A 144179-nucleotide genomic window follows, 5' to 3' on the forward strand; every position below is an offset into this window, starting at 1 on the left:
AAAGTGTGTTGTTTTTGTACCTTCAATAGTATGTTTAACTCCGCGTAATATAAATATATTGAACTTGCGAGGAAACCAAGAAAGAAGAAAAGATGCATACTTCTACGGAATTGCAGTGTTCGTACATGTAATTTAGATTAACATGATCCTACACACGAATTAAAGATTGTTTTTAATCATCGTTTGAATTAATTTTCTCTTTGATGTCAGCCATTTAGGTCTCTTAAATCTTCGTAATTGAAGACTGTCTTCCTTTGGTAATGTCATGTAATGGTTGTTATTCGGAAAGAATTCAATGAGTTTATCATACAACTAATTATATAAAAAATGCACGCTACCAATTCAAATAAAACTCATGACTTGTATAATTAAACGGTCTCAGTATGAACGATATGAGTACATCACTGAACAATTTATAATTGCTAATTACCATCAAACAACTGAGGAATTAAATATCATTTAGTAATCTCTTCGGGTTACATCACGACTCGTTTACAACCGGTTCTCCGTTCATTTGCTTTGGTAACTTATGACAGACATAAAACCATCTAATTCATATTGATGTTGTAATTATTTAAAATATTCTCACAATTATTAAACATCGAACTTTCTGTTTTGATATATATGATATGATTCGCCAAAGAAATTAATAACAACGATATTAGAAAAACGCCATACACAGATATGATACAATACGAATCGGGTTGAATCAGAGGTGGGGGTATTTACAGCGAACAGAAGGTGATGATGTTGCTGTGACTGATTACAGAGTTTCATTAACACTGTTCTGGAGGAAATATATTGCAATTTTGAAATTAGGTAACGTTTCTTTCTTCTATACACAGTTTAAAGTTTTTAAATGTAATTACTTTACAATGTACTTTGCTTGCATTTTATCTAAAAGAGACAGCGATGAATTATATTGTTAAAGAATATCGCGTTAGCTGTGATTCCAATTCATAATCAGATATTTTCTTGTACAGATTGCCTTGGCAACAAGAACGTATACTGCCATAAATCAGCTCTGAGTGTTAGCAATTTTCTTGAGTTTGCAGTGTTGCAAAATGAGGTCGTTAACTTTAGATGGTGATAAGTGTTTAAAGTTGGCAACTGGTTCTTTAATCGGGGTCAGAATAATGTAATCCGTCCCTTATAATTCGGAAAAATCATGTATACATTTACTATATAACTATATGGATTGCAAATAAAATTGGTGCATGGACAATTGTCATCTTCTGTTAAAAACGCAAAGCTACCTGATTCTTCAATGAATTCATCACAGTAAAGTATCCGAGAACTACGGTATTTTCAAGAAACCCTTTTCATGTTGAAATGCAACCTTTTCGTTCGTTTTATTTCCTACCAACTCTGCATTAATTCATTAATGTTCAAACACGAATTTCTCCATTAGAGAAGGACTAGTGGTGTGTTTATGCATGCATGATATTGTTACGAATTTGAGGATTAAAGTTTCAGATGGTAAATTAATGGTATGCTTTGTTGGGGATGAAAGTACGCGTGTTAGAGCCCAAAGACGGGTACAACGCTAACCTATGAAAATATTATAACACTATTACTGGGAAAATGTTTCATGAATAGTTCTGACCGAGAAGCACAATGCTTAATGACTCGGTTGTCATGTTTGGAGCTGGCAACAAGGTTTTGTAGTTTTTAACGGCTCTTTTTAGCTGATGATGTACTGTACATTACGGCCAGTGTATCTGATGGAGGAAGAACCTGTGTAGACATCGCAAAGATCCTCCGACGTTAGGAATGATACTGACAGTCTTTCTCACATACCCATATTGTTTGAGCTAAAACTCGAACTCACGCTGATAGAGGTGAGACGTGCGAGTTATCTGTAAAGGCGAGCTCCTTAGACCACTCGGACACCCTACAATGGAGGATCAAATTAACCAGCTATTTAAAGGATACGTCCATGGTTAGTGAGTCTTGGACTTTAAGATGTCTACTATTAAATTTTAGGCATTTGGACTTAACATACAATGTTTGCTGTTTAGTTTTATAAAGCTTATTGCAATGTTTATTCAGTAACGGTCCATTTAGCGAATGACAGTAGGGGTTTTAGCAACGGCTATTAATTAGGATTCAGTATATAAAAAAACACCCGTCTTAATTTACTCCATATCAGCCTTCCACATTTTTCTGAAAGACACTTCTGGAAATAAGGTTAAATATGAAACTTAATTAATTTGATCGATTATTGTAAAATTATCCCTAATATTTGACTGTGCCAGAAGCAAAGCATCTAGTGTAGTTTTGATACCAATATAGTTCTTGTATTTTGTTCTTTGAACAGCGGTTATCGCAAGAGAATAATTAGGATTTTACCTCGAGGTCTAATACATTACTATGCACTTAACTACAGAAAAAGTATTAGTACACTTTATAATAGTTTTGATCAATAAAGCTACTTTCACCTGAAATCGTTAATTAGAAAACGTGTACTGTCAAAGAAACCTGCGATGAAACAAAAGATCAGCTTTGTCTTATGACTATTCGTTACCGAGGCTTAGTTCTATGATACGTTGCCAAGATAAAGGTCTTCAAATGATGTCGAACCAGAATGGCTGATTATTTATATTCGGCTTTAGGATACGTAGTTAAGATAAAGGTTTATGAATGCGTAATTAGATTATATATTCAGAGTCCAATTGGAAGTGTTTAAAATTGTCTTCATAAACAAAAGAAGTATCAATTTGTTAGGCTAGTACAGACAAAAGATCAATTAAATGAACTGACATATGTAATTTCTTTTCCCAATTACGTGATTAGTTTTAATTGATACATAGACCAATGACATCAATTTAGTCACTGCATGATATACTTTACATTCGATATTTCAAACCAGCTACATATTCATCTGGAAATCTGATGCAACATTTCATATTTATTTCGGTTTTTTCTTCATTTTTTGCTTTGTACTAGTTTTATTTTATTACATCTTAGTTTACTACATTTTTTAAGGTCTAGATGATAAACAATATGCTGCTCTCATAAAAGTGGAATTTAGTAAAATTCCGTTCGGTATGAAAAGATGTTGCACTTGTACGGAAGCCCATTAGTGCCAAATGATGTCTGTAAAAAATGTATTGCGTTTATTCGCAAAACGTATTGCGAATATTTACAATAGATTGCGAAAAAACGCAATATTATTGCGAATAAACTCAATACTTATTGCGAATAAACTCAATAATTTGCGAATAAACGCAATACTTATTGCGAATATTCGCAATACTTATTGCGAATGTTGGCAATACTATACAGAAACAATCTGGCACTAATGGGCTTCCGTACACATGCACACGTGGTTTAAAGCATTTCTTCACTTTTTATGGTAAATCCGCCAAATAAGACAAGTAATCGTTCCGTTTGCCAGGTTATCTTTCAGCAGTTTGAAGTATGGCAAATAGACATTGATTGACCTGATTCATTTACAAAGTTTTAGAAAACCACAAAGCTAGTTCGAAATGTTGAATAAGTATTTATTCTATTTTTTCTGTCTTTGGTCTCTATAACGGAATAATTTCTCAGGTAATATTGTAACTGTAGGAAGTGCAGATGCATTGATCTGCATGATTGGCCTACTTAATTATCAGAGTGAAATATGATTGATCTAATTGATTACTTGGCTGAAACGTGATTGACCTACTTAAATACTGAGAATGTCAGAACTGAATGGCATTTCGTAATAAACACAAAATATAATTCCACTGCATTTACTAGTTTTATGAAGGTAAATTGAAATAGAAAAGGTCTTTATCCAGTTTTCACCACTCTTTTATTGATGTTTGCTGAATGGTGCATTATCAGTTTCATGCAAGGCTTGTCAAGTTTTCAAGTTTTAACGAATCAAAGATGTAAGGTCTCTTGCAATAGGTATTGTCGTTAATCTGTTCTTTATGATGGCCGATAGCGGCCGCCAGAATACAACATCAAAGTAACTTGAATTTGTACATGTACACATTTTATACGTGACCATCTACATATTAAAGTAAGAGAGATTTGTACATGTACACATTTTGCTCAAAAGTGTACGTGACGAATCAACATATTAATAGAGATTTGTACATGTACACATTTTGCTCAAATGTGTACATGTACAACTCTTTATTCCTTCACAAGTAAAACCAGTCAACATTCCTTGCACAGTAATAAATTAGCAAAAAACAAACAATTCACCTTTCTGATAACCTCTCGGCTTATTTATTTGTTCGTCTGAACCCAATTACACTGGTCTCTATGTTAGCAAGAAAGCGGGAGAAAGCCTACATCACAGTTACAACAAAGTTGTTCTCAGTTACAAGTTATCATGTGAGTACACCTCTCTCTCTCTGACTGTACATCCATCTATCCATCCATCATGTGTATGATTTCATTTTATTTTACTGTATTTATTACCATAATTGGCCTTGATGATGGGAAATAGTTTATCTTTTATTCTGTGAAATGAATACGAGTTTGTGATTTTTGAAAGTGTGAAAGCGTTAGCACTGTTCTACCAATGAATAAAATTAACGTCTTATTTACGTCATCGGAAAGGTAAAATAATTTCTACACAAATTAAAAAATTGCTGAAATTCTTTACTCTCAACAGAACAATACTCTCCGATGAATACTAACAGCTTTCTGCAGCTTGTATTCATATGCAGTATGCTTCTTTATTTGTTAGGTCAGAAAGTTAGAAGGCTTTCAAGGAAATGAATAAAACGTACGTAATTGGAATTTTTAACTTCATACTTCCCTGAAGGATATCGGGAAAAAGATCCGTCTTCCTATCAGTCCAGCAAAAACTAGTCGCCATTTTTGTTCTCCAGTTTTGCAGACAGAATACTTATGGAGTAGCATTAAGTTTTTAATAAATAGAATTTTATGTATAAAGCAGTAAAAGAGTGCTCGCTCTGTTCATAATACTTTTTGGGTTTTGCTCACGACATATAGCCATTTTAATTATTGTTATAATGCTTATTTCTGAAGTTTCTGGATTTGCTTGAACATTGCCACACCGATAAATTTAATAATAGTTTCATTCGATGGATTATTTATAATACAAAAAACTATATAAATTTCTCATGGAATATATTCTTATTTTGATTTCAGTGAATTTTGTCTTGCACTACGCTGAGAAAAACTTCACGTACAAGGAAATATCGGATTTATTAGAAAAACTACATGGCTTAAATCTGAGGAAAAATGCACAATACATTTTGTAATGTAGTTATTTCTGACTAAATACAATCTGATATGTGTGTAATGCTTGTCGCATTTCAATCATAAATACAGGTTAGGTTTTTGTATTTCATGAATATTTCAATTACTATCACACTGCAATTACTGCACCAAGAAATAACAAAAGAAAACCAACAAGGAAAACTCAAATCCTCAAGCTAAGTACCTGGAATGTCGAGACCATGCTGACTGGGTTTTCAGATGATCTCCAGACAATCAGTGATGTTCGAAAGACTTCAGTCAACAACGACGAGCTTGCAAGGTTCCATGTCGACATCGCCTCGCTACAGGAGACACGACTACCAGATTCCGGGTCCCTCAGAAAAAAAGAACTACACGTTCTTCTGGCAAGGAAAGAGCGCCGACAAAGCCAGAGAGTTTGGTGTTGGATTTGCTGTCAGGAACACTCTGCTGGGGATAATAGAACCCTGCCAACAAGGAAATGGAAGACTGCTGTCCCTCCGTCTCCACACCACAACCGGGCATGTTAACCTGATCAGCGTTCACGTTCCCATACTAAGCGCCACCACAGATACCAAGGATGAGTTCTACGATGAGTTAAACTCGCTCATCGACAAAATTCCCAAGGAAGAGAACTTGATTTTGCTGGGCGACTTCAACGCTAGGGTGGGTGCTGACCATGACTCTTGGCCTTCCTGTCTTGGCAAGATTGGCGTTGGGAAGATGAATAAGAACGGGCAGCGCCTTCTAGAGATGTGCTCATACCACGACCTCAGCATCACCAATTCATTCTTTCAGACAAAGCCACAGCATAAAGTATCAAAAGGCATCCACGGTCTAAACACTGGCACCAGCTGAACTTGATCATTACAAGACGGTCTGCCATGAAGGGTGTGCTTCTTACCCGTACCTTCCACAGCGCTGACTGCGACAGCGACCACTCGCTGATGTGATGCAAAATGAAGCTTCAGCCGAAGAAGATCCACAGCTCTAGGCAAGAGGGTAAATCGCGCTGAGGAATTCACCTATGCTCTTTCTAAGACGTTTGATTCAGAACCTCCCAACGGCAGTGCCAAAGAAAGATGGGATCACATCAGACAGACTGTGTACAGCACAGCCACACGGATCTTTGGTAAGAAGCAATCAAAGAACAACGACTAGTTTGAGGCTAACTCCGCCACACTCATGCCAGCCATAGAAGAACGTCGTAGTGCTCACCTGCAATACAAGCGATCCCCCTGCCAGAAGACACTACAGGCATACAGGTCCACTAGAAGCAAAGTGTTGAGATTAGCACGGCAGTGTGCCAATGAATACTGGCGTCAGCTCTGTCAGAGCATCCAGTCATCAGCATATATCTCATACATCAGAGGCATGTACGATGGCATAAAGAAAGCAGTGGGTCCCACGAAGAAAGTGACAGCACCACTGAAGTCTGCCGCAGGTGATACCATCTACAACAAGGGCAAGCAGATGGAGCGTTGGGTGGAATACTACTCTAAACTGTACTCCAGAGAGAACCACGTGACCAACGATGCCATCAACGCCATTGAAAACCTCCCTGTCATGGCCGAACTGGACGAGAAACCTACTGTAGCTGAACTAAAGAACGCCTTAGAGAAACGGTCCGTAGGAAAAAAAAACCAGGGAAGGATGGCATCTCAGCAGAAGTCATCAAGTGTGGCTGTAGCGTGCTCCTCACACACCTGCACGACCTCCTCTGCCAGTGCTGGGATGAGGGTGCAGTGCCTCAGGACATGAGAGACACCAACATCGTATCCCTGTACAAGAAAAAGGGCGACAGAAGCGACTGCAACAACTACAGGGAAATATCCCTTCTCAGCATCGTGGGTAAAGTTTTTGCACGCGTCAACCTGAACAGACTGAAGACGCTTTCTGACAGAGTGTATCCAGAGTCGCAGTGCGGGTTCTGCGCAAAGAGTTCCAGAATCGACATGATCTTCCATGTCAGGCAACTGCAGGAGTAATGCAGAGAACAAGACAGACCCCTCTTCCTGGCCTTTATAGACCTCACCAAGGCGTTCGATCTGGTTAGCAGAGGCGGACTCTTCACAATAGGATGCACTCCAAAGCTCCTAAGCATGATCCAGTCCTTAACGATGACATGAAAGGCCCAGTGCAGTGCGATGGCTCAACATCCGACCCTTTTGACATCCGCAGTGGAATGAAACAGGTCTGCGTCCTTGCCCCCACGCTCTTCGGCATCTTGTTCGCAGTCCTGCTCAAGCACACCCTTGGGACTTCCACAGAAGGAATCTACCTGTACACGCGATCAGACGGTAGACTGTTCAACCTGGCACGACTGAAAGCAAAGAGCAAAGTGCTTGAAGCAACCATCAGGGACATGCTCTTCGCAGACGATGCTGCTCTAGCCACTCACACAGTAGTTGAGCTACAGCGCCTGATGGACCGCTTTGCTAAAGCATGCGATGAGTTTGGTTTGGCCATCAGCCTAAAGAAAACAAACGTGATGGTTCAGGACGCGGAACCCCCAAGCATCATCATCAACAACTAGCTTGAGGTGGTCAGTCAGTTCAAGTACGTCGGCTCTACCATCACCAACAACCTCTCGCTTGATACTGAGCTCAACAAGCGGATCGGAAAGGCATCAACAACTCTAACCAGGTTGTCGCAGAGAGTGTGGAACAGCATGCTGACCCTGAACACTAAGATCTCTGTGTACCGTGCCTGCGTGCTAAGCACTCTCCTGTACGCCAATGAAACCTGGACTCTGTACGCCTCACAAGAGAAACAATTGAGTGCCTTTCACATGCGATGCCTCCGACGCATACTCGGGATCACCTGGAGCGATTAAGTAACAAACAACGAGATGTTTGAATGTGCCAAGATTCCCAGCATGGTCACACTCCTCCGTCAATGTCGCATTTGATGGCTTGGCCATGTACGTCGGATGGATGACGGACGGATCCCCAAAGACATTCTTTATTCGAAACTTGCCTCTGGCAAAAGCTAGATCGGACGGCCACATCTCTGCTTAAAGGATGTCTGCAAGCGCGACACGAATGCCCTTGACATCGATGTGAACACCTGGGAAGAGCTCGCTCTAGACAGGTCCAGCTGGCGACATGCTCTGATCACTGGTCTGAAAACCGGCGAGGACAAGCTACGCTTGCTAGCTGATGAAAAGCGTTCGCAGAGGAAGAAGAAGCAGCTCCAACCCACACCAGATGCAACCTTCAAGTTCAGCAAGTGCAGCAAGGACTGCCACTTCCGTGTTCGGCTACATAGCCACAAGTACCAACTGGGACATCTCTCATGGGCGCATTTCCATCGTTTCTCGAGACTAACGGATACTAACACAGACACGAGATGTGCATGTATTTATATGAGTGGGCATATTACACACCCTACATTAAGATTTCTAAAAAGGAATACCATTCATGAACATTTAAATTGACAGTAAAAACAATGGCTGGTCGAGGTTGTAAGACAACTACTAGACATTTTGTTTTTTGTTTTTAAAATTAAGATTCTTTATCAAATTATTCCTTTGGTCGTTATATTTAGATATGTGTTATATACTATTTACTTCAGTCATCATCAGTACAAATTGCCCATTTTCTTAGTAACTTCATTCATAGCATAATATAATATTTAACTGTAGCTTATTGTAAAGAGTCATCATTGGAAAACCACGAAAACGATTACGGTTAACATTCCATTTTTCTGCCCAGATCTTGAATTGCAAGTAGTGTGTGTGTGTGTGTGTGTGTGTGTGTGTGTGTGTGTGTGTTTGTGTGTGTGAGAGAGAGAGATTTGGATTTTAGCGTAGCTTTAAAAAGATTTCAGTCATATAGCTTAACAAATGTTCAGTCACATCGCTACGATGTCTGCATTGAGGCAGTTTATGGTCATATATCGCAGACATGTGGCATGATGTCCCACCCAGTCACATTATTCTGACACCAAGCAGACTAGTCCTAAAACTAACCTCTTAATGCTAGTATAATTTTTTTAAGTCTTTGGTATGACTCGGCCGGGGTTCGAACCCGCGACCTCCCGCATCCAAGGCGGACAAGCCCTATCCACTAGGCCATCGGAACGTTCTTGCAATAAAGTGAACAAAATTTTCGCACCTACTTGATTGTACCGATGACTGTGTCACGTTTGCTCAGCCCCAGTTAGTAAGTCGTGTATAAACGAAGGTATTATTACAAGCCATGGCTTGATGTCTGAACATTGCCCCAGGCTAGAGTTAATCGCCTATGCAAGGTTACCGTGACCAGAGAGAAGACCCGGAATATTGAATCGGCACAGGTGTTAGATCGCGTAACTTCTCACCTATGTGTTACAGCTTAGTCCTAAGAACAGAGGAAACCCGTTCCCACGTGGACAGACAGCGAGAGGGACATTGTCCGCTAAGTTCGATTTGATCGGTTCACAGCGACATCCAGTTGGAATTGAGGTATTGGGTGTGATTACAACGTAGATCCGAATTATAACTTCTAACTAGCAAGCGAAAATTTAGTTTCGCCTTGGAAGATTGCTGAGCAATATAGGGTTAATCCTATGAAGCCACTCGCAATTTGGCGTTAAAACATAGAACAGATTATAAGGGGAAAAAAGCTTTGAAAAGGAAGCTTTATGACGGACAGAATTTCCAGTTAAGTTGAGTCCCGAGTCTCTAAGGGGGGAGGGTGGAAGTGAGACTTGCAAACGAAGGTGGAAAGAAGGCGGATGGAGGCGGAGGAGGAGGAAAAGTAGTCTGAAAGAGAAAGTGGAGAGGGAGAAAAAAGAGTATAAAAAAGTATAGGAGGAGGAGAAGGAATTTTGAGAAAGTCGGGAGGAAGAGGAGAAGAAATTGGGAGGAATAGTAGAGAAGAATACACAGATGAATAGAATACAAGAAAATGTGGAAATAAATCTCAAACTACTGATTGAGTGATGCAATATGCTATTACACGGTCGAGCGGAAGGAGAATATTTGGGAAATTTGAATCATTTGACTATTGAATTATTATTAAATTGTTTTTGTTGACTTTCATTTTTTGTATATTCAATAATTTAACTGTCGGCATTGCTGACTGAGGGGCTCGGAGCTGTACACCAATCTTTCACTAATTTAACTTCCTACCAAAATCGAGCATGGGTGGGACTTCTATAATAATTTAAATAAAATATTGGGAGCACCCAACCCCAATCATAACAACTCTCACAGTCTGCATGAATAGTAAATACAAGGAGAGAGAGAGAGAGAGTTAGATTCGGAGTGGGCAAAGAATCAACATCTATATTTATAGCGAAACAAGGTCCACCTCAGGGGACGCAGTATGTAACATTTTGTGAATTTAATATGGCAAGCCATATTTCATATTTTATTTTTTTGTACGTTAGTATGATATCATATTTGCTACTTTGAAAGAGGTACTTTGTAAGTGTGGAGAAGAATCAGTTATATCTCAGTGCCTACTGATGATATGTTCTGTGCTTATGACATTGACACTGAGTGTAGTTACGAAGGGGATGCGCTTGTTGGCAGATTGTTTTGCATCTGATGAGTGTGGTTCTGTCAGTGGCTTTATTCTAGTTTTCTTGGTACCTTTCTCCGTAGCTTTGTGCTTGTTATCTTCTTCTCTTTAGTTGCTCTTTGAGTTCCATCAATCTTTTTCGTGGGCATTCCTCACCTGCTCACTCATAGTACCATATATGTCTTTTGTTTTGTTTGTGTGTTTGCTATGTATGTACACATCCACTTACAAGCCTCTTCATCTGAACGACCATTTTCTGATCTTTAAGCTAAATACTAACGTACTACTTTCAGTACCAACGCCATACGAAAGAGACTTAAACGTGCTGAAATGCCATCAAAGAGAGGACCCACCATTTACAAGTGAAATTGATTGTTCAGGTAGACTTTCATGAATGAATATGATAATAAATACAGATTTCTGAACTTTACATTTGCTTCCATGATATGTCATTTACCTCCGTTTACAGTCGTTACATTTTTGCATGTTCCGAAACAACAGATATAATTTAATCGTAACTACCACCACGAACGTACCTTAGATTCGTTACGTCATTTATATTTTTCAAAGAGCCATATGATAAAGATCTCAATGTTATATAAAGGATTCTTCGGATAAATTCAAAATGGCCGCCATCGCTTAACAGGCTTGTTATATGTAATTATTGACAGTGTTCGTCTATTGGTGGTTTCGTCATGCGTTGGTTGTTCTGGTGACGTGTGTTTCTTCATTTGCTATGCTTCTTTGTGGTGGGTGTGGAAGAACTGTTAGACTTTGTCGATTTCAACCATTCGTACTACAACCGTCGTTTGCTTCACACATAACGTCATCACGTTATAATTGCCAGTCGACCCATTTATGCTTCGATGGACCCTGAATAATTGCACTAAATTGCAAGTACTTGGCGCTCGATACTACATTGTGCACTAGACTTATCAACCTGGGACTGTATTCAGCTTTACTTAAAATGTAAACAGCAATGAAAACAAGAAACGTTGTCAGGCGATGAGCCAAAGTGTGAGGATCTAACACCCTCCGGTTACTCCATGAAGCCATTTCCACGCCAATCCTTAGGAGATGGAATTGCTGTCATCACAAAGAACTCCATAATTCACCGTCTTCAAGAAACTACAACTATCAATTTCAAACACACATAGTTTAAACTGGTTCAAACCTCACTCACAATGCAACAAAGGTCACTCCATGTTTCTGCCTCGACCGCCCTCCTCCTAGTAGAAACAAAAACCGTGAATGAATATCTGTTTTTTAGCAGTTTCATAACCTCCTGTAGTATGGAAATTCGATAGTGGAAACCTGATTATTCATGGACATTTCAATGTTCACTTTCACTGTCCTTGAAATCCATACATATCAAAATTCCTAGATTGTATTCACATTTTCAACCTCAAACAGTCAGTTAGCCAGCCCACCCATCTTCATGGTCACATTTTAGATTGGACTCGTTGGCCTGATGATAATGTTCTAATGTCTTCATTGAACGAACTTGCATCTCATCACCTGTGCGTCATATACCATCTCACCGTACCTGTCCCTAACCCTCCATCTCTGCCACTACGAGAAAACCGCCATATGATAAATAGAACCAAACTAATGCATGGCATCGAAGCAAACCTGGCATCTTCACTTTGTTTTGTAATGCCATGGTATCTGTTTTTGTAATTTTGTCTTTGTATATGTTTCTTTGTGTTATATAATACTGTAAAGCGCTTAGAGCTTCTAAAGATTATGCGTTGTCAAAAGTCCATATTATTATTATTATTATTATTATTATCATGTGATAATCGTCGTGTCTACGTGAATAATATATAGAGAGAATTTCTATGTTAAATCTGCCCCTTAAGGGTCCGATCATATTTATCATTTGAATTATTGTGCATGTTATTTCTGTCCAGCAAATAGTTTCTTTTTCATTCCAGTCGTAATTACCTGATTTGCTACACACCGTTATCTACAGACAAATAACAGACACTCTTCGACAAATGAAAATACACGTTTGTAGGTATGTAGAGGTTGTTAAACCAGAAAGAATGTCTCTGAGCTAGTGATTAAATATTTTAAAATTTATCCTGTTTTGAAAGTACACTCTATGCACAGTTCGTAAATATAATAGACAAAGCATAAATATTGTTTTTGGAATAATACAGAAATAGTCTGTTGACAACATTCTGCAAAGGATAATTGACAAGCTTTAAGGTCTGAAGTAACCCTCCTCAATTAGAGATTTAAGTAACATCACCTGTTGTAGTTTTAGTTTTTGTGTCTTTTTGCTCTCTCTCTCTCTCTCTCTCTCTCTCTCTCTCTCTCTCTCTCTTACACACACACACACACACACACACACACACACACACATCATCATCATCATCATAACGAGAGGTGAAAAGAGCGCAATGTCCACGATTGATGTGCATCACTTTCTTTCCCTTTGACCGTATCAGTGTCTCCTAGATTGTCCTTCCTAAGCTCTATGATTTGCCCCTTCATGGACTTCCTGGTCCTTTTATTCTGACCTCGTCCTTCTTTCCCCGGATTTCTATCTTCAGACTGTCCCGACTTTCTCTCAGAAAGCTGTTCCTTAAAGGATAAAATTACCCCATAACTATGTATACCCCACTCTCTAGAAGTACATACAATTCACTTACGTTATTCAGAGCAAGTTAGCTATCCACACACTGCGTAAATTCTGATTTAGTACGGTAGGACATTAACCTCGCTTCCAGCAGCAGGTTTTAAATTACCACGTGAGCGTCTATCGAATACTAACGTATTCTTTTAAATGCTACTACATGTTCGATTACTATTGCATGAAATTCACAAATTGTAACTCACATCAATCCCTAACCTACAAGATTATTCAAATATTACAAAATCAGATATAATTAGGTAAGTATCGTTAACTCACGATAATCTGTATCGTCCTAACAAACAAAGGAAGTTATTTCGTATAACCCAATGAAATCCTACACATATGAACATTTGGATCGCATGCAATCAATTCTACCAATGAACTAATACCTGTAAAATTAAAAGGTAAATTGCATAACAATTCTAGCATCAACACTTTCCATGAAATTGACTAAAATAAATTGCATAACAACTCTAGCATCAACACATTGCCATGAAATCGAATAAAATAAATTGCATAAAAACTCTAGCATCAAAACATTGCCATGAAATCGAATAAAATAAATTGCATAACAACTCTAGCATTAACACATTTCCGTGAATTGAATAAACGATACATAATATGGAAACCTAGTCATAGCAAACACATTTGCATAAAACAGTCACATAATAGAATATTACGTGAAACTAAAAGTGCGTACCTTATTGCTGTTCTCTTTCAGAACTTGTGCGTCCTAGCACTAAAACGTATCTTTGTTTTTACAAGATGGCCACCTGGTCCCTTTCTTGTTTAACGTGGAAAGCACTAATCTCTTTATGCTTTCCACGGAGTCGAGACTCTTTCCTCTTCCAGGAGATGTTCAGACTAAAGAATTTCGACTGAAGTCGTCATTTAAAGTCGGATTGCTCTAAAGTGTACGCCCTAATTTATTCTGCCCAATCGTAGGCAGCGATCCCTAGAAATAATTCCTTTCATCAGGTTTAGACAGCTCAGAATCTGTGAACAACATTGCGTGACAATTTCCCTTAGAAAAAAATGATAAGTGTACATAGACTCCTACCAAGCGGTTAGGGAAGGTAGCTCAAATGTTTGCTTTCTAAGGACCGTGTTAAGATGCCCCGGTCAATTTCGCTAAGTTGGAATGCTGCCCCTTTGAAGTTTACACTGACATTGGGGGAGATGAACGAAGAAAGGTCGAAGTGACTCTTCACAAAGACTTTTCTGGCTTAAATGCGATAACATTTTAATGCTCAATGCCTTCAACTCTAACGATCCCTGCAATTCAAACTTCGACACTACACACACACACACACACACACACACACACACACACACACACACACACATATATATATATATATATATATATATATATATATATATATATATATATATATATATATATATATATATATATATATATATATTTTCAAGAACAGAGATAAAAGCGCCAGTGTAAGCATCTCCATTTTCTAACCTTAATTTTATTGCATCAAAAAGACACTGAAGAGGTAGTCATGGTAATGTCACGTATAGGACGTTCGTAACAATTCTGATCAAACATGTATTTCTTGGAACAAAACATACCAAGAGTATCTGATCAGGATAGAGATCCGTGCTGATAATGGTCTTATACGTTCTCATGCTTCCATCCTTCAGAAAGATGTCAGCACAATCTATAATCTTTCATTGTAATGTCGCAAGTTATAGAACTAAAGGCAAAGATACAGCGCGAGACTGGCCTGAGGTCGTTGCTTACCAAAGACCCCAAGACGGTAAATAATGCCGCTAAATGGTTCATAAACACAATAATAACATAAATGCGTTTCCTGTTGTCAAACTAAGACAACAATTCCACGAAACTTTAATTTAACCCTTTAATGTTCTTGCTTTCTTTAAGTTGGTTTAATCAATAATAAGCTGTGCATGGTTATTTCATACCATGAAGCATGTCGCAAAAAACTATTACACCTATGTATTCCTATTGCCTATCCCTGCAAACGTATACGGTGATAATATCAAAATATACCCTTATAATAATGACGTTGGAAGTCAGTTTAAGAAACTAGCCAGGCTACCATTAGGTCCTTTGAATGTGATAAAGTATGACCATTGTAGCTAGTAACTGGTTAATTACTCAGTTCAGAAATGTATTGCCAACGCTAATTCCCCATAATCGAACAAGTATTCACTAAAGCATATCGAATGTATCAACATAATAATGCAATAACTGGTTATTCTTGTTTGTCTATTCTAGAATGTAGTAAGAAAAAATAATCGATAGCGTTATGCATAGAATAATGCCAAGATGGTTAAACCCTTCCAATACTTTTACACGTATGTAACACTGTAAATGTGGAATAATATTTCAGTGGTAGAACAAATCATCAAATATAGAAACATAACAAACTGAGTGATTTTTGTCATGAGACCATGAAGAGAATCGAACTTCCAGACACACGTTCAGTGATTATCGACTTCAAAAGCTAGATATTCGCACTGAAGTCTGCATAGACACATACTATTAATGCTCTCCAAAAGCCCGACTGAGATACGTGAAAGGAGAAGTGAAGAGTTGACAAACAATAATTCCAGTCTGCATAACCGACTATGTAAGTTTGAATCAAATCTATGGCTTTCCGCCGAGACATTGCAATGAGAGAAGTCTCTACTTAGACTGAAAACGCTCTTGCATCCAACAAAGACATGGGCGTCCGCATTTGCCTGAATCCCCTTTATCTCTAAACATGTTTTGGTCTACATCCGTAATGCTTAATGGTTGCCCCCCCCCCCCGGGAAAAATTTCTGCAGGCCCCATTGAACATGGACGCCATAAACAAGAAACGTGATTAATTTGCAAAGGTGTAAAAACTATGCCTAGGGTGGAGAGGTCATTGTTTTCTTCTGAGCCGGGATATCCTTCCTCTTTTACCGAGAGAAAAATTTGTTTTTGAACTAATGTAACAGATATACTAATTCCATTTTCGTATAAATGAGAGAAAATATTTTTTCACGCTATTTGAGGGCCGGAAACTTAAATGGTCGATCCCTAATTAGTGCCAAAATTTAACCCGTAATATTACTACTGAAGTCCTATGCAAGTATAATATCCTCTGATGCAAGCCCTATAGTGACGTCTGGAACACAGTAACAGCCTAAATCAGAGACTCTGGACTAAATATAAAGACCATAACCAAGTACCTTTATACAGACAAGAAGCTCATTAGTGCGAGTCCACGAAAGGACAAGAATAACTACACATTGCACAACAACCCTAAACGAGACAGATTAGCCATTGTTACATAGTCACTTTTCAACTTTTAAATAAATTAATATTGATCATATGATTTCATGGAATTGATTTTATGTCTTCTTTCTCTATGTCTGAAAATATTAAAATCTTTTTAATCACGGTTAATTATTAATCTGCTGTATAAACTGATATTTCTTTAGTAATATTCAAAATAAACTTATACAATTCAAATACCGCACCCTTCCATCATGCTTTTCAATCATCTACCTCTTGAGACACAGAAATTAATTTGTCATGAGAGTAAGAAAGAAAGATGAACAGATAATTTTCTACAGCAGTGCTTCGTCCTTTAAAAACAGTCAACAGGTAATTGCTTTGTAAGAAATGTAAATACAACGTGGCAGAAAGTTCATATCAGTGTAAATTCCGATCAAGTATTGTTTCTGGTAACTACGGCTCTCTCGCGAGAAAATAATCAAGAATAAAATTAATCATGGTAGGGTCTTGCGAAATACCTGACTTTTAGATCAACATACATGTCAAGATATGGCATAGTTGTTTTTCAGCAACAAGGATTTCCTTAAATTGCCTGTCAAGATAACGGTTACAGTACATTTCATGGTTGTGGTAAAATCATTTTGGTATCGATCGTGACTTCACCAATGTAATAGTGTCATTTGATCAGGAATCATATCTATTTTATTCAACAAATGACACATTTAGTTTCGCGGCTAATGCATGGCACGAAGAGTAATTCAAGAAACAACAACTTTAGAAAGCCCGTGCCGATGATTTGTCATAATTGTGTGACTGAACGTATTTTTACCGTTGCAATTACATTCTTGCAAAGTCGATTTCTTATCGCATTGAAAAGGTTCAGTTACTTACACTAGAACATGACTCATACACGGAAAGATGTAAAAACATAACCATGGCAAAAACAGAATAAGCAGCGCATATGGACCTAACGTAATATGTACCTATTTATAATTAGTATACGCAAATAACAAGTGGGGGGTTCTAAACATTATTCCGCTGTCATCAGTAGCTCTAACGGAACTTGCCCGCGAAAAGTCGCGTATGTGAGATGGCTGGGAGGCTCCAGGTATATCGGCTGAACCTTCGTTTTGCCATACATGTATTTCTTTGATAGAAAACTGGTATTCAGTTTATTTTAGCTGATGCCTTGTTCTGCTGGATTTAAAAGTTAATTTTGAAAGAAAAGCGTTAACGATATCTGCTGATTTTATAAACACTACGAGTGGATGAGCGCATTCATCTGTGGAAAACTTCACATTCAGCTAATGTTTCCGATATACTTTTTCCATCTTCAAAATACTCCATGGTTGCAAGAGCATGTATTAGATGTCCTGCTTTTGCTTGTTTATTAGATGTTTGATGGAGCTAATTTATGACAGAATAACCACATCTATGATATGTATATATGGTTTTGTAGCAGTATCTTACTTTTCTCTGTTTGAATTTTGGTGCTGAATTCTGATATGCCAATTTTCTTTTAGCATTCATCAGTTATCTTGCTTTGTATTATCTGTGATTTTATAAATGTACACCTTTGTTAAAGTTCGGTAATGAGAACGTTATAGTTAGCTTAACTCGGGATGGTTTCCAAATATAAGCATACATACCAGAGGAAACACAAAGTATATGTAACCGTTAGAAGCAGGTGTCTGCTTAATGAGCACGTACATTGTAAGCAGAATGACTTCCTATATATTCTTGAAGTGGAATGATGAAAATGATTAATCTGTAACCACTTTTTGTTTACGCATTAAGTGACCATGCATTAATTTTTTTATGACACCAGCAACAAACGTACTATACTTAGTGATCAATGCACCTAACTTTGTATGCCCAAACATTTAGATCCTACGTCAAAGAACGCTTTGTTGACATTATAAATTCATTAGACATTAGTTCCAAACCATTTGATTCTATAAATCAGTATTTCCCAATGTGTGGTACTCGTCCCACCGGTGGAACGCAAAAGGTTTTAGATGGTTCGTGTCAGAAAATAAATCAATAAAATTCGCGCTAAAAAAAAAACAAAAAAAAAACTTCGGCACTGGGAGAAGGGGTACGCTGATTTGAGAAACACTGGTATCAATGAATGCCTCTGAAATTGCCATGCTAATTGCTACTCGCCCACATACTCACATGTAGATCGCAACAAGAGTAATGTCGCCTACATACGAACATGAAGATCACAACACGACTAAAGTCACCAAAATACACACATGTACATTGCGACAAGAATACAGTCGCCCAAATGCACATTTAGCTCACGGATGATGATATTAAGATCTTTTCAATGTCAGAATGTATATGTCAATATTCATTTGTTTCTTATTTCTATATGGAACTGTAACATCGCCTTCTTATTCAGAGGGGTGGTTAATTGGATTTGGCTGGTGTTATATAGATGATGACCTCCCTCGTTATTACAGCCCGTTGGGAGTGGAAGGATAGAATTTCAACAGAGAACTGAGCAATAATATTGGGAAGAAATAATGCAATACGTGCCCCCTTAGACAAGAAAATAACAAATTTAATCCAAACAAATTAATAACAGCAATTCCAATTCAATCTAAATTATGTCAACAGAATGTAATAGCAGGTCTAATTAGAAATTTATTTCATCATAATAACGAGTGGTGAAAAGACCGCAATGTCCACGACTGATTACATCACCTTCCTTCCTTGGCCGTGTATCAACGTCTTCCTATTCCCTCGAGCATTCCTATTCTCTACGCGTCACCCCTTCCTGGACTTCCTAGTCCTTTATTCTGAACTCGTCACCTCTTTTTTCGGACTTCCGTCTTCGTTTTGTCCTGTCTCTCCCCAGAAATCTGTTCCTTAATGTTGTTCTCTTTCAGAAATTGTGCGTCCTAGCACGAAAACCTGTCTTCTCTTACAAGACAGCCACCTGGTCCCCTTTTCTTGTTTAACGAGGAAAGCACTATTCTTTCTATGCTTCCCCAGAGTCAGACTTCTTTCTCAGGATGTTTAAGACTAAAGAATTTCGACTAAGGTCGTCACTTTAAATTCACATTACTTTTAAAGTGTATGCCTTAATTTACTCTGCCAAATTCTAAGCAGCGGTTCCTAAATTATCTCATTTCGTTCGTCAGATTTCAGACAGCATAGAATCTATGAAGCACGGGGCATATCACTTTCATTTTGAAAATGATAATTTGACATGGGTTCCTATCAGGCGGTTATGGTTGGTAGCTCAAATGTTTACTTTCTCAGGACAGTGTTGCAATGCCTTGGTCAGATCTCACTCAGTCATAAATTCTAGCCTTTCAAGTTTTAACACTGACATGGCGGGAGAAAAGAAGAAAGGTCGAAGTGACTCTTCATAAAGACATTTTTGGCTTAAATGTGAAAAAAATTTAATGCTCAATGCATTCAGCTTTAAGGTTCAATGCAATTCAAAATTCGACACTTTACAGGAACCTTATAAGTAAAAAGAAAGAATCACCTTGCTGAAACTGAGCATTTGTGTTTTAAATCTTATAATATAATTTTCAATTTGAAAAATAAAAGACATAAAGGAAGCAACACAGACAAAATCGAAACATTTTAATAATAATTGTCAAGTATAAAGCAAAAAATCATCAGTTTCCAGATTTTATAAATTTTATTGTTTATTTCATCACTCACTAAACTTCAGCACATTAGACTGCCATGCTACCAGTAGCTATTCATTTTCTGTCAGTAAGGAAAACAACAGATTCATTTATTTTCTTGTTTTGGTGGCGTTCATTTTCGTTGATATTTAAATTCATGGATTGAGGAAAGTGTCCTATTGTTTCAACAGAGGGTTAATAGTTCAATTGGTCTCTATAATCATGGTCAATCACGAAATCCACGAAATTGATACTCTGTGAAAAATAATGCATTTAGATCAGTTCTTTAATACCACACAGCTGATGTAATTTGTCCGACACATTAATTCACTAATAAGTCAAATATGGCAGCAATAACATAAATGCACGGAAAACTGATGACCTCACAATCAGAAAAGAAGGCTTAAAGCCACTTAGTAGATGGTATTTTACGATAGGAGTGGTGGTGTCTTATCATAAGACAGCCAATCAAAAACTAGCATACACTGTCCACCAGCATAAAAGGAATGGTGAATGTTATACAAAACGAATGAAAAGGACGAGACAAATACTAAAACCAATATAATATTAAAAAAATTCGACCAATCGTCGAGGGAGTCTGGCAAGTTCTGCCAATTTGGATCTGATGAGAAGTTTATAGGTCTTAACTTTCATTAACTGCAGACCATCAAAGTCTCTTTAAACCTTTTCAATATGGACACCTTATCAATGTATCTTTAAGCCTTTCTAATATGGACACCTTGTCAATGTATCTTTGAGCCTTTTCAATATGGACACCTTATCAATGTAGTTTTAAGCCTTTCCAATATGGACACCTTATCAATGTATCTTTAAGCCTTTCTAATATGGACACCTTATCAATGTGTCTTTAAGCCTTTCTAATATGGACACCTTATCAATGTATTTTAAGTCTTTCCAAAATGGACACCTTATCAATGTATTTTTAAGCCTTTTCAATATGGACACATTATCAATGTATTTTAAGCCTTTTCAATATGGACAGCTTATCAATGTATTTTAAGCCTTTTCAATATGGACACTTTATCAATGTATTTTAAGCTTTTCCAATATGGACACCTTATCAATGTATCTTTGAGCCTTTCTATTATGGACACCTTATCAATGTATCTTTAAGCCTTTCTAATATGGACACCTTATCAATGTATTTTAAGCCTTTCCAATATGGACACCTTATCAATGTATTTTAAGCTTTTCCAATATGGACACCTTATCAATGTATTTTAAGCCTTTCCAATATGGACACATTATTACCTTATCAATGTATCCTTGAGCCTTTCCAATATGGATACATTATCAATGTATCTTTAAGCCTTTCCAATATGGACACCTTATCAATGTATCTTTAAGCCTTTTCAATATGGACACCTTATCAATGTATTTTAAGCCTTTCCAATATGGACACCTTATCAATTTATTTTAAGCTTTTCCAATATGGACACCTCATCAATGTATTTTAAGTATTTCCAGTATGGACACCTTATCAATGTATTTTAAGCCTTTCCAATATGGACACCTTATCAGATTATATTTCTCCACATTTAATCCTCCGAAAAGAACACATTATAGTTTAAATGACCAATCCTTCAAATAATGCGTAATGGCTTTAACAGCAGATGCCTATATTCGTTTTTTTATTTTTATTCCGGTCAAGCTTTATTTGCCTAAAAGAAAAGTGACCTTGGTAAATCAATCAGGATTAAGGCCTGTCCATGCGAGATTGTATAAATTGCCTAGGTTCCCAAAGTAAAACAGTTATTAACAAAAATATGGACTTCGTTAATCAATTAATGGATTATGTTTCCATAGCTCATTGTGCAGTCAAGGAAAACTAGTGATACAGAACTAAATGACATTTTATCGCATTGCGTTACCCGGACTTGATTCTGCGATACGCAGCTGAGATAAAAAGATTCAAGTGTGATGACATTATTGTTCATTAATTAGATTTGGTTATGATATACGCGCACGTAGCTAAGATAAAATACATGAAAGAACTTTACGATAGAAGTACGGCGCTTGTAACTTGATTTCAGTCGCGAGATATATTTAAAGTCAAACCGACCAGAGAGAGAGAGAGAGAGAGAGAGAGAGAGAGTTTATGGTATGTGGTACTGTTACTAAAGCAGAATAAAGATTTAGATCAGCTATAAATATAAAATTTCATTACCTCTTGTTGTGTTCGTCATTTTGATTGGTTTCTATTCCACATTAATATCTATGCGCCGGTACGTGAATGGCTAAGCGTACCTAACCAAGTGTTTGTAGTGCTCTACTTTTATCATTAAAACCATATTTCATGTTTAAATCATAAGCGTGTGTTAAATTGATTTAATCTATCTGAAGAAAAATAGAAACTGAGAAAAGAAAATGTTCAACTTATCAATATGCAAAGATGACTGTGAATAACCACAAAAGACATATAACAACATTTTGGAAGTACACATTCGGGGATGTGAGGAGTTCACTCAGTCAGTCAATACACAGCTGCCCACACTTGCTTATATAAAAAAAACAAAAACCTAAAAATCTTAAAGAGTTCCTAATTAATTCTAAACTAGGAAAAACATCATATAAAAAGGGATCATCAACTAAATGTAATAGACCTAGATGTTCACACAGTTCTTTTATTAATGAAAATACTTATTTCAATAGAAATAATACGAAAGAAACTTTAAATATGCGTTGTGATACTAATTATGCAACATCAAATGTTATTTATTTGATAACATGCAAAAAATGTGGCATCCAATATATTGAACTAACCAGTCAATAAATATCTAAACGTATGAACCAACAACGATCAGACATAAAAAATATATCGATCAATCATTTTCATCTCATGTTGCCGCACATTTTAACAAGAGTTCCCATTTTTTTTAAGATTTCTCCTTTCAACCTATTGTTGTAGCTAATTCTGAGATGGAACGTCTGCTAAAGGAAACCTATTGGATTCACCGTCTTAATACGGTATATCAAAAAGGTTTAAATTCCAAAATACTATACGATATTCATTAAAAGAAAATAATTTTTAAATCTGTCCTGTTTACAATTAGTTAATAATATTTTTATATCATTCTAATTTACAGAATAACTTAACTAGTGAAAGTATAAATTAATATAATTAAAATATGTTTACTAATTCTTTAAAAATGAAAGGGCATTTTAAATGTAATTCGTAATATATTATGATTAATTATTTATAAAATACTTGATTATAAGTAGTATGCACGCCATAATTTTGTATTATATAATTTGAGTTCTGATGAAATATTGAAATTCGTCAACAATGTATCAAAACATAATATACCACCATGTTGGACAATTTTGCGTGACGAGTAATTCTGCGCAACGATACGTCATTCTTGTAAATATTGGATACTATTTTGGTTAAAAAATCCATTTTGTATCAAGATCGTACTTTAATTAAGAAAAGTGATATTCATAGAGTGTACAAAAATATCCAAAATTTCACCTCAAAAGTCATATGAAAATGTGATTTCTAAATGAAATATTGTTTTATGAATAAAGTAGTGCACTACAACCACTGTTAACTTGTACACTGAACCTGAACTGTCAGGCATTCACGCACTGGCTTATGGAAACTAGCGTGGAATAGAAACCAAGCGAAATGACGAACCAAGAAGAGGTAATTAAAATATTTTAATATATTGACAGTTCATCTAAGTCATTATTCTGCTTTAATGAACAGTTCTAAAGTCTATATAATTCTCTCTCTCTCTCTCTCTCTCTCTCTCTCTCACCCCCATGGACCTCCTTCCTGCATAATGTTTTTTTTGCAGACTGTCGTTTTAGGTCCAGAGGCATCTCTGAGGCATCTCTGACACAAGCGAAAATCCCCAACGCTCGTATTTTCGTGAATTTTCGCCCGTACCTAGTTACTATAATCGATGGATCAATCGAATGGGGGGGGGGGACGGGGACGACCATTTGGACATTTTTATGTTTAATAATTAATAATCGAGTTTTAGAATATTATAATAGGTTTAAGAATCAACAACAACAAAGCATTAAATACGCTACAGTATGTGTTTAATAATTTTTTTTATGTATAAGCTCGTAACCGACAAATTTAACATATAGGTCTAGTGTCGACTGGCGAATATACAGCGAATGTTGTTATGTATATGTAATTTAATTATTTGTTTGTTAGTTTTAATTTTTCAAATATCTTTCTTAGACCAAGGATTATGAAGTTAAGTCAAGGCCTTACCTGGACGATGTTATAATTATCATGTTACAAACTTCCATTTCTGGAAGGTTGACCTCCATCCGGGCATCTGTTCTGCGTCTTAGTTAGACTTATTACTAATGTTTTGAGAAAGATTAGTCAGTCGTGCCTTAACACTTGAGACGTTAAGGCATTTTGTGATGTGTCCAGTTTGGGCTAATTATTTCATTTTCTTCAAATTATTTTGAATTCAAGTGATTCTTTTCAGTGGAAATACCAGTGCTCTAAATGAATTCTTGGACAAGGACATTAATCGAAATTTATACAGAATTCAAAAACTGGAATAGTATTTTCTGTGATTCAACAAGAGACTGTTAACACTGCATCGTCTTCCTTTTTGGATTTCATCGGGATTCGAACTCAGTTTCATTCAGAACATTTTATTACTAGAACTTCTACTTTAAAATTTTTGGATTAATTTTGGATTTGATTCGTAAAACCGTAAGTTCTTTTTTTTTCATTTTTACCTTGTTTTTCTAGGGAAAAAATTATTTTTTAAATTTTTACAAAGCTTGTTGTCTTCACTCTTTTCTGTTACGTTTTGTAAGAGCCTAAACACGTAGCAGTGTTAATATTTGCTTATTTTACTTGTTCCAAACATGTAATAAAGACACGAGGCGCTTTATATAATTTAGAAGTGCTCTAAAATTTAATTTCCCTATCAGGCTAATGACTTTTGCTTTGTTAAAGAAAGACGTGATGTTCTTCATTCTGAGCTATTTTCTTGTGTTATCAATCATATTGGTATATATACAATTTCTGCCACGATCGATAATTTATTCATCGCTCCACCCACCCACCCCATTCTTTGTTTCTCTGGATCATCTATGTTAACATATAATTGTTTTAATCCATATCGATTTAGTGTTGCAATCCATGTAAATATCTTCTCAATTGTATAGGTAGGTGCTGAATCTAAGTTTGAATAACCTCTAGCTCGATTCTATTTGTAAAAAAATTCGGCAATAAAATATGCTTCAAACTAAAGAACACTCGGTCTATTTATAGTAAACAAAGCCTGATTGCGACCATCCGCTTTTTTCGCACAGCAACCTCTTTAGATTAAACGCATGTGTTAAACGAGGTATGTAAAAAGTATACCCAGAAGTTTGAAAAGAGTTGCATAGAAACTAATTATAGTCTCTGCCAATATCTTCCGGTACTTAGTGCATGCTCTTTAAGGACAAGCACGGGAAAATATGAACAAATGGTTGTAATGTATACATTAAGACTACTTTCTTACCAATGGGACTTCTTCACCACTTAAAATTTCTCCGATTTATACTCCTAGTATTCAAATAAAAAACAATATCAATAAAAAAAATCAACTTTAGATCATTACTTTCCAAAGGAAAAACGCGCGTGAGACACCATACGCCAAAGATGTCACGCGACGTAAGCTAAAACATAAGCTGATTTTTTGGCAAGCTTGGTTCGCTACTAAATATTGCCTTTATCATGCCAGAATTTATCCATCTTTTTTCCAACTACTGAACAGAAATGAGAGAAACATGATTCTTCGCATATAGTTGCATGATAGAGAGAAATTGCACAGGATCCAGGCAAAGGCTCGTTTCTCACTCGTGGGCTGACACTGGGTTGCACTTTTTCTATCGCACACCATTTAATAATGATGGATTCTATTATTCTAGCATATATTTATGAAATATTCTAAGCATAGTTAAGGTCAACAAATAAAATATTTCTCTTTGGGTTTTTTTTATTTTTTATTTTATACAAAAAAGTGATTTTCCATTTCCAAACAACTTACCGGTCACTCAGTATACATGTTCAAACAATTGTATCCTAGATGCAAATTTTCTAAGTCTGGAGTAAATAATAGATTTCTAGCAATCAGTATGAGTCATCAATCAGCTTTGGAAACTTGTATTTCATGATAAATAAAACACACGATATCCATAAACTCCGGCATTATGCATAATCGTTTGATACTTCTGAGAGAGAGAGAGAGAGAGAGAGAGAGACAGAGACAGACAGACAGACCGAGAGAAACAGAGAGAGAGAGAGAGAGAGAGAGAGAGGTTTATCATTGTTCTTGGTGTAGAGACGTTACATTTTTACGTTTGTAAAAATGTATTTTTATTGCACTGAACAGAGTTACCTGTGTCAGAAGGCAGAATTCAAAGTTTGCATGATTCGAATTAGGTATGTATTCTCAAAACAACAACGTCCATTAGCAGACGACAATAAAGATAAGGTCCTGTCTGCGTCTGTTCTTGTGAATTATTAGATTTTATGAATAAATTCATGCTGTACATTGCACAATTGTGAAATCAATTAACGCGTTCGACTGAATTGCTCATTAAAGGAACCGATACGATAAAACAAAATATGCGATGATCAAAAGAGCCTCTAACAGCTGTAACAGTTTTTGTTACATGGTTTTCTTTGGAAATCAATGGTGGAGATGTTGGCATTTGTGTTTGGCCTGAAAAATTTACAATATTATGAAGTCGATTGTTCAATAATCATGCCGACTCTTTGGCAAATGATTTATTTATGCGACTAATACATAGCATGAAGAATTAAAAAATATCTCTTTCCATGAATTTAACAACACATAACACCTTAGGCTGAAATATGTTTAATAAATGTTCACGTTTGAAAACGTTACTTGCACAAAGTTTTCGAGTTCTTTCATTCAAATGCAGTCATTTCCAGAAAATGTAACATAATATATGCTGGTGGTTGGATGTGTTGTGCAATATGTAATGATATCAGACACTATATTGATATTCTTTTTATACCTCACCAATGCCCTAGTCGTTGGAACGTCCGCCTCGGATGCCGGAGGTCGCGGGTTCGAACCCCGACCGAGTAACACCAAAGACTTATTAAAATGGTACTAACAGCTGCCTCGCTAGGCGCTCATCATTAAGAAGTTAGTGTTAGGACTGGTTGGCCTGGTGTGAGGATAATGTGACTGGGTGGGACATTGTACTACATGCTTGTGGCATGATGCACCAGTGCTAGACATCACTGTTAACTGTTACACTGTACACATCGTAGTGATGTGACCGAAAAAATTGTTAAAGCTACGTTAAAAATCCAGATAATACATCAGTTGTTCGTTTTCTTATATACCTCATACAAGTCTATTCCAGTTAGTAGATAATATAAGTAACATAGTCTTTGTGCAGCTGAACATATACACTAGTGATACATGCGCCATGGGGAAAACATTGCTTCCATAATACACATCAATATGTCTCATGATTCCATAATTCTAAATTTGACCATTCTCAACCGTCTAACTATTCCTCACATCACTTAGACCATCTTGGCGCATCTGAACTTATAACTCATGTACTGGATTTCATAATACATGAAAAGGTGGACCATTAATGGAAATATTTAATAAACTAAATTAGTGAAGTGATACTATCAGTCGATTAGTATTCCGGTGCCATTTAATGCCTCTATCCAGATTATTGTTCTCCATAGATTCTTGAAAATAATATATAGGAATTAAATTGCCACTGAAGATAGCATGACATGAACTACGCGAACTCAACCCCCAAGAAGCTGGACTACGCATGTATTGAATTACACTTGTTTAACCCCCAGGAAGCTGAGCACTAGAAAACCAATAATCCATAAGTAGACTTTATTTTTTTTTTCATCATCAGCTGTCAGCCATAACTGCCATGTCCTTGGCACTACAGGCGATGATCGTGTTAATCTGATTAACATTGAACTGCCATGCCCTTGTCACTTGGGCACCTGGGCTATGAGTTTGTTTAATCCTAATTATATTGAACTGCCATGTCTTTGGCACTCCAGGCTATCATTTTGTTTGATGCTAATTACATCGAACTGCCATGCACTTGTCACTTGGGCATTCCGGGCTATGAGTTAGTTTAATCCTATTTATAATGACCCACTACTGAATAGAGAAGACGACCAGGCCCAAGGTTATCGTACTACTGAATAGAGAAGACGACCAGGCCCAAGGGTATCGTAATACTTGTCAGTGAAGACGACCAGGAGCAAGGGTGTCGTACTACTGGATAAAGAAGAAGACCAGACCCAAGTATCGTATTACCGGATAGAGAACACGACCAGACCCAAGTATAGTATTATTAGGTGTGTGTGTGTGTGTGTGTGTGTGTGTGCGTGTGTTTAACGTAGCTTTAACACTTTTTCAGTCATATCGCGACGATGTCTGCAGTGTGGCAGTTTATAGTGATGTCTAGAACTGGATCATCATGCCGCATACATGTAGCAGTATGTCCCCCACCCAGTCACATTATCCTGACACCAGGCCGACCAGTCCTAACACTAACCTCTTAATGCTGAGCGCCAAGCGAGGAAGATGTTAGTATCATTTTTGTAAGTCTTTGGTATGACTCAGCCGGGGTTCAAACCCACGACCTTCCGCATCTGAGGCGGACGCTCTAACCACTAGGCCACCGGAGAAGTCATAGTAGTATTATTAGGTAAAGGATACAAGAATGCCAAAATATTCTCCAACCCTTTCAATCAGTGAACTCAAGCTTATTAGAATAAGGCAATAATCTTAAAACTTTTGGTTTGTCATAACTTTTATTCCACTACTTGCCAGCTAAATTCTAATAATGCGGATTACTCCAAGATAAAATCCGTCTGCATCAGGTCTAATTAAAAGATTTGTTCTAATGTTTTTGAATAAACGATGTGTTCCATTGACAAATTATTTAATAAAAATGGAGTTTTCGCTTATCTTGCTTATAAACCATATGTTCGCAAAACAAGACACAGGATGCAAAAATTAATATTATGACACTTTGCAACCCTGTCACCATTATGAGACAAGTGCTTGAGACAGAAATAATTACACGTGGATCTAAATGTTTCGAGTTGGATTGTCTTTGTTGCTAGGGAATCGTACAGCTTCATTAATATAGGATACCTCTGTTCTAGCATGTAATCAATAACATTCAATCTAATTCAAGTCAAAATACCCGACTTAACGGAGATCTTAGACACCCATTCAAAGTTATACTCTGCTGTGGACGTGAAAATCTGCATTCGTAACATATTGTTTCTCACGATAACTCTACGTAACACCAAAGAATTGCTTTATCATTCTTTAATGAAAACAAGTGGACCGGGAAATATGGGTTTGCAGAAAATGAAAATTAATTGATGTACGTAAGATCTACTTCTTATAAACATATCTTAATTTTAATCAGACTGCAATGGCATTATCAGTATAACTGTTTAATCAGCCTGCAATGTCATTAAAAGCGTATTTTAGTTTAATCAGACTGCAATGGCATTAAAACATATTTCAGTTTAATCAGACTGCAATGGCATTAAAAGCATATTTCAGTTTAATCAGACGGCAATGGCATTAAAGGCATATTTCAGTTTAATCAGACTGCAATGGCATTGAAAACATATTTCCGTTTAATCAGTCTGCAATGGAATTAAACGCGTATTTCAGTTTAATCAGACTACAATGGCATCGAAAGCATATTTCAGTTAATCACACTACAATGGCATTGAAAGCATATTTCAGATTAAACAGACGGCGGTGACATTAAAAGCGTATTTCAGTTTAATAAGACTGCAATGGCAATCAACCCTTATTTCAGTTTAATCAGACGGTAATGGCATTAAAGGAATATTTCAGTTTAATCAGACTGCAATATCATTTAAAGCGTATTTCAGAATAATCAGACGGCAATTGTATTAAAAGCATATTTCAGTTTAATCAGATTGCAATGGCATTAAAAGCGTATTTCAGTTTAATGAGACTGATTTCAGTTCAAACAGACGGCAATGAAATTAAAAGCACATTCAGTTTAATCAAATTGCAATGATATTGGAAGCACATTCCAGTTAAGTCAGCTTGCAATGGTATTAATAGCATACTTCAGTTTAATCAGACGGCAATGGCATTAAAAGCATATTTCAGTTTAATCAAACTGCAATGATATTAAAAGCATATTTCAATTTAATCAGAAGGCAATGCAATTAAAATCATATTTCAGTTTACTCAGACGGCAATGAAATTAAAAGCATATTTCAGTTTAATCGGACTGCAATGATATTGAACACATTTCAGTTTAATCGGACTGCAATGGCATTAAAAGCATATTTCAGTGTAATCAGGGCAATGGCATTGAAAGCATATTTTCATTTAACAAGACTGCACTGGCATTGAAAGCATATTTCAGTTTAATAGGCTGCACTGGCATTCAACCCATATTTCAGTTTAATCAGACGGAAATGGCATTAAAGGCATATTTCAGTTTAACAAGACTGCAATGGCATTAAACGTGTATTTCAGTTTATTGAGACTGTTATGGCATTGAAAGCATTTTTCAGTTTAATCAGACGGCAATGACATTAAAAGCATATTTCTGTTTAATCGGACTGCAATGGCATTTAACACAATTCAGTTTATTCGGAATGCAATGACATTAAAAGCATATTTCAGTTAAATCAGACTGCAATAGCATTGAAATAATATTTAAGTTTAATTAGACTGCAATGGCATTGAAAGCATATTTTAGTTTAAATAAACTGCAACGACATTAAAAGCGTATTTCAGCTTAATCAGACTGCAATTGCATTGAAAGCGTATTTCAGTTTAATATGGTCTGCAATGGCATTAAAAGCCTATTTCGGATTAATCAGACTGCAATGGCATTCGAAAGCGCATTTTAGTTTAATCAGACTGCAACGGCATTAAATGTGTATTTCAGTTTTATGAGACTGCAATGACATTAAAAGCATATTTCAGTTTAATCAGACTGCATTCCCATTGAAAGCGTATTTCAGAATAATTAGAAAGCAATGGCATTGAAAACGAATTTCAATTTAATCACACAGCAATGGCATTGAAAGTATATCTCAGTTTAATCAGACGGCAATGGCAAAAAGGCATAATTCAGTTTAATCAGACGGCAGTGGCATTAAACGCGTATTTCAGTTTAATCAGACATCAATGGAATTGAAACCATATTTCAGTTTAATCATATGGCAATGACATTAAAAGCATATTTCAGTTTAATCGGAATGCAGCGGCATTAAATGCGTATTTCAGTTCAACGAGACTGCAATGTCATTAAAAGCGTATTTCAGAATGAATAGACTGCAATGGCATTGAAAGCGTATTTCAGTTTAATCAGGCTGCAAAGGCATTAAAAGCATATTTCAGTTTAATCAGACGGCGATGGCATTAAAAGCATATTTCATTTTAATCGGACTGCAATGGCATTAAAAGGGTAATGCAATTTAATCAGACAATAGTGGCATTAAACGCGTATTTCAGTTTCATCAGACTGCAATGGAATTGAAAACATATTTCTGTTTATTCAGACGGCAATGGAATTAAAAGCATATTTCAGTTTAATTGGACTGTAATGACATTGAACACATTTCAGTTTAACCGGACTACAATGGCATCGAAAGCATATTTCAGTTTAATCATACTGCAATGGCATTGAAAGCATATTTTAGTTTAAGAATACAGCAATGGCATTGAATACATAATTCAATTGAATCAGCCTGCAATGCCATTAAAAGTGTATTTCAGTTTAATCAGACTGCTATATCATTGAAAGCGTATTTCAGTTTAATGAGACTGCATTGGCATTACACGTGTATTTCTTTTTAATGAGACTGCAATGACATTAAAAGCATATTTCAGTTTAATCAGACTGCAATGGCATTGGAAGTGTATTTTAGTTTAATCAGACTGCAACGGCATTAAATGCGTAATTCAGCTTAATGAGACTGCAATGACATTAAAAGTATATTTCAGTTTAATCAGACTGCAATGGCATTAAAAGCATATTTTGGTTTAATCAGACGGTAATAATTTTAAAAGCGTATTTCAGTTTAATCAGACGGCAATGACAATTAAAGCATATTTCAGTTAATCAGACAGCAATGGCATTAAAAGCGTAATTCAGTTTAATCAGCCTGCAATGGCATTAGACGCGTATTTCAATTTAATCAGGCTGCAATGGAATTGAAAGCATATTTCAATTTAATAAGACGGCAATGAAATTAAAAGCATATTTCAGTTTAATCGGACTGCAATGGCATTGAAAACATTTCTTTTTAACCGGACTGCAATGTCATTAAAAGTACATTTTAGTTTAATCAGACGGCAATGATATTAAAAGCGTATTTCATTTTAATGAGACTGCACTGGCATTAACAGCGTATTTCTGTTTAACGAGACTGTAATGGAATTAAAAGCATATTTTAGTTTAATCAGACTGCAATGGCGTTAAAAGCATATTTCTGTTAAATCAGAATGCAATGGTTTTCAAAACATTTCAGTTTAAACAGCTTGCAATATCATTAAAAGCGTATTTCAGTTTAATCAGATTGCAATGGCAGTAAAAGCGTATATCAGTTTAATCAGACTGCAATGGCATTAAAAACGAATTTCAGTTGAATCAGACTGCAATGGCATTAAAGCATATTTCAGATTAATCAGACGGCAATAGCATTAGAAGCATATTTCAGTGTAATCAGACTGCAATGATATTGAAAGCACATTTTAGTTTAATCAGACGGCAATGGCATTAAAAGCATATCTCAGTATGATCAGACTGTAGTGACATTGAAATCATGTCCCAGTTAAATCAGCCTGCAATGTTTTAAAAGCATATTTCAGTTTTATCAGACGGCAATTTCAATAAAAGCATAATTCAGTTTAATAAGACTGCAATGGCATTGAAAGCGTCTTTCAGTTTATTATGACTGCAATGGCATTGAAAGCATATTTCAGTTTATCATACAGCAATGACATTAAAAGCTTATTTCGGCTTAATCAGACTGAAATGGCACTGAAAGCGTTTTTCAGTTTAATCAGACTGCAATGGCATTAAAGACATGCTTCAGTTTGATCGGACTGCAGTGGCATTAAAAGCGTAATTGAGTTTAATCAGAAGACAATGACATTAAACGCGTATTTCAGTTTGATCAGACTGCAATGACATTAGAAGCATGTTTCAGTTTAATCGGACGGCAATGGCATTGAACACAATTCAGTTTATTGGGACTGCAATGGCATTAAAAGCATATTTCAGTGAAATCAGACTGCAATGGCATTGAAAGCATATTTTAGTTTAAATAGACTGCAACGGCATTGAAAGCATATTTCAGTTCAATCAACCTGCAATGGCATTAAGAGCGTATTTCAGCTTAATCAGATTGCAATGGCATTAAAAGCATATTTCAATTTAATCAGACTGCAATGGCATTGAAAGCGTATTTCATTTAATGAGACTGCATTGGCATAAACAGTGTATTTCAGTTTCATGAGACTAGAATGGCATTAAAAGCATACTTTAGTTTAATCAGACTGCAATGGCATTGAAAACATATTTCAGTTTAATCAGATTGTAATGGCATTAAAACCGTATTTCAGTTTAATCAGACTGCAATGGCATTGAATGTGTATTTCAGTTTAATCAGAATGCAACGATTATAAAGGTGTATTTCAGCTTAATGAGACTGCAATGGCATTAAAAGCATATTTCAGTTTAATCAGACGGCAATGGCATTTAAACAATGGCATTAAAGGCATATTTCAGTTTAATCAGACTGCAATGGCATTAAAAGCGTAAGTGAGTTTAATCAGAAGGCAATGGCATTAAAAGCTACTGCCAAATTTTCTCACACACCATATATGTATGTATGTATGTATGTATGTATGTATGTATGCATGCATGGTTGATATCAGCTTTGTCCTGCGATTTTTTTTTTGTATACGTACGAAACAAAACATTTAAGTCGGTAAAGGAAATAAACACAACATGTATTTGTTAATTTATTACTCTTAAATATGTTAATTTTTACATATTTTAGAAGCAAAAATGCAACTGTTTGAATGAAGTAAGGGAAAAAATTTGACATTTTTGTTTAACGTTTTGTTTACATGAATCTATACGTGCGTGTAAAATAATAAAGACAAATCTATTAATATCATATACTGATAGATACATAATAAAGACATTAATTACAAACACCATGGTTTTATCGCTTCGTTCAAAAATTTAGTGACTGGGTTCTTTGTTCCTTTATGGATTTTTTTAAGTATGTATGTGTCAGATAAAAACGGTCGTTCAGCCATTACATTAACAGCCTCCCATGTTCGGCAATCCTTGAAGACATGACGAAATTTGTTTACTTTATAGCCATTTGGTTCAGACGAACAGAAATCCTCATCTACATACATGCACGACATTTCGAATAACTCCTAGGTGACTATCGCAATTAATCACATCCACGGAATTTCATGCAGACCATTGTAAATGTAAAAACAAGGCAGTTTTACTATTACTAGAAAACAATTTAGAGTATATAAGAAAATGTTTGATTTGTTTAGCTTTGAAGATGTCCTCATCACAGCAACATATAATTCTATCGCAGAAAATATTACTTGAATTCCCATTCATGTATACTTTTCTAGAAGGATTAAAATAGAATAAACTGCTTTTGCGTGATTTTATTTGGCTCACGGGAAAAACAACATTATCCCCTCTCAAATGTGTCTTATCGAAGGCAACACTGTTAAATACGCAATCTCTCTCTCTCTCTCTCTCTCTCTCCATGGCTTCGTAAATATATTACCTTGTCTATATGCTGATCGATAATGCTGATAATATAACGTTGCAAATATAAATATAATGGTAAAAAGTCAAATATTTCAATGTGAATAATGTCATACATATGAACACATGCATGTAACAGTTTAAATATGAGACTTAAAAAAATTTGATTATTTAGCTTAAATTGTATTTCATACTTGAAATATCACTGACATCATTGTGGACATAAATATCAGACAAATATTGTAATCTAATGTTTTTAATTCTTTTATATTTACAATATATGTCTTGTCATTAAGTAGTGAATTATTGAACTTCGAAAATAATTGGACCTTCTTAAAATTCCCAATTTTATACACTAAAGTTAAAAGAGAATGGTCTGTTCTGTACCCTGGTACAATATCTGCTGCTTCAATCTATATAAGCAAGTTCGCAGAAACCAGGATAAAACCAAGCCTTGTTCTTTTGTTTCTACCCCTCCAAGTGTATTTTTTCTTTTCTCCATGAACTTCTTTCCATATTTCAATGAGTCCAATTCATTTGTGATCTCTTTCAGTTTCTCTCATGATCTCGGGATGTTCTACCTGACATAAATATGTGTATCATGTTGTTGATTCATAACTATATTTAAAAAAATTCCTACGATTTTTAAGTTATCATAATAATAATTTAAGTCAGTTTTTAATTTTTGATAACAATTAGGAGAGTCTTTATTTGGATCATATGTATTTAATAACATTATTTTCTTATTTTCTATTTGCATATCTGTAATAATCGTATTTCCCTCTATGTATTTTCGTAAATTGCTTTATTTTAAATTCAAGATTTTGTTGAAAAACTACTACTCCACTAGATTGAATTGAAACAGGATTCATATCCCCACTGACTTTATATAATAATTTTCTTTTTGTAGGAAATGTGTATCTTGTAAACAAACATTGAAAGCTGTTTTTGTTTTGAAAATGTAAGACATCTCCCCTCTTGGAGTTATTACCAAAATTTTGACAATTCATGGATGCAGTAGTAATTGTATCAGTCATCAGGTAACAAATTTACACCTATTTGGAAAAAATACTCTTGGCAGGGATGTCTGACAATTCAGTATCAAATATTAATATAATTGTACATAAAAACCTAAGATGCAAATACAATTTATTGGTACCTTTGCCTTTCACACGGACAATGACACCATTAGGGAGAGAGAGAGAAAAGAAGAGACATAAGAAAAAAGAACACAAATGCATAACATCTTATTACCTTTCTCTTGTTGTACGAAAGCCTATTGATACATTAGAAATTAGAAATATAAACATTTCTAATATATTTACATTTTCTACAAATAGTTCCACAATTGCATTAAATATTTTCATAACAATGAAAGCAAGCAGAAGATTATTCAAATCGCACAGCAAGAATATTTAAATACATTTGCAACAAAAGAGAAAAGCTGTCATAAACAACTTTGCAGCAAAGAAAGACAGCAAAAAACTTATAAAAAGCATGTGACATCATAACAATATACAGTACTAATTTAATAATAATATTAAAGGTAATATATGTAAAACGGTTGCAAGTAATGCAACAAAACAAAAAACATTCACCAACAAAAGAAAACGGGCAAATGTCTCACCAGTCACGTGACAAAATCATGGCAATACTAAGACATGGCAATACAACATAAAGATGACATAGGTTACGACAATAAGTCAAATACCAGAGACCCAATTTAATGTTGAATACATTTATAATTTTTCATAGCCAGTGCAGTTTTAAATTTCAGAAAAATGTCGTCATCTGTTGACGATCTTTTATATTTATTAGTTGTATTTATTAATCAACATTATGTTTCAACTAAAAATTATTTTGATAGGTTCCAAATTTGATTATTGTTGTTTCTTGGATGCGAGAAAAGTGAAAGATAAATAGTTTATTATAAATAAAAAATTCATTTTGAAAACAAATTTACGATAAATTGGGGCACCTGATGCAGAATGAAATAAAGTAAATTATGTTGTTGTTTTTTTTGTACCATGTATTGTGGAAGCATTAGGAATTTGTATCGAAAACATAGAGCGGTTTAGAATGCTTCATCACATTTCATTTTTGTAAATCACAGTCAAATTTTAATAGTCTGTATACGGTTAAAATTGACACTTCATAGTTCATATATTGTAATGTTAACAACTTCACAGTTCATATACTTGTATGTTAACCACTTCATGGTTTATACATGGTCGTACTGAACACTTCACAGTTCATACACGGCCGTATTGAATACTTGAAGTTTGCATATGGTTATATTCAATACTTCATAGTTTATAAAGGTCATATTGAACACCTTATAGTTTTACATGGTCATATTAAATGCTTCATGGTTTATAAATGGTTATGCTGAACACTCTTTATAAGTTAATATGGATCATGAATGAGAAAGGTTGATGATGTCATTAACTGGGCTAACTCTGTTCGTTCTGGTAGACAGGACGACGACGACGACGCTGACAAACATGACAATGACAGCAAGAATTGTCATCCCTATAAGACCTCCACAGGATACCTGCATCAGCCGAAACACCTAAAATAAATAAAGCAAATTTACTTAAAGTGTGAGTTCCTATTTTTCAGGATTACTAACCATGTACATGTCTGCTCCATAAAACACTTGATGCAGATAAGTTCTAAATATTCAGCTGCACTCTATCTTTCAGTGTGGCGTCAGGGGTTAGATATAAAGCAAAAAATATGATATAAACAGGGCACCAAAGATCCATGATGAACCCTGGTTGGCTTTTTTTTTTAACCTGCAGGGTGGTGTTTTGCTGGTACTTTGAATGAAAGGAAACACGTTTACTTTCTTCATTGTTTTATCATTTGGGCCACCATAGTTATAGTTTGGTGACATCATTTGTCCGGCCAACGTGCAATGGAGGTGTATATTCGATTACAGAGAAGCAAGGTAGCTGACACAGGGGTCGCCATATTTATTCAAAGCTTATATACTGCAAATAAGTAACAGGTAGGAAGCCGCCGTCTTTGTTCCAACATTCAAGTTTTTGCGTATGAACAAGACTATATTTATGTAAGATTAATCCCTGCTCAGAACAAATACCTTTGGTAAGACCGAAAAAACCACCCCGATTTCAACAGTCACAACTATTGTTTGTACCACATATGTACAAAGTAATTATCCGAAGGCTTTTTACGTAGGGATTTTAATTTAAGCAGCCGAGAAAGGTGCAAAGATTAAAAACCACAACTTTATTTTATACTTCAGAAAAGCATTTCTATGATAGCAAAGGAGCATTATTGCACTAATCTATTTCCTCCCGCCCCATCTCTCTTACAATTGGTACATTAAAGCCATACAAACCTTGGCATCAAAATAATTCATGGCATTTTGAGAAATTTCTTGTCTTTGTTCTCGCCAATAGATAGGAATTGGTTTATTTAGATACTGGATTGTTTCTCCGGGAGCTAGGTAATCAGCATTCAGCCCTCCATTCATCTGTAGACGTAATGCCAGTCTCCATATCTTGCCTGTCCAGGGCTCTACGTCTATCTGCGAGGGAAAATTTATTTTCATTCGAAATTCAATTACTTTTATCTCCTTGTTAGCTTCGCTTCAACAGCCTTTAGAGAGTAGACACAGATGACAAGGTCCTTTTATTTGCAAAAGAACAACAGAAAGCACAAAGAAATCCACATGCTTTTGATTGGGGAGTGGGGGTGGGCCAAAACACACGGAGGTACCAAAAACATGGCATTATACCGAGAATCACGGATATACAAAGCTCAGGTAAGTGTCAACTTATCCACCCGATCCCTAGACCTATATGGATTTTCGAGATAATGGATAGGTTATAGGTGAGAACAAGAAAACTTCTGGCCAAAAGAATACGAGAGTGTTTCTTTTCAGAAATTGTTAAGACACGTAGCGTAGCTATTAAAAGAAATGGACATTAAATTGTATCTCTCTTATGGTATAGGATCAAATCATCTTTTGTAAGATTGGATTTTTGTTGTGCGGCAAGCGATGAATATCATTTGGCGTTGGAGGTCATCCGATTTAACACAGACACTAAACCTTAATCCTTTATTTCTAGCATTATCCGGTATACATTGTGCACCTCTTCATAATGTTACCGTTTTCAGACTATAGTAAAATTATATCATATATTAAATCCTTACGATTAATATATCAGTCTATACAGCCAGAGCTACACATCTTGTTATTGTACTATGTGTGTGTGTGTGTGTGTGTGTAATTTGGATTTTTAACGTAGCTTTAACAATTTTTCAGTCATATCGCTACGATGTCTGCATTGTGACAGTTTATTGTGATGTCTAGCACTGGGGCATCACGCCGCAAACATGTAGCATGATGTCCCATCTAGTGACATTATCCTAACACCAGGCAGACCAGTCCTAACACTAACCTCGATGCTGAGCGCCAAGCGAGGCTGTTATTGTACTAGCTTTGCATATAAAATGTATTATTTTCATAACGATTCCTCCAAATAACAATAAGAACCGTTTCGGAAGTTGGGTCCAACGTAAGGCCTTTTCTCATTCTAATGAACAGACTGTATAGATCAATAGTAACAGTATTACAATCTCTTATGTATTGAAAGAAATATGTACAAAGATTCAAAATAGTATTATTACTATTATCTTTGTGAAGAGACGGGAGAGAATAGGCGAAAAATATACTGGTAGATTCAATTTTAATATCACTTACATTATTTTACTCATGAAAAAAAAAGATAAAATGGCAACTCACATTATAAACGGTTATTATAAATAACATAAACTGTAGAAATAGATATCAGATGGAACTGATCATTTATCAACCTTTAACTAAGTATTTACCCACAATCTTTCTTCATCGGCGTCTTATGCTCACAAGAAGAAAATACAGTAAATCTGTGAAAACGTCAGACATCGAGATTAGTTTTTGTAGACAAAGATATTTCGCTTTACCACGTGTTCAGATACAGACAGTGTAGATGTCAATGTTTTAAAAATCAATACCGTAATCGATAAAGAGCAATCTACTTACCTGAGAAAGATGGTTGCTTACTGAAGAGAAGATTCCTGAGACCCCGGATGTGAGATTACATATGCTGCCCTCGAAATATGGATTACTGACCCAGGACATAAATTGGAAAACTCCGGATGTATTCAAAAGGTTGCAGTTATCTCCGGAACTTAGCGAACCTTTGTTATGAAAAGAATGTGTCTGACTATAATTCTACTTTAATTGCTTGTGAGATCCGATAAAGTGAATTCTTATTAACAAAACAGAGCTGCAGAAATGCATTGATATAGTAACAAATGATGAGCGGATCAAAATATAAATTGTACACGTGTTCCCCCAAAAGTGTTTGTGCCTACTTAAAAATGCTTCCTTATCAATTAATTTTAATTAATGATGTTTTAGTTAAGATTATACATAATAAACTTTAAACTGAGTGAATGTAGGATAAAGTAAAACAATCGAAGATTTTTAGTCGATGAGCGAAACATATGGCGGCAATTAGTAAATATATGCACTACAATGTGATATCGTCTATATAGCAATGCAGTATGAATAGCACGTGCAAAATTAATGTTTAGTCTCAGTAAACAATATACACCTCACGTGACTTTCGTCCATATTCTTTGAATATTAACTGCAATCGATTTATAAGCCATTCTGAATCTAGCTATTTGTCAAAACTTGCGTACATTAATAATACAGTTTCAAACTGGTTTATATAACATTGTAATGCAAATAAACGCTGTATGTCAAAATCTGTCGTCACTCTGTGCAACATGAAGTACCTTCATCAGGAAAATATCTGTACAACGTTGTTCCTCTGGTCTGCATATTCTGTCGTTGTACAAAATGAAAAGATTTATACAACTCGGGAACGAATATTTCGTATTTTCTGCTACTTGGGCTGGGTTCCACGCATGCACAGAAATAATGAGAAGGCGGCAAGATGCTTGTGTAACCGCTGTAAGCAAGTATCTTCGTATTTGGGTATGCATCTTGGGGTGCAAATTGACTGCCTTTGTACTCTGAAAAAAAGACAAAGACAATTATTTGACCTCTGTTGTTGCTAATTATAGCTAGATACCAATTATTTATCCTTGATGAATGTGACCAGGGTACTGGTAGATTTTTCTTATTTGAAGTCTCTATGGCAATAGAAGTGTAATGCTTAGCAGATTTGCAGACGACTCCTTGATTTCAATACTTTCAATGCCATATGATAGAAACTTTCTCAATCATATAGAAAACAATGACATTAATTATAACCACGTTATCAATCACATATAAACCAGTGACAATATTCATAACCACGTTATCAATCACATATAAACCAGTGACAATATTCATAACCACGTTATCAATAATATAAAAATCAATGATATTAATTATAACCATTTTATCAATCATACAGAAACCAATATTATTGATTATAACCACGTTGTCAATCATATAGAAACCAGTGATTTTAATTATAACCACGTTATTAATCATATATAAACCAAATATATTAAGTATGTCCACGTTATAAATCGTATAGGAATCAATTATATTAATTATAATCACGTTATCAATCGTATAGAAACCAATTATATTATTTATAACCACGCTATCAATGGCATAGAAAGCAATATTGTTAATTATAACCACGCTATCAATCGTATAGAAACCAATTACATTAATTATAACCACGCTATCAATTATATAGAAATCAACGATCTGAATGAATAGTTATTCAAAATGGATCAAGTATATGTTGCAATCGAAATTTGATGCAGCCACATATGACGCGACTGAAACACAAGACTAAATCTGAAATACACCCGCAGTATTCCAATGAGGATAGTTAAAATTAAGCGCCATTAGTATCTAACGATCAAATTAAATTATAAGAGCTTCATAGGACCCAATTAATATGCAGATCCCAACAAAATGAATAGTAAATTTCAAATTTATGAACCAATAAATTAACCACATCCTTTCTAATAGGGCGTATAAAAGTGGAACTTTTGTACAAATTTTGCTTCAAACAAACAAAAATGGTAACAAAGATATATTGCTTGTATCATTTGAATTTAAAAGAGAAGTGTTAAACCTCTGAATTTCACATAATTATTCTGAGAACAAAAGACCAAAGTAGATAAAGTTAAATGCGAATTGTCAATGGCTTCTGGAAATAATGTTTTTCCTTTACAAAACAATAAAGTTGCCTCTTTGAGAGGCAAATACTAATATCACACAGGTTAGAGAATATTTTAATTCGTACTCTAGAACCCATGTCCGTGTGTAAAAGGCACCCATCGCCTTGCCTGCACACACCAGTCCATATTCCATTACGACTAAGCACACATCACCAAAAATGATGCAGCTGAGTCGGTGTTTAATGCACTCGTATGTGCCTGACACTCGCATGACGACCTAGTAATTAATCTATTTACAATCATTCCGGAGTCCTATGAAAGAAATCAAGCATTCTTCTATAGAATCCAGCGAAAGCACTTTCCGTTCTGTCTGATCTCTCTCTCTCTCTCTCTCTCTCTCTCTCTCTCTCTCTCTCTCTCTCTCTCTCTCTCTATATATATATATATATATATATATATATATATATATATATATATATATATATATATATATATATATATATATATATATATATATATATATTGTGTGCGTGTGTGTGTGTGTGTGTGTTTAACGTTTGCCCGTGGTTGTAGATTGAACTTTTCTTTAAGATTATTGTCATTTGTAAACATGATGCTTACATGACTAATTTATGTCCATGATTGTAAGTAGTAAATAAAATGTGACATAAGATATTAGGTCAGAACATTCTAGTAACAAACTTGTTTAAGTAGCATGAGTTCAAGTCAGTCTTTTTTACAGTTAGTCTAGGTTTTTTCTGTTGGAACTCTTTACACAATAGTATGTTATAAGTCAAGTGAAAGTGTGTATAAATATAGATCTGATAAACAAATAAGTCATTCTTGTTTTAAGATCAGTAGGTGGAATCCATTTATCAGATTTACAGTTGTGATCAGATAGTATTCGACAGGACTTATTTATTGAAATCATTCATTAGCATTTCTAAGTGCTCATTGACTTTGGGATAACACATTATATTGGAATTATTGTTAATTCATTCAAAGACATTCTAGATTGCATCATTGTGGTACATCAGGACATTCAAGACTACTTGAATTCATTCGGAACATTCCATACTTTTTGGACTTGTCATAGGACATTTATAATTATTTGGTATTTAATTCACAATGCTGAAAGTGTCTAATAATTACTTTGGATTGTACAGAAATAAATTGTGTATTGATTTTGCTAAACATCTTAGTTTAACTTCATTCTGCAAGAGAGATTAAGGCCTAGAGTCATAACAATCTGTTTTTCATTTATTAACATTATTCAGCTTTATATCCCCATATAGAAAAGAAAGAGAAAGAGAAATTATCAAAAATCTATGTACTATATGTATTAGTCCAGAGACTTGGCTTACATTCTTTATATAAGTGAACATGTACAAGTCAGGACTTCCTTACCGAAAGGTGATATCCTTTCTCTCTCTCTCTCTCTCTCTCTCTCTCTCTCTCTTACACATACACTTGAGAAAAAAATCCATCTATCTTGGGTAACGGAAATATAAGAACTATAGAATGACCTTCAATTACATAACATTAATCACACATTTATAGCAAACCAAACATGGGTATAAAATACATAAACATGGCTAGGCAATAGTTTGATATGCACCAATGTCTAAGGTTTCAACTTCCTCATTTCTATATTTCATCAGGTATTGCTCGATTTGAACTGCATATGTTTGAACGCAGTTTAAATAACCGTTTCCTTAAAACAGCTTTTGTAAGAGTGTGACAGATGGTAGTAATTAAATTACCGTCTCGATATTTGTCAAGCATATCTTTTCTTGGCAGTTGCTTCTGTCTCAAGGAAATGACGAGGACTAATACAATACTCGTAACTTAACTGTAGGCAAGTTATTGCTACTATGCAAATTGCTTAATCAGCAATGGGATTTAACTTCGAATGCTAAATACCAGAACTTTAAGATTACATTTAATGCCAAAATCAACATTCGCTTAACACTTCTTGTTCACCGGCTTAAACATTTCTAAAGTACGTGACCAAGATGACAAAGAATTTAACCAGTGTAGCTACTGTACAAGTTCATGGACCCGAGATAACATATTATAGTAAATACAGAATGTTCTTGAACGAGTGTAGAGACTTTTTCCGTTGTAAGGTCTCTAATAAACACAAGCTATCTGCTTTCCAGACTGCTAACAGCAGCAACTTATTTAGGAACCGAGCCAACACTTTTAGGGAAAGGGTGCCGTTGTGACTGTTCAAACAAAGTTAAATAGTATTTACTCTGCCTTTAAAAAAAAACAGGACAAGAAATGATGATTCAGTCACGATGAATAGACAGACTACTTTACATTACAAAAACAAAACAAAAATATTTATCTATATTTAAGCATAATATTTTGATTAATTGTTTTACATTGTTACTAGCAAATAACTGTCGTTAATTAGTATGTTTTCGAGATAGATCTTGAGCTATTATGTGAATGTATTCTTTTAACTCCTGGATGCACCTCGGAAAGAAAATACGCTATTGTTGGTATTAAACACCTAGATACAATCCTGAGAGAAATAAAAATACTTTTGATTGTATTGAACACCTGTATGCACCTATAAAATAAAATACAATATGGTTGGTATTAAACTCCTGGATGCACTTCTGAAAGAAAATACGCTGTCCGCAAAAAACGTTTTACATTTGGTATTTAAATTCGTGGTCTGTAGCAAGCATGAAGTCTTGAAAATAGGTACTCTAATAAATAAAAGTTAAACTACATTTTTCGCAGTAACTGATCTTTTTAATACTTGTCGTTACTGCAAATGTTACTTCAGCTATAAATCACGGTTTTAAAGAAAACAATCATACGTTTCTAGCTCTGGAAATTTATGTGTTCTTTGTATAGTTTATAATATAAAATCACTGAATCATTAGTTTATAGAAAAGAAATAATTTCGTATCTGATAACTTCGCCAGCATCCAAAACTGTCTTTATTAAAACTATGTCGCGATAACCAACACAAAATGGACTGGCTATTAGGGATCATAACACTTCTAAATAATAATGTGGAATACGGGAGATACAATTCGTTCATGGTCTCGTAAATATAAAGATTCATGCAAAATTTGACAGAAATACGCCATTCTTTGGTAAGGTAATGCTGACAAAATTAGCGTCCGAGGATGTGTAATCAGGGACATTAACTCTTTCAAGTCACAATATGGAACAATGGGAATGAAACTAGTTAACGATCTCGTGAGTATAAAGATACATGCAATATTTGGTTCACATTCAAAAAATGCCATGCTGCAAAAACCACTTTAGGAGGATGGGAAATCATGGGAAACAATTTTTTCTTACTAATGTTAAGACATTTTGTCATATTATTAATCGAAGGTCAAGCTGCATGCCAAATTTCGTTAAAATCCAACGATCATTGACAAAGAAATTGTGTAGAGAAAATAAGGTCAAGACAATCAAAAATCATGGCTTCTGTAAATCATCCTATGTGTTGCTGAAAATTAAACTCAGTCGAAAACAAACAAAATATAAAGACGCATGTCAAGCCTGACAATAAAATAATGCTGCTAAAACCAATGCAAGACGGACAAGTAATTGAAGGACATAACTCATGTAAGATGGCATTGTGGATCACTGGAAGTGAACTCCGATGTCTCATCGGTTTAGAGCTGCGTGCCTAATGTTACTGAAATCAAATAATTGTAGGTGAAGTCACGCTGCGGAAATGAAAGCTGAAAGGAAAGTTACTCAGGTGTCATCGCCCTTCAACGGCAGACAAGGAAATTTCGAAATCAGATTTATCCGAGGTCTCAACAATGTAAAGTTGTGTAGCACTGTAAATGTAACAAACACCTGTAAATGTAATAAACACCTATAAATGTAACAAACACCTATAAATGTAACAAACACCCGTACATGTCATAAGTGATATCGCATGCAAAGTTGCTCGTAAATTCACAGGTGACATTAAGTAAATGTCAAAAAAGCAAGTGAATATTATTTCTTACTCGTCCGTTTTTTTTTTTTTTTTTATAAAAATAGTTCATAGCCAGTATTTACATTTGTTATACTAAATTCGACGATTAGCATCTGGACTGTTATAACACTGAGCAAAATTTAATTGGTCTATAAGGTCCCGATTTATTATCTTATATAAATCTGGTTATCCAATAATCAAACTTATAATCGGCTAAAATTTCAAACTAACGGCACCGTTTCTCAGCAATAGTTCGTATTTTAATAATACATTTACCAATTTCTAAAACCAAAACAATTAATGTATATATGTAGTCTTAAATAAAAATTGTTGGGGCCATTACTATATGTCACTGTGGTTACTAACGTTCTGGATAAGTATGTTATTCATGAACATACCGATAGATAGATAGATAGATAGATAGATAGATAGATAGATAAATAGATAGATAGATAGGTATGGACTTGTGGATTGTTTAGGCAGGTAGATGGATAGAAAAAGAGATATAGCAATCATTCTTGTGAAATATCAAAAGAGAGAAAAAAGACGAACAGACGCACTGACTAATACATGGACACATAGACTATAAAAACAAAAAAAACAAACAGACGGACGAGGGACTCAGTTGTTTGTATTATCTTGGCAATGAACCGTTATGATAACAAATTCCCTACCAAACATATATTTATCCGGAACAATATAACATTTACTGTTATAGTCGATCAAGTAAAGGTACATGCAACAAAAGAATTTTAAGTTTGTAATGGAAGACAGTAACCGTTTCTCAGTGTCATTGTCGACCACTAACATATTCCTTGTGTTATATCTATAATAAACTATAACAAAATAATAAAGAGAACACAGTGTACATATATATGCAGTAACTTTACTTAAATCCTCCCTTTAACTGTCACAAAACAAGGTAAATAGGATAAAGATACACTCTCTGGTGTCTGAGATATGTATTTATTGGCCTTTATCTAGCTAGCAAATGTCAGAGCATAACATTTACAGTAGACCCTGAAAGCAGTCTGTTCGTCGGTCCGACCGCTTCACAATTATTAATTCTCTCTCTCTCTCTCTCTGTCTCTCTCTCTTTCGTTGCAGAGTTTGCTTCATCCTTTTTAACAACGTGGTCCAAACGTTTACTTATTTTGGTATATTTGTGGTAGATTAATTGCACTAAGAGTTCAAACTGCAGCCATGTATCTAAAGTTCTGCATACACTTTTAGAAAGGGGCAAATGCATTTTCAATTTTCTGCTTGTTATAAATGATCCCATTAGTCTTAAAATGTAAATTTGACAATATGATATAACCCTCGGTGGTAGATTAAGCACGTTAAGTAGTTACAACATCAAGAATGATTTACTGGTGCAACTCTGCTAAGTTTTCGAAATGAACGAATAAACAGATACAGAATAAAGGATCTTTTTTAAAGAGTTTGGTTTAAGGGTTGAAACTCACAATACGATGTTACATGGGCATTTATCGGTGTTGGTGATATTTACAGGGTCCTCATTTACAGGGTCCTCATCGTATATCCTTTAAGTTGATAACTCAGTTTTCCAAGTCAATGTCACAAATTGTAGGAATGACGGTTGCTGGTGTTATGACGATTACCAACGATTTGTCATCAATCCATGCAACGTTACCGTTAAAAGCCATTTAGTGGCGTTGTGACATACACATGCTGAACATAGAAGTTTGGTACAAGAAAATCCAAATAATGAAAAACTACCCTTTAAGGCAAGATAGTTCAGTAATTATCATTGAAAGACGGAAATGAGTGCTCCAATTAAAAGTGCATTACTTTCTACCTTTTTACCAAGTCTATTGAAACTGATCTAGTGGACTAAACTCGTGTATAATTACAGTTATTCGTTGTTTGACTTGATTCTGATCAAACATCTTTCGTTTCTAAAATAATTTTTTTTCCAAGAAGGAAACAATAACCTGGATTATGTATTTATCTTAATGAGGTCTGATACGTTTGCTCATTAAGAGACATTACAAGTCAGAAATGTTATGTGACGCAAAAACCAATAGGGCTTGGAATCTGTTTGACGAAACGGATTAAAACCTGAGTTAATAGTATTAAAAAATGGCATTCGAGAGTTAACTTCAAATTGTCTCACTCAAATAGTTTTAATCTTAGCGATTTCGGTAACTGATTTTCGAACACTTCAAATCTTTGCTTTCAGGGTCGATATATGGTGCAAACAATATTTCAAACAGACATATATTAGTAGGTGGGAGAAATAATGACGTACTTAGACGACAATGAATTTATTGTGCTTTCTTGTCGGTTCAACGAAGCAAAATGTACCGACATAAATAAAAGGTAGCAAATCAAGGTTTGAGAACGCTCACATGCAAAACAGCAGCAGAGAGGGCGAACAGACTCTAATTGACTTTCCCTCGAATTGCAAAAAAAAGCCTTCCTGAAAATCGCAAAACAAATCCAAAAAAAAAAAAGAGGGATCGCGGTGACTGGGTGCTAAGTAGGAGACTTCGCCCTCTCTGCTGCTATTAATTAAAAATTGTATCAAGACCGACTCGGTATCTCGACCTTGGGTTATGTATGCTTACTGTTATAAATCCATGTGGGGATAATTGAGCCTGACTAAATAAATTGTTAAACTTAATTATATCCTTATCACCGCTACACCAAGTCTGATGAATATTTCGCAGAGTATGTGTATCAACTCCGTTAAATACAGCTAAAATATTGCAGTTATCTCTGATTACTTTTGGTATTTGTGTTACATAAATTACATCTGTGTTTTTATGTCTACCGCGTGAAAATATTCTGGCAGGATTTGATTGCTTATCCAGCATTACATCGTCGTATACAACTAAATTATTAATAAATCCATCAATATCATCTACAGATAGTGCTTCATTAATATCAGTAATAAATTCAATAACATCATCACCGTTTTCATCCAACAACTTTGCGCGCTCATTAAAGTCGTATAACACTTCAGAGCATCGCTGATCATCTACAGACGAAGCTACTAAAAAAATACTTGTCCCATTTGAGCCATCTTATTATAAAATTAAGCAGCAGTTGCGTTCTACGAGACCCAGATGGACTTATTATGATCATACGGATATAATTTCGAAGCGCAGCATGATGCTTGACTGGTTCTCGCTTTTTTGTTGCCGAAAAATCAATTACATCCATGTTGTAGAAATATAATAAATAATATGGATTTATATTGTGTGAAATGCAGGGCGCGTACTCCCACAAGTGGACTAACAACTATTATAACAAAAAATAACAAATAACAAGTTACAGGTAAGTGTGAACAACGTGGTACAAAGAAATTTAAATTTATTTCTAATCCAAAGAGGAGGTGATATTGACGCTCAGTTAACAAAGTTGCCAGGAACACCATGGGCTAAGTACCCAGAAGAAAAACATCTTCCAGGATATAATTACTGTGGTTCTGGTACTCGACTTGATATCAGGCTTGATAACCCAGATCAACCAAAACCAGGTGAGTGTCCAGTAAATGCTTTTGATAAAGCGTGTCGCGTTCATGATGTAGCTTATAAAAGTAAAAACCTACATTATAGACATATTGCAGATGTGAAATTAATTCACGCGCTAAATTCCATTTAAAAAATCTTTCAAAGAATCATTAGCTACTTGGTTGGTGAGATCTGCGATGAAGGGTAAGCTTGTATTAGGAGCTGGTAATTAATCAACCGATTATTATCATAATGGAGTCGATTTATTATAGCCCAAGAGGATACTGGAGGGTCAGAGCAGCGATTAGTAAACTCGCCGAAGCAGCAGGTGACGAACGCGTTGCTGCTGAAAATGGTTAGCACGACAGGCAATATGGCAAATTTACCTACCACCACCTAAAGCAATAGAGTACGCACATTTGATATCATCGTTCCAAATGAAGTTCATCAGGCTGATATTTTAATTTTACCTCATGATGCTATCAAAATTGGTAGACGTCAATTAACGTACAAATACGCGTTAACTGTCGTTGATGTTGCAAGTAGATACAAGGAAGCAGAGCCGTTATCAACAAGACGGCGACTGAAGTAGCTTCTGCGTTTGAACGAATTTATCGACGTGGACCCTTGCAATGGCCACAGCTGCTACAAGTTGATCCTGGCAGAGAATTTCAGGGCGTAGTATCATCGCTGATGAAAAAACGTAATGTCAAAATCAGACGAGGACATACCGCAATTCATCGTGATGAGGAAATTGTTGAGCGATTTAATCGAACACTTGCTGAGCGGTTATTTGGATATCAATACGCGAAGGAAATAATTCAAGACAAAAGATTTCGCGAATGGGTTGCAAGATTACCAAGTGTGATAGATGCATTAAATAATGAAATTACTCGAACAACTGCCATGAAACCTATTAGCGCGATCACAAAAAAAAAAAAAAAAATACCGGTACAACGACGTGATTTTTCAAAACAACCAGTGCTGGGTAATGTGACTGTAAGATATTTATATGAACCTGGTGAACTTGAAGGTAAAAAAATGTGCGACTGATTCTGTCTGGAGTATTACGGTAAATACAATTTCCAACGTGGTAAGATCCGCGGGTAGACCTCCAATCCACAGACTAGATTCAACTGCTCCTCAACGTGGATTTACACGTGAACAGTTACAAGTAATTATTGCGGATACACAGTTACCACTGCGATCACTTAACTAGCACCCCTACGCCGATTACATTCAAGACAGGTCAGCATCACATTTTCACGCGTATGCCCAAAACTAATATCTTTTCTGCCCACGGTAAAATTGTCTCGGATCATTATTTGAATATCGCCACAGCAGTATACAATTACAACTTGCACAATGATTTTTTTGTTGTTGCTGTTTTAGCATTATGACAAATGCAACATCGAGATCACGAGTCGCGTTTGTTTGTTTTTTTTTTTTGTCACTTTGCTTATAACCAACTATTTTGTTTCTTACTATATCACTGTCATCGAGGACATCATTATTGGTTTCTGTAGCGTCTATGACAATTCTCCGCAGCTGAGGTATTCTTCTGACTCGAGACACTGCGAGATAAACTAAGTTTGACCATTCGACAAGATCGTCAACAATCCAAACTCGCGTATCAGAGATGGTTAACCCATGAGATGAGCGAATTGTCATTGCGTATTCTAACGTCCACGGGGATTTATCAGCGCGTAGCGTATCCTCAACAACACTAGCATCAACTACGACAACATCATGTAATACGAGATTCTGTTTCTCTGTCTGTCCTGGTATTTCAACGTCGATATTCTGTCGTCGTGTATCAACGGGTCTATAACACAAAGGTACACGTAGATCTGAAAACTTTTCTTTATGCAACTGAAATAACCGCTGTTGAAGTGTATCACGAACTATCTTTCTACTAGCCACTATCAAATCATTTGTTCTCTACACTTGCAGAAAGTCGTTCATAAAAGTTTCTGAAATTATTTTACGCATTATTTCACATTGAATTTTATTCGGTTATATCTGATTAATTCTTAAACTCCCTTTATTCTACATCAAGAGATCTGTAATCATCTGTTATCTCCTCGTAATAATCTACAAAATTCTTCAGCCACCAGTGTGGAGATGGCCCAACAAACGGTGGTGGTTGACCGTGATCGCCGCACATGACCACAGCTGTATTTTTCAATAACAACCAATCGAGAAACATTTTTAATGTATCTTTAGATACTGTGCATACTTCATCCCAAATAATAATTTTTGGAATATATTTCTCTCCCATTCGATCAGGAGTCCATGTGTCACCCTTGTATGGAAAAAAGCTATGATAAGTACATGATTGCACTTCTCGTTGTTTCATTTCTCTTGGAGTCTGTGTGTAGGTGTTAAAGCAACCATATCATCTGAATTCTGTTGAAATAATTCGATCGCCCGAGTCGTCTTACCAGAACCTCTCGGTCCGTTTAGATAGACCGTCTTGTGTCAGATACTGGATCATACACAGATGCCGCAGACGATTATTCTGATATCTGATCATTTTCGTAATAAATATCTTTGATTTCAACATCAGCGTACTCAGAATAAATATATAACATTTCTTGTTTTATTCTCCATTCGCACATGATGCATCTGTACTTGTAAATTGAGTCAGTAATTCTGAATATTTTTTGATATAAAATTAATCCGTAGCAGCTCTGATTGCAGTGGTAGGGAATCTGTTTATCATCGATAAAAACTTTAGAGAAACATAACCGAGCATTCAGGATCTTAAATGAGCAAACTGAGGTGACTCACCATCAATATAGCCACAATTGTACCTAGTCGTGTTCCGTTAGACAAGTTGGCGTTTTCTCGACTTACAAATATATCTGTCTTCGTTGCATCGGCGATTACAAAATCATATTCAACATAGTCTCTAATTAATCGTGCATAATGCCGTTTATGATCATATGCCCCACCTTGAGTAAATTTACCGATTATTCTTCTACCGAGACCGTTTGCGGTTTTATCATCATCAGGTGGTGGTAACCAAACTTCGGTCTGCCTCCGATATGATATAATTGCCTCACTTACAATCAACGATATTTATATTTTACAATCAAGCATATACCGTAATAAAACTATTGGTGCCCAAAGTTTTTCTGAAAAATGCCTATCAAACCAAACTTCACAGATCGGATGAAGACATATAGCAAACTCGAATGATACAATACGAGCGAATCCGGTCAGAGTTAAATCAGGTAGTGGTCCATTTATCGATACTTTGGTCATTTCGTTTATGGGGTGTCCAAATCTTTTAAAATAACCAGAACACTCTCGGTAACCAAGAAAACGTCCCGGATAACAAGCGACCATATCAACCGAGATAACGTCACTGTAATTATATTTAGTATTTCCCAATCCACCGTGTCCGTATTCACAGCAACTAAGCTGCACGTCTTCGAGAAATTCAAATCGTGTTGGCTTCCACGATTTTTTCTCTCTTGCAAAGTGAGCTGCAACAAATGGAACTGTAAAACAATTATTTAGTAATTGCTCAGTATTCTCTGTTGAATATTTCTGAGCGAGATTTTTAATTTCTTCGTGGAGAGATTCTTTACAATATTTTTCGCCGTTAGGTCGTACAAATTGATCATATTTTTTATCATCGGAACTCTTATTTAAGCCATATTGATACAGGATCGTTTTTGCTTTTTCGTGAATAAAATCAAACATGTCTTCGCGGTAAAATCTTACGATTCGATCTCGTGGAAATATTGTGACTGTGCTGGTCCAGGTGTGCGCATTATGATCAGTACTTTCAATTGGGGCTCCTCTCGATTTATTCTTTGATTCGTATAAAATCTCTTCGGTTATCGTTGCAACTTCTATTGGAAATTTTAATTTACTTCCTAACTCGGCAACATCATCTATTGTAGCTCCAGTATCCTTGACCGATTCGGTCCATTTGTTTATTTTTTCACGTCGCAGATCCGTTAACCCATTTCCACGCATCGCGTTTGAACAATGTTCGATTACTCGTTCGGCTCCACAGATCAACTTTGAAAATCTCATTGACGCAAGATCATTAATGTTAGGGTTATCATTCAGCTGATAAATTCCATAAATAACCGCGGTCAAAGGATACGCTGAAGTGTTATATGGTCTGTCAATTTCAGTCAGCATTCCTGGCTTGGAATTTTTACTTTGCACAGCGGTTTTTCCATTAGCAAGGACAAGGTCACGTTTGCCACGGATAATCCACTCAGCGGAATCTGTTTCTGCTAGCACAATAAATTTTATTCTGAAAAAATATTTCTGATCGTTGAGATAATTGATAATCGTTTTCGCTCGCTCATCGTTCATTGTAGCATCAATGACTTTGTCATCACGAAGTTCTTTTTTAGCATTCCGAATATTATTAATCAGATTATTCGTCGGATCAGCCAGAGTTCGCCTCTGCAAGTCAGGAGTTATTCTCTCAAGATCGAATCTGGATTCAGGAAACGAAGTTTTCCAAGGACTGATTGTAGATAATCTCCCAGACTCTTCCATATTATATTTAAAACAAGTATTTAAATTAAGATATTATATATACAATGACTCAAATAAGGAATCAGTACAAGTGGTTGATGGTAGGGTCTTCAAATCCTTGTAACAAATCCTGTGTAAATGAATTCTGCGGATAGCATTTGCAAAGCGTGCGTCGATTAAGTCTTGGTCCAAAGCCGTGTTTACGGTGTGCTGTTGGAGTTAGAGGAAAAACCCAGTTGTGTGTGCAATGTGGTGGTAAAAAATATAGAGAACTAAAGTGGTATTATGATTTAAAAAAATAACAACTATGACGTTGTCAAGGACTCTGCTCTTGGTAAGGTTATAAGAAACCCTGAAGATTATATAGCTAGCTTTGAAGACAAATTATAATTTAGAAAAATAATATTATATACAAATGGAGTAAAAAGAATTTGTCAGACATCCTATCATCAAAAATTATGAAGCATCTCGTGATGGTGTAATCAGTAACTGTCAGTGGAAAAAGCCGGTTGGTGTTAATAATGCCGGTTATCTTAGATTCTTAGCTGGGAAGAAAACTTATTTCTGTCGTAAATTTATATTCGAATGTTTCTTTGGGTGATCAAAGACGGTCTTGTGATCGATCATATTGACTCAGATCCAAAAAATAACTCTTTACACAACCTTCAAGCTATCACACAGATCGATAATTGCAAGTTCGGAAATATTGGTAAGTATCAAACAATTTTTAGGAAAAGAAACGTCAAATCAAAAAGTATTGAGACCGGCGAAGAAATAATATTTCAGTCAATGTACGTAGCTGCCAAGTATTTCGGTATCTTCCAGCCTTCAGTACAAAAAGTCGCGAATAAAATATACAAATCAGAGTTTTCTCAAAAGAATGAGCAATATATTTCATTTGAATACCTCCCGTTTGATATACAAGATGGCCGCTATCGCTTAACCGGTTTGATGCAGCTGTTCCGTTTGTTTTCTTTTTTTTTCTGCCGTTTTCGTGATTTTTGTGCTTGTTGCCTGTCTTCGTCTACGTTTTTGTGCACATTATGTATTGGCTGTTCAGTTTGTATGTGTTTCTTTATCTCCTTGTTTTGGAAACGAAAGCAATTAGAATTTTTCTCAGCTGTCTTGCTCCACTGCTACAACTTCCATTTGAACAAACCGCCATCACATGATACTCGCCAGTCAACCCGTTTATGCTATGATGGACCCTCATTAATTGCTTTAAATGACCACTCCTTGGTTCTCCAAACTACATTGTGCTCTAGACTAAACGAATTGGGACTACATTCATTATTACCTAAATGTAAACATAAGCGAAAAAGAAACCTTGTTTCAAAGCGGCCTTCGTAGAACAGGAAGAAGAAGAATTCCAGTTATCTCCCTTATGCTCTGTCGGGCTTGACAATTTAAACATTCGACCGTTAATTTAGATAACCTAATTCAAATCCCTATTAATTCGTCAACCTTCGTGTCAACTATCCAGGAGATACCTCTGCGTATTGCATTATTCAACGCCCAATCAATAGGACCACAGGAAAAGCGCACAGAAATAGTTAACTGTATCAACGACCAGCATATTGACGTCTTTTTCTGACAGAAACATGGCTAAAAACATCAGGCGATGAGCCCAAGTGTGCGGATCTAACATCCATTGGTTACTCCATCAAGTCGTTCCCCCGTAACTCTCGCGGAGGTGGAATTACTGTCATCACAAAGAACTCCATGATCAAACGTCTTAACCACACCACAACATTCAGTTTCGACCACACATGCTTTGAACTAGTCCAAACCACATTCAGACAGGAGCAAAGGTCAATCCAGTTTTTTTCTGCCTATACCGCCCTCCTCCTAGTAGAAAAAACAAGCTGACTGACTCTCTCTTTTTGCAGCAGTTTCCGAATCTCCTGGACTATGGAAATTCAATAGGTGGCAACCTGATCATTCTTGGAGAATTCAACTTTCACTTTGACTGTCCCGGAAACCCAAACACACAAAAACTCCTTGATTCCATTAATGTTTTCAACCTCAAACAGTCAGTTAACCAACCCACCCATAAACATGGTCACATTTTAGACTGGATTCTTCATAGACCTGATGATAGCATTCTACGGTCCTCACTGGTATCCCATGAACTTGCATCAGATCACCTCTGCATTATATGCCATCTTGACGTATCAGTCCCTAACCCTCCACCTTTATCTGCTACTAAGAGAAACCTCCATATGATAAATAGAACCAAACTAATGCATGACATCCAAGAAAACCTAACAACTTGCTTACCTCCTACAGCAGAACAACTCGATAACTGCCTGCGTTCATTGCTCGACAAACATGCCCCAGCTACCAAGTGCAGAGTATCAATTCAAAAGTGTTCTCCATGGTATAGCAGTGTTAGGGACCAGCTTCGCACTGCTAAAAGAGACCGACGTAAAGCTGAAATGCCTTGGCTTTCCACCAGACTCACTATTCATAAGCAAATCTATAAAGCCGCGAAGAAGAATGTCACAAATATAGACCATACAGCGAAATCAGCCCACTACACTACTAAGATCATGGAAAGTTCCATCTGCAAAGAGCTCTTCGACATTACTAACAAGCTAATGTCAAGGAACAAATGTACGCCACTTTCAACTACCTTCTCTCCAGTCGACCTTCCGGACATGTTTGCAAATTTCTTCCATAACAAAGTACAAACCATTAGAGGTAAGCAAGACACCACAATTTCAACTGACTCGTCGTCACCATACAGTTGGGATACAGAATTTGAGCGGCAACCATTAGCAGCATTTGAACCTGTCTCTATGGATTTCGTACGTACAATCGTGATGAAGAGTGCACCAAGGTCATGTGAACTTGATCCAATTCCAACATCTCTGCTGCTTGGGTGCTTAGATCCAGTATTGCCTTCACTAACTGATGCTATTACTACCTCTCTCTCATCGAGGGAAGTCCCATCATTTTTCAAAACTGCCATTGTAAAGCCTCACTTTTTAAGCTCCCATTCATATCAAAAATCTTAGAAAAGGTTGTTCTATCCTAGCTTGTATCTCACCTGAATTCAAACAGTCTTTTTAGCAATGTACAATCTGCATATCTCCCTTCCCACTGTACTGAAACTACTCTTCTAAAAGTAGTTAATGACATTCTCTCTGCTTTGGATAGCGGAATGATTACAGTCCTCGCCCTCCTTGATTTGTCTGCAGCATTTGAAACAATAGACCATGACATATTACTTCACCGTCTCCAGCATGTATTTGGCATTCAAGATACAGCCTTACTGTGATTCAAGTCCTACTTGGTCAACAGGACACAAATTGCGTCTGCAAATGGAATACACTCCAGCCCAGTTCATCTATGTTGTGGTGTTCCACAAGGGTGTGTTGTTGTCCCTGTTCTCTTCATTATATACACTCAGTCGCTCTCAAGTGTCATAGATCATCATCCAGTATCTCACCAATTAAACGCTGATTACATCCAAATATGCAAATCTAGCCACCCAACTGAAGTTGATGCTACCATCCAAGGTGTAGAGAGGTACATTTCTGATGTGACATCATGGATGATATGTAACAAGCTGCAGATGAATATTGATAAAACTGAGGCCATTCTGATTACAACACAAAGACTTTCTCATTCACATCCTTTAGATCAAATATCAGCAACACCAACATTAAATTCACATAATCAGTACGAAACCAGGGTGTTACTCTGAACAGTACTCTCACATTGCACCAACATGTCATGAACATATGCAAGGCTGCATATCTTGAGCTGAGACGCATCAGCTCCATTCGCAAATATCTTTCAGTTGATGCCACTAAAACGCTTGTGTGTTCATTAGTACTTTCAAGACTGGACTATTTTAACTCAGTTATGTCTGGTTCATCTCAATATCTACTCCAGAAACTTCAAAAAGTTCAAAACACAGCTGCTGGGATCATACTTAGAGTACGACAATCAGAGCACACCTCCCCGTCGCTCTGTACCCTACACTGGCTATCCATTCGATTAAGAATTAAACACAAAATTTGTTCTCTGTGCTTCATTTCACTGACGGACTCTTGTCCAAAGTTACCTATCCGACCTCACCCATGTGTACACACCAGCAAGATACTTACGTTCCTCTTCTGACAATCGTATACTCATTATTCCCACTATGAAAACAAAGTCATATGGACATCGTTCTTTTGCATACCAGGGCCCAGCAACGTGGAATGAATTGCCCACTGAACTTAGACACAAAGACACAGTGATCACATTCAAGAGTGCTCTCAAAACTCACTTATTTCGACTGCAAGAACAAACCTAAATACCTAATGATGTTTCCTACCTTAAATATTCTCAGCATGTTTTTCGTCTTCTATTTTTTCTAATTTCATGGTGTTTGTGTTTGTAATCATATCATTATATATGTTTTTTATCTTATAGGTGTTGTCTAATGCTGTAAAGCGCTTAGAGCTTCTAAAGATTAGGCGATATACAAACTCCTCATTATTATTATAATTATTATTATTAAATACCGATCCTTGATAAAAAAAAAACAACTGAGATAAATCTGCCGCAGATAGGTAACGCGGTTGACAGAGTCATTCCCCTTGACACTGTCCCTGATTTTTTCAACGGAAATAAATTTCAGAATATTTGTAAATAAATATTATTTTGTGCTTAATTCTCTCCCAGAGTCCCTCTCCGGAGTTACACTGGGGGGGGGGGTCGTGTATTCCTAAAGTCACAAAATCTAACAGTTAAAAAGAAACTGTAATATGTAATACTGTAATGTTAATTTAACAAACGCGGAAGTAAATAACTGCGGTCTGTCAAACCTGTGTTACCAGTAAGTACAAACCATAGTATCTACTTGAAGCGTTGACAGTTGTCTCTGTTGTTTTATATCAAGGTCTGTTAGTACAGGTAGGTGTAATCGTTTATTTAATATAAATGGAGTTTTTTTAAAGAAACAATATTCTCGTTTTACTGAATCCGTCCGGTTTGCTGGTTCATCGGTATTTTTTCTGCGATTATATTTAAGAAAACAAAAAAATACAAACAGCAAACAAGCCACGCCCATCGCATGAGCTACTGTTGGATTTCTGAGTATTAGTTAGCTTATATACTAAACGACCTGTTTTATTATTGGAAGTCCTCTCCTGATTGCTTGATCTTCAACAGACAAACACACACAGACCCGCAATGTCACCACATGGTGGGTGCCCTTTTGCTCTCTCTCAGGGTGGATTTCGGGGAGGGTGTGCAAAAATCTGTTGAATGTAGAGAAGAGCTCCCATGTATGTTGTGCTGTCCTTAATTAAAATCGTATATACTACATGTATTGTGCCGTCCTTGTATATACTACATTTACTGTGCCGTCCTTAGAATTAAGGTTGAGTGTAAATATATCTTCTTCAGCCTGCTAGAATATTATTTGACAATCTAGGATCTTCATGGGAGATTGTGCCGTTCTTAGAATTAAGATGTATGTACTGTCCAGTCCTTAGAATTAAGGTTTACTGTAAAATATAACTTCTTGAGCCTGCTAGAATTTTATTGGACAATCTAGGGGTTTCATGGGAGATTGTGCCGTCCTTGTCTGTACTAAATGTACTGTGCCATCCTTACTGGACACACACCCTCTTGAGAGTGCTAGATTGTTTTTGATAATCTAGGGTCTCACTTAGGAGTTGTGTCGTTCTTAGAATTAAGATTTATGTATTGTGCCGTCCTCTACTAAACACGCCCTCTTGAGCCTGCTAGACTGTTGCTTGACAATCTAGGGACACACACATAGGTTTTTGTTTCGTACCCGTTGAGCCTGCTAGAATATCATATGGCAATCTAGAGGCTCACATGGGGTTGTGCCGTCCTCGGTGTAAAAAACACCACCCTTCTGGACTTGTTAGAATGTCAGATGGCAATCTAGAAGTTCACATCAGATTGTAAAATATTTTTCTTTAAAACGTATATTTAGTATATAATGAATTACGAAAATATCAATATCAATGATATTATTTCTGCTATTAGAATTAGAAACAGACGGCATAAATAGATCTGATGAACTAAATCCTGAAAAAAATTATTTCCGATTTTGAATCATTACAAGAAGGTAAAAAGGAGGGGGATTACGTTACCATCAGAATACTGATTCGTAAAAAAAAAAATTCAAATGGCGATGTTTTAATCGTTAGCTACAGTAAAAGCAAATGAGGTAAGGGAATTCGTCTCTCCATCTCTCTCTCTCCCCCTCTCACTCGCATTAGAAAAAATTAGATCAGAGCTATCTCGTGAATATCAGGCAAAAAAGACAACCAATACTCGCATAAGACAATTAAGAAAAATTATGTCAGAAACTGTTAGTGGTAATGAAAATGTTTTTCTCAAGGACGGAAATTATTTTCTTTTACTGTTTTAATGTGTATCACACGTCAGTGACATTTTTGAAATTTATGCTTGTTCCCTTGCAAAAATAAAGGGAGACAACACTCTACGATTATAAATCCTCGAAAATCGTAGATTTGTAAGATTAAAAATCGTTAAGATTTCACATATAAATTCAGACTCAGCGTATCTCCACGAAGGTCAATCAAGTTCCCGGTCTGGTCAGTTAGTCTGAAATTTGTTCTTGATAATAGCGGATTATGACATCGTAGATAGTCTGGGTTAATTGGTTCTTGCACAATCAGATATACGGCTGGGACTTGCGGGTTAAATGTATAAAGAATATATCCTTGCTGTGCCTGCGCTGATATTTCTGTGTTTGTCTGATAGCTGCCATCAATTACGTCACACACAAGATTGACCGCGATCGTTGAGGTTATATTCACAATTCTCGGAGAAATATGACGGCCTTGTCCGTGTTGTCCATTGTTGTATCTGAGAATGTTATCCTGGGGTGGTGTTATCTTTCTCCATTGTTCAAATATTTTAGGAAAGTCTTCGTTGATAAGATCGCTGATTGATTTTATTAGTTTGTCAGTTGCAAGTGATGGTATTACAAATGTTGGTAATTGTTCTTCAGGGTTTTTTTTATAGCGATCAAGAAATACCTTATCTGAAACAAATTTGGATCGTCCATAGTCATGATACTGTTTAGCATTCATCACATTATCACGAATTCGCCAATTAATGTGCTCAATATCGTCTGTAACCTGATTTAAATGCGGTATCGTTTCGATGATTTGTTGTTTTAATTCATCAGAATAATATTGTGTGATACTAGCAAATACATTTTTAAACTCACAAATACGCGCATAAATTCAGGCACAATTGCTTCTGAAAAATTATTAATATATCTTTCGTTTACAATTAATGTAAAATTCGAATCCGTAAATAAACCCCAAAGCTTTCTTTTTGGTATTTTTTCGCCATCAAGATCAATGAATAATTCCCTTTTCCCAAATATCTCTTCTGTAGTCTGGCTCCTTGGTAAATTTCTTTTCGTCGGTGATGAAATCAGAATGTTTTGGTTCATGTGGTGGTGGAGGTATCGGTGGAGCAACTTCAGGCAATCCTAGCACTGATCTAATCGATGACTGATAGATATCAACGGAGTAATCCGGAGAATTTATTTCTATCACGGCTGATAGCGTTGGTTCATGAACTGTTATGGCTATCTTAGATTCCTTATCGGTGATATTTTTTATTCTACGTTGAAATTCATCATAGACCTGTTCGAGTTGATAACTCCCCGTGGATATTCCGACAACTACCCAGTCAGGTGTTCCATCTGGTTTATTTTTATTTGCAAGCACCAGCGAATTATTTGATTGTAGACCGCCGAATGATCTTGACCTGATATTTGGCCAACTGTAGTAAACTCGCAAGTGCGCAAGGGCGATTTCTTTCACTGGAATCGCGGTTGGAAAATTAATACCAAATTCAGGGTTTGTTGAGCTTACTGATATCATTGTGGTTCTCAACGGACTTGTATTTGCGACTATCTGCTGAAGTAGTTCTGTCATTATTTAAATTTCCATTTTCCAAATGGCGGTTTTCTAAATCAATTACTTCATTGTATGTCTTAACCATTATATCAAATTCAGAATCTGATATCGTCGTATCGTCAAGGCTCGATGATATCAGCGACGACAATTTAGAGTACGCGTTTGTTGCCGTGTGTAATTTTACAGCATAATCATGCAATTTTTTACTCATGCACGTGGATATCTTTTTTGCGATAATATTAATAAACCCAGCAATAGTTGACGATGATGAAACACCTATCGTTGCTACTGCTACCGTTAATGGTGTTAGCACTGACATCGCTACGCCGGTGGACGCAACGAATGTAGAGTTCCCGGTGCTACCACAGATAACATTCCTGTGTTTACCACCGACGGAAAAATCAGAGACTCAAGTAAACCCATATCACAAATCAGAAGTGAAATCACAAGAAACGTTGCTAATCGTCTGAAAAATACCGGCGACACAATGTGACAACTGAACTTAGCATGAACGGAAATAAAATAGTCGTGCTAAGAGATCCAACATCCGACGAAGACGCCGCTACAAAAACTACGTGGACAACGTTGACGGTAAATTATCCACGTTGCGAGCCTAGTACGATGTTCACGTAAATATTTTCATGAACACTCGTAGAAATTTTCAACGACTTAATAAAACCGCAGATGATTTTTTTGGCAACCCGTTGACCGTTGACATGAAACTCTCTGATGTCAAGACGAGCATTGATACAATTAAGAAAACCATCGAAGATGTCGTAAGTTGAATTCCTGATATCGTTAACAAAATTAATCTGATTAAAATCCCTCATAAACAGATCACCAATAATACATACACGGTATCATCGGGATTATTAACATGGTCACAGCAAAATGATACTATCAAACACATCGCAGAAGTCACCGGCGTGTACAGGTTGTCTGTGTTCAGTGCTGAAAAATTTGAGATATTTACCACATACCCTGGCGTCATTCAACTGATAGGTTTTCCGGGATTGTGTCTGTTGTGCTAAACGGCAACGACGAAGAAACATTTATACTGGAAGCAGATGATAAGAAATTAACCACAGCGTTTTACTGGTGGTGTCTGGAATTTGTTGCTGGAACACCTCCGTTGGTTACTTAAATCAATATGGTTATTGAAGTATAATGGCGTTGATAGAATCAAGGTCAACGTCAAGAACAGAGGTAAGTGTTCAGAAATTTAGATATGCTCAGATACACGAGTGGCAAACAGCACTAAAGACATCACTGACAAATACACAACGAAAGTAAAAAAAATACCGAAGACGCGCAGTTCTCATTGATGTTATTGTGTCCTCTGTGTCTGCAATTGCTGCATCAACCGGTTTGGTATTATCAGCGCTAACACCAGTAGCGGCCGCGTTAGCTGTGACAATATGTGTTTCATCATCGGCAACCATCGCTGAGGTTTTTAATATTATCGCGAAAAAGATATCCACCTGCACAAGCACAAAATTGCATGATCATGTTGTACGCGCACACACGGCATCAAACGCGTATTCTAAATTGTCATCGCTGATATGATCAAGCCTTGACGATACAACGACATCAGATTTTGAATTTGATGTAATGCTCCGGATCTACAATGAAGTCATCGATTTAGAAAACCATGATTTGAAAAATACAAGTTTAAATAATGACAGAATTACTTCAGCAGATAGCCGCAAATACAAAACCCGTTGAAAACCACGATGATATCAGTAAACTCCACTTTAGTATTAATTTTCCAACCGCGATTCCGGTAAAAGAAATCGCCCTTGCGCAGTTGCAAGTATGCTACAGTTGGCTAAATATCCGGTCAAGATCATTTGGTGGATTGCAATCAAATAATTCGTTGGTGTTTGCAAATAAAGATAAGGATGATGGAACACCTGACCGGGTAGTTGTTGGAATACCCACTGGCATTATCAAATCGAACAAATCAATGATGAATTTCAACGTAGAATAAAAGATATCACGGGAAAAGAATCCAAGATAGCCATAACAGTACACGAGCCGACGCTATCAGCCGTAATATAGATAAATTCACTGGATTACGCCGTGAATATGTATCAGTCATCGATCCGATCTGTGTTAGGATGGCCGGAAGTTGCTCCTAAGGGTCAAGAACTACCAGAACCAAAACAAGCTGATTTTATCACTAACGAAATAAAATATATAAAGGAACCAGAATATCGAAAAAAAATACCCGTGGAAAAATGAAGGTCCTTGGGATCAGATATGGAGGGAAAAGTTTGTTGTAATAATAGGTGATTTACTCACCCATGATGATAAATTAAATCCGATTGTCAATGAACAATTTATCAACCATTTTCCGAACCTGTCAACGTCGAGTTTAGGTTATCATTTAATCAATTACAAAAACAATTTTCCAGCACTAAACTACATTACAACGATAACATAAAACAAGAAATCATTGCAGTGATGCAACATATAAATCAGATTCTATCAGATTTTGGATTAACGAATAATACTATCATTGAAAATAAACACTACCTCGGTGATAAATTTGTTGATTACCATGGAAAACCCGGCACAATAACCCTTAAACAATTGTTTCTGAAATACTATGCCATTAAAGAAGAACAATTACAGGATATAATATTTCCAGGATTTGAAACCATCCAACTAAGAACATCTGTCAATGATAACATCAATGAGTTTTTTCCTCAAATACTTGAACAATGGAGAAAAATAAATCCGCCGGCAAGTATTCTCAGGCACAGCAATGACTCATACGGTGAAGGCCGTCATATTTCCCCAGGAATTGTAAATATAACCTCAACGATCACGGTCAATCTTATTTGTGCTGCAACTGATGGAAGTTATCAGACAAACACTGATATATCAAATCAAGCACAGCAAGAATATATTCTGTATACTCTCACCCAGATATATGATTGTGCAAGAACCTATCAATCCGGTCTATCTACGATGTCATAATCCGCTATTATCAAGAACAAATTTTAGACTAACTGACCAACTCGGCAATTTGCTTGACCTTCGTGGAGCGGTTTTAATTTTATCGTTATACGCGCGTGGGTAATTATGAAGGTAACCAACGAATAGGTAATTATAGGGTAATCTCAGTGGTAACCAAGGTGATAATCACAGCCATAATTACGGGGAAAAAGATTATTACGCTGATAAAAAAAACACTTTGATAGAATTGTATTACGCAGTAATATTTTTTTACGTATCCACGGAAACTATACGCTACAATTATCGCTGTGATTATCACCATAGTTACCATCATGATTACTTCAGAATTACTCATGCTAATATTACCGTTATTGTTACCCAAACATATGCAAGATATATATGCCTCAAATGCCTACATATTTGTCTGCCGCGGATGAAAATAAAATTATTGAGTTACGCGGTGTCGAAAAACCAGTAAAAATCTGATTATCATATCGGATTAACCCGGTTATATAAAATCTGGACACATGCAGGTGTGTACGATTACCCCAGCAGGAGTAACATGAGTTGCATGTGGTAATGATCTTACCGCGCGGTTTCAGCAGATCAACAAAAATATCAAAGCAAAGCGAAGCGACATCGTCAACGTCACGCGGGTGTTAAATAATCTAACTACGGAAGCCATCAAATATAAAAATAAAATATTCGAGCTGGAAACCGATTTCACAGCGCTAAAAAATAAAATTCCCGAACTAGAAACCGAGATTACAACACTAATAAATCAGCACGATCAGCAGTTAGCTGCTGATTATAATCACGTTCATGTTGAGAATCAACAATTAACTTCGAATCTCAACGCGTCATTACACGACAATAAAAGACTAACCAGCGAGGTTAAAAAAACTAACCCGGAAAAATAAAAACTATCAAACAAACGAAGTGATAATATCAAACTCGAGATTCAAGATCACCTCATCGATTAGACCGAAACATCTTCGTCTGAGTCATCAATGGTAACATCACCGACTAGTTTTGATAACTCTTCTTCGAGTTTCTTATTTTCTCGTTCTTTATAGTACTTTTTTACCTATTTGTGCTAGGATTTTCTTGATTATAGTAGCAAGTGGAACAAGTTCCTTAATTTTATCTTTGACGAACGGAAGTGAAGTTTTCACCGAATCATCAATTGTTTTCATTATACGGTATTCATTTTTATGTGTTTTTCTTTTATAAAATTCACCTTCTTTCACTGTCAAATATTCCTTATCGACGAATTCAACATCAAGTATATCGTAAATTTTCCTTGGTATGTTAGAAGTTATCACTCCGATATCTCTGAGTCGCTGAATTTCACACTTCAGTGCATCGACGTTTTTATCGTTCTTTTATACCTAATATAATCATTTGTTTAATTATTTATATTTTCAAGCATATATAAATGAAACCCATATATGGGACTTCCACGAAAAATCAATTATACGATCGGAGGCGCGTTTCACTGACACCGGGCACACACCAAAGTGCTTAGCCGCAGAATAAATCGATGGAAACTTAATTTTGGTTGTATCAAAGAGGGCAATAACTGGTCGTTTAATTCTACACCCACCAGAGTTTCCCCTGCGACAGTTATCTCGTTGAGTACTCGCTCTCAGGTTGGATAAGCAGTTGTCTGTCTTGTTTGAATTAATATGGTTAATAACGAGATTGTCACCAATTATACCGTTAAAACATTCGTAAACAAATCAACGAGAAAGAGGTGTTTTGCCACCAAAGCCAACCATGTAATAATTAGAATTACAAATCCAGCCTAATTTTATTTTTCACTTGCAATGTCTGATAGTTCAATCACTAGATGCCTCGTAGTTAACGAATACAGGGTGTTTTACGAATTAATTTTCCATGATATTCAAAAAATATGTCTAATTTGAATGCGAGATCTTATTTAGGCAATTATGCGTGATATAGTCTTGTTCAGACATATCAAAGTTGTGTTTGCGTACATAATATCTTGATAATTCTCGATATCATTTACCGCCGCACGCACTGCATAACTGTTTTTCGTCGTGCTCCTTTTCCGCAGTTTATACACGTGGTAGGACCCCTACTCCCCCGTCGAATGTGTTGTTTATAGGACAAACAGTATTCTCCGCGGCATTTACGATTACAGAGTTCTGTTGATCCGATCATTTTCCATTGCAAACATTTTGTGCAACCATTATAACTATTACCATCATTTTTTTTGTTTAATTAGACATATTTGTTTTAATACTTGAATGCAGCGCGGAGATCAGAGTTTGCAAGATTATCTAAAATTACTGATATTACCACATCAAAAATTTGACCTTCACAAAATATCTGCGCCGGTGTTAGCTAAACTTCCGCTGAAATCGCGGATTAAATCAGGATTGATAAAAAGTATCAACGAAGCCAAGAGAAGATTTTTTCTGATAATGCAGATTACACGTGGTCAATATTTAAGATCAACCACGTCAAACAATTTGTCGATGCTACAATGAACGATCACCGATCATCAACAATTATCAATTATTTACCTGTTAACGAGCAGTATTTTATCAAAATGAAGTTTGTTGTGATCGATCCTGTATCGAAAACCTGGACTATCAGAGACAAGTATTATCCTGTGTATCATAATAAAACCGTTGCTCTGCTAAGTAAGCAATTCAGGGCGGGGGTGCTAATCGGGATTGACAAACCATATTACTTATGGGCATATCCTGTAACCGCTATTATTTGTGGGATTTATATGATCACTACTCCGGATATTAAGGCGTTAGCGCCAATGAGAGTGTAAAAACTAAATTGTGTAGCCGAGCGAGTAACCGATCATTTTACAAACACGATACCTGGAAATGGGTTAACAGATCAACGACGTGAAAAAATAAACAAATGGGCTGAATCGGTCAAGGATACCGGAGCTACAATAAACGACGTCGCTAGGTTAGAAAAAACACAAAAGTTCCCAATAATAATAGCAACGATAATATGAGAGATTTTATACGATTCGAAACACTATAAAAAGGAGGAACTCTGATAAATATCGTTGATCATAACCCGCATGTGTGGACACCAGCAATAACAATATTTCCACGAAATCGAACTGTGAGATTTTACCCTAAGGACTCAGCGGGTATGTTTGATTTTATTCATAAAATAAGTAAGACCGATCCTGTATCAGTATCGCTATTTAAGAGTTCAAACGTCGATGGAGAATATAATCAGTTTGTACGACCCAACGGAGAAATTTATCGTTTAGAATCTCTCCACACCGAGATGGAAAATCTTGCACGGAAGTATGCACAAGATAACACGTTGTTGAAAATTGTTTTACTGTTGTATCAGTTACTGCTCATGTTGCTCAGGAAAAAAAAAACTCGTGGAAACCTACACGTAGTGAATTTTTTGAACGCGTTAGACTTAGTTGTGTCGATTATGGACATGGTGGATTATTGAACACTAACTACGATTATAACGACGTTATTTCCGTTGATATGACAGCGTATTACCCGTGTAGTTTTCTTGGAATAGGCGAATGTCACGAGTATTTTGTGCGGTTTGGACACCCCAGTCATATGATGACAACCGTGGCGATAAACGGACCATTACCTGATTTTACCCTGACTGGATTTGCTTGTGTTGAGTCATTTGAGTTTGCTAATGACCTTCATCCAATTTGTTATATTTGGTTTGGTCGACATTTTTCAGTAAAAAATTTGATAAAAGAATATTGTTGTCGCTGACTATCAGCGAAGCAGTTATATCATATAGGAAGCAGACCGAAGTTTGGTTGCTGCAACCAAAAAGAAAAAAAAAAACGGATGAAAAAATCGCGAAGGATCTTGGCAGAAAAATAATCGGTAAATTTACTCAAGGTGGAAGTGATCAGCAACGGCATTGTACACGATTAATCATGGATGAAGCTGAATTGGATTTTATAGTTAATGACACAAAAAACAAAAATGCATTTATCGGTACACAGACGGTATGTTTTTCAAACGGAGATAAACTTGGAACAATTGTAAATTATACCGACGGTGAATCACCGCAGTGTGTTCATTTAAGATCTTAAATGCTCGCGTATTTTCTATAAACCTGCTGTCGATGGTAAACAGATTTCCTAGCACCGCGGTTAGAGTTGCCACGGATTCATTTGACATATCGCGGGTATATTTAGATCTACTGGAATCTGTCGGGGTTAATAAATCAGATGACTGGGGTTCATGGAGAGTAAAACAAGAACAAATATATCGTTACATGGAAACCGCTAATACTCCAATCAAAGATTATTATTGGCGTTATGAGTTAACGATGGAAATGTCAATAATGCCATCTGTTTATGATCCAGTATCCAGACACAAGACTGTTTATCTAAACGGACCCGGCGGATGTGGTAAAACAACACGAGTTATTGAATTATTTCGGTGTTATGAAAACAAAATGATAGTTCTGACACCTACACATAGAATCGCCAGAGAAATGAAACAACGTAATACACTTTCCTGTACTTATCACATAAAGGTGACGAATGGACTTCTTCGCGAATGGGTGAAAAATACATTCCTAAGGTGATAATGTGGGATGAGATATGCACGGTGTCACTGGATACACTAAAAACTTTTCTTGATTGGTTGTTAACAAAAGACACAGCTGTAATCATGTGGTGTGATCATGGTCAACCACCACCGTTTATTGGAAAATCTCCGCACGAATGGCTAAAGAATTGTGTGGATTATTACGAGGAAATTAACGATGATCACAGATCACTTGATGACATATTAAAAACACTCAAACGTTTAATCAGGTTACAAACAAATGAAGAGCAGTGTAGAGCATTACGCACGGTAGTGAAGGAAACCGTTGGATAAATTTTGGACTAGATGGAAACCAGATGACTTAATAATAGCAAGTAGTAAGATAGTTCTTGATGAACTTCAACGGCAATTATTTGAGAAACACAAGGAAAAATATCCGGAGTTGCCGGTGCCGCTATGTTACACACCTGCCGATACACGACGATAAAATATCTACGTTGATGTACCAGGAGCATCAGAGAAACAGAATCTTGTATTAAATTATGTTGTTTTGGTTCCTGTTAGAATTGTCGAGAAAGCGTTAAACGCAAATAAGTCACCGTGGAAACTGGGGTATGCAATGACGATCCATTCATCTCAGGGATTAACTATTACTGATACACGAGTTTGGATCGTTGATGATCATATCGAATGATCAAACTTGGTTTATCTTGCAGTGTCTCGATTCAGAAAATATCTCAGCTGCGAAGAATTGTCATAGACGCTGCAGAAAATGTTAGCGCTGATAACGAAGCTGTCGACGACGATATAATAAGAAAAACATTAGCTAGTTATAAACAATGTGACAAAAAATAAACGCGATTTTGATCTCGATATTGAATTTGTCATAGCGATGAAACAACAGTAGGATAATCATTGTGCGAGTTGTAATTGTATAATGTTATGGCAGCAGTATTCAAGTAAACATCCAAAATAATTTACCTTAGACAGAAAAGATAGTAGTCTTGGTCATACGCTGGAAAATACGATGTTGACCTATCTTGAGTGTAATCGACGTAACGGTGCTAGTTAAGTGATTGTGGTGGTAATTGTGTGTCTTCAGAAATTAATTGCAATTGTTCGCGTGTAAATCCACTTTGAGGAGCAGTTGAATCTAGTCTGTAGACTGGCAAAATTAAAATATCAGCCTGGTGAACTTCATTTGGGACGCTAACATTAAAATATGCATATTCGATTCGATTCGTTTAGGCGGTGGTAGCTAAATTTGCCATATTGCTTGTCGTGCTAACCATTTTTCAGCAGCATCATGTGTAACATCAATAAACTCAGCGAGTTTATTGATAGCTGCTTTACCCTTCCAGTATCCTCTTGGGCTGTAATAAATCGATTCCATTATTTTAATAATTAGTTGATTAATTGCCAGCTCAAAAACTCCGTTTCCTAGTACTAGTTTAACTTTTATCGCAAATTTTATCAGCCAGTTTGGTAATGATTCTTTGAAAGATTTATTCGTTATGGAATTTAGCGCATGAATCAATTTTACATCTGCGATATGTCTATCTTGTAGGTTTTTACTTTTATAAGCTACATCATGAACATGACACGCTTTATCAATAGCGTTTATTGGATATTCTCCGGGTTTTGGTTGATCCTGGTCATCAAGTCGAGTACCAGGACCACAATAATTATATCCTGGAAGATGTTTTTCTACTGGGTATTTAGCCCATGGAGTTCCTGGTAACTTTGTTAACTTCGCGGTAATTTCACCTCCTTTTTTTAAATAATGCTTGGATTAGAAATAAATTTAAATTTCTTTGTGCCACATCGTTCACACTTACTTGTAACCGCGGATCTGTTATTTTTTGTTGTAATAGTTGTTAGTTCATTAGTGGGAGTACGCGCTCTGCGTTTCACACAATATAAATTCATATTATAGATATATGGATATAACTGATTTTTCGGCGACAAAGTAACGTGAACTAGTTAAACATCACGTAGCGTTACCAAATTCTATCCGAATGATTATTATAGGTCCATCTGGAAGTGGTAAAACACAACTATTACTTAATTTGATAATGAGATAGTTAAAATGGGATAAGTTGTACTTAGTAGCTAAGTCGTCTGTGGATGATCAGCAATGCTACGAAGTGTTAAAGGGCTTTAATGAACGCGCAGCGATGATAAACGACGAAGATGTTATTGAGTTTATTACTGATATTAATGAAATTCCGCCTGCAGATGATCTTGATGGGGGTAATAATAATTTAGTTGTATACGATGATGTGATGCTGGATAAGCAATCAAATCCCTCTAGAATATTTTCACGAGGTAGGCATAAAAACACAGACGTGATTTATGTTACTCAGCGGTGTACACAAATACCAAAAGTGATCAAAGATAACTGTAATATCCTTGCTGTATTTAATGGGGTTGATCCACATATTCTGCAAAATATTCATCAGACTTGGTGCAGCGGAGATATGGATATAATTAAATTTAGAAATTTATTTAGTCAGGCTCAGTTATCCCCGCATGGATTCATAACGATAAATTTACATGATCCGCGGTCTTGATAAAATCTGTTGACTAGTTTTTTCTTAATTTTATCGATGGTCTTTTTTTAAAAACACTTTTTATCAACTAGCAGCAGGGAGGGCTAATTTTCATCGATTAATCCTTCGAACGCAAGCAATTCTACTACAACTAAGTAAACGTTATAGGCAGTCTTAAAAACGTGATTTTGTGGTCTTGTAGGAAGGGATAGTTTTATGTTTGGAGGCTTATAAAAATGAGGTGGGTTCGCCCTCCCTGCTTCTCAAATAAAATATCGATTAGCTAATAAAAAGTTATAATATTATAAATATAATTACTTTATTTGATTTAAATTTCTACATGATTTTCATCAATTTCACACTTTCTATACATCCAAAAACGTGCCTTGTATTAGACAACAATGTAAAGAATAATTTATTCAGTGCCCTGTTATTGAGATGTAGAATACGCAGACTTCCTTATGACGCAGTAAAAAGAACGATGCATAGAATGCTGATAAGGAATTATGGCCGATTCGGGCAACAATATTATAATAAAGCACCGTTTCATAAACTGCTAAAACGATGGTAAATTTATTCCAGGTCATGATGTAATTTAATAATTAAACATGCACGGAAATAGAGCAGATGTTTAGAGGATATTGATCTGATACTAGAATATCAGAAAATATTTAACGATTGAAGTGGAAACCTGGTAAAAATAAGAATATACTTTTATCGTCTCAGGCAATGTAGGGTTCATATATATATATGGTTATTTTCTTATGAAAAATGAAATTACTGTTTTTGTTAACACATTTCATTCTTGGATTTATAAAGTATACATTGTTATGGTGTTGTAGAATTATTACAGCCTGGTCAAATTCAACAAAACTTCAGATCTTAACATATTTAAACTAAATATTTTAATGACTGAGTTCACACAGGAGCTTTTTATTTTGTTTGTTTCTGCATTCAAACGTGATATATGTGACACTTGGAAAATTGCAGTATATTTCGGCCACAGGCGCTTGAAACAAATATCAACTGTCATTTAATTTCGGTTTATGACAAATACTCGTCTAACCCCTATTTCTCCATCAATATTAATATGATTAAAAGTGTAACTAGGGTACAAAAACATAGTGTTGTATATATTACTGTTGTAAAGGTAATTAATACAAATCACAATTACTATAAAACATTATAGTAGTTGATTACAATTACAATTACTCTGTCACTGAAAGAATCAATTACAATTACTTTGGTATCTGGGTAATCAGATCACAATTACATTACTTCTTTTCAGTCTGTCACAAGTTGCAGTTCTCATTGATTCATTCCTGTTTTACAAAGAACATTGTTCCTCGCACTAATGGTTCTGCGAAACACAGTGAATACAATATTGCTGAATCTAATTTCATAAAATTTGTAAACAGTTCTTTCTTGCTCTATTTTTATCTCCGTTATTTGAATTGTGCTGTTATGATGCAAGTTGCTAATTATAATATGACAAATAGTAATTGCAATATAAAAGTAATTTTAACTATGCATTACTTTTCTAAAATTTGTAATCTTTTACTGATTACTTTTTTGCATAGTGCTGGAATATGTTAAAATCTGTTCATCCTGCTGGAGAGAGAGAAAGAGAGAGAGAGAGAGAGGGAGGGAGGGAGGGGATGGATGGAGAGAAAGAACGAGTTAGGCCTTAATATGTAAATATAAAATATATAAAGCCAGATATTTTTTTTCTCCGAAATTATGGAAACAATGAAGATAATCACCATAGTTGTTTATAACCTCTATGGCCATATCACATTTACTCACACCAACACTTTGCAGAGTCTAATTACACATACAAACACAGCAGTCAAATTAATCGTCGCTATCGTTTTATAAAGAAAAGTCTGTTATATTTCGGATTTAGATGCCACTATTTACAAATGACTTCTGTACTGGAGTTTAAACAAACACAAAATAGGGGGTGGGTATGTATTTCTCGAAATAGATACCGTCAATCACAATCTGAACACGGCACATTTCCCAACGAGATATATCGTCGCCGCGGCACTCAGCCCGAGTGAGACATAATCGTCTTCTCTGCAGCCATCTGGTTTGACGATATATATATATATATATATATATATATATATATATATATATATATATATATATGTGTGTGTGTGTGTGTGTGTGTGTGTGTGTGTGTGTGTGTTTTACACAATCAAAGATTTAATTTGAAAGATTAGAAAAAGAATTTTATGTCTGTGATGCTATATTTGTCCGAAAACATTTCACGAGTACACAGTTGAAGAAACAAAGCATTGATGTACTTAGCTTGAAAGTACTGGCTTATGTTTCCAGGAGTTATCTGAGACTATTTTGACGTCGTTTGTATTCAGAACTTTTAGTGATTTTGATGTTGATTTTAAATGCAACGGTCTATCGTGTTCTTTCTTGTACTAAAGATAGATCTGTCATCCTTTCGAGGAAAATATTTCTTAAAGGCATGTGAACTTTGCATTAGGGCCTTGTGTATCAGTATCACCTTTGAAACATCAATGTCCATACTACCGCCATCAATCATGTTCATTTATGCTCATACTAGCGGTTTTGGTTTGCTTGTTATCTTTTGTTTGTCTTCTTCAAAACAGACTCAATAGATATTTTAATATTTATTTACAAATTCTTTTAAGAAAGTTATGTCTAAAATATCGATAAATATCCAAAAAGGGATAGTTGCTTGCGAACTATTTTGACATTGTATTTTTTCTTCTTCAGAAGCTTATGTGTACACCCTGAGCCTTCGTTGACTTTGAGATTGCGAGAGCTGATTTGTCTAATCTTATAATAAATTCCATAGACACTTGTCAGAGATTTTCAAGCAAAATGTTCGAATTGAATTGATGACTTATTACCTGTGAAGACAAAAAACAGAAAAACAAAACATAAAAATGGATACTTGGGAATTTTGTTATCTTTTGAACCACAGTTCGTATACTGCTTCTTGGAATCATGTCGTGTGTGCTAAAGATGAACTGCCTCTACGAAAACCTCAAGACCATCAAGCTTATGTCATCATCACGAACGATTGTCATCTCCCAGGAACCCACTGGGTAGCTGTCTACTTTCCCAGTGATGGTTGTGTGGAGTATTTTGATTCATATGGATTGCCACCTTTGGAAGACGACATCATCAAATTTATGAGAAGAAATGCCCAGATGTGAAATTACAAGGCACATATTCCATGGTGTGTTGACAATATTGTGTGTATTTTCTTCATCAGCGTAGTCTTGGATATTCTTTAGAACATTTAATAACTTACTTTGATCGTCACTCTTCTAGAAACGATGACAAAGTAGATAGATGGTTTGTGACCATTATGGTTATCTTTTCTATTTAGCAAGGAAACGTAGTGTACACCAATGGCCCAATGACTTCCATCAGTGGAAGTCTAACTTCACTTCACAAAGTTGTAAACCTTGTCAAAAATAGTTTGTTATTTGATAATTGTCTGTCTGTTTGTTAATTGTTGGTTGTTACTTGTTTGAATAAAAAATGTTTTGTTGTGAAAATAATTGTGTCTGTCGTTTGCTTTCAATTTTTATCATGATGCATGTTCTTGGACTTCTCTATATCCCTCACCTAATATCAGCTATCATAGCGTTCCTATTCTAAATATTGATGTGATGTTTTCTATAGTGTCCTCGCTTGAATTATATAACGCGAGGCAGTCTCCACTGCATGTTCCATCTATACAGCAGCATTTTGGGCAATAAACAAGGCACTATAATGGATAAAAACTCAACCACATAAGCAGTACGTTATCATAACAGACTCTCTAAGCGTATTAAAATCCCTAGAGACTGGTACAACAAAAGGCAGAGGTAACATGCTGGAAGAAACACAAATGTCCATTAGAGAGATTTAAGGAAAACAACACTGTGTTGAGTTCTTATGGGTACCATCGCACATCCATCTAATAGGAAACGACAAAGCAGACCAACAAGTAAAACTAAACCTTATGAACACCTCGGTAACACATCTTGACTATAATGTACAAGAGATATACAGCCACACAATAAAACTAAAATAAACAACAAATGGCAACAACTCTGGGAAAATACCAACAAGGGCAGACAACTATTTCAACTGCAAAAAGAGGTCAACAGAACCATCATAACACCTAAAGACATAACAACCACTGACCTCCGTGTTATCAACAGGCTAAAAACAGGAAAAACTTTACTAAAAAGCAGCTTTGGAAAATACCTCACCAAAGAAACAAACCGGAACATAAACTGTCCCCATTGTCCAAGAATAGAAACATTGGACCATGTTTTCAACACCTGCCCCAAATATCGCAGTCAACGAAATAACTTCAACAACAAACAACATAAACTAGGATCACCTACAACATACCCAAACATGTTAAATAAGATACATAACAGAAATATTGAAAATACATACAAAAATATAATATGGTACCTAAAACAAATTGACAAATATGACAAAATTTAACAAAACAAAATAGAAATTCTTAGACATATAAACACACAAAACAAAGAAATCAAAACTAACACAACTAGGAAACAGGCTAATATACCTAAACCTAGGGAGAAAAAAAATTAAACAAAAAAGACTAGATGTCCTTGAAAAGTCTTAATGACCCGAACATTCGGCAAGGACAACTGTCTTAATCAAATAGAAGTAGCCAGAAAAGTTAACACCAGATAAATAATCAGCCTAAAAATAGAAATAACTAAAACAGATTAATAAACCTAACTTTTGGAATAAAAAAGACCAGATGTCCTTGAAAAGTCCTAGGACCTGATTATTCGGCAAGGACGCCGGTCTCATCAAAATAAACTTAGCTGGAAAAATAAACATCGTACAAATAACCTAATAATAATAATAATAATAATAATAATAAATTTAAAAAAGTATATATATAACCTAACCAAATTAATCTAAAATAGGGCCAAATAAATCAAAACAAAAATAGACCTAAAATTACAAATAACACAAGATTAATAACATCAACACCGGACTGGACTAAAGAGATAAGGGTAAGATCTCTGGCCAAAAGATAAGTCCATATCACTCACCCCCCACCCCCATCCACCCCCCAAAAAATAATAAAAAATTTAAAAAATTTAATTATTAAAATAACAAAAAACAAAAACAAAATTATTTCATTGTTCTTAAAGGTATATATTAATATGTATGTCTGTATATATATATATATATATATATATATATATATATATATATATATATATATATATATATATATATATATATCAATAACTCTTTTCTATTGCATGTCAGCATGTGCACTCAAAACTAACACAATAATAAACACATAGGTCTGTAAGAACCAATTCCAACCCAAGGAAATAGTAATATATGAGGTGGCCAAGCCCCCGCCATCAGGTTCGGCCGCACAAGGCGACAAAGATTGGCAATACTCAAACAAACCATCATTTAACCATAGGGCCCAAAAAGAAATCAGAGTATAAGGTGACAAAACCCAGTCATCAGGCCCACCGCACAAGGCGGAAATAAAAGTATGTAATAACAGATGTACAGACCTCAAACCATTTAAAACACAACATCTTAAGCCCAAAATTACATAAGTCTAACATTTTCACAAAACTAATAACACTTAGAGGCACAATGTAATTCCAAAACTCCATCAAGTAAATGAGAACAACGGCCTAATAACCAGAGAGACCAGTCGCAAACATCATACCGGACTACAAAATTGAAAGTTGAGTCGGAACGAAAAACATCCCACCTCAACAACAGAAAGCAGAAAGAAGACAGAAAAGGAAGAAAAAGAAGACCGACATCGACTTTCAAATTGCCTTCTATTAACGAGGTTCTTCCTTTGGTTTATGAAGTCCTCTTTTGACAAAATCTCTATCCATAAAATCCTAATCTGAACCTTTGATTACCACCATCAAAATTCAAACCCAAAAATAAACAACCTAACAGGATACAAAAAGAATACAGGGTACCTGATACCCAGCTGATTGGCACCTTTTTGGAAAAATAAAGGTACACCATGTACACAAAATTCCAATCTTTTGTTAAAATTAATAAAGAAAATTATACAACTCAAAATTTGAAAAATTGCATAGGTGGATCACACATTATTGGGAAAGTAAGTGTCCAATAGTAAAACTGGACGAAAATTTGATCGTACGAGTCTCAGCGTTTCCAGAACGTACCATCATCCAATGGCTCATAGCGTCACAGGGGTCCCATTCCTCTTTGCCTCGCTTAGACATATCCAAAATCTCAAAGTTAAGGAGTGCGACATTGCACGTAAAAACGGGGCTGTGGTGACACCATACCCACAGACCCGACTAATTAAGAATCCTGACCTTCAGGACTTAACCGGTCGCGAAAGACACTAGCTGCGCAGGCGACCTATGTTTATTATCATATCGTAGTCTGACCATTCATTGTTGATTCATCCTCCTATGAAGATGTGTTCAAGACTAGCTAAGTTGAACGATTGTGTCTGCGATTAGGATTTTTAACGTAGCTTTAGCAATTTTTCAGTCATATCGCTGCGATGTCTGCAGTGTAACAGTTTATAGTAATGTCTAGCACTGGGGCATCATGCCGCAGACATGTAGCATGATGTCCCACCCAGTCACATTATCCTGACACCAGGCCAACCAGTCCTAACACTAACCTATTAATGCTGAGCGCCAGCGAGGCAGCTGTTAGTACCATTTTTGTAAGTCTTTGGTATGATTCGGTCGGGGTTTGAACCCGCGACCTACCGTTTCCGAGACCGGCGCTTTAACCACTAGGCTACATTGTTACCAATCTTCATTACCGTGATGTCATCTCACCTGTTCCATTCCTATTGTCCCTATATTAATGGTAAGTCCCATTGTCCCTATACAGGCCCAATACATTTTTGACTGGGATTTCCATTGTCCCTATAAATCTTGTCCCTATACAGGCCCACGACCTTTTTGACTGGGATTTCCATTGTCCCTATAAATCTTGTCCCTATACAGGCCCACGACCTTTTTGACTGGGATTTCCATTGTCCTTATAAATCTTGTCCCTATACAGGCCCACGACCTTTTTGACTGGGATTTCCATTGTCCCCCATCGCCCCACTATACTACTAACATATCCTATTGATTTTCTGTCTTCCAGCGTGTACACTTCTGGAAGTTCATATCAAGGTTTAAGTCCCTACGTGTTACTTTAATAAGTTCACAACAATAGCTTTGCAGTTCGAACCAGCTTATTTCTGTTTAATTCATAATAATAGTCATCTGCCTGTATATGCAGACACTTTTTAGTGTATTAAAATCACCACTAAATATAACAATTGTCATCTGTGTATACACTTTTCAGTGTATTAAAATTATCACAAAACAACAATAGTCATCTGGCTCTGTATACAAAAAATTTTCAGCTTATTAAAATCACCACCAAACAATACTAGTCATTTGTCCGTGCGTACCGACACTTTTCAGTGTATTAAAGTCACCACCAAACAATACTAGTCATCTGTCCGTGCGTACCGACACTCTTCAATGTATTAAAGTCACCACCAAACATAACAAGAGTCATCTGTATGCGGACACTCTCCAGTGTATTCAAGTCGCCACCAGCATAACAATAGTTACATGTCTGTATGTAAGACACATTCAGCGTATTAAAGGTACCACCAAACATGAAAATAGTTTTCTGTCTGTGTGTACAGACCTTTCAATGTAGTAAAATCACCAACATAAAAATCACGTGTCGGTGTGTACATACACTTTTCAGTGCATTAAAATCATCCCCAAACCTAATAAGTCAGCTGTCTGTGTATACAGACACTTTTCACTGTATTAAAATCAGCATCAAATATGTATCTGCTTTGCGTGAAGATACTGCAAGAGTTAAATTCAAAATCCCCCTCCCACTTTCAGGACAAAGTGTTTCAGGAACTCAGAAGTACGATGAAATCATCCATCCTGATTTCAAACTGATTCAGACTGAGCCAGTTTGTTGAAGAATTGTAAATTTTCTCTTTTGAAGCCTATTGCTCATGCAAGACATGTTTAAGGCAGACCAATTAACAATGAAGCGTGTCTCATTGTTACATCTAGGGTTTAAGCTCCAAAAACAAAACAAGGCATCCACAACAAGCATTAAAATTTCCAAACTATATATTTATTTAAAAAAATAAAATATCAAACAAAGTGAAAGAATTTAAAATAACTCAGTGTATGACTTCCTAGAACGTAATCCTAATAATGTACCATCAATTTCTCACAAATCCGGAATCTGTTAACTAGAATTCCTCAATAATTAAAACTTATTATTTCAATATAACTAAACGGTCGTAAACGAAAACAGTTCCGTTCTGACCTTCAAGTCTCATTGAACAAGCAAATATAGAGCGCAAGTATCAGGGCAATTGCACTTTGAATTCCCACCCTTGTATTTAGACGACCCACATTCATAATAATTCGCGTGTCATTCTTGGCCTGCTTTGCCGTTGATTTTACTATAGATCAGACATGTCTTGAAAGAACTCTCGAACATGTACTTTTATGATAATACTAATGATTCAATTAAAGGATATAAAATATAACTTCATGGCTTCAAACGACTTAAATAAAAATTTATGCCATAAATTCAAAAGATACATAATTCCGTAACACTCATACGAAATTTAGATAAATTAATCCGGATCTACACACTTGTCTTCTCGCCAGGATGGTTAAATATTACATTTTAAAGTTCCTGCACACTCAAAGGCCTATGCGAACCTCTTCAGGTGATAAGCTGAAATAAATATTTGAGGCTCCCTTCAAGTAGGTAGTGAGTTAAACTTCTTTGAAAGAGGTGAAATTATGACGACTTCATTATCACCAACTGTAATTGGTTTCCGGTTTTCCTTCTTTTCATTATTCTGTCTTACCGCATAAGAGTAACGTGACAAGTATTTAAATTCTTCAACAACTGCAACGATGATGTTTTTTTTCATCTTTATTAAATATATCTACAGTTCCAAGCATAACATAAGCTGGCGCTTTGCCGTTGCCGCTATTCCTTTTGTGTGTTTGAGTTATTTTGAAAAGATGACGTTATTTGTTTATATGAATAGGTTCCTATAATAAGATGTCTGGTCCTTTATATTCATTTTGAAAATTGTTGTTGAGTATCTTGTTACTAATGATTTTGAAGTGTGTTTTGGCTGCTATTTGACCATTTATATGCAACTGATATCACTATAGTTATTTATTTTTGTAAATTTTTATCATAATTGCATTATGCATTTAGAAAACAAAAAAACTACAAAAGAGATGTGGTAAATGTAGCGAAAACATACCGACTCCTCTCCGGGTCGGATACAACATTGCATATTATTCTTGCTGGCTACCAGATTTTTTAAATAAAATTTACACTCGAGCATCTGTTGATTGTACCAATATTTGTACATTACATTAAAAAAATGACCAGCATACAAGCTCCCCACCCCATTTAATTTGCCTGAAAGATTTACTACATTCCTCCTTATGTTGCTGATTACTTGTATGTGCTAGAAACAATTTTTGCCTCTGATCATGGAACTATTACTCACGGTATTGTCTGCTTTTGATCCAAGATGAATGTCTTTGCGCATCTTTTGCAGAAATAATTATTTCTCTTAGTGGCAAAATACATACTTCTTGGCCTTTTTACACCCTATCCCTGATACAACCAGCTCCGACATCAGTGACAAAATACAAAAGTAGTATTTTGCTACAAAATAACACCGATATAACCAGCTCCAGCCACAGCAGCGAAGTATAAATTTATTAGCATTGTTATAACTAACCCTCATACAACCAGCCCTGTTCAAACTTGCAAAATATACAAATATTATCCTGTGGGTCGGTGGTTCTTCCCTGGGTTTTCCAGGGTTCTTCGTCCACCAGTTATACTGGCCGCCATGTATAGCCTATCTTGTGCTGAAAAATGGCGTTAAACCCTAGATCAACAACAACACCAAATATTATCCTTGCAACAGCCATACAAACCAAGGCTTCCCTTACAACATAGTAACACTTTTATGCGTCAGATCAATAATCCATTTATCTGAACAGCGTCTGTCTGGAGGAAACAACCAGGATTAACATTTGTACTAATAAGATCAACTGGGCTACATGGTTCTCATTTAAAAACAAAATTGTCAGCAGGATGTACTGTTCTTAATCACTATTCACCTCTGTTACCTACATACACAACAATGGTAGACATACTACATATGAAAACTAGGAATTCAGCAAAACTTTAATTTCAAAATTCATTTACGACCTACACTCATAACGAAACTATTCAAAGCTCTTAACAGTATCAGTGTATATATATATATATATATATATATATATATATATATATATATATATATATATATATATATATATATATATATATATATATATATATATATAAGCAGCAGGGAAGTTTAACAGACCTTTGTGTTTCGCCAAAATAAACCTTCCTACGCGAACTTTCTCCGTAGAAGCCTCAGAATTCAAAAATAAAGCCTTCTACGGAAGCTAATTTTCGTGCATTTCAGACCGGGTGCATCGGTTGGTCGCGCCGGTGTGTTAGTAAATATAGCGTCCGAGACAGGAAAAATAAATTATTGGGAATAATTTTTTGTGTTAATTTTTTTGTTGTCATTAGGGGCTGCTTTGGCCAATTTTACGTCGCATTAAAATAATATACTTGAAAATAATATGAGTCGGAAAACTAGCACAGTTGGAGAGCCTCATTCTGCTAGATTAGCGCGAGAACAATTAGCGGCACTAAAGAAACTTATTCCAGTAAAAGAATTATTCAAGGAAAAGGTCCGAGCACACGAAGATGCAGAGCAGGGATTTACCGAGTTATCGTCGAAATTATTGAAGCCAGTTACCGAAGTAACCGAAAGAGTCTTTTTTGGCGACGAGGACGATATGGATATCAGGAAACGTGGAATTCTTCCCGTGTTGAGAGGTATCGAGGAACGTTCACGAGTATTACCGGAACGATTAGCAATACTAGCACAACAACACGGGCAACAACCAGGAGGAGGAACCCCTGCAATTGGTTTTAAAATAAGTAAAGGAAAACCTGGAGGAAGAAAACCACCTATAGGAAGAAAAGCGTTCCATCTCGAGAATTTAAGAGAAAATTTCACCGAGGAGGGATGGGGAATAATATCACAGCCGCTCTCGACGTTGTATAGTAATATAGATCAATTTGGTGAATTTGCGGAAAATTATTTTGATATTCGAAGAGGATATCTGACTGATATAGGGAAAAAAAGATACGCAAACCGTGAAAATTGGTATAATATGTTATATAAAGTTTACTCGGGGAAAATCACAGGCGAGAGAAACGGATCCATATTACAGAAGATTTTTAACAGCCGCAAAGGAAACGTATAATTATAATAGGAGACAGGCGGAAGAAGGAAGGCGACAAAGGGAAGAAGAAATTCAACAAACGAGAGAAAAAAGACGACAGGAGAAAGAAGAAAAGGCTAAATCTTCACGGAAAAGAAAAGCAAAATTAAAAGAAGATATTCAACCACAGGAGGAAGATATTCAACCACAAGAAGAAGATATTCAACCACAGGAACTGGAAGAAGAATTAACTGAGGAAGAAATTGCATCTCGTTCAGGATCAATTGATTATAGTAAACCTGCCGATCAATATTTTAGAGAAGACAAAATCGATATGCTCAATGATAAATTTACAAGATTAGTTGCCGCTGCGGGTTATTCTCCAGAAAATAAAAGATTTTTCTTGAAAGAAAGGTACTTTGATTTATTCGGACCAGGAACATGGCCGCAGTTAATTTATTTTGGTAGTTTAAGAAAACCGATGGATTTACTCGATATCGGATATTCAAATTTTAAAAGGGAGGTCGATGAATACAAAGAAAGGAAAATGAAACGATTATCATTGTCACCACCACAATATCCTGGAAAAACCGCGACACCAGGGGGAGATCCCCCCCCCCAGGTACGCCACCACCACAAGATACTAAAATAGGAAGCGGATATACTATTTGTCCCGACAGCGTTGTCAACGACGTATCTCGCCTCGAAATATTAATCGGAGGAAAGCGAGCCGGAAATAACTCTCATGAAATAATCAACGAGGCCTCAGATATTTGTCGGCGATTATTTCGCGGTGGCGTCATTGATTCTCACATTTACAAAGAACTCGTTGACGAACTCATCGATTAAAACAACATAATTGAAATAACATGATTGTTCACAAACATCAACGCAGACCTAGACAGGTCCGCATAGTTAACTCTCGATTGCCTGTATATAAATATATTCACGGCAACGGATTAGGTGATATCGTTAAAAGTTTTGTTACAAGGATAGTCCCTAAAATCGGACCTGTAGCTAAGCAAATCGCATCAAAAGCAATAGGAAAGATCGGCGAGACTGATTTCTGGCGTTGGTAATTTGGCCAGTAAAGGCTTCGATGTTGTCAAAAGCAAAATATCAAACTTAATGCGCAAAAAAAAGCAGCCTGTCAAATTACCTAGCACCAGCGAAATGCCCGCTGATGTTAGTAAAGTTATAAACGACGCAGCAAATAAAAAAATAAATGATCTAGTACAGGAAGTTGCAAATACAAGTTTTATTTCGGGTAGTGGTCTTCGTTTTAGACGATAATTCTTATTAATAAATGTTCGCACAAGTGTCAAACGAAGTGTTCGACATGGACGAGCCTGTAGGTAGAGACACATCCGTGCGTGATTTTCAGTATTTCTCGTACGTTGCAGTTGAACCAAATACACCTAATCGCTTGGAAATTCAAGTTCACGATACGACAAGATATTTTCTTCCATCTGAGGCATATATCGAAGTTATCGGGGAAGTTGTTAAAACAGATAATACCGCTTATGCAGCAGATTTTAGGGTCGGATTTGTTAACAACGGCATTATGGCATTATTCAAGAGTGCCACTTACATGATCGACGGAAGAGAGATTGAGTCAATTACTAATGATGTTGATTTGGCAACGACGATAATAGGCCTAGCTAGATACTCGGATGATTTTACTAGATCAGCTGGCCCTAGTATGATGTTTGCCAAGGATAATTCTGATCGTCCCGAAAGTAGGCCGTTTCTTATCAGACAACCCAACGATCGCGCCGCTCCTGCTGCTCCTGCTCCTGTCGAAGATATGATCATTAAACCTTATCCTGATTATAATCTCGGATTTTTCACGCGAAAGTCTATGCTAGCACCAGGTAACAGAAGATTCTCTTGTGCTATTCCGTTATCCCATATATTCGGATTTTGTAGGCATTTCAGGAAAATTATCTACGGAGCAAAACACACCGTTACGTTTGTCAGAAAGGAAAATAGCAACGATGCTATCTGGCGAGAAGGTGCTATCGATTACGCTACTGGCGTGATAGGTCCCAATGATGCCGCGAATAATAACGGTATGGTAAAATTACTTAAATTTACTTTGTGGATGCCAGCGATAACTCCATCAATAATCGAGGAAGAAAAATTATTGTCATTCATGAACCAGGGTGGTAAATCTGTTATGTCTTGGCTGACAACAACAACAGATTCCACAACTATCAATATTAATGGTGATTTTACCTGGCGTATTGCATCGCAGCAGGGTACCTCTGCACCTAGGCATATCTTTATCGCTTTTTTGCGTACCGGTAGATATCATCAATTATACAGTCACATGATATTTGATCACATTGGAGCAACAAATGTGTCGTTGAGAGTAAATGGCCAACAAGAACCATCCGAGGAAATATCAATTGATTTTGAAAATCATTCGACGGCTCGTGCGTATCATCGCTTGTTAAGTTTCATGGGTCGTGATCAAAATATCGATACCGGATTGCAAATATCACAGCTAGATTTTAATAAACTTTATCCTATCTATTACTTTTCCCTGGAGCATCTTGATCTGGCAAGCAATCTGTTGTTGATATCCATTTCAAAGCCAGAATTAACACAGGTGGACTTAATTACAAAGCGATCGCGGTTATTCTTAGCGATAGAACAATGATCTTGGAAGGAATCAGCGGCAGAATGAGAATCATCGACGCTCCTGTTGAGAAAATGTAACTTTGAAGATTTTCTAAATTTAGATTAAACGATTATTAATATGCCATACGAACACGTCAGCGTAACTCTGACCCCGGGTCAGATGAAAAAACTCCAAACAGCAACAGCAAAGCGATGCGGTGTGAAATTAACCCTGAAAAATGATCAAATTCAGGGCGGTCCTAAAAAACTGTCGCTAACTAGGGGTCAACGTGAACGCTTTACCAAAGCCAAATCAGCAAATTCTGGCGTTCATGTGAATCTTAGTATAGGTGCCATCAGAGACATGGTCAAAACGGGCGGAATTTTCCCTTTCCTAGCCGCTATTCCTGGATTATTATCCGGGGCTCTTCCGGCAATTGCAAAAGCGATAGGATTAGGTGCGGCCGGAGCTGTAGGCGACAAACTAGTACACAAAGTAATGGGAGGGCGATATGGTAAAAAAAAAGGGAAGCGGCCTTTATCTAAGACGCCCCCCGTACGGATCCGGCCTAAGATTAGCACGGCCTATTCAAATTTAGATTTATTCAACGAAGCAAAAAATAAAAAAATAAAATTTTTCAGAGGCGTATTTATGCGGGATCAACTACCAGAAAAACCAAACCCCACCGAGACAGGAATAATAAATCTCGATTCAAATACCGTCCCTGGCACACACTGGGTCGCCTACGCGATTAATCCTCGCGAAGTTGTTTACTTTGACTCATACGGATTAGCGCCACCGAAAGAATTCATCAATTACGTTTCAAAGTTAAATATTCCGATTTGGTACTCGACACTTCCGACGCAGACGTTAATGGATCCACCGATATGCGGTCCTGAATCAATTAATGTCCTTGATGCAATTTCAAAATCATCCGACCCGTATCATAGGATCGTATTTAAATACGCCGTAGATAAATATCATGATTGATATTTACGGTAGATTTATCTACAGGAAGAAGGAAGCAGAAGTGACTGACGTCGATCTATCAAAGTTCGCCACAAGGGATGATATTAATAATCTTCTATCACTGTCAGAGGTAGATCCTGGCGAAGTTGCTGTTTTTCAGAGCCGCGAAGGAAGATTACAAACCAGCAACGTGAAAATAACAGATATAATCAAGCGAGACGAATATAACGATCGCATTAATCAATTTACTAGCCTGTCAGATTCGGTATCAAAATCCATCGCTGATATCGCCGATATTGTAGCGAAGTTGCCACTGAAGGCCAATATCGCTGATGTGGAAAAAAAAGACAACGAGCTATCAGCAACGTTGCTTCTGAAGGCCGATAAAACATTATACGACGATCTTCAGGACAGATTGACAAAGAGACTTAACAGGCTAAATAACGATCTTAAAAAACTCGACGATACCCTAACTAAATTTAGCAAAAAAATTGACGAGGACATAAAAACATCTATTGATAATATCTCCACCGCCGCAAACGAACTAGCAAAGAAAAAAGTCGATCAAGCATCGCATGACGATCTCAACGAGAGAGTAAGAAAAATCAACGAGGATATTACTAATATTCTTGCCGATGTTACCGAAATAAATATCGTAATGAGTCAGAAAAGCGATAAAACATCACACGATGATCTCAGCGAGAAAACGAAAAAAATCAACGAGGATATTACTAAAATTCTCGCCGATATTACCAAAATAAATACTGTAATGAGTCAGAAAAGCGATCAAGCATCGCACGACGATATCAACAAGGAAATAAAAAGAATCAACGAGAATATTGACAACATTGACAGGGATCTTAACATAGTGCATGGATTGGCGCTTCAAAAAGTCGATACATCGGTGTACGACGGAGAAATTCGAGATTTAAGTGCGAAACTTCTCGACGCAACAACAAAAATTAGCGATATTAACACAAAAATATCGTCAATGAATCTTGGAATATTAGCGCGTATTTCGATACCAGCGGAGGTAGAAACAAAAAGTATTCCTTGTAATGTACCATTTGTGGTAAAAATACAGGATCTTACTTGGACACCTGAGAATAACACATTTAGCTTTACCTCGCCAATTACTGGCGTATATCGAGTATATATTATCTCCTTGATGACAAAATTCAATGTAACAATAGACGATGGTTATGATTTTAGTGAATATTATCCTGGGTTTTTTGTTATGACCATATTTAAAAATAAAACGAAAACTTTTACGCTAGAACCACCAACTAGAACCGTGATGATGGTCGATTGTCAAGTAATTTTCGAATATTTATCCGGAATACACGCAATTGGTTAGATAACCTAACTAATAAATGACTGCATCGGATTACCGATACAATCAGGCGCGTTTATGGCAGGATTCGCTAAAAAAGCTCCTCGACGAGTATCAGGTAAAAATAAAAAAATATCAACGCAGATTAATTGCCATCGATGTTGCTGTGTACGCGGTAAGTGCAATAATCGCCGGTGCGGGAATAATCTTATCCGCGGTAACAACAATCGCGCCGATCATAGCAACGATAATAATCTCGTCGACAACGACAATCGCCGGTGTTCTCAATATTATCGCAAAAAAAAATATCCTCATGCACAAATGAAAAATTGTCCCTATACACGAGTAAACTATCCCAGGTCAACGAGGCGTATTCGAAATTATCAAAGCTGCTTTCTGAGAGTCTCAACGACGGCGTTATATCCGATCTCGAATTTTCCGTGATGGTAAATATCTATTCTGAGATTGAACAAATGAATATCAATAATGTCGGAACTAACTCAAATCGTGACAAACACCACACCACCGATAACAACGCTGATATCGGCAAGCTCAACCAGGCCAGAATTTAGTATCGATTTTCCAATACCAATTAGCGTCAAGGAAATTGCGCTGTGACAGTTACGCGTCTATAATAGCTGGCCCAATGTTAGGTCGAAATCATTCGGTAGATTATCGTCGAATAATTCGCTTGTTTTTGCCAATAAAAACCGCCCCGATGGAACTCCCGATTGGATCGTCGTTGGCATACCAACAGGCAGTTACGAAATTTAGCAACTAGATAAGGAATTTACCAGTAGGATATCAAATATAACCGGCGATGCTAATCCAGGAATAAAAATATTAGCACACGAACCAACGCTGTCATCGATAATCGAGGTAAAATCGCCATATATCGTCGATATTTACCAATCATCGATTAGGACAGTGCTAGGTTGGCCTGAAAACCCACCTCTGGAAAAACCAGAAAAATCTGATTTTATTATTCCAGGTTGGCACGAAGAAGCTCCTCCAGAGCTACCGGAGCCAAAAAAATCAGATTTTACCACCGACGAAGGATGGTACGGAGATATCAGACATAAACCTATAATCCACAGCGCCATTAATCTCATGAATAACCACAAATTTAACCTGGTGATGTTCGCTTTTACTTTTAGGGACGAAAGAATTCTCTCGTGGTTGCCTCTTCCCAAAATTCCCCCCGGTGTGAAAATCTTCGACGCTACCAATATTAACAGGATAATAACCCCTGTAGACGGTATCTTGATAAGAAGAACCCTCGACGAATTTAATCAAGAACATAAATTACATTTAAATTTATTGCGGGAATCCTTTCATGAATGCATCTTAAATAAATCAGGTTCATGTAGCGAAATTATCGAACGCGTGAAGATTTTAAATCAACTCGCGAATGATGTTGAATATTATCATGGTATGTTCATTCGGGCGATAATCGACGATATATCAATTGCCGATTATGTTCTTCCTGTTAGCAAATTCGAGTTGATCAGAAATTCAGGAGAAAAACAAAAATTCATGAGAGTATTTGGATTAACCGAGGAAACGCTACCAAATTTCAAATTTCCCGATTATGATGTTGATAAAATGAGAAAATCCGTCGTTGATACCATCGATGATTTATTTCCGAAATTACATGCCGCGTGGACTAAAAAAATACAATCAGAATCGATTCTCAAACATAATAATGATCCTGCCGGGCAAGGGCGGCATATCTCGCCAGGTATCGTTAACATAACGGAGGTTATCGCGATTTATCTTCACGCGGATGTCGTTGAAGGTAGCTACAACGTGGATTCGTCTGTGTCAGAGCAGGCACAGCAGGGATTTATCTTATATTCGTTTTCACCTAGCGCCTCTCCGGGTTTTTTGATAATAAAAGAGCCAGTAAATCCGTTTTACCTGCGATGCCACAATCGATTATTATCGAAGATAAATTTCAAACTGACGGATCAAAATGGAAATTTGCTTGATATACGCGGGGAAACACTGAGTATCAACTTGCTGGTGAGATCGTAGAATCTAAGATTCTTAAATCTGCCCGCCAGAGAAAAATAACCAAAAATATAAATAAAAACCAGGAAATTTTTCAAAATTAGTAAATTTCTTAATTTTGATGGGGTAAATACCCGTCAAATTGAGTAATTTATATAATTTAGTAAATTTGTTGGGGTAAATACCCGTTAAGTTGAGTAATTTATATAATTTTATGTTTTTGATGGGGTAAATACCCGTCAAAATTAAGAAAATTGCACAATTTCAGTAAATAAATTAATTTAGTAAATAATAAAAAAAAATAATAAAAATCAGGGAAATTAAGAAATTTGTGTAATTTTATGTTTTTGATGGGGTAAATACCCGTCAAATTGAGCAATTTACATAATTTCGTGAATCTGCTGGGGTAAATACCCGTCAAATTGTGCAATTTATATAATTTCGTAAATTTGTTGGGGTAAATGGTAGTCAGAAACAAGAAAATTGTACAATTTCAGTAAAATGAATAAAAAAAAATAATAAAAATTAGAATTGGAATCGAAGATTCTTAAGATTCTTGAAATTTTTTTTTTTTTTGTGGCAAGAATGAAAATCAAAGATTTTTAAGAATGTTAAGAATCTTTGACGCTAATTTTACTTTCATCGACCAGCTTTTTTAGCTGCCTGACGCGCGAGCTGGTAATTTTTCTTGACTCATATTCGTCAGACAAACTCGACCTAACTTTTTCTACCAGCGTCGATAATTTAACAAAATCCTCGATTTGATCATCGCTGACAGTCGCAAGAGATTGGTACATCGCAATCTGGATTTTCTTTATAAATTTGTATTCTGACGGTAGCGTGTATCTGTATTCGAGTTTTCCTTGGACGATCGTCTCAAATTCGGACCGGATTTTACCTGTGTCCAAATCTGAGGATAAATTTACATTTTTATTTTTTAAATCCTCGATGGCCTCGATGATGTTATTTATATTCTTCTCGTTCATTATACAAATTTGTAATATTTAATTAATTTTTAGAAAATCCTGAAGAATCTCCGATTCCTTATTTTTAGTCTGAAATTATCGGAATATAAGAAAACTCGATCCATTCACCAAATCGATAGGAAAATGTCGCGTTGATTATTTTTTCTGTTGCACGTCGCACCGAGACCATGTGAATACCAAAGTACCTTGCAGCGGCATTCATCGATGTGAATATGATTTCTTCATTTGTTTCTTTATTTATTGATTTAACCCCCTTAGCTGGTCGATATCCGCGGCCGGTATTGCCGGATATGCAATTTTCACTCTGAGTTACCGCGCGAAGATTGGACAGTTTGTTGTTAAGTTTATTTCCGTCAATAAGGTCGATTACCAAATTATTCTTGATGGGTCCGTGAAAACACTCGAACACAAATCTATGAAGGGTATAATTTGTGTATCTTCCTTTTCTACCCCCGCTGAAGGTACATATCAAATAACCCGAATTGCCAACTCTACCAACATGTTTCTTCGTTTTGATATGTCTGACAACACCATCCGATGACGCCTCGTATCCCTCGATCGTTGGATGAGATTTAAACTCGCATGTCATTGTTGTTTCTGGAATCACTGATTTCAAGTTCATTATATAATAATTATATGTCTAAATCGTTATTTGCCTTGAATCGATTAATATAATCTTCTTCACATGTTATCACCGACGAGGATCGTTTTTCATAATATCGCCGCAATTCCCGATAATTCTTTCCTCCGCAGGCCAAACACAACCGAGTTTTTCCTCGCGTGCCAACTTGACAAACTAAACATCGCTGTGGTCCTTTACTGCCACGTCGAATCGCATGTATATGAGCGCCGCAATAATCGCCTCTGCAGGATTTGTCACAGAATTTTGTTGAGCCGATTAATATCCACTTGCATTGATTCATTATAATTTAAACATTTGTCTAAAATATAATCATGGATGTATTTGATCTTGATGAGGCAGAATATATTATACCTGAGGCTGATCTGGCGAAGAAAGAATTTTTCGATGACGGAGCCGTTCACACTTGGTCGACATGGAAAACAAATTCCATCGATGCCACGATGAACCTGGAGCGAGCTAAGAAAATAATCGAGTACATAAAAACCGAACACAAAGAAGAGCGATTTATCTTTGGAATAAAATTTATCGCACAAATGCCCGACGATACTTGGATTATTCGCGATAAACGAGATCCAGTGCGTGGCGGTAAGAAAAACGTTATTCTCGATAAGAATTCTAAGCCCGGATTGTTATTGGGAATCGATGGTCCTTATTATGCTAGGGCATATCCATCTAGTGCAGTTGTTTATGGAATTTATCGGCTAAATAATAATCCGGATGTGAAAAATCTACCTGCGATGAAAGAATCGCCGATGATAAATTGCGTGGCTGAGCGTGTTATCGAACATATGAAAAACGCTCGACGTGGATCTGGTTTGACTCAATTGAGGCTAGATAAAATTAACGCGTGGGCGAAGACTGTCGCTGATGGTGCATCGGTGGACGATGTAGCTGCGTTGAGTAAAAAACTTAAATTTCCAATTACCGTGAAAACGTTATCGGGAGAAATATTATACTCGTCGCCGTATAGATCCCGAGGAGCACCAATCGAGATTGTCGATCATAATTCACATGCGTGGTCACAGTCGGTAATGATATTTCCGCGGGATCGTATTGTTAAATTTTATCCCGTGGAATTTTCCACGGCGGATGTTGAGAATAATAATTCCGATGCCATGTTTAGATTTATCAAAAAATTAAGCGCGTCTGATCCAATATCGATATGGTTGTTTTCGAGTGAAGAAAAATACGATCAATTTATTCTGCCATGCGGTGAGTGAAGAAAAATACGATCAATTTATTCTGCCATGCGGTGATATTTACAGGGACGAAATATTACACGAGTCGATGAAAAATCTCGCGGTGAAATATTCGTCGAATCCCGACCAGTTGCTAACGAATTGCTTTACAGTTCCGTCTGTGGCCGCTCATGCCGCTAGAGAAAAAAACTCATGGAAGCCTACGAGGAATGAATATCTCGCTGATATTCAACTTAGTTGTATCGAATACGGCCATGGCGGATTGTGGAATACCAAGTACGATTTCGAAGATATGATTTCCGTTGACATGAGCGCGTGTTATCCTGGAAGTTTCCTTGGATATGGCGATTGTGCAGATTATTTTGCTAAATTCGGCCATCCTACCAGCGAAATGACAAGAGTAGCGATTAACGGACCATTGCCTGATTTTGTCATGACCGGATTCGCTTGTGTAACGTCGTTTGAGTTTGCTGAAAATTTACATAAAATTTGCTACATTTGGTTCGGAAGGCATTTATCTCAGCGCCGTTGGGTTCCTACGGTGTTGTTAAGATATATGCTAGATTCATCGATGTTAGTGTCGTTGATAGTGAGCGAGGCGATTATATCCTACAGAAAACAAACTAATGTGTGGTTACCGACGGACTGTGACAACGCGAAAGATATCGGAAGAAAGATAATTGGTAAATTTACTCAAGGTGGATCTGTTGATCACAAGCACCGACACGCTAGATTATTTATCAACGACGCCGAGATGGATTTTATAATCGCCGATACGGTATCACGAGGAATATTTTGTAACAGAGAGAATATTATGATTGATGGAGCAAAGTTAGGTACCGTAATTAGCTACCTTGATGGAGAATCAGCGCAATATACACATTTGCGATCGTCGATGCTCGCTTATGTTAGTATAAATTTGCTATCGATGATAAACAAATTTTCTGATATCGCGGTAAGAGTCGCAACGGATTCATTTTATATCGATAAAAAATACCAATGTAGGCTGGAAAACTTAATTACCGACGGTAGCTCCTGGGGAACTTGGAGGATAAAAAACGAGGATATTCTAGATTATTGCGAAGACGCCGATGTTGAAGATCGCGATGAATTTCATCAAAGTAAATTTGGAGAAATATCGGCAGCCGCATCTGCATTTGACCCAATTTCACGCAGTAAATTCGTTTACCTGAATGGACCTGGCGGTAGCGGTAAAACAACGCGAGCAATAAACTTATTTGCAAATTCTGACATGATTGTGTTGACTCCGACACATAGATTAGCGCGAGAAATAAAGCAACGCGGCGTTAATTCGTGCACGTATCACAGTTATTTCAAGTACAGCGGTGGATCATGGGACTCGGCCCGCATGGGAAACAAATATATCAACAAGATTATAATATTTGATGAGATTTGCACAGTAAATTTAGATATACTAAAATCGATATTAGCTTGGCTGGAAGGGAAAAATACCGCCGTAATAATGTGCGGGGATCACGGCCAGCCTAATCCGATTGATGGCGAATCGCCTCACGAATGGCTCAGAAACTTCGTTGACTATCACGAGGAAATTGACGCTGATTATAGATCGACTGATATTTTGTTGACCGAATTCAAAAAATTGATTCGATTACAACCGAACAAGATTCAGTGTGACGTCATGAGAAGAATAATCGACGAGACTCCGATGAGCGAATTTCTAAATTTGTTGCGTCCCGATCATTTGATCGTTGCTAGTAGAAAAATTATTCGTGATATTATTCAGGAAATGCTATTCAAGCTGCTTTGCGAGAAATTTCCAACGCTGCAGGTACCGTTATGCTATAGGCCCGCTAATACTAGGCGACAAAATATTAATATTATTTTGCCATGCGGAAAGGAAAAAAACTTGGTCTTGAATGATATTATCTTTGTTGATATTAATCTTGTCAATGACGCGATAAATGCAGAAAAATCACCGTGGAAACTAGGCTACGCAACAACGATACATTCGTCACAGGGATTGACCGTAGATGGCCAAGTTTGGATCGTCGATGATAGAATTTCCTGGTCAAATCTAGTGTATTTAGCCGTGTCGAGAGTAAGAAAATTATCTCAGCTAGGACGAATTCGAGTAAATCACATAAGTGACGCTGGCGGTAGTTGAGTATCTTCTGGTACTATTTGCAATTCTTCCTTGGTAAATCCGCGTTGAGGCGCCAATGAATCTAGGATATAAATAGCTGGTCTTCCTGACGATCTTGTTACGGCGGATATTTTGTGAGTTGTAACGCTCCAGGTTGGGTCGGTTTCTCTTTTTCGGCCTCCTTCAGCCTCGCCTTCTTTATATAAATATCTGACTGTGACGCTACCTAGTACAGGTTGAATTGTGGAATCTCGCTTTAGGGGTATATTTGATTTTGTAATTGCAATTGCAGGTTTCATTGCTATTGTTCGAGTTGTCTCGTTATTTAACGCGTTGATTACATGAGGCAATCTTGATACCCAATCGTGAGACCGATTATCCTGAATAAATTCACGCGCGTACTGATATCCGAATAATCGTTCCGCGAGCGTTTTATTGAATCTTTCAACGATAGCTTGATTGTGATGAACACCTACAATACCGCGACGGATTTTGACATTATTCTTTTTCATCAATGAAGTAACCGCACCAAGAAATTCTCGACCCGGATCAACCTGGAGAAGATTCGGCCATGTTAACGGGGATCGTGAATAAATTTCGTTAAATGCCTTGGCAATTTCCGTTGCTGTTTTATTCGATAATGGCTCGGCTTCTTTGTACCTACTAGCGATATCAACGACTGTCAGGACATATTTGTACGTGACACCGTCAACGGTATCGTGAGGAAGAAACATAAGATCCGCTTGATGGACTTCATTAGGTACACTGACAGTGAAACTCGCGTACGGTATTTTCTTAGGAGGAGGAAGATATATTTGCCAGATTGCCTGTTTTGATAGCCATGATTCAGCGACAGATTGTTTTACTTTAGCGGCTTTAGCGAGTTTGGCGATCGCTGATTTTCCTCGCCAGAATCCTCGCGGAGAATAATATATCTGCTCCATATTATTTACCAGCGCCGAGTACTAATTTACCTTTCATCGCGCCTTTTACCAGCCAGGTTGCTAATTTCTCTTTGAAACTTTTATTAGGAATCGCGTCTAATGCGTGAATTAGCTTGATATCAGCGAGATGCCTTTGTTGTAAATCCCCGCTGCGATACGCGAGATCGTGGTAGTAACAAGCTTTATCGATAGCGTTTACCGGATTTTCACCCTGAAATGGTTGGTTATTATCGTCGAGTCTGATATCGAGCCTTGTTCCGGGTCCACAATAATTATATCCAGGTAGATGCTTTTCTCCGGGATATTTTGCCCAGGGCGTTCCAGGTAGATTTGTCAAGGAGGCGGCAATGTCTCCTCCGGTTCTTCTAGTTTTTTTTTTACAAATCTGAACTTGCGTGTCTTGCAAACTTCGCATTCTCCTGCAATTGCGTTCCTGTTGTTGCGTGTAACGATTTCGGTTGGATTTATTGTAGCTGTGTGTGTGCGACACTTAACACAATATAGATCCATGTATTTTAGTAACATGAATGTAATTGATTTTTCAGCCACGAAACGACGCGAGCAAGTGAAACATCATGCGGTATTACCGAATTCGATTAGAATGATAATAATTGGTCCATCTGGATCTGGTAAGACACAATTGTTACTGAATTTGATCATGCGATGGCTAAAATGGGACAAATTGTACTTGGTTGCACCATCCGTGGACGATCAACGTTGTTATCAAGTGTTAAAAGAATTTAGCGACAATACCGACGAAGGCACAATCGAATTCATCACAGACATCAATGAAGCTCCATCCGTGGAGAATTTGGACGGCGATGTTAATAATCTTGTTGTTTTCGATGACGTTATGCTAGACAAGCAGACCAACCCGGCTAGGATATTCTCGCGTGGCAGACACATGAACACCGATGTTATTTACGTAACACAGAGATATACGCAAATTCCAAAGGTGATTAGGGACAATTGTAATATTTTATCGGTGTTCAATGGCGTAGACACGCACACGCTGAGAAATATTCATCAGACCTGGTGCAACGGTGACATGGATATAAATAAGTTTAAAAATTTGTTCAGCCGCACTCAGGCAACGCCGCATGGTTTCATCACGATAAATCTTCACGATCCACGCAGTCGGTATCGAATTGGTCTCGATCAAATTTATTAATGAAAAAGCAGCCCCTAATGACAACAAAAAAATTAACACAAAAAATTATTCCCAATAATTTATTTTTCCTGTCTCGGACGCTATATTTACTAACACACCGGCGCGACCAACCGATGCACCCGGTCTGAAATGCACGAAAATTAGCTTCCGTAGAAGGCTTTATTTTTGAATTCTGAGGCTTCTACGGAGAAAGTTCGCGTAGGAAGGTTTATTTTGGCGAAACACAAAGGTCTGTTAAACTTCCCTGCTGCTATATATATATATATATATATATATATATATATATATATATATATATATATATATATATATATATAAACGCGGCGTCACCTTATGCAGCATGTAATGATGGGAAACATCAAAACAATCTTTTCCGTCTTAATCACATATGCCAAGTAGATTTTGTAATAATTAAACAGTTCAATTGGAGACCATTGACAAATTTTTTAAATTTTATCAGCTTGTATGCTGGATCCGATAAACTTAAAATCAAAATTAAAATTCACTGAAAGATTCATACTTATGGTTAAAAAAAAAATTGCACAAATTATAGCTCATAGACAGACAAAATGCAGACACAGGCGCAATGTAACAGACTACAGGCTATTCAAATAAATAGAAAGATAATAAAGATGATATGAATACTGATGCAAACAGGAGGCATGTAAACTTGTCTGTGATAACATACCTTCTTCCTGGACAAAGTTGTAACATTCATGACATTTTATCACAAAGAACTACAAAAAGTAATCTTTTCATTACAATATGGATAAAGTAAAATCAATACCATCTTCCACAGTGTGTAGATATACAGATTTTGAAGATGCTGTTGTCTCAGAATTTTCGTGTGTCACATAGCAATGACTGAAATTAGTTTGAAATATAAATCATACAATCGTACTAAAGTACGCCATAGAAACTTTGTGTTCCGTACTGCATCGTGCATCAAAGGTGCAGTCAGTTTTAACATGCTAGAAATGCAACAGATAAGGATATTTAACAGGTGCAAAAGCTGTTTAAAATGGACGAGATAATGGTATTGCAATTGCAGTGGAGGACGCGGAGCGAGAGAGAGAGAGAGAGAGAGAGAGATTGTGATCAGCAAAATAGTGTACATAAATGTGGAAAATATAGTACTGATTGTAACAAGATAATAGGGTGGGATTTTCGGATTCACAACAGAACACTTTTGACGATGATATAAATACAATGTTTAATAATGGATGACTTGAATGAGCAACTAATTATGAAAATATACTTATATATATATAATCCAAATATTGGATTTGATTAACATAAGAACGCACAGACTTAATGATGAAAAATACAAATAAATTAATTTAGCAAATATAAAGACAAGGGGTGAATGGTTCACAACGATTTGACAATGAAACGATGGATATAGTTAACTCGGGTAGTAAACCATGTAAAATTTTACTCGTAGTAAAATGCATTCACTCAGGTAGCGAATTATGGTGATAAAAAAAGATATACAACTTATCTTTACAGTCCCAAAAGATACACTGGGTTTTACGAACCCAAAAATTAGCCTACGGCTAACAAATTACATGTACGGAGATACACTCCGTCATCAGTACACTGTTTCAGCTCCACAGCTGCTACAGACTCCGAACACTCGGAACACTTCGAAACACTCGGAACATTGGACACAGACAGACACTCTGGTCCCTCCAGACTCACACTCTGGTCCCTCCAGACTCTGGTCACAGACATTAGACCCTCCGGACACCCCAGACAGTAGACCCTCCAGACATTAGACCCTCCGGACACCCCAGACAGTAGACCCTCCAGACATTAGACCCTCCGGACACCCCAGACATTAGACCCTCCGGACATTAGACCCTCCGGACACCCCAGACATTAGACCCTCCGGACATTAGACCCTCCGGACACCCCAGACATTAGACCCTCCGGACATTAGACCCTCCGGACACCCCAGACATTAGACCCTCCGGACATTAGACCCTCCGGACACCCCAGACATTAGACCCTCCGGACACCCCAGACATTAGACCCTCCGGACATTAGACCCTCCGGACACCCCAGACATTAGACCCTCCGGACACCCCAGACATTAGACCCTCCGGACATTAGACCCTCCGGACACCCCAGACATTAGACCCTCCGGACACCCCAGACATTAGACCCTCCGGACACCCCAGACATTAGACCCTCCGGACACCCCAGACATTAGACCCTCCGGACACCCCAGACATTAGACCCTCCGGACACCCCAGACATTAGACCCTCCGGACACCCCAGACATTAGACCCTCCGGACACCCCAGACATTAGACCCTCCGGACACCCCAGACATTAGACCCTCCGGACACCCAGACATTAGACCCTCCGGACACCCAGACATTAGACCCTCCGGACACCCCAGACATTAGACCCTCCGGACACCCCAGACACAGACAGAGACACACCGGTCACAGACAGTAGACATTCCGGACACCCCGGACATTAGACCCTCCGGACACTGGTCATTAGACACTCCAGTCACAGACACAGACTCTGGTCACAGACAGTAGACATTCCGGACGCCCCGGACATTCCGGTCACAGACACTAAACAGCTGAAAATATATCTAATACCGTGTACTATACATGGGACGGGCATAATAACGTAATGACTTTATACACGGTAAGTTATATAGATTACATTATCAGCACAATAATTACAAAATGACAGGTTCAAAAAGAAACCTGCTCGATAAGAATCCTACTATATTAAACAGTTCTTAAAAAAGGTGTAGCTTTACATTACTAATACAAATCCCTTGCTAAGTCGAAAACGAGAATATAAATATGTGCATTATACTGCGTAGACCAAAGCTACACAACAAACATACAAAAATAAACGTGGTAATACAGTAGTTATAACTTATAGACTAGAAATTAATAAACTTGCATACCTCTACAGCTGAAGATGTGAAAGTCCTTGAAGCAGACTGCCCGCTGACAAGACTATTTCGTATTGTAAATAAATGTACATACGGTGAGGTATTTATACACAGTCAGTACAATGTAGGCATTTGGTTCGTCCCATCGAGAGCACTTCGCACGTGCGGCATGAGATGAGCCGAACTCACTATTTCGAAATACGACATAATATACATAAATCACCCTCAGGTATCGTTGTGCACAAAAAAAAAAAGAAACACGAGTACATGTATTCAATAAATAAAAGAGTTTAATTCCGTGACACTGATGCTGTTTGTACAGGAAAACGGATTTCACATTTTTAAAATCAAAATAATATACACTAAGTGCAGACACAGTTAAAGCAATGCATATGTAGATCCTAATTTAAAATCATTGGATGACTTAAGTCTTAAAGCAATAGTCTCTTTATTTAAAGAAAGTCACTCATATTCTGATATAAGAGACTTCAGAGTAAACAAAAAAATCTTACCAGGAAATTACCTTACCAATATCCAGCAACCTAGCTTTGCGCTCCGGTTGACCCGTACACATATTTAGTGAGATACATCCTTATTGCACTTAAACTAATTTTTGTGCATGTTGACACTGTTGCATATTTAATATCAACACTTTAAAATTAGACTCTGGTTACTGTTTTGATAGATGAAAAAGACAGTATGAGATGTTTTCGACAGACTCAACTGAAATGGGCGATATCGATGGCAGTAGCTGGTTGTGGGGTTTACTGCTAGTATGTAACAAAGCAAAGTAATAATGCATGCCAGAGGAAAAAGTCACTACAAGAATGCAACTAGTACATAATAATTTCTTAAACATTTCCCCGTGTTTTCTATTTCTTCTTTAGTTTGTCTTGATCACATCACTGCCAATATGGAACACATTAAAGCTGATATATTGGAAAGTGATCACACTTGCACTCAGTGCAGACATAGGCAAATCTAGCATAAAGGATAACTACCTAGTAAAGTATCGAATTTCATTCAAAGTCATTTAATCAGCTTTCAGCTCATTGTAATAAACAAGTAATAATTGACAATCAATAAACTATGTAGAGATTGTCAGCTAGTACAAACTGTACAAGGAAAACAAATAGTCATGAAAAAGACCCAAGACAATACAAAGATCCAAGACCGAAAGGACTATTAAAATGTTTTTGAAGGAATGACAAATTGAAATAGAAAAATAATATAAATGTTTACATCAAACGGCCATACATTTGCAAGGCAGAACATGACATTTATAATCTGTACAAGAATGGGGCATAAAGTCACTTTCTGAGCCAGGATAAAAGTTGAATTGAACATTTGTATGTTTAAGTTTGTCCAATGCTAAAATTTAAGTAAATTGACTGTAAACGAAATCTATTCCAACAATCTCACGGACAATATAAACTTTAACTTGTTGCTGCACCATTTTAAATGAGCTCTTAAACAATATATTCATCAGCGCCAATGAAAAAAGTGAAACCAGGACTGTTTTAATTCTGAGGGATGTTGCAACTTTACATGCACATTAATGTGAAAAGGGGAATATGCTGCCAATCATGATAGCGAAGAAAGTGTATACGTTGAATGTTTTAAAAACAAAATCACCAACTGATTATTCCATAGCCTGAAATTATAAGATACGTACAGGATATAATACTAGTTGTCAGTATTTTGAACCCACCCACCCTAAAACTGTACATTTTCCTTGACCAATTAAAATACATAAAGAAAATATTTCAGCTATTCTAAGTTGTTACAGTCTTTTCATGGAGACCTGTATTTGTATACTTTTTCCCTTCACTTGGCGTGAGTTGCTCCAAGTCCTTAAATCAGTAATTGGAGTCCAGGAGCAAACAGAAAACAGTAACTCCATTCATGTGGAATATCGTCCTATATACGTCGGACTCTTCCCACCTGCGTGGTTTCTAGGAAGTGCACTCACAAAGATGGATGTCTTTTCTGCGCCTTGTGGCCAGACGAGAAGTGAGGCCCGTCAGAGGGCTGCCACTTCGATAGCGGAATGAAGAATGGAATCGGCTCTTTCTCTGTTTTTTTTTAAGTTGACCCCTTCGATCCCGAGGTAGATCGGTTGCATTTCCGGGTTCACGGAAGTCAGCAGCATCCTCTCACATATCCAGTGCCTAATCCAAGAGGATCTAGTTATTCAGTCTAGTCGAGTTTCCTGTATCTACTCGAGCATTAACTGGTTCTTGGGTAAAAGGCAATGGATCTCGGGTCAACACAATCCTTCCTTATGTTCCAGTTAAACTTTACTACAGGACTTAGGGGACTAACATCTCTCTGTAGTGAGCTGGAATGTCTCATTTCCGTACAGGTAACTATGGATGAGTTTCCCATGACTCCATTAGTCGACAGATCATGCAAGCCACGGCCCTGACTTATTCTTCACCCGGCTTCGGTATAAAATGGAGGGGAAGAGCACCATTACACTCCTACTGCATCATGAGGTGCTATCGGCATTGATGATGTTAAAAAAGCGACTAACATAACAAAACCAGCTTTAAATGAAATATTTGTATGGATGATCGTGCAAATTGTGTACCCTGTAAGCAAGTATTTTAGTAAAAATATACGTTTCGATTTGTAATTTATATTAAGGACATAAATAATGGCAACTTCATATTTATTAAAATTAATTTAATCATGATAATATGCAATAAGTGATTGCACGCATTTTATTCTCCCTTGGAGTTTTTAGACATTATATAGAATTCAGAATTTTTTATTATCTTTATCTTCTCTATCAGCCACGAGTAGTATCCATTTATCACTGTATATTTAATTTATTTTGGTAGAATTAGTACATTAGTCATTTAGATAATTCTAGCAATATGAATCCATAGTAAATTGATTTTGTTAAACTGATTACCTTGTTTTTTTTAAAAATCAAAATCAGTACTAATTCGTCGCTAATAATATCTCTCCTTGCAAATGATAAATCTAACATTTGACAAATTTATTTTCATCTGTACATATCGTAACTATTTCCCTTTTCGATATATTTTACGTTATCTAAATAACGAATACCGCATTATTCATTATTTTGAAAACATCTCCATCGAGATAATTTGTTTCTCTTTTTGTTGCTGTCTTAAACTTGTATTAGACAACTCGGCGCATTTGTTCAGTTTGAAACCTAACTGTATGCAACGCCTTAGTACATATTTCTTTTTTTTTAAAATATGTATACTAACTTTGTTAGTTTCTAGTTTTCGTCTATATCAGCTTCAGTAACTCTAGCAAATCAGTTTCATCTGGAATTAAATACTCAAGGGCTAATTTTTAGTCTCTGATATAGCCATGGACATGCAAGCAATTGAAACTCCACATTGACGACAGTGCCTATAGCGATTAGCCTACATTGTCTTCCTCATGATCTAATATTCAGAGCTCTAACAAATATTTATTGATTTGAACTGCTTTTAATCTTATCATAGGAACACTACACGTTTGGTTTTATAGGTCTTAATCTTGTCCATTCTTGTTATACTCAAAGCATCGTAAAATACGTCAGTACTGTCTGCCCTCATGTAAATTAGTCGTTTATATCTCTTGTTGATTAATTTGACGTACAAGTGAAACCATGATTAAATATTGTGTTGGGAATTTAGTTGCCCGGGATATATCCTTTTGCTTCTCACAAGTTTGTATCTGTAATATTAAAATCAAAACAAATAATAAAGGTAATTCATAATTACTTTTGATAAGTTTTACATTTTACAACTGAAACTTCTTCCGGTTCCCATTAAATTTTCATTTTTTAACATGGATAGTTAAAATGTTTAAGTTTTACAAAACGTATTGGTTTCCTTCTTTCTGTTACTTAATTCATGACTATAGATTCGTAACAGAACAAAAACATTAACTTTGTTCTTAAAATTTGAGCCTTTGAAGTCTATGACAACACATAACATTTTGGTTGCGGCGGTAGATTCAGATGTAAAAGGTTTCTATCAGATAATAAGTGTTTCAGGGCAACGACGGAGGGACCGATGCCATAAGACACTTGCCCTCTCCACATCTATCTATACAGCGGCTTCATTTGTATCAAAATAGATACTATACTATGTTTCCATGTTGATGATTAGAGAAATTTGCATATTTGTGTATAGCTTAAAATATAATGCAATCAGACGAAGTAACTCGTGTATGCCTGCCATCAACTATGTGTGAAATCATGATATAAGCATGGTCACCTGCCATCGTTCGCCATAATTTTTGTGTAAATAAAATATAGGCAACTCTAATATGGCAGCAGGGATAAAGTGGGCTACTCGTCACACCTATTCGTTATTAGAAGGACTCCAGTCAAACATTTTTCAATAACAAAAGTGGGCAGACTAAATTTGTTTCCATAGGTCATGATGAAAATGATCATGTCTGCGCATTTCTCTTTCTATTGGAAAAGCCCACAGGGTCCTCGTAATAACGATACGGGCGACCCCATTGTCCCGTTTAACCTACTACTTCCTCGGGGAAAGCATAGACCAGACACAAATAGGCAGAGAAAACACTTTCTGTTGATAAAAACTGTGTCATAGAGAAAAACAAAAACACTCAAAAACATACACTTTCTTGAGCATTTTATAAGCGGAATCCATAATCATCAGCATATACAAACTCGAGTTTTTGTTAAACACGTTTTCAGCTGTTATTTAATGTACATTTAGTGACGAAGTAATTTGTTGTCCATACTTCTCTTTGCATTCATTCTTAAATGTGGACAAATGTTTAAGTAAGAGTAGCACAAGAATATCTACTCCAACCTATACCTTTTCAAATTCATTATCAGATCCTTGTCAATCTCGCAAGAAGTTAAATATTCCAACATTTTTAAAGAAATTAATATATTTCAAAATGATTTTTTTTTAGCCATGAGACTGATTTCCAAGTAGTAGTTCTGTTCTAGGAGAAAACATTAAAGTAAATAATTCTACTTACCACGTACAACCATATTATTATTGACATTCCTTCCATCCAGGCAGGTTGACACGGTTATAGGTGGGTCATCAAGGTATGCCTGAGACATTGACAGATGATGAGGTAATATGCCACTGACTTCCCGATCTCCAATTCTATATCCCAGCGCAAGATTATGTTGGGAAATAGTGATGATGGATTGGTTGTTATCAGCAGATTGAATCACATTTAGAAAAATTTCCATCAGATGATTAGCCATAAAATCCTTTAATAACACCAATAATGTCAATATTACGTCAGCAGTGCTTGAAAAATCAATATAATAACTGTCATGATATATAACAAGTATGACTGTTTCATTACTTTTATCTCCAAAACAGTTCTTGACGAAGCTCAGAACGGTATGTATAGCCGGCAGAAGACCACAGTTTGTTGTGATGTTAATAGTTATGTTGCTAACACAAGAATTTGTAAATGAGTAATTGGAAAGATGTATAGATTCGGATGTCAATGGCACGAAGCCGATGATTACTACCCCCAATTTTCGGTCATTCAGCAAACAATTAACACTATCCAAAAATGCATTTTCTTGAGAGATAAAGTTGTAGAAGATTTCTATTTTTGTTAAATTAGTAGAAAAATTATTCCCAAATCCTAGCATGAAAGAATGACTTGTAGTGTCATTTTTGCTAAACCATCTTCCTATGGATATCTCATCTAGCTCACGTTCTGTGCAGTATGAAGCATTATTCCTGCATGATCCTGACAGGCAGCCGAGGCAAGAATATACAGAAGTTCGAGAAGTCCGATTAAACTGTTGCTGAAGTCGATCTCGGATAAAGGATGGAATCTCTTTCTTTACCATATTTTGAAGACCCATCGCTGCCGAAATCCTTTTTAAATAGTCCATATTCAAAACAGTCAGCTGAAGCAAGAAAGAAGCAAAATGTTATACCTCCCACTGGCTGTAAAATAGGGATGCGTATTCTTTATATAAATTCAAATTACATGTCAGCTTCGTATTATGCAAATAATATTTGGTTATTAGCATTTGACACTATTCCCATCTACATCTTTCATACTGCCTTGACTGTGAAGTGTCTACAACATTATTGAAACCATTTGTGTTTGAATTTACAATTCGCAAGAATAGTGGTGTATTGTGATCTTTTCCTTTAGAAGCAGAATAAGCTTCGGCTACACAGTTATCAGAACACGCTGAACCTTGTAGGTTATAATCGGAAGAAAATCCTCAGTTACGCCTGTGAATCTTCAATTAAGAGCATACATACTTTATAAACTGAATAGCACCATATGATGTCCCTCTCCTTTATCGGCATTGCCTCTTCCCGATATAATTTCTCTTTTTACGTTTGAACGATTTAGAAAACTTAAATTTGGTACACGTGAGAATAATTCCACAAAGTTATCTTAAAGCTTTGGGAAAGTTCTTTTTAACCCTGTTCACTGAACTATATGACAGAATACTTCCGCCAAAACCCCTTTTCACAGTGTATGGAAGCATATTTGCAGTCAAACTGATCTCCAGTAACGAAGGTAGAAAAACTCCACTACCCGCACATACTTTGCGATCTCGTAGTCACCCTCGTGTTCAGTTGTAATTTTAATTATGATTGCATTCAAGTTTGGCAAAAACAAGTGAAAAACAATGTGAACACTAATAAGTACGATTTCTCTCATTTGGAGTAGCCGACAATATACAGACTGATATATAGGTCAAATTGACCTGCTTTTGGTATGGTTAGGTTACCCTCATTGAGATAAATCGACATAACAAGTTTCATGAGTATAGGTGATTTTGTTTGAATTTGGATTTCTTTTAACGTAGATTAAACAATATTTGAGTCATATGTATTTGCTATTTAAATCTGTTACAAACATTTCAACATAAACTAATTTTCTTTTCCTCAATGACTGATGGATAAATTTCATCTCGTGGGTGAAAACTTCTATTATTTTTAACCACTCGATATAAACAAATGTCATGCAAGCAAATGTGCTCTTTGATTTCTTTTGTTGTCAGTGACATCTAATCGTGACAGCTTAATGCGATAAAAATTATTCTAACGTCTGACATAGACGGGAACTTACACAATTGGTTTCGTGTCTTCCTCGCAAAAAAATTGACAGCATATTCACTAATGTACAATTGAGTATCAGTGCTAATAATAATAATAATATCTACTTTAGCTCTCATGATAATTTACACTTCGATGAGCACTCTAATTATTCTTAATATGATGCCTCATTTGGAGTACCTCGACTGTCTGAACTGGATAGGACCATTCGCTATACACGGTAAGACTTCATTTGAAACAAGGACATCACCTTGGTTGCGTTTGATTCACGTTAGTTCTACATGTGTCTGACATAAAAGCTAATGTTGGCATGTACGTCTTCATTCATGAGTGTTACTGTACTAAAAATGGAGTTTATTTGTGACAGTACATTCGAGTTATGGCCTTTCTTTACGGGATCGTCATTATTATGGTCGTGTATGAACATATAACATACATTAAACCTGAAACATGAACATATATGCAGCAAGACGAATCTTTTAATTTGTGAAGGACTAAAATGAAACTAAATATACACCAAAATAAAAGCAATATAATCAGTAGAAAGCGCACCATTCGCTATAAACAATGTGCGTTTTTAACAGAAAACACAAACTATGAGCTTGTAATTCAGTTGGTAACCACAAAAATCTATTTCTAGCGGCATGTTTTTGGATGACTACATATTTTATCTGCGAATAATGTTGCCTATTTAAATCAAATAATAAAGGATTAAATAAATACAAAGAAATACATATTTACAATTTATTTCGAGTTATTTTCTCTTTGTTGACGCTTAGAAAAGGTTCATCTGACCCATCAATCAAAGTCATATAAAACATTTCGTACTTATATATATATATATATATATATATATATATATATATATATATATATATATATATATATATATATACGGAGACAGAGAGAGAGAGAGAGAGAGAGAGAGAGAATAAATTTACAGGCAATACTCTCTGGGATGTTTTTGTGAATGGATCAGTGGGGGCTGGTGACGCTTTAAGAAAACCAATTTAAAGATCGATGGCTAAGTGTCTAGGCCAGCAGTCCAGATTTTTAAAGGTCAGCGATGTAGGCTCTAGATCAGAGGCTAAGTCGCTCAGAAGTCGTAAAATGTAAAGGATTTGGAGCCCAGGTTTTTGAAGACAAGTGGTCCAGGCTTTATAGTCAGTGGCCTACGGTGGAAGTCGGAGATTTGGTGATGCAGAACCTAGGTTAAAGGTTAAGCGATTCAGAAGTCAAAAATCCTGATATTCGAGGTTTCCTTTGAAATAAAATTGAGAAGTCAAAGTCCTAGGGTGAAAGTCAGAGGTTAGGGTAAAATGTCAAAGATGTCAAATGTAAAATAGTAAGGGTTATGTGCCCTCGGATGAAGGTCAAGTGGCCTCAATCCGGGACTTTTGGGGCGTTTTCCTGCTTCATGCGGTAGTAAGGAAAAGTGTTCCCACCGGCATTTAATGGCGTTTTTGTTTTCACGCAGTCATAAGGAAAGGTGGCTATAGGACACACGATACTAATTATACGGAAGAACTGTGAACCAGTCTAGAAATTAGTGAACAAATAATAGAGTATTTACGGGTTTGGTGGTCCATAATTGGTCAATAATGAAAATTAAAATTTTAGTAAAAATATCTCTTGAGAGCTTATCCTACATGTAATTTAAAAAAATATAGAAAAAATTATATTGATGCAATTTTAGTATTTTTACAGGCTTGACTTAGGAGTACTCAGTAATGAAAGTAGCATTTGGTGCAGAATCACTAACATGTGTTTCATGCACATGTAGATAAACAAAATGCCGCGGCTCATATGGTGTTCTCCACACATAAGCTTGCACCAAGGTTAGTTGTGCATGGAGAATTACACTGGTCAACAGTGAAATCATTACTGACTTGAAAAGGTCCTAATCTGTAGTATTTTGGTGTGCCGAACACGAATATAACCGTGAAAAATTTGTATTGGCTCTCGTTTTGAAGATATTCATATACCTCATTTTCTATGTTTCACTGTGTAAATTTCTCCAGTAGGACTGCAGCAACATCCGGAATAATGATGTAACATTGCATAATACCATCATGCTTACATCATCCACAGTTGATTGCATCATTTTCTGATGCAATGCAATACTAATGCCATGCGGCTGCTGAAGTAAGTTGACGTCAGCAGTGTACTCTACATGTGTAGGCCTATTATACTAATGCCAGGCGGCTGCTGAAGCTGACGTAAGCAGTGTACTATATAAAGCCCAATCAGATAGGTTCAGCATTTAAAATATTTTAGACGTTGTGCGAGACAGTTCAAGCTACTGTTACATAAAACTTATTATTTTATCCATTTACGTACAATAAAGAACAGTAATGCCTCGAAAGTGTGTTAATACCGCGGACAATTTTTGCTATATTTGTGGGGAAGTGACATTTGCCAACCAGAAGAAAAGTATCAATTCTCAAGTGAAGAAGGCATATCATCTTTACTTCGGATGCAAGGTTGGTGACCAAGACAAGCCTTGGGCTCCGCATATATGCTGTGCTACATGTACAACACAGCTTTCACAGTGGTTGAATTGCAAAAGGTCATCAATGCCGTTTGCAGTCCCAATGGTGTGGAGAGAGCCAAGCAACCACCTAAATGACTGTTACTTCTGCTTGGTTCCTCCTCTTTCCGGCGGAATAACGAAGCGAAAGAAGTCGAGAATAGTCTACCCAAACATTCCGTCTGCATTGAGACCAGTTCCACATGGTGAGGGACTTCCTATTCCAGAACCTCCAGCAGAATATTCTCTTGATTCATCTGACGAAGACAAAGGTGAGTCGACCTGTTCTTCTCCTGGTCCATCAGCATGCAGTGATCCAGATTTTCACTGTGGTGCATCATCAACCCCACACAGAATAACACAGGAAGAACTAAATGACCTGATTCGTGATTTGGACTTATCAAAGAACAAGGCAGAATTGCTAGGATCAAGACTCCAACAATGGAATCTTCTAGAAGAAGATGTCACAATTACTGCATATCGAAAGCGCCACCAGCAATTGGAGCCTTTCTTCAGAAAGGAAAGTAATCTGATATTCTGTTCCGATATTGAGGGCCTCATGAATGCTTTAAAAATCACTCATGACCCACAAGAATGGAGACTATTTGTGGACTCTTCGAAACTGAGTCTCAAGGCTGTGCTTTTGCACAATGGAAACATTCTTCCATCTATTCCAGTAGCGTATGCTGTCCACATGAAAGAGACATACGATAACTTAAGGCAGCTACTGAATTCCATTGAGTATAACAAGTACAGCTGGCACCTCTGTGGTGATTTGAAGGTAGTTGCCCTTTTAATGGGACTGCAGCAAGGATATACAAAATACATGTGTTTCTTATGCGAGTGGGATAGCCGAGCAAGGGAAATGCACTACACGAGGAAGGAATGGACTCACAGGCAGAATGTAGCCATTGGAGAGAAGAATATCCAACACCCAGCTCTGGTTGAGGCTCAGAAAATCTTGCTACCACCCCTTCACATCAAACTAGGTTTGATGAAGAACTTCGTGAAAGCCATTGACCGTACTTTGCCAGCATTCCGATACCTGCATGAAAAATTCCCTCGACTCAGCGAAGCAAAGATTAAAGAGGGAGTTTTTGTGGGTCCTCAGATTCGAGAGCTTTTCAAAGATGACCGGTTCAACAACTTGCTGGAAGGTGACGCGAAACAAGCATGGAATGCTTTTCGCCTAGTTTCTACAAACTTCCTCGGAAATGTTAGGGCAGAAAACTATAAGGAACTAGTAGAAGACATGTTGATGAAGTATAAGAAACTTGGCTGCAATATGTCTCTAAAGATTCACTTCCTTCATTCCCATTTGGATTTCTTTCCTAGCAACTGTGGTATTGTTAGTGATGAACACGGCGAACGTTTTCATCAAGATATCGCAACAATGGAACAAAGATACCAGGGAAAATGGTCCACTACAATGCTGGCTGACTACTGCTGGACACTCCTCAGAGATGCTCCCGAACAGCTGTACAAGAGACAGGCGAAGAAATCTAAGATGTAGTCAATGACTTGATTTTTTATAGGTAGGCTATTATAGTTGACCTTTTACTATTGGAATGCATTTCGTTATGTAAACATTAATTTCTTGCAGATTACAAAAAATCTAGAGCCAATTTTGCAATTTGACTGTCATATTCGTGTTCAGCACATAAAAATTGATAAGAATTGACTAATTTTATTTCAGTAACATGACTTTTGTAAAAATTTGTTGTCCAGTGTTATAGGTCTCATCATCAGCACCCAGAAATTTTAAGTTATTGAATTTTGAATATGATAGTGTTTCCATATTTTTACTATTGGAGTTGAATTAGTACCGTGAGTCCTTTAGCGAAGTTTTATGCACTACTACAGTATTTGCTTTCTCAGGCTGTTGAAGAAAGGCTTCCCATCTTCGATAGTACTCGATCTTATCTGCTTCACCATCCTGTGATGGTGCACTTTCTAGCTAATCGAAAGGTGTACATGTTTGCCAAGTTATATTGGTTTTGCTGAGAAGGAGATTTCCAGATTTATTCAGGAATACAAACGTGTATAGCTCTTAAATCCATTTCACAAACTGTCAAATACAATTTTCACGACACAGATTAGACTCGCCAATAGAAACGTTAATATGGTACAAGGTTTGAGAGGGAAACTGTCTTCGTCAACCAAAAGATAAGAAAGTCTTCATTCCATTTTAAAAGGCATGCAAACGATCATTTGCAGAGCAAAAAATGTGAATACAAACTAATCAAGAGGATATCACGCCAGAAATTCGTACGAGGAGACGTGGATGACCTGAACATCTGTTCACTAAAAAGAACATGTATGTAGGTTGTGACGCTTTATCTTCAACACAGAGAAAGAAAACGATACATTAGATTGGATAGTCAACAACGATTGAAAAAAGACTCGTGAAAAGCTATGATCGGTTAAACACTGGCCACAATGTTTGCACTGACTGATATATTTTCTGGTAAATTTGACATGGCTTCAATTTTAGCATGACATGTTGTAAAACACCCTATTATAAATAATATATAACATACAAAATCATACCAGAATGTGACCGCTCCGGTGGCCTACGTGATTAGAGCGTCAGCCTCGGATGCGGGTTCGAACCCCGACCGCGTCATAGATAAAACATAAATATGATACTAACAGCTGCCTCGCTTGGCGCTCAGCATTAAGAGTTAGTGTTAGGACTGGTTGGCATGGTGTCAGGATAATGTGACTTGGTGGACATGATACTAAATGTGTATATGATGTCACAGTGCTCGAAATCATTATCAAATGCCTTTTTGCAGACATCGTAACGATGTGACTGAAAATTTGTTGAAGCTACGTCAAAAATCCAAAACACACACACATACACACACACACACACACACACACACAACAGAATAAAAAATTAAATTGAAAGATCAGAATTTCATTAAACATGCCGTATCATTTTCCGAACACTGCTGTCCACATTCTCTTTTGGTTAACTCTTCTGAGAATATCTGTGTCTTCATGGTCTGGAATGTTACACGGTCATTATAGAACTGAATATTAAACTTTGTTCGTGTTTCACGGTATACGTAAGGTCCACGCTCCACCAGCTGTAACAGACGATAGAAAATATTTGTAAAATTCGATGGCATACTCGCCCAAAATATAGAAAAGGGACAAATGAAACTCCTTTTAAAAGTGGGCATGACTCAATTTCACGGGATAGATATAGGTTTTCTTTTAATGGTTGGCAAACCACTCACGGAACGGACAAAGGAATCCTGATGAAGAACGACAGAGGACTATTTTTTGAAACAGTGATAGTGGTTTTTCCTTTTGAGCGATATTAGCTGTAGAGAGAGAGAGAGAGAGAGAGAGAGAGAGAGAGAGATATTCAGTGCTAACCGTCAGTGAATGAAGGTTGGAGAAAATGTATCCCTAAACTGTGAATCAATGTTATCGACACGTGTAAAAAAAAATATCCACCTACAAGCAGAAATTTGACAACTTCAAAACATTTACTTTTGAAAAACTAAGAAATATGGGGGGATATTCCGTTATTTTTGTAGCCGCTGTTAAAATGCAATATACAACACATATATAAATACTAACGTTAGTATTAATTTTGCAATTTTCATGGAATATGATTGGAATGTATTTATCATTATCATTTATAAATCTTTTCAAAATTATATGTCACCAGTGGAAACAAAAACTTTTATAATCAATGAATGCTTATAAAATGATTCCGTGTGGAAATACATTATCACAAGTTCATATTTCACGGGATTTTTTTATAAAAAAATAATTGCTTTGTCTTGTACATTTTCTGACGTATAAAGATGGTTCTTTCAAGGACAACCCAACAACTTTGGTCTGTAAATTGCCGTTTTTGACCTGGATGGGTTAATTATAAGCAACCAAGAAATATTTCGTCAAAGTAGCAAGACATTATTGACTTATTTAAAAATAAAACTTAATTCACAAAGTATCGTACAAATATTCATGCCTAATTAATACAGCTATATCCATTCCCATGTTAATCAAATAACGAATGACCAAACAAAAAATAAAAGGAGCACAACTCTCAGTACCTCTGGATTAGCACCACCATGCAGAAAGTCAGCCTCATTTTTAATTGTCCAGTAATAAAGGCGGTTGTAATTCACGTGATCGTCATCATTCACCTAAAAAGAATCAAGGATGTACATCAATGATAATCTAGAACATACAACTTGCGTTATAAATATATTTCTAGTATTTGTGCCTCAAGTCTATAGACAGTCTTACTAGAAAGTGAGGACAAGAAATAATTTCATTCTGGCAATTAATGTGCTATAAATATGTACAGATTTCAGGATTGGTTCGAAAAAATTAGATCATGCACCTTAAAAGATGTAATATTCCGGGTAGTAGTGTAAATGAGTGCAAGTGTTTGTACCTTAAAAGATGGTATCTACCAATAATAGGGTAAATGAACGCTAGGGCTCTGGGCTACCGATACTGAACTCACATTTTTAGCAGTAATACTTGCAGACAGATATTTGAGGCAAAAGTGCTCAGGATTACAAGATCTGCCAGTTATGTGAGACCGTCAGCTCTACCCTGAAAATGTCTGCAAAAATGTGAATATGTTAAAGCTCGGTCGGTCAAGACGGGGTAATTTCCCTTGAGTCCGGTAACTTGGGGTATAACCTGACCCTATTTAGAAGATACCTTAAGTGTCTCTGTAAAAGCAGGTTACACAAAAATGTTCTAATTGGAATTCAATAGAAATTTATTATAACCCCGTATATAACATGCATCTGCGATCGGCTATGGAGACGTTTGTACGTGCTCATAAAATACTAGCCGATTGCATCAAACTAGAGAGATGAATACATATAATAATGGTTTTTAGAACGCGTCCCGTCTACAACGTATATGAAGTAAATAAAGATGGACACATACGACATATTTTGAGACATAAAGATCTTGTCAAGTGGCCAAATAATAATGACAACTGCTTAGTCAATGTCTGAGGCACAGACGCTGCTAGAAAGACATATATAGCGCACAGTTTTGTATTCGGGTGCTTTTTTGGAATAATTCACGATACTTTCATTCTTGGTCACTTAAAAAGCAACAAAAGCGACAAGAGAATCATCAACCTAGAGATTGTCACCTGAAGAGAAAGTAATAGTGGAGGAAATTCTGGTGATGCTAGCAATTTGAAAAAGCATATCAAGTCATTGCAACAAATACAGCATCAGGAGAGCGAGAAACGTTTCCATCAGTATCAAAGGCGGGAAAAACGCTTTGTATGACAAAATTGTTGTATATTATTGTTGCGCCAATCAACAGAACAAATCGTATTCACATTCGCCTGTACAACACGTTCAGTTTTTCTTTTGCTTGTGGCTTAGAGCAGATTTAACTCTGCATAAATAACTGAGCTTTTATTCATTTTGCTTCTGAAATGACCGTAGGTTTTTGTGTTGATACTATCCTCCAGATCATAGCTCTTATCGCCGTACGCAGATAGTGTTACCTTCTTTAGGGTGGTTGCATGCGGAAATGTTCATCAACTTAAATGAATATTTATAAAAATCGCATGTGTCATTCTTTCTTTTGTTTCGCTAAAATCGATGTAGGTTTCTATTCCGGTTCTTCTTCGAATTTGATGACGCGATGAACACTAAGCTGGATCATGCCCAAGTAAAGATGTTGCATTAGATTTCCGTAGTAAATGACATGACAAGTCTTATTCATTAGGCTTGGAATTGACACTAGAACGTTAAAATTACCAACACCAAGTTTTTCATCGAGCACCAACATATGCGGACTCATGATAGTAGCGCCCACGCGATATTTCCTGGAGCAAGTAGAATGTCATTGTGCAGGTCATGAATTGCAGCACGATACTCGAGATTGACTTCCAAACGTTGCCAGTAACGTCCTATCTTGGAATATTTCTTTGATAAACCGTTTTGATGACATCAAAAGCGAAACACCACAAAATGGTAATCATTGTGATATGGAATCATAAAGAGTATTGGTCTTTAAGTATACAAGGTACTTGGATCTCCGTGTGGCATCGTATTGTGGTAGATATTTTTGTTTGCGACAGAATACCTGTTAGAGATCACGGAAATTCCACCGCAAAGTCCTTTCTCGATATTGATTGGATAAAGTTTTCGATTAGAAGGCCTATTTGTACGAAAGTCTGCAACGAATGTGCTCTTGGTACTCTTGCGTGAAGGGAACGCCTGGATTTGTATTGCAAACAGCAATTATAACAGTAAGCGCTTCGAAGTCGGCATATGTGACAAAAGGTGCTCTAATCTTCTGATCTTGCTTTTCGTCTTTGCTTAGCATTGCGGATCTTTTGGTATTAGTGTTGTGTAAGTCTTGGTATGTAAAACCATGTAGAAATTTTCAGTAGTAAAACATTCAATTTATACGGGTCGTACAGGTTATGTAGGAGCACGGTACCGACTATTTCAGTAAACGGTCTTGTTTTAGACTTTGATTAGACATACCTTTAACAGAGGAATATTCACTTTATTGGCATCATCATACATTAATATTCCTTCAGAAGGTCATTTTACATAAGCTCCGAGAAACACATACAGCAAATATCAATATTAAAGTACGTGGCAATTCTTGAACGAGGTCACCTAGAAGGTGTAATCCAGTACAAACGGGATTGAATGTCGAGTTACATGATGTCACAATGAAAGCTCGCGCGTTTTAAAGATATCTTACAATTCTGCTGTTTCGTTATGATAGAGCTAACGTCTTCTTTTCTTGACTAGCTTAGTACTTGATCACCATTATAAAAGTCCACAACGATCGTTAGTTTTCGTTTTTGAAGATATTTTATGTGCAGAGCATTCAACAACCAGGATCAAATAGACTTTGATTAAACTAAATTATTAAATTTTAAAACAGCAATGAATATTTATTTTTAGTTTGGGTAAATGTGCCTACATGACCATGTTTACATGAACTCTAACCTTAGTCTTGTTGTACTGACCTTTCTATAACCCGCTAAGGTTTTTGATGCAGCAGTGGTATCGTTGTGAATGTAAAGCAAATCCATATTTTGGGCAGGTCACCGACGACAAATAAAGGATACATTTTGTCATCGTCCAAGCCTTAAACAATGCTTGAAATATTGTTTTGTGGCTCAAACTTTGATATATCAGTCATCTAGGCAGGAAAACTGATGCCAGTAAAATACGATTCGCTTTGGTAAGCTACATACCTGCTTACTCGATTGAGATCCTTAGTAGTAGGAAACAACACGGACAATGCCGCCCACATCAAACATTTGTTGTCGTGTTTATGTTCACACAGCTTTGGCTATTTTTTTTCTAGATGGTAATTCCAAAAAGGATCGTCCACGAAGTGCATTGTACTTAGAGGTGGTTATCATCTTGAAATGCCAAGCACACTCCAACCAGAAACCATCACGTGAAAACATGTTTATTTCGTTTACAAGCCATTTTTATTTCAACATCTTCGGCAACGTGGTGCATAACCATTTCCAAGACGTTTTAATCCTAGAAATCCTGATTTTTGTCGCCATTATTGAACTTATTTTTTGAAGAATAACTTACTCACAACGCTCTCCTGGTCATGCTTGTTGGTGGTCTGTACTAGCGTCATTCAAATGTTTGGTCTTGATTTAATTGTACTGATTTATTTATAAGTGTTACCACACATCATTTTCAATCTTTCAACGACAACAAATTTCCTTTCATTAAAAATAGAATATTCATCTATTTTATTTTGTTCCAGACAATTTTAAAACTTATTGTTGTAAACTTTGCTGTCACGATCAACCCATAGTTTTGTTGGTTTGCGTGTCAACGATGTAAAAGCTTGTTATTGACGAACAGACAAAATGTGTTTCAAAGCCAACTTGTGTTTGTCTAAAGTTAGAAAAGTGTTAAATTCTAGTAAGAATACGGATTTTCCTTTGTGCCGTGATCACAAAAACAATACAGTAAAGAGGACAGAATGAGCTATTCATATGTTTCTTCTTCGTTGAATTATAACACAAACGCGCCATGCACCTGAAATATATTTTTTATGACTTCGCATGGTGGGAGGCCAAACGAGTCAAAGTATTTGAAAGCACCACTATCTTGTTTGTCGACAATCGTAACCCAATGCTTTCCAGAACTGTTATAATAGCTTTCGATTTTTATGACGCAGCATTCAACATTCCTAATTTATTTAGCATCTTATCCTTGGATAAAACGACGCGAAATTACTTTATGTTCTTGAGAAATGTTTCGACATTTACCGTCGCCGCTTGTTTTTGGGCGGCATCTTGTGATGCTGCTGCTTTGTCACCATGAGTTTGTTGACACCACTAGACAACCATTATGTTGTGCGCTTTATCGACAACGGGTATCCACGTGATGCAGCCATCTCAATATTTATGAGGGAGGGGAGTAAAAGAGACTTCTTGATAACACATTTCTAGGTTGTCTGTTTAGACAAAACGTCTTCTGCGTCGTAATCCTCTACCGCTGGACGCCTTTTTTTATGTCGCACCATATATCGCTCATCTTTCAGCGGCCATTCATAGCGAGCCAGGAATATGTAATATTTGTGGGCTCATGCTGCAGGACGTGGTATGATTACTGGAGGCAAAGCGCCACCAGCTTGAGATATTTTTTTTTGATGGTTAAACCAGTATTACACCGTTTTCCTGAATTAAAATATGAGTTGGGTTTTTATTGTTAGGGCAAGAACGTGCTGTCCTTAATTAAATTGGCTATTTCAAGTTTAATGTACACACTGCCGTTTTCCTGTGCGCAATTGACTGCTTTTATAATGACGTCAGAACGACTTCATTAGAAATATAACTCATTATAATAATTGTTTTAGATAATAAATGAATTTTGATGTAAAGAGAATGAAGTGTGAGAAAAATATAATCAGTAATAACAGCATAAACATGATAAGGTTAGGCTACTGCTGGTTGGATTGTCCAAGTGACTTTGACATTTTCAATAGAACCTGTTTTACGTTCTCTTTACTTGGGAACGTCAACATGGTAACTAATGTACATGTTCACATTGTCCTTCGTAGATACATGTGCTTCCCGCATCAACATCCTGGGATTTTGGCATAACATGCTGAAGAGTAATTTCTTTGATCGTCATCAAAATTCCATGCAAGTTCATTTTCAGGATATTTTCTGCTATTTAACAGCAATACGAGTAAGCCCAATGTTGTCAAATACCTGGATGCTTTCTTCTTGATCATCACACCGTGTAGCGCACTGAATGGTTGCAAATATATGTCTTTGTAACTCGCTGCCAGACGCGTGGCTAATCCCCATGTCATTGATAACTGCGCTGTTAAGTACGTAGCACTTTCGAAGAGGTCCATTTGCTAAAATAAAGCTTTTGCTAAATCTGGATAGAACGTTGTCCAGTTCTAGCGCGTGAAATGTAGAGGGTGTTATTTTTGGGAACCTCAAAGGACAGCTTCGTATAAACGAAGTATCCTCATCAATACCATCTGCAGGATGCATATCTATGTTAGGATCGGCTAATTCCAAAACCAGCATATGTTTGACACCTCTCAACGTTATTTTTATCGCCGTAAAAACAAAACTTAGAGCTTGGTAAGCCTACAGTCTTCATGGTGATCATGAGATGCCACCTTGCTGCAAAACCGAGATTATAGTCTCTATTTTCTGAGTCTAAAAAGACATTACGAATGGGTGTTATGGCCTGGGCTCTGCCATAAGCAACAGCATAAATAGCATCGTCAGTAATTAAATTAGCACCGTACTTATAATGGTTGGCAACTTCATATTTACTCGAGTCCTTTTACTCGAGTCCTTCTACTAAAACATGTTTGTTGCTTAACTTCAGCTGTGGTCGTCGTTCATCAAAATCAGGTTGTTGGTGGTGATGTCAGCGTGCAAACAGTTGCAAATGTCTTAAACTGTACGAATTTATGTTGATACCACGTCGTCTTAAACAGGCTCCAGACATTATGTGTTTATGCTACGTTTATGTCAGCAGCATAATGTGCAGGTGGAACAAAATAAGATTTGCGTGGATGCAGGTAAACGTCTTCATCAATAATTATAGCACAAGCCTTGTTCATCTGTCGCTAGGCCTTGTCCAGGTACTGGATATACTCATATTCTCTAGTGGGCACATCGATAGCTCCTCATCAGGAAGCTATAATTTACATTTCCATGACAACACATGGAATTTCTGATGCTAAGCATAATAAACGTGTAATTTTCTCATAACCGCTGAACATGTTTGCATACAAGGTTGCAGATCTGGGTACATCAGTGGACGATACAGACACAACAAATAAAAGTTTTGCAGAATAATTTTGTACGGCACGTATTCTTGTGACGACTTAACATGATATTTATCACAGTGCCTGGTTGCTTTCATTGGAGTAGGATTGGCCCCAGTAATTGTGGCCAACTGTTCACTATTTTTACACCAGATATTTTACTGATGGCGGGCGTCACCATGACTGGCGACATTAATATATATTGCAGAAAGACGGCAAACCATGCAACGTCACCCTCAGATATTAAAAAACGCAGCCACAAAAGGTATGCGGACAACATCGCTAGTATCAAGTCCAATTTATATCTCATTAATGATGCGTCAACCACTGATACCAACAGAAACATAAGAATGATTGGCGATATTCCAGAGGTCAAAAAATTATGTGTATTTTTATGCGCAATCGAGGGGTATGTTTGCTCAGATGACAGCCGCATTGGCGTATTCTCCCATAATTGTTCAGGCACAATAAGGCTTTAGAATCACCAACAATGTGAACTGGCGCTGGAGTCATTGTGATCCCTGCACATATAAAAAGTTAGGCATGCCAGTGGATGACACACATGCAACAACAAATATGTATGTAGACCCCAAGTGAATAAAATTATGATTGGTCCAATTCTAACAATCTCATCGGCTTCCCTTTTTCTGCGTCATCAGTATTTTCAGCACTCACGCCGAGCGTATTTTGCTTGAGCGGGACACATAACAGCAGTCTCACCAGGCAAGGAATGGGCTGCGGCAGGAGTATCATCACATTTTCAGATTCAGATTAGTTACTGTTTGGCTCTTTGAGTTGAGAGGCACAATATTTGGAACCGAATGCACCAATAACCGACATCTAGAAACATCCAACGTTAACGACAATTCGACTGTCCCAGTTTTGATTATTTTCATATTTTTACGGAAGATAATAATGTGTAAAATATTCATATATGTCTGAAATTGTCACAATTGCTAAACATATCTTTACAAATTGCTATTTGATATAATGTATCATGCTTCAGCAAAACAGGTGACAGAAAAGTATACATGTACTAAGAAAATAACAATGTGATAAAATGTTTATGTTTGGATTTTAAGTCTGATCCAAGAAACGTTGATGCAAATTAGATTATGCAAAAGTATATTTCTGTTGCTTGTATGCGAGCGGCACAGATGGAGTCAGAGCTCGAAAAGTACTAGATGGTCAAAAGCTTTTGCAATGACAGTGGTATGGAAGCGTTTGAAGAAAATATAGAAACACTAATTAACGTCATCGTGGACAATCTGCATCCAGATACTGTCACCACAGTCGTCGAATCCAAAAACAATTAAAAACAGAACGTTTCAAACAGGAGACGAGGATAAAGAGATCAAGCCGGATTACAAATGCAAGGATCGCCAAGTTTAAAGAAACATATTACAAAAGCAACTATTTTCTGCACAAAATAAACAGAAATACTAATTTTAATGACGCCAAAGGATTGCGTTTTGATGATATTGATAAAATTGTTCATGTGATGGTGTTGTCTGACAAAATACAACCTCAACCAGAAAAACAAGGGATCGAAAACCCGATTCTGTTGTGCTACCAGGTGTAAAAACGAACTGAAAAAATCAGAGGATACAACGCATGGTGTTGTTGAACAGTAGCCAGTTTCCTGAAGCAGAGATTCCCAAAGTTAAGCTTGCTAAAACAGAGATTCCTAAGCAACCACAGAAAGGTAAGATTCCAGATGTTATTTTTTTTAAAATCCGCTGACACTTATTTTCATATACTAAAATATAGGAACTATACTATGTATCAAGATAACATTGATGCATCGGCTTTTGAGTATATTTGATAGAAATCACCAGATGACAAGCTAGCTCTTCCTGCATTTGGTCAAAAGATATCAAGAAATTCAAGAAAATCAGTACGCAGCGGCTAATTTGTGGGCTGACCAGATCCGGATGAAGAAATAAAAGGACCACTTATTTTGTGTGGCACTCAATGCGCAATATCTTGAGATAAATGCAAAAGGTCTTCTTGACGTAATCAAACAAAAATTAAGCACAGATATAGCAAACAGATTTGATGCATCTTATTACATCCTCAAATATCACCTAAAACACGGGTATAGTCCCATATTTCTGGCATATTCATTTGATTCTTTTAACTCAAAAGCTGATCGCGCAACGATATGTGCTTATTATCGCGCAACGATATGTGCTTATTATCGCGCAGAAAATAAAAGCATATGCATCTACATGACCATATCCTTGGGACCTGCCAGAACCAACAGAAGAAATGAAGCAAGCCTTAAAAATCATTATAAATCTTAATGACAAGAAGTTGAAGCTAAAAGTACCTGTCATTTATTTCAAAATCATTTGTGAAATAGATAAAGAACTGAATAAATCATAAAATAACACTTGATTATACATGACGCGTGATGGCATCGATTTAGATCATATTAGCGATAGCCTGCTACCAGAATACCGTTTTATGGATAATATGACAAGCATAATACGGTTGCATATTGTTTCTTCTGAATGCGGTTCTATACGCCGTAATCACTATTCTATCACTACTAGTGTTGCTTTTACTGGTGCTCTGTTGAATCCGTTTCTGCTATTTATTACTGGCGTTGGAATTACAACACAAGCTTGTTTTTTCATATATAAAAATAGATTAAACAATTTAAAACAATCGATCTATGTTCATATATGCTTATATCGTATGCACTAAAATCCTAATTCAGTTTAAAGCTTGTTTGCGGGTGACCACGTACTGTATCGATGTTAATGAACTACGCTTGGCATATAATACTATCACAGATCTGAGTCAAATGTTGGTTTCCCAATACGAAAAACTGTATGCAAAAATATTAGCAGCGAAAAATGAAAATTACTGTTCCATGTCGCTTATATTAAGTCTGAACTGGTGTAGAAAATTAAAGTCTGACAGAAGTAAACAATGCCTCGCCACAAAGTCTGCCTTATTCTTCGTCTAGAAATATCAGAGCTGGATTTAAATTCGTGTCTCTCTTGGCATAACATTCAAAGTGCTCGTTAGTTTTTGTTCGGCTATCATCCAGTTTATATCAGAGGTCTTTCACGAATTCGTACGCGAAATCGACTTTCATCCCACACTCGAGCTCATACAAATAGTAAGTTCAGGAAGAAATTAAGCGCAATGAGCTTCTTCGAATATGGGTTTGATTCCTTCAGCATGTTATATATCTTATTGGCATAAAATCATCTGAAATATGTTATCCGACTAAGCTGCCATTCTGATATAGTTTTGATAGAATCATAGAGATACTTCTTGTAGCCTTCTATATCGTTCTAGTTGGATGATGGTATCCGCATAAAAATCAAAGTACTCTGGATTTTTACTAGCCGACTGATAAATCATTCTGAGGGAGTTCTGCGAAATCCGTATGCGTTATTGAGCATGTAATATAAAATGCCTTTTCCGTGACGACTTCGGGGTACTAATCTGATGAAAACCTGATCAAATGTTTTTCAGCGTTCTTGTATGAGATCAGTATTCTTCTTGAGTCAGAGTTGTACATGATTATTATTTATTATACAGTATTGTTTTCTTTAATTGCGGATACAATTGTCTATTTTTTCACAGAGAGTTATGGATTGTTATACCATAACCATGTTCGCGAGCTACGTAATTGTAATTGAACTTAAATATTTTCTAAGGCTTGACTGCGACTTTTTCCTGGCAGGACACTCGCTAGCAATAGCATCAACTGTTTAAGAAATATCTCGTGGCTTGTCCGAGATATCAGCAATAAGGTTCTCATATTATTTATGCAGTTCTTTCTTCAAAAATGAAATAGAATCTTCTTCAACTAGATTCGTCCGAGACAATAAAGTCGTCATAGTCACCAAAAACACTAGGATGCCAAACGCGACTGGATCCTTTACATATCTGCGTTTTTATCTGTTATGAAATTTTAACATCAACGGATAAAATAACTGTTCTCCAGTTACATTTGTTTGCTTTTAAGTCGTAATAGCCTGCCTGAATCTTAAGGATACGTTTGTCAAAAGAAATAAAGAAAGAAAAAAAATCCATTCAATTTTCAAAGAAGAGGTTTAGCATCAAAAGTTTACGCCTTAAGAAAAAGTAACATGATATCCTTTATGGTAATCTTGCTAATTATTTGTTTAGTTATCTATCTATATGTTATCTAATCTAGCAGTCAGTGACTAAGATAACAAAACATACGGGTCGCAATGTTCCTTTATATGCAGAAACATATTATCTTCCAGTATTCCTGAACATAAATGTATACACCGAATCTACCACCTATATGGATGTAACATCAATTTAGAACTCCATAAACATGTAGATAATCATCCGCTCTCATGCCAATCTTCTAAATATTCAAGTATTGGTCCCGCGTGATATTTTATTTATATGACAGAAGAAAAGTAACAGACACATGCAAACCTGGAATGTAATATCTCTCTTTCATATGTTTTCTGCCTATGTCGGCGTATAGGATTTCTTGAAATGCTTTTGGCAATTAAAAAAATTAGGAAAATCCAATGTGCAGCATATCTACAGTCAGTTTAGAGTTAGGTGCGAAATGGAATCAATTTATGTCGTATCCATGCATACGATCACTGCATGGAATGCCATATTCAAGAAATATGCTAAACGACTGACAGACATACGTGAATTGATATCAATAGAAATCTATCTCAATTTTATTCCTAAAACAAGAACACTTTTTACGTGAGCTATATGTGGCTATTTTCAAAGCTCTAAACATGAATATTATTACTTACCCATGCATAGAAGAATTTATGATCTTCATTCAAAATACACTGGTCATCCGTGATCCTCTCGTTGACATATCGAGGGAATCCCAGACCCAAAATAAAGGCCACCGATAGCACCATTACTCCCACCATGAATATTCCAATCCCCAGTATGTGTGCGGATATTCTTTGCCCGCGAATAGCGGGCTCTCTTGCAGCTTTTGGAATCATGAAGGCTCTACGAAACATATTTAAACCTCGAACTGTCGATTGTCACAACTCCGCGACAAGCATTGAAAGTTTGCGCACATTAAATTCCTCCATTACACTGTATGTTTCCATGCCAAACATCAGTATTTTATTAATTTAACATATGAAATCTCATTTTGACGAAAAACATCATGGAATGTATTTAGGATCCTTTTAGACCTCTGAAAAATAAAAATATTTTCATCAGTATTATGTCTATTACTACTTCAAAAATCGCATAGGGAAAATCCTGATGAAACTCCATGATAGCTAAGACAGGCGAGTAGAAATCATCATATTTTGTTTAGATACTGTATTCATTAGATCAAAGGCGTTTATTATATCAACTTTTAAACAAGAGGTGGAACAAACTTTTTTTTAAAGCAGAAGCCCTCGCTCACAACACAGCCCTTAATCGGTGTCCTTGTTTCCAGAATATATAAGGCAATTACTTAATAAAAGAAGTAACATTCATATTTTGGTTTTTAATTTTAGAAATGAGTATTAGTGACTATCTCGGACTGCCCACGTACACTGTAGAAGTACAATTCTGATGCAAAAACTATCTTGTAAATTTCTGATTTTGTGTTTGTCTTTTAGACAAAACTTGAAAAGATTAGTTTTCAAGCGTCATTATTATATACGATAGGTGTATTGTCACGCATTCGTCCTCATTGAATGGAATGTTGTGTTCGCGCGAAGTCGTCTTCATTCGAAGACAATGCTGAATGTTGTGTCCAGGCTAAATACTCTTTATTAGATGGTGATGTTGTGCTCACACTGAGTCACAAATGAAATCACTATGTGTAGCTTCCTGTGAATCATCCAGTAGTTTCCAATGTATATCCGATTTCCTAATCAAAGGTACATTAGTTAATATGTTTGGAATATTTGGAATATATACTCAGTATTTGCCAGATATCATGCACACAGTTGCTACCGACTGTATGGCAAGGCTGTAGTATCAACATCCTTATCGGTGACGTAAGTTCTTGTGTTCAGCAGTCTCAAGTTCTTTAACGAGGTTATTTACTCTTTAATCATCCCTTCCTTCGTTTAACAGCAATGACCAAAATAACTCAGCGTCTTTTTTAATTACAGGTAGTCATTAAAGGATAACATCATTAAGGTGAATACTGACATTTACCGGACTCCCATAAAATACACGATAATGAACTTCCTTTGGCATATAAGATAGTTTTATATCGGTTGCATGAAACTTATTCTTCGAAACAGGCAGGAAAGATAATTATTATATGCTCATTTTTTCCCCCGATAACTTTACATTTTCGGAATCGTTCAGTATTCCCCGATACTGAACGCGCGCGACAATACACATATAGCATTCACGTGAATAAAGGAACTTCATTCTATTGCAAACAAACAATGATGCAGACACCAGCACTTTTGATTTGTAAACAAATCATATACACTCGCGTAAGAGGCTCTTTACGTTATGGTTATTTAATTTGTTTCTGAATGAACGTGTTTCATGGACTGCAAAAAGAACCCCAGCTGTTTTGGCACATTCCGCGTTGATACAATATTACGGATTTAGGCTAGCTACATTATATAAAAGACGGACGATTATGTCCTTACAAATAACATACAAGTGACAAGGAATATACTGTATTCTTTATCTGGTGATAAGAATGGCAAAATAGAATATACTTACAGTTTTACATCCTGAATTTCCTCAAAATGTTTTTTCTTAATTCTGCAAATCCGAATTACATGAGCCATGTCATAGGTTTTCAATCTGGATTACACATTTCGAAAGTGTGCTGTAATTTCGATGATAAGTGCAATTGCATCCTCCTTACTGCACTCAGAATGAAATACACATTAAATTCCATAGCATCTTTTTGAAAATTGTAATTGAAAGACTTCATATTTTCCCACGTTATGATTTCAAACATTCAATGACAGAAACAGAAACACATTTGCAGATGTAAACACGCTTCTCCCTCGCCACTTCAATCCGATGTATTTCATGTATAATTTGCACAGATGAATCCAGTCCAAAATCACAAACCTTCGTCCAATCGAAACAAAATACCAAAATATATTCACTCCAGATCAAATGGAAAAGTCGTTGCAATGCGCATTCATTCACAATATGACTGCAAATATCAATTTTAACTAGACACGCCATTTTCTTTCGAAAGTTATGCCGAGCGCGCAACTAAGTTCAAATTTATTTGGGCGGAGCTATGTGCGCATTAATAATGATGTCATTTTGTAATGTAAAATCTGCGCTTGTGTATTTAGTTTGGAATACGGCATTCATTCATTTACGTTGTTTCTTGTAGTGTATTTTGTTTATATAATTAAACCTTAAGTAGAATTAAAAAATGAGCATATAATAAAAAGGTTACTGCATTTGTATGGGAAAATATGAACTCGATTTGTCGGAAGGATATACTGCACTCACAAGTTCGTGCAGTATATTCCTTGCCAAAACTCGTTCATATTTTCCCATACAAATGCAGTAACCTATAATTAGTTATAGTAGGACATAGTTATTCACACTTAATAGAGATCCTAATGAAAATTTACTGGATATAAATTAGGTCACATTTACATTGAAAGAAAATTATATATATATATATATATATATATATATATATATATATATATATATATATATATATATACAGAGAGAGAGAGATGGATAGATAGATAGATAGATAGATATACTGTATGTCATAATATAGCCACAATATGTTCTTTTCGTTTTCGTTGTTTAATAACGTATTTTTGCATTGTCTGTAACTGGGCTAGATTCAAGTCATACTAAGGAAATACCCCCTTGAGAAAAATTCCTTAAAATATGAACTTATTCAACATATACATACAAACTAGTGCTGATTTAAACAAATGAGAATCCTATGGAATTGTTCATTTATCGATTTGATTTGTGTTTGTGGTTTGTATTTAGTTAAACATATGTGATACACACTCATGGCTTATCAAAATAAATAATGGAATGCATGTAATAGAACCTAAATATAAATACTTTCAAAAAAATTTGACATGTAAGTTTTTGTATTTTCAGTTTGGGTATATAAAGGTACTTGTAGTTAACTTCTGCAAAAAATCTAGACATTGGGAAGTACGTGTGCCTTACCTTCAGATGGCCGTACATTTGTCTTACGTACATTGCAGTATCACTGTTTTTTTTGCGGCTAGACACTGCCAACGTCTTGCAATATGCACGAGAATACTCTACGTATAGTGAATTACACGAATGTAATAATACACATTTATAATGTCCCCTTAAATACTCAAATGTGTTGCATCATAGAAGGAGAAAGAGCAATTAGGTTACATATCGAGATCATACAACAAGTTTGGACAAATTTTGTAATGCTCTATTTTTCTTGGGGGGGGGCAGTATCTACTTTATTTCGGGATTGCTATGCTTTATTTACAAAAGAAAAATCAGTAATTAAACTGATCGACCATTGGGCTAAGAATGCAACAGAGTAAACAATTAGTTTTTTCATCTCAGTTTAAAGGATCTTAATATAGGTACACATATTACTATAGGTAAATATTTTATTGTAGGTAACTATATCATTGTGTGTAAATATATTATTGTAGTTAAATATATTTATTGCAGGTAAATGTTTTATTATATAATATTGTAGGTCAAGATATTATTGTGGGTAATTATATTATTATGGATAATCATTTTGGGTCATCAGTTATGAAAAACTCGAGTTGTCACGCTACCGTGGCGTATGTATGCCAATTGTATCATAACGCACTTATTGTCCCCAACAATTTGTTTTTCCTAAATTAGTGTACGAAACTGTTGATCTTGCAAACATACCTTCAAAAGCGGGCGCATCCGTCGGCATCATTATATATGAAATTGGAGTTTATCTTTTTATTAGACTAACATGACAAGACTTTGATTACAAAGCTAGTGCACATATTTCAGAGAAGCCAATTATTTCATGATTTTAATTTGAGAATCGTGCAAACTCGGCTAATATAAATGTTATCGTAATTTAAGTCTCGTTATATCAATATAGACATAAAAGAGAATTATGATACTCTAATATGGAACGTCAAAATTTCATTATCCTAAAATTCCACCGCTTCATCAGTATTGTCCCTAAATTTTGAAGAGGGGAAACTATAATGCTCTTGATAAGGCATACTCATCTGCTTGGTTGTATTATAAACAATGTGCACCATGAAAAAGAAAATAAATTCAGTTATCAGCAATTCATTTTAAAAATAGTGTTTAACATGATCAGTCCTAATCACCCGTCGAAGTAAATGAGAGAGAACTAAAATAATTTGCAGTTATACGACATTTCTCTTACAGACTGGAAATTTCCATGAAATGTAGAAAAAGAAAATAATGCACAAAGAACATTAGCAGCACTGAAGTTAAAACGGCTACTTCATTAACTATTTATTTATTGCACAATTTTCAGAATGTTTTATCCCACTTTTTGTTTCCATAAAGAATCGTGTATTATCTTTAAAAAGTTGGAAGATTAGTTCGTTCCTTTGAAGGCGTAATTAACTACAAATATTGTTAGTTACACTAAAAGCTTTTCTCTAAAGCTTGACTCTTGAGAGATAGTTTGCACGATATACTATACATAGATGACCAGTCGTTTAATGAATTTATGTTCGTTAGGGAAAGGCTATTCATGGATTTCTATGGCAACTTTTACGTTAAAAACAAAACTATCTTTGCAGCGAGATATGAGATTTGTGTGGCTAAATAATCAATATTTATCTGAAACATCACATTTTATAATGAATTGTTTTACACGATGAAACGAATATCTACTTGTTCTCGGAACCTGAGACAAAATAAATTGTATGCATTGTTTTTAACGGCATACAGAAAATGAACTTATGCATCATGTAAACGTCTGTATTAGCCGTTCAGTAAAGATTTTGAGAACGTTAATAACATATGGGTATAAATGTATTCAGAATGACTATTTCTAGTCAGAACATTTCGATCAATCTGTTGTGCCTTTCATACTACTAATAGACTAATAGACTAATAGACGAGGTTTACAGCATTTTTGTAAGAAATAAATCCGTACATATTTCATGTACGTGGTATTTAGGAGCGATGCTTTAATTGATCCTTACACATGTTGCAATTACAATTCCCAGGAATATTGCGCTTACATTGCGTTACAACTTGTTGCTTATTTTCAAAGTGTAACCTTACGATTGCTGAATATAAAAACTGTACGGTTTGAGAGGGTAGAGTCTTTGACTATTCATCCAGGTAGGTCATCTCAATTAACATTTCTACAGAACGATATACGAAATAAGGTGGATAAACATTTATATTTCGTGCATTATTTTATGACACTTAAGCCAAACACAGTCTGGTATACTAGAACAATAATGTTGTATTCACAATTGAAGAAACTGTGGAGAAGATGATTTAGCTCCTTCCTCATTTTCGCTAACTAACCTGACACTAGCGATTGGTAGGTAACAACCTGACACTGGTGATTGATATGTAACAACCTGAAACTGATGATTAATAGGTAACAACCTGAAACTGGTGACTGGTAGGTAATAACCTGACGCTAGCGATTGGTAGGTAACAAGCTGACACTGGTGATTGGTAGGTAATTACCTGATACTGGTGATTGCTAGGTAACAACCTGACACTGGTGTTTGTTATGTAAATACCTGACATTGGTTATTGGTAGGTAAAAAACCTCTGGATCCATATGTATATTCCATATTTTAATTTCAAATGTGCTTTGCTCCTAGCTTTTATGCTTAGTATTAGGTTATGCACAATAAGGTCGTCTCAGTAGTGAATCCCACTTATGCGCATGTGCAAATCTCCCCATACATCCATTTCTTCTTCTTCTCATAAAATCGTTTCCACATGAAAATCTATTGAAAAAGGTTTTCATTGCAACCGTTAATATTTACAATTAAAGAAAATAAATACCAAAAGAAAATTAATATTATAATTATCAATGCTCATTTAATATAAATAATTCGTAATCAATTTTTAACCGACGACAAGAATTATGACATGTTCTTTTCAATTTCTCAACAACCTGAAGAAACTTACACATTTATATTAGATATACGAGGAAGATTGTACACTCTATTCAGTAAATACCCAAGACAGTAATAGAATATAATGTGTAAGACAATGTTATAAGTAATATAGCATAATGTGTAACACGATGTTATAAGTAATAGAGCATAATGTGTAACACGATGTTATAAGTAATATAGCATAATGTGTAACACGATGTTATAAGTAATAGAGCATAATGTATGAGACGATGTTATATTCATATTATGCTCAGTTATATTTAAAATAAAGCGCACTCATCTACATCCGTTGGGATTATATTAGTTTTCATTGACAAACCAATATTTCTTGTCGACTTCAACAGTCATTGTATGACACAATAGCAGGCCAAAAGGAACATTTTGTATCTGAAACTATTCTTAAACTTTAATACGAAATAAACAAAAGAGAATATGATATTTAAAGTGATGACAAATATAATCAATATTAACAATGGTTTTGATGACAATGTCTACATCGTGTTTACTTAATACTACAATTAGTCGCTGATATTCGCAATTTAACTTTACAATTGTTGAGGTATACCAGACAATTATGATTGAGTATCATTGTCCGTTATTTTCTTTCCTTTCTGTCGATTTACATTTCCTCGGTAAGCTTGCGTCAATTTCAAGAATAGCCCTATTACATTTCACTTCATGATAGAAGGATGAAAACAGATGCTAAGTTTTTTTAGGTCGCACACTAATAATGTTTTAAAAGTCTGAAGTACTTATGTTTTTGTGCAAGTATAGACCTTTAAATGTAATATTATATTTTTGCTGTATATCTCTACATACACATACACTCACATGTATACATGCATGTGTGTGTGTGTGTGTGTGTGTGTGTTACAGAGAACCAAAATGCTTTGACCGAACTCCAGACTTCACAGGATCAAAACCATACCTAACGAAAATCAACGCCACCGATATGTACAAAAGAAAGTGTATCCGATTAAAGTTATGCGTGGAGGAAATCTCATGATAATTTTTGTAATGGGATACTGACAAATAGATGAAATAATAATAATAATAATAATAACTCATGTAAAGAATTAAAAAAATATTTATTTGGTAATTCTTATGGCGAGTATTGTATACGTACGTTCTTCATCGGTCGCCTCGGATTAGACTCAGGCGGTCTCATCTTGCAGAAGTCGATTAAGTTACAGAATATATATATATATATATATATATATATATATATATATATATATATATATATATATATATATATATATATACTGCGTCCCGTTTGCGGATTTAATAGCTAGTATCGAATAATACCTTAAATGTTACAGGCATCTAACGATAGATAAACAATTATTCTGGTTTAACTTACACAGAGTAAGATATCCATAATCGGAGAACCGTTTTTGACGCCAGCTCATAAAAATAGCCGTTCTCTCTATTAATTAGATTCTTTACTTTAATGTTATCAACATCGTGCGCCTGTAATAAGCACAAATTATCTGAAATATGACCAGTACATGGCTGTTGTTTGTCCTCGGTTACCTGGAGATAATAAGTATATCGGCTGTTAGTCAGGGCTAACCAATAATGAACTGAACACTTAAAATAATCATCATTATCTGGCATGTTGTTAGTGACTTTCGCCTGACTGAGGTAAAATCAATGACAAAGCAGAAGAGAGAAACAAATATTAGAAAATAAAAGTAAAATTCGTATATTTCTGGCTTTAGAAAGACACGTAGGTATGTGTAAGGTTTAAAGATGCAAACAGTGATTAAATTATTCGTATTTGGTGCTTTGAAATAACTTAGGAAAATAGGTGAAGTAGCAAAATTGTTTTGACTGCTTGCTTCCTATATTTGCTTCACTCTAATTTAAAATATATAAAAAAATGGTTTCGGTTAAGGAAAATGGTCTTGAATTTTATCGCATATGAGTCATGTCATCTAAGAAACCAAGCCTCACATCACGGTTAAATTTGTTCAACCGTCGAAGGATACAGAATTGTCCTTTCCATCTGATAAGAAAAGCTTATTTAAATTTTTAATCTTAAAAGTTTGTAGACTTTTGAATTAAATAAGCAGTGTAAATAATTTCGCCGGAACTTAAATTACCTGTTTACAATGCCAAATCTATATGTACGTTACTTTCAACACCGCAGATGTACAGAAACATTTAGATAAATTGACATAAATTTTGCCTAACGTCAATCACATGTTCAGATTCGGTTTGCCTTATTTCTCGTAAGATACCTGCGTATGGAGAATGATATATAATTTTGTATATAAATGCATTGTTAATACAGGAAAATACAGAAAATAACAATAAAATGCAATTCAAAAATTATCATAATCATGGATTCTAGGAGGCAAAGGTGTACGCAAAAGTTAAATTTGTCAGTCGTCTAAAAAACTATTTATATCCTTTCATCTGAAAAATACAAGCTTATTTACCTTTAAATTCTATCTAATGTTAATAGATTCAAAATTAATTACGATGGGAAAATACTGTCTCCCTATGTTTAATTAGCCGTTTTTAATGCCAGATCTTTAGAGTCCCTTAATGAGCTAAACTGCTGGTTTTATCTATATGTGCGACAAATAGGAAATGTGCCTTTGGATTTTGCCAAGACAAACAATTTTTTCGGAAAAGATTTTCTATTTGTACATACCCGACAGTACACTTTAACTTCCCTTCACTTTTATCAGCTTCATTAGTCCGTTGGAACTCAAATTCCTGCTAAAGACTCACTTCCAATAACGGAATAAAGATTTCTTGCAACTCAGTCTTACTCGCCAGCACTGAAGGTTTGTTTCTAGAATCAGTAGTTATTACTCTGTATTGGTAATATCACTGGATCGATTGGACGCAGAACCCACCTTTCACAGTGTCATAATTACATGATATCAACTGTTAATCTTATACTGACCGCTATTTCATCGGCTTTATCATAGACACTGACAGAGAGTGTTATAGACGTCTTTCATCTGTGCTTTGTTTACGCATTCCTTAATGATTTCTTTCCTGTCCAATAAGCGTTTATAGTGAGTGTGTCGAGCTAATGCTAAATTGTCTAAGTGTGAAAGCAGTTTTGATTGTTTACATCACATGGAGTTTACTTACATAGTACTTAGCTTGTTTAATTAACACTTTATGTTATGCTACTGCAGGAGCGATAAAAATAACTCTTTTCCATTTCCAAAATAGCAAATATACTTTTGAGTAGAGGACATAGTTATGTTTATGTTGCTACAAGAAAGCTCCAGAATAATGTAACAAAAATTACTGCCAAGATGTAATGTATATGTCTTTCGTGAACAATAAAGCACATCAGAACAAGGAAGTTATAAATGTGCAACAAAGGAAAACTCTGTTTTATTAAAAAAGTAAATAGTACATTACTTCGCACATCGTTTAAAGAAAGGAAGGAAGTAAAAAGGAAGGGATGAAAGGGAAATATGTCCATGTATAAGCTTAAACTAGATGAAGAAATAAAATCTGTTCTAATTATTTCTCTTTCATTTTCCATAGTTATTGTCTATTATTATAATGATATGATGCCATCTATACATGGAACATACGTAAATTTTCTAAAGAAACATAATATAGCAACCGTTGAAGGCAAAATCGTCCCCAAGGCAACAAAAGGTATTCAACTGCTCTGCCTCAGCAATTATATAATATATGATACAAGGGAAAATCCCCAACGCTTGTACTTTCATGGATTTTTACTTTTTTTAATTATTTGTTTTATTTTTTATTTTTTTATTTTTTTGCTAAGATGGTCCAGAGAGAGAGAGAGAGAGAGAGGGGTGGGGGGGGGGTGTCGCCGTTTGGACATTGTCATATTTATTTGATAATAATCGAATTATAGAACATTATAGTAGGTTAAAAGAATGTTTATATATTCGTTTTATTGCGCCATGAGCGCAGCACCATTTGATATACCAATAGTATTGGTATATCAATTAGCTTTATACCAACGCTTTAAATGCCATGCTATTTTTAATGTATGTGTTACATATGTTGTTGTCCACCGCCCTAGGTTAAATAATCAACATTTTTCAAGTAGTGGTTGCAAGCCAGAATGAGTCAAAGTAAAGGCATTACCACGTATTCAACCCAATGAGTATCAGGTCCTTTTAATGAATCCAGGTTAACATGTCCGTTTTCCCACATGCGCAAGTTCATCCCGCATAAATACACCTCGGAAATACTTAAATGGCTTTATCATCGCTAGTTAGTCATGAATGGTCAACGGCGAGTCCATTTGCGAATTGTACTAGGTTGTCGAAGACCAAGTCCTCGGGGTATTCTGGGAGTTGTCCCTGGTAGTCGAAGGCCTTTTGCTTTTCTTTGAGACGCTATGCAGCCTCCAACCGCCTTTTTCAGTGCTACTCCAGATACAGTTCCGACGGCTCCTAATACAGACGATTTTGCAACCGCGAAAGACGCAGCAAATAACAACGTTGGATTGCCTGCGAGTTGTGGAAATATTCCGCCGGTCGTTTACATTTGTGTCCCCTTGTTTGGCTTGTTTTAAATTATTAAGATATGTTTGGGTGAAAATTCCAGTTAACCTTTCTGAAGAAAGTCTGTGTGAAATAATAACCAATTCCTATTGATCTCTTTATTTTCGCCAAGATGTTTTACGCTAAGGCCAACTGTAATTTCGTGATATCACATAATTATTTGAAAACATAACATGCTGAATTACTAGTTGGAGAAACTTTATTAGTTTTCCACTGGCATGTCAATAGCCCTCATCCGACCATCTAAGCCCGGCAACAGCATCATCGTATCAGAGAGAACTTAACAATACATCTGGAATTGGTGAAAGCGTGGTCAGCAGGTGGATATGTAACAAGTGCAAGAAAGTACATATTAAACGCGGACTGTTAAATCAGATCCAGGTGTTCCAACGAAAAGTAATGAATCGGGTAAAATACTTTCGAGAAATGTTTTCAAGAAATCTGCTGACCGTGTGAACCTTTTGGTTCCGACCCATGAACGATAACAACTTGCGATATGCACGTTCAACATTGTTTTTATAGAGTTCAAACAAGTCTTCTTCGGTGGGATTCTGGTGACAGTTCAACCGCAGAGAAACTTCAGACACTCCTAAATAATCAGATATAATTTGATTACGGAACTGTCTCTGACGCACCCAAGCTGTCTTCAAATGCTATAAATACACGTCTTGTTGTGCTGACACCTTGTAGTTGTTTGCCACGAAGACTGCTAAAAACTGGCATCTGTTGAATCTGTAGTAAGTGTAAAAAATGACAGTGGTGATGTGCCTACAGAACCCATTAACGACAACAAAAGTATTTCTGCAACGATTAAAGGGATTATCACCGGAATCCACGATGTTAATTTGGACAACATAGCTTTACAATCACGAACAATATTACCAAGCCAAACTGCGTCATTATCGATGGGTTTTCGGTATAACCTGATTGCGTGCTTGACTCCAAAAAGCAGCTCAGCAGGTCTAATATGTGACTGAGAGAAATCGCACACGAAAATGATAATGCGAGTTATTTTAAGATATCCTCGACGAAATACGATTCCAAGGTCATAATGCAGGTTTTTCCTTTGTATAGTGGCCTTCAGTATAAATTTGTTCCTAAGTAAAGGATGACAATAAGATGTCAAAGCAAGATGAATAAACAAACGTTCGGTTTACGAGCATATCTGTTCTTTTCTATCTTCACTAAAGACAAATGCTATTTTATCTGGCGGTACATGTTTTGCCTTGATCTTCTCATGTTGTGCATATTTAAGAAGTCGTTACAAATTGATTTTCGACACACAATCTGTCTTACAAAATCCTAGGATTTATCTTTTCCCAAGCTGTAAAGTATGTGATGGACATGCTAATCTTATTTGTTGTTATTAAATTGGAAGCATTAATTTACACCCTTCTCATGCCTGCAGGGTTGGAAAATGTCAGATTCTTATTTATTAAACTCGTCTATGTTGTTATAATAATTTGCATTTGAAGTTTGTCTGACATCAATGCGCCTTTATCTGGGTTTTGTCTGACATCGATGCACTGTGCGACCTAAATGTGCTCAGGTAATGTTAAAATCTAAAAATGTATAGTTATTAGCAGGAGACATTCTTTTATGTTGCGTGTGGGTATGCCATTATGCTGACCATGCACTTTAATATATTCATTGATAAAGCTGACTTATCGAATTAATTTTTCCATATCTCAGTTTTAAAAACACACTCGATTTGAAGAAAGAATAAAGACAGTAAAGGCATCGCATTATACCAATGTTTTGGTTCGTTAATCTCTTTTTCTGTATATGGAACTTACCTAACATAAGAGGATGTTAGAGAGACACGTGCGCGTGTTCCACATGAACAACCGCCAAAGCAAGTATCAAAGTTAAAATCAAAAGTTCAAAATTTTAAACAAACGCCATAGCTGGAGATATCTAATCAGCTCCTAATACTGATGTTGATGAATTAAAAGACTATATGTAGGATTAACAGCGGATACATGAAAGAGAACTGACCTGCATGGCCACACAAGGAGATTGTTGGGGGAAAAAAATTATCAGTAAAAAGCATCATCAATTTGTCAGCGATTGCTGACCAACGAAATTATAGACATGGGGACGGTTCGTCAGTGTATGGTAAATGCTGAAATAGCCGGTTGACAAGCAAAACTAATTTCACCGTTTGCTACAAATCTCTGCTGGAATACTTTAACAAACTAACTGTGCATTAAACATCAACATGATAGAATGACAATGAGGATTTGTGATACCAGTGGGTGTTGTTAACATGAGAAAAATGTGTTTACGTGACATAATACGGAAATGGTTTTGTGATATTGTTTAGGGACTGTTTACAAGCACAGCAAGCCTCTTTTTTCTAGCACGTTGCACCGATCGCCAAACAAGTCGCAACGCGAGTCGTTGCTGATAATCAGTTCACAAACACGGGACTGCGATCGATTCAATCGATTCAAGAGTGACTACGACAATTAGTGACTCGAGCACCGCGGGAAGAACAAAAGGAAATTACACTTCGTCAACGATGTTTCGCGCCAGCCAGTAAAATCATCCATAAAGCTGATTCAGCCAACGCATAGCCAATTCCATTATTCAAAATGCGGCAATGATAGGTGGATTACGGTTGTGGATTAAGTTTAGACGGTTAGGCCATCTAGATATCAGACGAAACCAAAAACCAATAACGTATAATCAAAAACAATGGCAAAAATGGAAAGTAGCCTAACCCGATCATATAAATCATATACAGTTTGTCCTGTCAGTGTTTGAGTTTGGTAGATATATTCGCATGGATATTTTTGGAGCTAAACACACGGACACATTATACCGAAAATCCACCGACAATGACGCAGTTTGGCGACTTTGGTAAATGTTTCCATTAACAATAAGTGTACAAGACAGAAAGTTCACAAAATTTGTCATACTCTCTTTAAACTGCAAATTTAATTGATATCAGTGTCGTCAATTTTACTGGCATCGTTGAAATGTGCAAAATTAGGTTTTTGAAATTTCCATGATGTTGCATGTGGTATTCGATTAGATGAATGACTGACACATGTTGAGAAGTCACACGTCCTACTAAGAGATGCAAAAAATTAGTCAACTCAGTTTATTAGTCTGTAAAAGCTTGCGTAATGATGACACCAAGCATAGTTCTTCTTGAACTCTATTTGTCAAGATTTAGCTTTTTTTGAAACAAATCTCTGTCAAGTTAATGTAGATTATATTACCATGATAGACATGAGGATAAAAGAACTGACTTCAACAGACTGAATATACTGAGGACAAAACTACAAGCCCTTCCAAGAATTCTTTACATGTAGTTGCGAGAAACTAAGATTCCGAAACAACACGACGCAAGTCATTTCGTTAAGTCTCTAACCGTTTCGGTGGCATACTAGAATTGTCTAATTAGGCATGATCACAGATGATAAACAAAGGTGATACAAGATGATATGACTGGGTTTCCTGAAAAATACTTCCCCTGTATATGTTATTTTGGTAGCGTTATTTAATGAGAGAAAAATCCAATTAAAGGACCATCACCATTATGACAATCTGAAATAATATTTTCAATAATTTACTGAGGTCGACACTGAACAAAGTCGTAAGCATCAACTCTTTTATTATCTTAAAGTCAGTGGAATTGACAGTAAATTTGTTTTTACATCCTTGTAATAATTATGCTTCTGCGAGTTACATAAGATGTCATAAGTACTGTACTTAACTGAACATCTTGCAAACATCAGCAAATAAGGATAAATGGCATATAAGGAATAAAACAAAATTTCTTCGAACACAGCATTTTGATCAGAGCAAATTTTAAGAACGCATATCACTGTTATTCGCAGTGTTATATAAGGCATCTTCTCGCTTGTGATTTGGTTCCAACTGCAACTTCAAAGACCCAGTACTGACGTCCAATAATGTGCCTGCAGATCTGGGTCTTTACAGTAGTACAAACAACTTAGGCCATAATCTCTTGCTCATTATGCAACGGCATTTCAGGTCTATGTCGACAACAGATGAAACCGATTTATAAGTCAGTACACTGTCATTTCAACACTAAATACACAAATAGGAGAACCACTTGACATTTTGTCTGAATAAAATGTAGCGTATGATCAGAATTAAGAAATTCAGCACACTAAATGTATTCAGAACACAACAGACGTATCAGCGGTCAAATGTTAAATTCTTGTTTAGCTGTAGATTTTTTTATACCATATTTGATTTTGAGGTCCAGTTTGGCTCAAGATCGCCCCACTCTGCTACGCATTGCAGTCAGACTATATTTGAAATAGATAGACAAAACAATAAAAGGACTAGAGGCAAATATCAATATCTTTTTTATCAAATTGATTCCTAGTTTATCTCCGTAAGTCTGCTAACAACACTTGGTCTTTTGACACTTCAACGATATGAAGGCTGCATAAATGAAAGTATGCGCTAATACATGTACTACATGGGAGACCTTATCAGCGAAGACACGCCACTACGTTTTAATTATAGATGAGAAGTACAAAAGAGGACAGATGTAGACGCAAAACATGGAATTTTAAGAAATCATCCTATTACTTTTATGAAGTAAGAAAGGATTAACTCGCATACACTTAAATAACCTTGCGTGTCAACCTTTGATCTTCTCCCTCTTTACATTTCTTCTTCAGCAATGTTTCCACTTTGTAAATATTCTAGACGATATCAGTGAAGTAACCCGAGTACAAACAGTATTTCCAGCATTATGCTCCTCAATTTCCTTTGCCTTTTCTATGCCCTCGTCCAAAACTTCCAGTTCCTCATCGACGGATCTAAGGTCCAGTGATGCATATTCTCTATTTCTTCCAACTCATTTTGTCCTCTATCTCTTGAAACATAAGTAATCTGTTCATTTTTTTATTCGTTTATCGAAACAAACTTTCTGTTGTCTTCTTTCTACAATGCTAGTTTGTTTGATCTTAATTTGAATGTTTCTTCATTTATCATGCTTGTATCTTCCTTAGCCAGATTGTATCATCCTTAACCATATTGTATCTTCGATTTGTATCTTCATCCAGCCGATGTTGTATCATTCCTGCTTGCAATATTACTAGTCTGCACGGGGCCCTGAGTGGCCGAATGGTCTAAAGAGCTCACCATTACGGATCATTGCCATCTCACCTCTGTTTGCGTGGGCTCGACTCTCGGTTCAGCCAATGTTTTCCCGGTTTCTTCCTCCACCATTTATACTGACCGCCATGTATAACCTTACCTGTGCTGAAAAATGGCGTTGAACCCTTTAACAACGCGAGATTCCGCGTGCCTCTTGTTGACTGAGGGCAATAATGGCACTGTTTAGGCATACTAACTATTCAGGTGTGCAAACATTTACACACTGAATATCTCTAAATATTAATATCACCGAATGTTACTAGCTGTAAATTAATAAATGTTACTAAATACAAATAATTAAATGTCTCTCATAGTAATTTACTGTAAATAAAAGTGAAAAGGTACTCTTGCAGTAATCTAAAGCACAGTAAATGTCATGAAGTTGAGTAAGAAAAAGTAATGATTTTAAAGACCTACAAAAACTCTCTCATTAGATTTTTAACTATAAAATTAAATGTGTTATAAGGGAATTTGATTGAAATTCATTTAATATATTTGCTATTTAGTTCTTGTACATTCGTTCAAAGTCTAGCACCAACTGATAGTTGGCTTAGTTCACCTATTTACGGTGTTCACTAACCAGATCAACGGATAAACTAACTGGGGCTCCATACAGTCTTATCAATTCCCACATTTCGGCAATGTTTGTCATAATACTGTAGACGAGGCTTGTGACAATATTATTTGAGAAATTAAGCAAAAGGACCGTAATTGCCCCATATACGTCAAATACACTGGTCAACAGTGAAATCATTACTGACTTGAAAAGGCCCTAATCTGTAGTATTTTGGTGTGCCGAACACGAATATAACCGTGAAAAATTTGTATTGGCTCTCGTTTTGAAGATATTCATATACCTCATTTTCTATGTTTCACTGTGTAAATTTCTCCAGTAGGACTGCAGCAACATCCGGAATAATGATGTAACATTGCATAATACCATCATGCTCACATCATCCACAGTTGATTACATCATTTTCTGATGCAATGCAATACTAATGCCATGCGGCTGCTGAAGTAAGTTGACGTCAGCAGTGTACTATACATGTGTAGGCCTATTATACTAATGCCAGGCGGCTGCTGAAGCTGACGTAAGCAGTGTACTATATAAAGCCCAATCAGATAGGTTCAGCATTTAAAATATTTTAGACGTTGTGCGAGACAGTTCAAGCTACTGTTACATAAAACTTATTATTTTATCCATTTACGTACAATAAAGAACAGTAATGCCTCGAAAGTGTGTTAATACCGCGGACAATTTTTGCTATATTTGTGGGGAAGTGACATTTGCCAACCAGAAGAAAAGTATCAATTCTCAAGTGAAGAAGGCATATCATCTTTACTTCGGATGCAAGGTTGGTGACCAAGACAAGCCTTGGGCTCCGCATATATGCTGTGCTACATGTACAACACAGCTTTCACAGTGGTTGAATTGCAAAAGGTCATCAATGCCGTTTGCAGTCCCAATGGTGTGGAGAGAGCCAAGCAACCACCTAAATGACTGTTACTTCTGCTTGGTTCCTCCTCTTTCCGGCGGAATAACGAAGCGAAAGAAGTCGAGAATAGTCTACCCAAACATTCCGTCTGCATTGAGACCAGTTCCACATGGTGAGGGACTTCCTATTCCAGAACCTCCAGCAGAATATTCTCTTGATTCATCTGACGAAGACAAAGGTGAGTCGACCTGTTCTTCCCCTGGTCCATCAGCATGCAGTGATCCAGATTTTCACTGTGGTGCATCATCAACCCCACACAGAATAACACAGGAAGAACTAAATGACCTGATTCGTGATTTGGACTTATCAAAGAACAAGGCAGAATTGCTAGGATCAAGACTCCAACAATGGAATCTTCTAGAAGAAGATGTCACAATTAATGCATATCGAAAGCGCCACCAGCAATTGGAGCCATTCTTCAGAAAGGAAAGTAATCTGATATTCTGTTCCGATATTGATTGCCTCATGAATGCTTTAAAAATCACTCATGACCCACAAGAATGGAGACTATTTGTGGACTCTTCGAAACTGAGTCTCAAGGCTGTGCTTTTGCACAATGGAAACATTCTTCCATCTATTCCAGTAGTGTATGCTGTCCACATGAAAGAGACATACGATAACTTAAGGCAGCTACTGAATTCCATTGAGTATAACAAGTACAGCTGGCACCTACGTGGTGATTTGAAGGTAGTTGCCCTTTTAATGGGACTGCAGCAAGGATATACAAAATACATGTGTTTCTTATGCGAGTGGGATAGCCGAGCAAGGGAAATGCACTACATGAGGAAGGAATGGACTCACAGGCAGAATGTAGCCATTGGAGAGAAGAATATCCAACACCCAGCTCTGGTTGAGGCTCAGAAAATCTTGCTACCACCCCTTCACATCAAACTAGGTTTGATGAAGAACTTCGTGAAAGCCATTGACCGGACTTTGCCAGCATTCCGATACCTGCATGAAAAATTCCCTCGACTCAGCGAAGCAAAGATTAAAGAGGGAGTTTTTGTGGGTCCTCAGATTCGAGAGCTTTTCAAAGATGACCGGTTCAACAACTTGCTGGAAGGTGACGCGAAACAAGCATGGAATGCTTTTCGCCTAGTTTCTACAAACTTCCTCGGAAATGTTAGGGCAGAAAACTATAAGGAACTAGTAGAAGACATGTTGATGAAGTATAAGAAACTTGGCTGCAATATGTCTCTAAAGATTCACTTCCTTCATTCCCATTTGGATTTCTTTCCTAGCAACTGTGGTATTGTTAGTGATGAACACGGCGAACGTTTTCATCAAGATATCGCAACAATGGAACAAAGATACCAGGGAAAATGGTCCACTACAATGCTGGCTGACTACTGCTGGACACTCCTCAGAGATGCTCCCGAACAGCTGTACAAGAGACAGGCGAAGAAATCTAAGATGTAGTCAATGACTTGAT

General features: G+C 36.3%; 1 protein-coding gene across 1 annotated transcript; it reads right to left on the bottom strand.

Moving 5' to 3' along the window:
* Positions 1 to 34419: 34419 nt before the first annotated feature.
* LOC149805079 (platelet glycoprotein 4-like) lies at positions 34420 to 105831 on the bottom strand. The gene is made up of 5 exons (XM_089935820.1): positions 105575 to 105831; positions 40945 to 41184; positions 40181 to 40338; positions 38492 to 38680; positions 34420 to 37696 (listed from the first exon to the last, which is right to left on the bottom strand). The coding sequence occupies exons 1-5, from the start codon at positions 105810 to 105812 to the stop codon at positions 37541 to 37543; spliced, it is 981 nt and encodes a 326-aa protein (XP_089791946.1). The 5' UTR covers positions 105813 to 105831; the 3' UTR covers positions 34420 to 37540.
* Positions 105832 to 144179: the final 38348 nt, after the last annotated feature.

This window comes from Sinohyriopsis cumingii, chromosome 2 (genome assembly GCF_028554795.1).
Source record: "Sinohyriopsis cumingii isolate HCF-2022 chromosome 2, ASM2855479v2, whole genome shotgun sequence".
Classification (NCBI taxonomy): domain Eukaryota; kingdom Metazoa; phylum Mollusca; class Bivalvia; order Unionida; family Unionidae; genus Sinohyriopsis; species Sinohyriopsis cumingii.

Coding starts and splice junctions, on each gene's coding strand:
- LOC149805079 (XM_089935820.1), bottom strand. CDS start 105,812: ATGGCTAATCATCTGATGGAAATTTTTCTAAATGTGATTCAATCTGCT. Junction 41,185..105,574: donor TAATAATATGGTTGTACGTG/GTAAGTAGAATT, acceptor TCTTTTTTTCAG/AGTACAAAGGCAGTCAATTT. Junction 40,339..40,944: donor CAGATATTTTCCTGATGAAG/GTACTTCATGTT, acceptor TTCATAACAAAG/GTTCGCTAAGTTCCGGAGAT.